This window comes from Ceratotherium simum, chromosome 2, assembly GCF_057802395.1.
Source record: "Ceratotherium simum simum isolate JZ-2026a chromosome 2, ASM5780239v1, whole genome shotgun sequence".
Classification (NCBI taxonomy): Eukaryota; Metazoa; Chordata; class Mammalia; order Perissodactyla; family Rhinocerotidae; genus Ceratotherium; species Ceratotherium simum.
In genome coordinates, this window is record NC_141901.1 from 40,369,454 (window position 1) to 40,481,891 (window position 112,438).

The following is a 112,438-nucleotide window of genomic DNA, read 5'->3' on the forward strand; positions in this document are numbered from 1 at the left end:
CTCCTGCCACGTACCCCTCAAACCTTCCCTTCCTGTCTCTCCCTCCCTGAGTACCATAACCACCTGGCCTCCTCCAGGAGGGCCTCCTAGATTGAACCTGGACAATGCACAACTTCTCTCCAGACCCCTCCTCGACCTCCTCCCACCCCACTATTACTTATAAGGAAACTTTTCTCTCTACTCCCCAGCATCTTTCACTCCTCCTCCTTGGCAGCCTCCTCCCTTCTTCCTCCCAGCCTTTCCTTTCTGCCTGGCATGGGCTTTCCCACCAGATCTCCTGGCTCAGAAACCAGCTGGGACAAAGCCCCTGTCTCTGCCAGTCTGGCCTTCATCCAGCCTAGGCTGAGGAGTGGGTTAAAGACAGGGGGTGAGAATAGATGGGAGGGGCCATCTCCCTCCTACCCTTGGCTGTCAGAAGCTCTGAGAACCCAGAATATTCCCCTGAAGATCTCAAAACACACTACACACTCTCATAATGGAGGGTTGGGGGTGTGACATTGCGAAGGGGGGGCCCAGAGAGGGATAGGGCTGACCCTGGGTCCCCAGCAAAGCCAAGTCAGGCACCAGGCCAAAGTCCCCAGGAATGAAAGCTGTAGAGCTGTGTCCAACGTCAGCTTTAAGGGTCAGGCTAGACTTAGAAGAGCATGGAGAACCAAGTCTGACATGCAATAAGCCAATAGTGCAGCAGGAGGGATGAAGGTTAGACTGCAGGCAAGACTTCCTAGAGATCAGGCTTATTCCCACCGGCTACTCACTCCCACTTCAGGCCCATTGTTCAACCTCATCTTCTCTGCCCTCGTGTCCCCCCTTTCCTGAGCCTGAGTGATGGGAAATTTCCCTCTTCTCCTAGGATTTCGTCCTAGGATGCCTCCCCACCATTGTAACCTCCGTTTCCCCCACTGGCTGGGCATCATTTCCTCAGGGTCAGAGTTGGAGGAGGAGCGGCAGGAGCCAGATGCCCAGGGCCTCTCTCTGACCTTTAAGAGGGAGGAGGTTCTCAATGGGGCCAGATCTGAGGGTACCGAGACCAGCTCTGGGCAAGGGGCACTTGGGAGGACTGTTTTCTGGGGTTGGAGCAGCCAGTGTGCGGTGCTGGGGAGACTGTTTGCCATGCAACTGAGCTGTGCCAGGTCCTGGGCCAGGCCCCTTCCTGGCACCATCCCTCCCCGCTCTCTGGACTGGAGCTGGAGCTGCTCACAGACCTGGCTCCCAGCTCTCCAACAGGCGGCCCAGAAACCCATATAGTTGGAGCCATTCTGGGACCAACACCCTGGACCCCCCTTTCACCTCTGTTTTGAAGGTGGGAATGAGAGGAGGTTTGAGGCTGATGAGACCTGACTGCCTTGGCACATGGAGGGTCCCACCCCCACCTCCAGGAATGGTAATCACTGACCAGAGAGGCCAAGACATGGCCGTGGTCATATGGTTCTCACAATCAGAGAGCTCTGTCCTCCCCCCGCCACTGCCAATCACACCCAGCCTGGGCCTTAGCCCCTTCCTGGCATAGCTAGGGGTCCTGAGAAAACTTAGGCATCCTCTCATCCAGCACCTGACTCAGAACCCAGGGGTCCAGGCCTTGGCCTTCTCCATCCCACACACCCACCCGCCTCCACTCCATCTTCTATCCTCCAGAGCGGGACATGCCACTCCATCTCTGACCTCGAGAGCTCAGCAGTCATCCTGTCCCTTCCCTTGATGCCACACCCTCCCTCTTTCCAGCTGTCCCTTTCCTGCTCCAGCTTCTGGATTTCTGCGTTTGTCTTGAGTTTCCTGAGCTGTTCAGGAAACTTCCCTCTTGTTACATTCTCTTTCCTGTCTGACCATGGACATCCATCTCCCTCACAGCCTTCAGAGACCCAATCCACAGAGAATCAAGACCAGGCTATGTGTGTGTGTGCGCGCGTGCGTGCGTGTGAGGGAGTGAGTGCACATGCGTACATACACCCAACACCCACCATCTCCATGCCGAATGCCCACCAGCTGGCAGGCCAAGGTCTGCCCCATACGGAACCGAGCTCCAGCACTCAGCAGGGTCAGCAGGGATGCACAGGAGGCCAGAATTTCGGTCACAGCAGGAGGGAAGCTCTCAGCTATCCTCTTAGTGGCTGTGGGAGGGGCAACATGAACCTATACCATATCAGCAAGGCCTCAGCAGGGCCTGCAGAAGTAATTGCAGTAACCATATAAATAGTCCTATTTGTCAGAGCACAACTAATAATACTATTAGCAACATCACCAGCTGGGCTATTGTAGCTCCTCCTAGAATAAAATCTGAACTGTAGACGATGCTGTCATCAATGGTAAAGTTAGCCTTGACACACAGGCCCTGGTAACACTGTGGGTGGGTCTATCCATAACAGGGCCCCTTGATCTTGCTGGTGTTATCTGGAATGGAAGTAATGCAGATAATAATGGTGCAAACAAAATTGATGGCAAGTCTCTTGATCCTGTTAGAATCACGTGGGCAGAGCTGTTCTGAGAGGAGGGGAATATGGAAGTACTTGGGGGGAGGGAGTTCCCAGCCCCCCAGCAGTGCTAGGAAGGAAAGCAGGAGCGGTACCTGGAATTCCAGCTAACAGGTACTGACCATCCATCTGAGCCAGCCCTCTCGCTAAACGCTTCCCACGCATAACCTCAACTTGGAGAATACTGTTTACGTGTTCTCATTACACCGATGAGGAAGAATTCGAGGTCCAGGGAGGTCAACTAACTTGCCCAAGGTCACACAGCAAGTAAGTGGCAGAGTTGGGATTCCAGCTCCCGTCGGTGGCGGGACCACCCGCCACAGCGGCTCCTATCCGCTGTCCTGCGGGCCGCGGGGAGGTGGCCCCAGAAGAAGGCTTGCTCGCCGCGGCGCCTCCCGCGGTGCCGCCTGCACGGCGGCAGCGGAGTTGGGGGCTGGCTCGGACCGCCGCCGCCCCGCCCGGGACAAGGTCGGAACCTCGGCGGCGGCGCTGGGACTGGCGCGCGCAGCGAGGAGGACGCGAGGACCCAGAGGGGCGTTCCCACTTGCCCGCGGACTCGAGGGGGCTGCTGGTCAGACTGCAAGCAGCAGTGGGGGTGGCAGCGGCAGAGCCGGGCAGCAGAGCTGGAGATGGCAAGGGCGCCGTAGGCTCTCCCTGCAGGCCCACAGCGGACCTCGCCGAGGTGTCAGGGGTCGGAGGGTGGGTGCGCCGGAGCCTCGGGAGGCAAGGGCTTCGCGGGGGTGGGGAGTGGCGCGGACCCCAGGGCGGCCAGTGGGCGCTCCCTTCTCTCTCTCCCTCCCAGGTCCGGGCGGCCGGGCTGCGGTCGCACTCACCTACCGGCAGGCGACCGAGGACCGGGATGGGGGTGCGGCGCCGCGAAGTTTGCTGCCTCCTCCGGGGGTCTCCTCCGGGTCCACGGCTCGGTCCTGCAGCTGCGGCCGAGACTGCGGCGGAGACTGCGCGGGCGCAAGGAGAGGCTGAGCCCACAGGACGCTCGGAAGAGGGCGCCGGGCCGCCGGGCGCCGCACAAAACCCCCTTTCTTCCCCCCGCCCTCTCCCCGCCCTTACCCGGGGCCGCCCCCGCCCCCTGGCCGGGAACGCGGGGGTCTCAGGAAGGTCACGGGACCCGCTGCCTTCTCCGCGTCGGTTCCCGGCGGCAGCAGCGAGAGCAAGGACGAGCGAAGTAGGACATCGTTCTGGGGATGAGAAGCCGAGGACTTGGAGTAGGGAGGGAGGGCGGGAGGGGCGGGCCGGGAGCGTTTGCCGAGCTAGATGATGATGTTGCAGCTGGAGGGATGGAAGTTAGACAGCAGGAGGGACTTCCCATTGGTCAAGGGGAGAGGAGGAGGGACTCACACTTAGTAGGGAAAAGGATGAAGGGAGAACTGGGAGGCTTTGCTCCTGGAGAGAGATTCCACACATACATAAAAATGGGGGAGGGGAGCTCTTTTTTGGAGGCAGGATGAGGTGCAGATGTCCTCTAGGCACCTCCCTGGAGGAAGCTCTGATTGGATTTGTCTCCTGTGGTGCTCCCACTCCCTGCACAGAGGAGGAGCTGACTTTGCAGCTGGAGTGATGGAGGTTAGACAACAGATTCATGAGTTAAGCAAAGCGAGTCAGGAACTCTCTAGACATGGGGGGTGGGGTGGCACTGTGAATGGACATTACTGGTCATGCAAACCAATGTGCAAAACGCAGGCGTTGCTGGGAGCCCAGAGGGCCCAGTGGCCAGGGTACAGATGAATGTGCAGCCTGGTGCCAGGGGGTGGGCCTTGAGTGCTGTCCAGCCTTTGGGGACTCCTCAGTGCCCAGAATACCAATGACACCCCCTCCCCAGCTCCAGGGCCTCCACTTCCCTCTGCTTTCCCAGGCTCTTTCCCCCCTCTCTCCTCCTCCTTCCCTCCTCCCTCCTGGGACTCCAGGCAAAGCCCCTGGCACAGACTGTGGGCAGGACAGCCAGACGCCTGGATTCTTTCCCCTGGACACCAGAGGTGGCATCAAGGATAGCTTGTCGGGGCCTTTGATCTCCATAGTCCCCAGGACCACCCCCAAACATCCCAAGTAAAGTGGGGTGCCTGAAATACAAATGCAGCCTCAGGACAGGTTCCTGTCCTTCCATGGAGACTGCACCCAAGTCCCTCCTGTATAGGAATTCTAGAACACCCTCTACTGGGTGCCCCAGCTGCCCCACTCTCTACTGCCCGGGCTTCCACTCCCAGTGCTGTGGACTTGCTTCCAAAGGGCTTTGGGAAGCTCACAAAAAGACTCTTTCTCACATCCTTGGGGATCTAAAGGTAGAATTCTGGCCCTTCCCCAGAGACCCATCTACTGTAGAGACAGGACAGGAAGACCTGGGGGTGGTGGGTGGTGCGGTCCCTCAGTATGAGAAATGCCCCAGGAAGGGATGTGAGACTGAAGGGGACAGAGCAAGGTGCTTGGGAGAGTCTGGGGAGGAAGAGACCTCAGTTGATTCATTTTACTAAATATCAACTGAATGTCTGCTATGGACCAGGCACTAGTTTAGGCTTTGGGAATGCTGTTCCAAGTCCTCTAGTGGAGAGGGGGTATCTGAGAAGGCCTTTGGGGACAGATTTGAGCAGTGTCTGGGTAGCCCCAGGACTTCCCTTTGCTCCCCCTCAGACCTTGTATCGCTGAGATCTCTGAGCTGAAAGAGAACCCCCTTCCCCCAGGACAGTCTCAGCAGGGGTGCCTACATCCAGCCTGCCGCCACACAAGGGCTCCTCTCCACATGGGTTCCATGGGGCTGGAGCCCAGCCAGGCGGGGCCAGGCAACCAAGAGGCTGAAATTCAATCCCAGTGGTGGCTCACATGTAACCACAGTTCTTGCCTTGGGGAAACCTGGCTGTGACCAGAGAAGATAGAGAAAGTGACCTTCCTCGCCACCTCCCCTCATGACTAGAAGTGTGGGCACACATTTTGGTGCCCTGGGGAAGGCTAACCTTGGTGGGTCTGGACACGGGCTGGTACCAGACAGTCTGTTCCAAGAGGCAGACCCCTGGTGGGACACCAGACATGGTGACAGAGCAGACAGCTGCTGCAGTGAAGATCTTGGGGAGAGCCAGAACTCTGGGGTCATGGGCACTGAGGTCAAAATCCTGTTTTGCCATTTGCAGTGGCCAAACCTTGGGAAGGTCTTAGTTTCTCTGAAACTGTTTCCTCTTCTGTACAACGAGCTGAATAGCAACCACTGCACTGGGTAATATCTACTGCACCCGGGCTGGGTCAGGGAAGCACCTGGCCCATGGCTTGGGCTCAGCAAAATTGGGCTCAGGAAAATTCTTTTCCTTTGCTAGTCACACACACACACACACCCTAATCTGCACCAGATCTCCTGGCCAGGAAGTCAGTGGGTCTCTCCCCTGTGAATGGTAGGGAGGGCTCATTATTTGAGGGAGGAGTCTCTTCCTGAGGATTTTCCAGGGGAGGAAATGAACACCTCCCCAAGACTTTTCCAACATTTCCAGCTGTGAAAGTCCATGCTGAAATCTAACCTGCATTTTTTTTTAAAGATTTTATTTATTCATTTTTTTCCCCCCAAAGCCCCAGTAGATAGTTGTATGTCATAGGTTCACATCCTTCTTGTTGCTGTACGTGGGACTCGGCCTCGCGTTGGACGGAGAAGTGGTGCCTTGGGGCATGCCCGGGATCCGAACCCGGGCCACCAGCATCAGAGCGCACGCACTTAACCGCTAAGCCACGGAGCCGGCCCCTAACCTGCATTTTGAACTGTCAGTTGCTGATCAAAGACTTCCTTTACTGTCTTTACTTGCATCTTGACCTATGGCCATGTGACACCCCCCCACCCCCCACCATTTCTAGTCCTTTTCTGAGAAGAGGCAAGAACCAAGCCCTTCCCCTCTATCTCAGAAAGGGATCGTCAGGAACTGGCTGAAAGCAAACAGGATCAATGGAAGCAGGAAGAATGCAAGTCAGATTTCAAGTAGGACCTCCTGCCCCAGTAACAGGAGGAGGATGTCTCAGGTAACCTTAGGGATCTTCTGCACAAGGAAACTGAGACCCAAAGAGGCGAAGAGACTGTCTAGTGTCACACAGCATGTAATTAACTGACCGTGACCAGAAAGCCAGTCTCCTGACTCCCAGGCCAGGGTTCTCGCCAGGGCCCCCGGCTGTCTCGCTCAGGGGAGAGAGAGTGGGGAAGGAGAAGAGAAGAAAGAGGAGGGAGAGTGGGGGCAGCTCTCCTCCATGTTCCATGTGCAGCCCAGCTGGCTCATCTCCCAGCCTCCTGGGCCCTGGGGAGTTTTCCAGTCTCTCTGGATGAGAACAATCAATCTCCTGGCCCCCAGCCCCACCCCCGCCCCCATCCACGCTAAAGCTGAGGCCATGACCCAAGTTGAGGAAACAATCTCCCCCCTAAGTTCTAGCATCCCAAGCTCCCCCTACCTCCAGTGTGCACCCTGGGCCTTCCTCACTGGATTCCCACCCACAGTGGTCACGGGGACAGCCTGTCCCCTTGAACACCTGCCCCCACTTTCCCAGACTTGGGGATGGGGGCCCAGGCCCATTCCTCTCTGAGGCCCAGCACGTCGCACAGGCACCTGGGTCCTATGCCATGGGGACGTGAGAGTGGGGCTGAAGAGGGGGGTGGACAGGGCACTGTGCGCTGGCACAGCTGTGTTCAGAGAATGAGGGCTTTCATAGCTTCTGAAAGGGGCCAGGAAGCACGGGACCCCGGCCCAGGCGAGGGAATGGCTGGGTGTAGCGCTGGGGGCTCCTGCAGCTGAACACGGGTGCAGGGGGGGAGGGGAAGTGGGGTGGTGGGGAGGCAGCGGTGGGACCTGCAGGCTGACTGACATTTTGGGGGAACCCCTGCTGCAGGAGCAGGAGCCAGCCGTCCCCCGAGCCAACAGACTCTCGCTTTGAGGGGTCCAAACTCTTGTGTTCAGAAGAGACCACCAGCCTTTCCCAAAAGAACCGCTGAAGGACCTGGAAGGCTCAACCCTGACTCCCTCCAAACCTACTTCTTGAGAAAAAGTCTGTCCATCTGCGGGCTCCCTGCAGCCCCTCTCCCTGTCTCCAGATGGGGAAAGGTCCTCTTCTATGATGCTGGGCAGCTTCTAACCTCTCTGAGCCTCAGTTTCTTCACCTGTAAGATGGTAATAACACCTTGCTTTATGGTTTTGATGTTGGAACTATGTAAATGTTTTATATAATTAAAACATAAAATTAAATTTGAAAGAATTAAATTAATTTGAGATTCAATGCAAAAGAAGGAAAGTGTTGTGATCCCTAAAAATCTAAAACAAACGGAAGCAAATGCACCTAATTGTGTCCGAAGTTGGAGGCAAAGCCACAGAGAATTTTCTTTCAAGTGATTACAAAACTCAGCATTTTGACTATACATCCCTGAGAACAAAAAGAACCATGGAGAAATCTTAACGCTAGCATTATAATTTTGAAAAGCACTATTTATTGCCATAAAGCAAAGAAGTAATTATAGTAATGGTGTTAGGAACTAAGATTTTCAGTGTCAGAAAAGGAATGTTAAGCAAAAACTATTAATCTTGGATCCCAGTTGGAGATAAGAGCATGAACTCATGATTTGTGTATATATCTCCTGTCGACTGAAAAGGCTTAGAGGCAGTGACAACTTGTTAACAATGAATGCCCCTTGTGTCTAGACCGTGGTCTCTAAATAATACTCCACTAAAAGGAACCAGGACCTTGGAGAAATTCCAGGTCTGGGGCAGGATAGCTTGTCATATTTGAGAATAGGGGACTTATGAGACTCAGGTCAAGTTCGTGTCAAAAGAACCCAGTAGCCAACTTGAGAAAAGTTGGCCAAAGAGGAAACACCTTTAGCAATAAGATGAATAAGGACTGTAAGAAATTGAAGCACATCAAATATATAAAAAGTCCATGAGTTCGTAATGACGCTAAAAAATAAAATCGCCTGTCACCCTTTGGATGCTTATAGGGCACCAACTCACGATTTTGAAAATGTACAGGGTATAGCAGATCCTGTTGGTGCCCCACCCATCTCCCTCAGCAGTCACCTTGACAAGCCAAAGGCTGCTGACCGCCCAAGGTTTTGGAGGTTTTGTTTCTGACGGGGAGGTACGCTCGGCCTAAGGGCGTGGCGAGTCAGAAGTGCCCGAGAGGTGATGCACCTCTCAGATGGGAACACTGCGAGCCAAGTGCCACGGTCTCCCAGAGCTCCCAGCAGCTGTGAGCTCCAGCTGCCCACAGAGAGCACCTGCTCAACTATTTGGGTTATTTATTCACTTACTTACTGGATTCCTTCCCTTCCTTGTCTGACTTTCCTATTAAGATCTGGGAATGTTCACACCCACCAAGTTATGAGCACACGTGGGTGGGCACAGCAGAATCCAAAATGGTACATTTGTAATTGGGTGTGAGCACGTTCGGAGGGCACAAGTCGGCTACGCGGGCAGGAGGCCCAGACTCCCACGTTACCCGTTTCTCTTGCACCCATGCCTCTCTCTCAGCTCGCCCCATGGCCTTGTGGGGCTTCTCTGTGATCAGGCTTCAGGGGAGGAAGAAACCCGGACCTAGGTCATGGATGGGCCACCTGGATGCGTTGACGGGAGGTGAACATGGACTGCTGGCGCACTGCAGCCCCGCCCAGGAGTGGCCCTGAGTGACGGTGGCCAGCGAAGATCCTCCCAGGAAGAGGTTTCAAGCAGTACACCAGCCACTGACTTTGCAGCGAGAGAGGTGACTTGAGGGAAGTACATACGTGGACTCTTGAGCAGTGGCAAATGGCTTGGTTGGTTGTTCAGGCCAAGAAAGGGCAAGACTGGAAGGTTGGAGATAAGGAAGTCCAGGGAAGAGCCACACGGATGGACTTTCAGGAGTGGGCATTGTGTCTTGTGGCAGTCCCCTTAAAGAACATTCACTGCAGAGGAGGCACTGAACAGCCAAGGGGACAGAAGGGCTCCAGTGGGTAACAGCCAGCCTTTGTCCTCTGCCACCCCAGGACTTACACAATGGGCCCGTGAATGGAGTAGTTGTGGCAGTAGATATGGAGACTATGCAAGGGCCCACCACCCTCTCACCGAGGCTGATCTAGCTACTGCCACTGCTGGATGTTCGCCTGTCAGCAGCAGAGACAGACCCTGAACCCTCAACATGGTACCATCCCTCAAGGAGAGCAACCAGCCACCAGGAAGTATGTTGACTACAATGTACCTCTTTCAATCTGGAGGAGGGAGCAATATCTGCTTACTGGGATTAATGCATATTCTGGATACGGATTGGCCTTCCCTGCCCAAGTGCCTTCGCCAGCACCCATGTCCAAGGATACGAAGTAAATGATTTATCCTTGTCAGATCTCATATAGTATCACCTCTAACCAAGGCGACCCACTTCACAGTGAAGGAAATGTGACAATGGGGACACGACCACAGGATCCATTGGCCCTACAATATACCACATCACCTCAAAACTGCCAGCCTGATGGTACATTAGTATGGCCTCCTTATAGCACATCTAAACACCAGCTTGGGGAAAACATCTTCTGAGACGGGGATACTGGCCTTCAAAATGCAGTATATATTTTGAACCAATGGTCACTATATGGTGCTGTATCCCAGACAGCTAGAAATCACGGGTACAGGAAACAGGGTATGGAAGTAGCAATAACCCTCTCACCCTCAGTCCCAGTGACCCACTTGGGAAATTTGTGCTTCTCGTCCCTATAAATTTAGGATCTGCAGGATTAGATGCCCTAGTTCCTGGGGTGGGAGATGCATCTACCAGGGGTCACAGTAAGGGTACCACTAAACCCAAGGCTACAGCAGCCGCTGGGTCATTTTGGGCACCTCATGCCAATTGACTAGTCGACAAAGAAAAGACCTATACTGGCAAAGATGTTTGGTCTTGATTATCCCACGTCCACTGGTAACCATGAACAGGCAGTTGCAGCAATGTTGAACTATCAAGGACATGGTAATAAAAGGCTGAGGCCATCGGGGATGAAGGTCTGGGTTTTTCCATTGTGAAAGCCCCAGAGACCAACAGAATGAATTGTAGAGGAGGGAGATGTTGAACACTGATTACAGCCTCGGAACCAACTGCAGCAACAGTTACTGTAGTTTGTCCCACTAACCCTCCGGTTGTAAGACTTCCTTTTTAAAGAATTAGAAATTGCGATCGGCCAACACCTTGAAGAATCAGTGATGGGACAAAGTGAACTTAACACGGGGGCACAAATGGATCTGAGCAGTGCAAAGGGTGGTTTGTAGCTGTGACCCATGTCCTTCAGCATTCGTCTCTACCTACAAGGAGAAGGCTTCTTGGTGAACATCTGTGCCTCTGCCTGGGCTTTCTTTCTGGCTGTGGGAGCGTGCTTGTGCTCAGGGCTGGGCAGGAGTGCTAGAGGGTTTATGCTCCCAGGAGCAGCCCTCAAGCAACAGGCAGGAAGCTGGCCCATACCTCCCCAGTTTCTTTGCCCCTGGGGTGGGATTCTCTGAGACAGGTTCTACACTGTCTTCCAGAGTGCCCCAGCAGGACTGAGCCTAGTTGCTCCACCTGCTCTATGACACAGCTCTCATGGGCTTCCTTCCCTTTCCTGTCTCCACTTCTTCACTCCTCTAGCAGTGCCTCTTAGCATGACCTTCCAAATAAACTACTTGTACCAGAAGTCTTGACTCACATCTGCTCGTAGGGAACCCTGTTGTCTTAGTCAGTTTAGGTCACTATAACAAATTACCATGGACTGGGTGACTTAAACAACAAACGTTTATTTCTTTTTTTTTTTTTTTTTTTTTTTTAAAGATTTTATTTATTTATTTTTCCCCCAAAGCCCCAGTACATAGCTGTCTGTCATAGCTGCACATCCTTCTAGTTGCTGTATGTGGGACGCGGCCTCAGCATGGCTGGAGGAGTGGTGCCTCGGTGCGCACCCGGGATCCGAACCCGGGCCGCCGGCAGCGGAGCGCACGCACCCAACCGCTAAGCCACGGGGCCGGCCCCAAACGTTTATTTCTCACAGTGCTAGAGGCCGGCAGATCTGGTGTCTGGAGAGAACCCGCTTCCTGGTTTGCAGATGGCTGTCTTCTCATTGTATTCTCACATGGTGGAGAGCAGAGAGGAAGAAGCTCTCCGAGTCTCTTCTAAGGGCACTAATCCCATCATGAGGGCTCCACTCGCATGACCTAATTACCTCCCAAAGGCCCCATCTCCAAAAACCATCACATTAGGGATTAGGGTTTTAACATATGAATTTTGGGGGGACACAAACATTCATTCCATAGCACCCATCTAAGACAAATGGAAGAGAATCAAGCATTAATCCTATCTTTCCCGAAGGGGTTATATATCAGAATAACAACACAGTTGATGAGGGAAATTTTTCTTTATAGATGATTCACAGCTAATAAATGAAGGAGGAATGACAAAATTAGAAAATCTCCATTTTGCTAATGAGATAATGAAATAATGGCTCTAGACAATGATCATCAGTAGCCATTAGATAAAAAGTTGTTGGGTGTAGTGGGTTGAATGGTGGCCGCAAATAAATATATCCGTGTTCTAATCCCCAAAATCTGTGAATGTTAACTTGTTTGGAAAAAGTGTCTTTGCAGTAATTCATTACCTGAATTCATTCCCTAAATTCAGTTAATCGTTTTGAGATAAGATCATTCTGAATTAGCCAGGTGGGGTAAATCCAGTGACAGGTGTCCTTATGAGAGAAGAGGAGAAGACACAGATATGTGAAGAGGAGGAGGCAACGGAACCACAGAGGCAGAGATTGGAGTGATGCAGCCAAAGACGCCAAGGAATGCCACCAGCCACCAGAAGATGGAAGAGGCAAGAAAAAATTCTCCTTAGAGTCTCCAGAAGGAGTGTGACACTGCCGACGCCTTGAGTTTGGACTTCTGGCCTGCAGAACGGTAAAAGAATAAATTTCTGTTGTCTTAAGCCACCAAGTTTGTGGTAATTTGTTACAGAAGCCATAGGAAAATACAGTGAGGAACTTGATAATGAATGAGTCAGACTGACACTACCTGAATTTACTGATAAACCTCAGCATCACCATTTTAGTACAACAACCAGCCACCATGTGCCTCCTGATGTGATGAAAGAGGAAGTGTACAGTGTCATGTATAAAATATTCCTGGAAAAAAAGTAAATGCAAATTTAATCAAACTTCTAAATATAATTACAGGGGGCAGAGGAATATGTTAAATAACACTGCAAGGATCCACTCAGCCAAATCTAGAATGTGAGAAAATTGACAAGAAAATGACCCAGTTTCTTGAACAAACAAACAAAATGGCATAGGTAAAATGAAAGAGGAAGAAGTATTATAGCTTAAAAGATACTTTAAAAAATTAACCAAAAAATTAATCAAATGCAATCTATAGACCTTAGTTGGATCCTGGCTTGAGCAAATTGACTATAAAATTGTATTTTTCAGACATTCAGGGGAAATTGATCATGAACTAAATATTAGATAAAATTAATTTAATTTTGTTGGGGGAATGTGATGATGGAATTATGGTTATTTTTAAAAGTCACTATATATTAGAAATACATACTGAGAAATTACAGGTGAAATGATAGGCTGTCTGGGATTTACTTTAAAATACTGTAGCAAAAACAAACACAAGTGAAGGGATTCATAAAATAAGATGGATAGAATTCTGAAGTGTTCAAGCTGGAAGAAGTGGTTCATTATACCAGTCTCTCTATTTTTGTGTACGTTTGATGAAAAAAAAAATAGTAGGGGCTGACCCGGTGGCATAGTAGTTAAGTTCACGTGCTCTGCTTTGGCAGCCCAGGGTTCACGGGTTTGGATCCCAGGTGCGGGCCTACTCACCGCTTATCAAGCCATGCTGTGGCAGGTGTCCCACATATAAAGTACAGGAAGATGGGCATTGGATGTTAGCCCAGGGCCAATCTTCCTCAGTAAAAAGAGTAGGATTGGCAACAGATGTCAGCTCAGAGCTAATCTTCCTCACAAAAAAAAAACAACCCATAAAGCAGGAATAGCAATATGGGGAGTAGTTGTAAGAATTAGTGGTCATGTGTCTTTATGGGTGAAGAAATAGAGCTTTGTAGCAAATGGAAAGCTCCTCCCATGACCATTTCTCATATGGTCTCTTGACAAAGGCTGAGGCATCATACTGAAGAGAAGAGAAGCCATCTTCCTGCAGGCTGAGCTGCTGGGCCCAGGATCTTGGCTTTCTGAGTCTCTGGCTCCAGAGTAGGTCAGAACTTAGAAAACCCAGAAGAGCAGTGCGGGAGTGGGTGACTACCAGTATATCTCAGAATCTAGACTGCCCTCTAGAGTGATGCTTGTGTAGATGTTGGTGCTGATGCTGTTCATCAAACATTTCCAGTTCCACTTCTAGGCTTGAGCAGGATTGCTCTTTCCTGCCCCCTTGTGGTTGAGCGGAGCCATGTGATTAGTTCTGGAGAATGAATTGTGAACACAAGGGACAGGTGTCCCTTCTGGGCTGTAGCTATTGATTGCTTGTGTAAGACCCTCCAGAGCTCTTTTTATTTTTCCATTCTGGCATGGTGATTGATGGCATTGGACATGGTGGCTGCTCTATCAGCCTGCGTCCCTGAATAACTGGAATGAGAAGAGCCCACTTGTTGAGCACAATACATATGTAGCCTGAGTGAGAAATAAACCTTTGTCATTCTAAGCCACTGAGATTTGGAAGTCATTTGTTATCACAGTATAATTTAGCTCATCTTGACTAAAATAGTGCCATACAGCAATCAATCCTACGGGCTACCTGGTAAGAACCTGAATAATAATTATTATTGTTCTGTTATTATTGTTATAATAATAATCATTAATTACTATAGGTACCACTTACTGAGTGCCTTCTATGTGTACCAGGCATGTACCACCCAGTACCTGCATTGTATCAGTTACTCCCCACAAAAAACTCAGGAGGCAGATATTACTATCCCATGACCAAGATGAGAAAACCAAAGCTTAGGAAATGGCACAAAGATTTCATTTGCTATATAAGGGTTATTGAAGATGGTGCTCATTCAATCATTCTCTGTCCTTACATAAAGTCCCACGGGATGAATTCTCTTTAGCAATTACAGCAAGAACCCTCTTGGAAAGCAATTTTACAACACGTATCAAGGGCCATTGGAATGTTCATACCCTTCGCTCCAGTCATTACTACTCTCCAGCCCAGGTTTTTTGTGGTGTAGATTGCTTGAATAGAATATATATATTGTAAAGAAAAACGGATTAATGACACTACAGTTTGTCTCGAATTACTAGTATGTTTCCTCTAGCCCGATGTTAAGAATGTTACTGGTCCAGTTTCCCCTTTTGCCTTGGCGGCCATGGTGGTGGTGAACGTTAAACCGAATGCACAGTCAGCCTGAAGTATCAACTCTGCAGTGACCTTGTTGGTATTGGTGTTCGCCTCCTCCTCCTTCCGCAGGGTTAATTTCCTGTCAATTGTAGCAATGGTTTTACTTTTCTAGCAGTCCTGCAAACCCTTCTGGGAGACTGGCAGGATACAAACAGCTTTTGAAATATGTTTAGGTCCGTCTTACATTTGTTCTGTGGTGCCCAGAGGGTAGGCCTGGGGGTTTGGAGCGCTCCTGGCGGATTTGATCTAGAGTAATCTTAGGTGAGCGTGTGGCGCCCCCGCGTGGTGCCTGGCGAAACAACACCGCTGGGTTCTCCCTCGTCTGTCTGAGGCCAGGCCGCCCACGGTGTCGCCAACTCTCCTTCGGCCTTTTGGTGCCCTCTCCGCTTAATCTCCACTCTCCTGCTGGCTCACTCCTCAGCGGCAGTAGCCCCTCCTCTTACTCTGTCTTCCTAGCCGGGCAGTCAGCACTCTGGGTCCAAGATCATCCCCCTCACTCCCCATGCCTCTCTGCGCTTACAGCTTCACCCAACACAAAAAGTCCCCGAGTTATTTTATTGCAGTATACAGAGGTCAGTTAATGCCCCCTGGGCGCCCATTCTGCCCCCTAGCAGTGGCTGCTTGGTCTGCTGGCGGCACGAGAACCGCCGCGGGTCCTCGATGCGCGGGTCCGAGTGTAGTACCCGCACACCCCGCCACCGGGGGCGCCACCAACTCCCTCCCCTAAGCCCGGCCAGCCGGGATCCGCTGCCCGCAGCCCTCGGCCGGGAACGCGGGTCAGAAGGGGCTGCTCCTTGTCTGGCGGGAAGGGAGGCTCGTGGGAAAGGGGCGGCGAAAGACCTCGCCACGACTCCCAGGCTTTGTCCCGCGCGCTGGAGGGGGTGCGGTGGGCGGCTACTCGGAGTAGCAGTAGGTCCCGTAGGCCGCCTGCTGGGGTCTGGGGAAGCCGAAGCTGCGCACTCCGGGATCCGGGAGGCCCCCGCAGCGCGGCCGCGGCGTGGTGATGGGGAAGCGCACGCTGCCGTCCGCCAGCCAGCCGCCGTCGCACTGGTCCAGCCCCGAGAACTTCCAGGCGGCGTAGAGGTGCCCGACCTTGGCCACCACGGCCCCGCGCCGCCGGCACGCCGCGTGGGCTTCAGACAGCGTCAGCCGCCCGGGCACGAAGAACACGTGGCCTGGGGACCAGAGCGGGTCACCGACTGGCCAACAGCCGGGCAGGGCAGGGTGCGGCGGGGATTCAGATTCCCAGGGAGCCGAGTCGGGGGGTAGGCTGTGGAGGGGCGGGACCGAGATTGCGCAGGAGGAGTGGGAGTATGGAGGCAGGGAGTGTGAGCGGGGTTGCGGGAGGCGGGCTGGGGCCTGGGTGGGCGCAGTGATGGAGGGAGCGGTGCTTCGGTGAGCCTGGGAAGCGGCCCCTGACCTCAAGCCTCCTGCGTTCTACTTTCCCCGCCCCATTCTTCAGACCCCGCCCCAAGTTCCCGTCGTAGCCTCGCTCGCCCCGCCCCGCCTCGTTCGCACGCTGGGTCCCCCTCCTTCCCAGCCCTCAGGCTCCGCCCCGTCCGGGGTCGCTCGCCGCGCCCCTCACCTGCCAGTGCCGAGGTGAAGCAGAAGGCGTCGTAGCGGTCGCGCTTCCGGTCGCGGGGCCCGTAGCTGCGGATCCCGGGCCGACCTCGGCCGCCGCACGGAGCGCGCGCCGTGAGCACAGGGTAGCGCACGGAGCCCTCGAGCAGCCAGCCCGCGTTACACCAGTCCAGACCCTCGGTCCACGCTGGCGGGAGATGGCGGAGGGGGGAGTGTCGGGGGGATTAGAGGCGTCGCAGGCGGGAGCCAGACCCCGAGCTCACCTCCGCTGGGGCCCATGTGATAGCCCGGAGAGGGCCTGGGCGGTGCCCGGGTTCGGCTCACCCTGGTACAGCTGGGCGTAGGTGGCCAGGCGTCCGTCCTGCTCCTCGCACGCCTGCTTCGCCTCGTAGTAATTGAACTGGTACCGGCCCCGGCTGGGCTGGTACGGAAACACCACACCTGGGGAGTGGCGGACAGCCTGGGGAGGGCCGGCAGACGGGGAGGGGAGGGAACCGCGCAGCCAAGGAGAGAAGGCTGGGGGGACCCCGGGAGCGGGCGGGGCAGATGCTGCGGGAGAAGCCCTGGGAGACCCGAGATGAGGCGGCAGGAGAGGCGCGGGGCGGGAACCGAAGGGCCTCACCCTCCAGGCTCAGGGTCAGCGCCACGCTCTCGTCCTCGATGCCGTTGATGAGCTCACAGCGGTACCTGCCCTCGTCCTCCAGGCGCACGCCCGCGATGACCAGGGAGGCGTCTAGCCGATGCCCCCTCCGCATCCTGGCGCGCCCCCCGAGGGGCCCGTAACCCCGCGCGAGCGGCCCGTTGGTGATGAGGATCGGCGTTTCCTGGAGCTCCCCTGGCTCCACTTTGCTCCAGCGGACCTTGTAGCTGGGAGGCGGGGTGCCCAGAACGCAGGGCAGCGTGGTCGTGGCCCCACGACGAGAGTGAATGACCTCGTGGATGGGGGGCAGGAGGTAGTGGGGGCCAGGGTGGGGTGCTGAGCAGAGGGGGCCACAGTGGCAGGAACCCCCTGACCCTCACTGCCCATCCAGACCCTGATCCCCAGGCTCCCCCACCCTCTCCTCCATTGCCCACTCAGCAATGCCTCTCACTCCCTGTGTCCCTCTGACAGCTGCCTTTCCCACACCTGGAGCCCCTCCCCCACTGTTCCCCAGATTTCGGGCTGGGCTGAGGTCTTACCCGGGTCCCCCAGGGCTCCCTGGAAGATGGTGAAGGCCCAAGGGAGAAGGAAGTGGCAGAGTGTGGGGAGAGTGAGCCAGCCTGGCATGATGGGGAGTCAGCCCAGCACCGTCTGCAGGGCACAAAGGGTGGGGACTCCTTAGGACTAAGGGAATGGGGGGGCAGGGTTGGAGATGAACTCCCATCAGGAGTTCCTCAGAGGGGACTGTCCAGCTGGAAGCCATGGGGGCAGAGAAAGGGGCTGATGTTGGTGGCAAAAGGAAGATGCTAAGGGGAGGGGCAGTAACAAACCCTCCCCCCGCCCAGACCTCCTGGGCCCATCCCTCTTCCTCTCACACGTCCCTTCAGGCAGCTGGTCCTGATTTAGCACCTCCTCTCTCTGTCCCCTTCTCCTCACAAGAGCTACTTCCCAAGTCCTGCCATTGGATCTCCAGCTCCGATCTCTATCATCTCCCAGCACCCATTCTCCATCTGAAGCCAGAGTAAATCTGATCTTGTTACTCTCCTGCCTAAAACAGCAGCTCCCTGTTGCCCTGAGGATATAGTCCAGTCTCTCAACGACGGCTTCCAAGGCTCTCTGCAATCCAGCCTCCCCCTGCACCTCCAACATCGCCCCCACCCCCTGTGCCCCTGCACTGTGCTCCAGACATGTTGGACTTCTGGCTCCACAGTCCAAGTTCGCTCTTATCTCCTCCTCACGGGCATCACCTTGGGCCTCACCTCCTCTGGGAAACCTTTCCTCTCCCCCGACTCCGCCACATTGCAGTGCACTGTGATCTGCTCATCTGCTTCTCCTACTGCACTGGACTGGGGACTTTTTATTCTTAGAAGTACTTTTATTAGCAGCTAAATTAACAGCATGAATTTGAAAGTAGAAAATATGTATATGTAGATTATATCAATGAGGTTTCTAGTAATTATAAAGTTATGAAATATAAAATTATAGAGTTAAAAAAATGATTTCAAACACAATTGTCTATTTCAGTAGTTGATTTTTCCTGCTTCTTCATTGTATCTGTTCTTTATCACCTTGACCATTTAAAAAAATTGGACTGAGGTCCCCTTAACCCAGCTTTAGTCATTTTCTAAATCTGATTCCTCCACTTCTTAATTGCATGACTGAATGAGTTATTTAACCTCTCTCTGCCTCAGTGTCTTCATCAGTAAAATGTGGATAATAATACACACCTACCTCACTGGGCAGTTGTGAGGATTAGATGAAATAATCTTAAAATAGTGTCTGCTGTGTAGTAAGTGCTGGGTATGTGTTAGGTATTATTTGCAGCTCCTAGCATATTTTCTGGTACACAGTAGGTGTTAAATAAATGTGTGTGAGTTAACAAATGAGTTCACATTAAGGGCTTCTGGGAAGGAGAGCTGGGACATGGGGAAAGGGAGGAAACACTGAGGGGGAGTCAGAAAGCTAAGGAGCTGAGTTCTGTCTTCCCACAAGTGAAGGCCAAAGAGGAGCTTGCAGTGGGAGAAATGGGGGTTAGGCACAGAAAGGACTTCCCAATGGTTAAAAGGGAAAGTATCTGGGACAGGGACGTGAGCGAGAGAACCACTTCTGTTGGGGAGAACCTGGTAAGCAGGGTAATGGCGGGAACCGAGATTGACTGAGGGACCAGCAGCAATGACAGCCAGCACTCACAAATTTAGAGTTTAGTATGCCTGAAACTGCTCTGAGCACTTTACATGTATACTTTTATATTTACTCCTCTCAGCAATCCTGTGAAGTAGGAACGATTATGAATTCCATTCTCTACCTGCTCAGAGGTGTGCAGACTTTAGGAAACATGAGTGAGGTCACACTGCTAGTAAGAGGCAAGGTTTGCTGGGATTTGAATCCGGATTTGATAGTGAGGCTCAAGCTCTTAATCACTGATCTATATTTCTCTATTTCAAAGCATCAAATCAGGCGCACATGTATCTTCCTCATACCCCTTACAGAGAATGAGAGTGGCCAACAGCTCCAGTCTTACCTGTTAGAAGCCGGTCTCTTCACAGAGATGGAGGAAGCAATGATTGGCAGCTGGTCGTCCTGCTGGAGGAAGAGGTTCCAGATGAAGGAGTCACCTGGGTCCCTGGGAGGTCCAAGCACCTTAGAGCTCAGGGACTTGAGCATCTGATCAGTTGGTGGCTCCTTTTGCACCCTTGAGGAAAGGCTTCTGTCCTGAGCTCACAGAAGATGCCAAAGTGCCAAGAACTCTCCCACCCGTCACTCCACTAGGCTGGGCTAAGTGACCGGTGTCCAGCCCTGTGACCCGGCACTTTATCTGTGGCGCCCTCTGTCCTGCTCCCAGGGGAGGACACTGGGCTCGGGATGAGGAGTGGGGACCCATGAAGGGGGATGGAGTAAAGAAGGCAACCCAGGAATAATTACCTGGAAGAGGGCCTCGTTTCCTCTAGATGCTCTTGGACCAGAGAAGGGGTGGATTGATTGGCGGGTATGAGGATGTTGGACCGATGGGTGTGGGGATGAATTGCAAATAAGGCTTAAAGATCCAAAGCTGTCAATCTCCATCCACCTCCATTTTTCCATATGGGCCTCATCTAAGCAGCGCCCCTTCCCCTCCCCTGACAAAGTCCTCACCTCTGCCCTCCTGTGCCTGGGTGCGCATTGCCTATGGGAAGAGGCTCTCAAGGTGGGAACCAGACTTCCAGGACCTCCAGCTGCTTCGAGAAACCTGAGCCCTTCTACCCAGCCCCACTGTCTGTCCGTCTGTCTGTCCTTTCCTTCTCTGTCCCCACCCCGTCGGAAGCACAATTTCCCATTGTCTCCGTCTTTTCCCCTATTGTTGAATAACAGGGGCCCTTTCTTTATCCTGTGGGTACGAAATGTCAACAGCTGGGGATGTGGGATGCAGGACCGGCTGGCACATACCACCGGAAAAAGGGCCTGGATGGGGGCGGGCTCAGAACAGGAACTGACATCCTGAGGAGTAGGGAATGGGATGAGGGAGAGAGAAGGGTTGGTGAGAAGGTTGAAATGGGGTCCCCTCTCAATAGCCCAAGCTTCAATGCTCTAAAGAGATTTTGTGTGAGGCTAAGGGGATGGCTGGGCTCCACGGAGGGCAGAGTGAGCGGTTAGAATTGCAATAGAAGAGATGGAAATTAGACAGCAAGCAGGATTTTTCTGTCCATAGGAAGGGACGTGGTAATTTCCGGGGATGGAGGGACTTTGGAAAGCTCTCCAAGAAAGAGGTCATCTTATTTGTTCCCTAGTTCCCCACTTCCACCTTCAGAACAGATGGATAATCTTAAAGTTCTCAAGAGAAGGGAGATCCTTAACCAACTGGGGTGGAAATTCACTTCTCTGAAGTCCCCCTTTTTAAGAAGTTCTTTCTGAAGTCTGAAATCCTGCTGGAGTTTAAGCTCATTTTTAAAGCTTTCTAATGAGGTATAATTTACATACAACAAAGAGCAGAGATCTTAATATAGCTCAATACATTTTTACATGTGTGCACACCATGGAACTAACACCCCCGGATCAAGAAGTCGAACATTTCCAATACTCAGAATAAGCGCATTTCCTTTTGTTTGCTATCAGTGCCAAGGGAGGACTCCCTCCGTAAATAGTCATTTAGAAACATTCCCAGCGTCAGATTGCCTCTCAGCCTTCTTTTCTCTCCGGTCTCACGTGAGTAGCTTCGTATTATTAGAATCATCCGCTTTCAGAACTGGAGGGGACCTCAGGATGCTTAGCTTCCTCAGCTACCAGACGAAGAAGAGGACATGGAGGAGAAGGCGACTTGCCCACACAGACACAGTTGTTGAGTCAAGCTTAGAACTTGCTGCTGCTTCTGCTAACTCCTCTTCCGCTGCTCTCCTCGACTCTCCAGGTCAGATAGGCTGCCGGGTTTTCACTGGGGCTGTTTCTAATAACAGGGAGCCCACCTCACTGGTACTCTTTAAGGATTTGATTGACTGTCTTTTCCCTGTCCGCTCCATCCTTGTTCCTAAGCCCTTCCCTCTCCCTCCCAGAGAGAAAGACCGAGGAGAGAAGACAAACAGCTGCCTGTCTCTTCAGCCAGGACACCCTGATCCAGCGCATCTGATTGGCTTCTGCCCAACTCAAACAGCCTCCCGCAGAGAGCGGGACAGGGTAAAGCGGGGGCAGCCCGTCGCTGCCACCATTCCCAGGCTCACTCCTCACAGCTCCTTTCTCCCCAGATCACTTCTAAACTGTGGTTTGGAAGTCTCCGGTATGTACATCCATAAAAGACTGAGTTTGGCAGGGAGGAAGGCCTAGAGCTATTTGACAGATGCAGAAAGAGCCCGTTGAGGATGGAGTGAGAAAGGAGCAGACCAGAAATGAATAAGGAGTAAAGAACCAAACTGTGCTTGGTTTACTCACATTCATTCCCAGTTTTCCCCAGGACACTGTGAAACAGGAACGGGGTGACACCGCTCAGGCGTCAGTAGGCGTCTTTTCACTGAACCGGCGTGTTTTCACTGAACCAGCATCTTCTGTGGAGCGGCCTTTGCCTCTCCTGCTACCTACTGACCAGGGTGAGGTAGAATCCTCTAGGACAAGTGTGGAGTCCTGACACCTCTTTCCCTAACATCCCAGATTCAGCTCGACCCCCCAGGCACATCAGCTGACCAATTTTGTTGACCCCGAGTGATGGCAAACACAGTCCCAGCCCCACTGCTGGGATTGTTGCATGAAGGACTGGGAGAGTTGGCAAAATGGCACCTTAGTGGGAGAGCAGGGAGGGGCTTGGTGTGACTGGCAGGGCTTCCCTCTCCTTCCAGCAAAGTTCGTGTTCACACGCAGCTGCCAAGTTCTCTGCAGTGCCGCAGGGCAGCCTCACACTCCTCCTCTACTGGCTCTCACCTTTCTCCTCCTCCCTGGGAGCCTCTCTCCAGCCCAGGCTCAGGCCTCCTGTGGGGCTGGATCCTGGCTGCGCGGCAAGATGATGTGGTGGGGGAGCCTGGGGAGTCAGCCTTGAGGAAAGACCCGTTTTCCACTCAGGAGGCCTCATTGTACCCCGAACAGCCTTTGTATTGTGGATAGAGTCAAGAGTGGGAAGGAAGGGGGAGATGGAGTCCATGTCCCTGGGGCAGGGGCTGCCAATCTGGAGGGCTCTGGAAGGAACACTGGAATGAGAGGAATCCTGTTGCAGCCAGATGCTAACCTCATGTGAGACTCTATACCAACCTCCTGGAGCTTCGGTCTCTAATTATCAAACGGGCGCCACATCTGCCCAACGAGACTTGTTGGTGTGAGGCAGATGGAACAGCGTTCTACCAAGCGAGAAGCACATTATGAATAAGGTTCATTGTTAGAGGGTTGGTTCAAATTGGAAAAAGGCTAGAGATGGGGAGAACGAGATGGGACAGAGATGAGACCTATTCCACCCACTCATCCTTGCACTAGCCACACCCTCTAAGAACAGGTGGGGCCCCTGTTGGGGCGGGGGGCTCCTTCTATACAGTGAGGGTAACCAGTGGGGTGTCCCAGTTTGGGATCCCTGGAAGCCTGAGACAGCAGCAGAGAAGGAAAAAGGAAGGGAGGAAGGAAGGAGAGGCAAAAAGTCATAGAGGGCCAAGGAGACCTCTCCCTCTTACTCTCCGTAATTTCCACCTCTAAGGAGGGCATGAGGATGTCACCGCTGTGCCTCAGATGCCACATGGAGCCCTGACAGGAGACGGTGCCTCATCTCGGGCTGCCCTGCCTGGCCTGGAAGTACTGGGCAGAGCTCAGTCACCTGTTCATCACTCCCGCCCCTTTATTTGGGGCTCTTGAGAAGTGGGCCTCATGGTGCGTGCTTCAGTACCGATCAGAACCTAAAAACTAGCACTGAAGATGTCCAGAGGGAGGAGTTGGCTGGCTTCATGGGCAGCTTCTTCCTGACTCTGAAAAGTCTCAAAGTAATGGAACAGGGGTGTCATGTTGTCATCATCTCAATATGGCAGATGTTCAGGTTCATCAACCACATCTATTCCGAGGGCGTGGTGGGGGACAAGGGGCGAGGTCATGCTTCTCTCAAGTCCTTTTCCAAAGGGCCTCGGTGTGCAGAGAACTGTGTGAGGGACAGAAGTAGATGACCATGTGAAGCTCTCAGTCTCGTGGGATAACACCTGTTCTGTCTACCTCAGAGGTGAATGAGGGTAAAGCAAAATGACAGAAAGTGCAGAGAACAACAAAAGACAAATGTCTAGAAGCTATTTTCATGGTTACTAAGATTTAACGATTATATTTTATGTATTAGTAATCACGTCACCTATCATTCTGTCTGTAACAGTCGGTTCACTGCTATATCCAAGTGGACCATTTAAACTGTCTTTGTTCACCCACCCTGGCTAATACCTCAAGATCCTGCCTCCTCACTTCCTCAGCCCTTCTCCTTCTCCCAGGTCCCAAGACTCGCTCTCAAGTCTCTGCTTCTCTCCTCGAGCTAGCCGTCTGGGCTGTGTCTGACTCTTGTTGGTACCGACCCTCACTCCCAGTCTCATGCTGGTCAAGCGTAAACCCAGAAGACAATTTGCAAGTATTAACTAACAATTCTCAGGCAGAATTTGAATAATTTAAAAAAGTGAGCCCCATCTTATAGCTCTACATTCCTTCACATGGGAGAAATAAGTACTATCATAGCATTATCATTCCCATTTTATGGACAAGGAACCTGATGTCCAGAGAAGGCTAGTGGCTTGTTCAAGGTTGTTTGGCTACTAAGTTGTCCAGGTAGCTTATCCCCAAAGCCAGAGGAGTTCATCCCTTCTGTGAAAGGAGAATTCCTCCAAATTTGGACAAGGTAAAATGCGGATTGCTTGTTTTTTCGGTATCATTCTAGAGATTGTCTAAGAAGCCTGCTTGACGCTCATCTGACTTTCCCAGAGAAGGTAACTTGATTGTCACAGTGTATTTGATAAATAATCTACAACAGACAAAGATGTAGACACAGTCCTGTGGGGTTAGTGGTTAACTGGCAGAAGTTGATAAAACAATAAGGTTTTATTGCCCAATAGAGAGGCTAACCACAAAGGTATTTTGGTTTTATTGTCCTAGAATGTTGACCAGTCTCGTATCTAAATTAGCAATCTTATTTTGGCTTTCCTTTTCTTATTGACTGTATAAATCCCTGTTTCTCAAATGCTCTTCAAAGCAACTCTTTTGTCTTCTTCCTGGTTCCCTCATTAATGAGTTAAGTAAATCTTTGACATGAGTTAACAAATAACTTTAAGAATTGTGTTTTTCCACGTCTCCGCTTCCCTATATTGAAGACAACACACTAACGTTCTCTGCTTCCCTCAAATAGCAGACCCACTGGCGGAACTGGCCCGCGAGTTCCCCTGAGACTGAACCTCCTGGAGGGTAGGAGGCTTTGTAACTCCAGCCCCCAGTGGACCAGCAAGGGGCACTGAGAGCAAGTGGCTGTTCTCAGCAGGAGTCCTCCACGGTGCCTTCCGGCAGTTAAGGACACTCGCTGGCTGCTGCTCTGCTGGGGCCACCATCGTTACAGCCACTCAACCCCATGAGCAACATCGGAGACTTTATGACGCACCAATTGTGCTTCCTCCAGGAAGCCTTCCTTAACAAAAGCAAGAAACCATTTAACAGCTTTCCCACTTGGCATATACTAAGCATTCAGAAAATGTTTACTGCATAAATAAATAAAATTGAGGTTTTCTTCTAATTTCTGTAAGCTTAACAAAAAGGCAGTATGGTATAGTGGTTAAGTTCCACTGGCTCTGGAATTTGAGTGTCTGGGAATAAATCGCAGCCCTGCTACCTACTAACTGGATCACGTTAGGCAACTTACCTATCTTCTCTTTGCTTCATTGTTTTCATTTGAAAATGAGGATAACAACAGCAATGACAACATCAATAATTAGAAGAGTGCCTGACTCATAGCAAGCACTCAATACATTTTAGACTTTGTTATTGGTGGGGGGAAGAACTATCAAAGGGAACAGAATCAATTAAAATACAGATACTGATTGATTGTAAGGAATCACCTGATTTTGTGTGTGTGTGTGTGTGTGTGTGTGTGTGTGTGTGAGGAAGATTGGCCCTGAGCTAACGTCTGTTGCCAATCTTCCTCTTTCCACTTGAGGAAGATTAGCTCTGAGCTAACATCTGTGCCCATCTTCCTCTATTTTTGTATGTGGGATGCCGCCACAGCATGGCTTAGATGAGCAGTGTGTAGGTCAGAACCCAGGATCCGAACCTGTGAACCCCAGGCCACTGAAGCAGAGTGCATGAACGTAACCCCTACAACACCAGGCCGGCCCCAGAAATCACCTGATTTTTAAAAGGATATAAAAGCCACACACATAAAAGTCAATGTCCCAATTAATTATTTTTATTTATTACAAAACAAAACAAAAGTAATACATGCACATAATGAAAAAGAATTCAACCACTGTCAAAGGGATACAATGAAAAGTAACATTCTCCCTTCCTTCCTTCCTTCCTTCCTCCTTCCTACATTCTTTCCTTCCTTCCTTTCTTCTTTCTTCTCTCTTCCTCCTGAAACAATTAAACCATTGTTAAGATGCTTCTGTATTTGTCCAGAAAGTTTTTAAGAATCTACAAGATTACAGATAAAAAGAAACATACATCAGGCACATATTTTAAAAATCTCATTGAGATTATATTACACAAACTGTTCCCTACATTGCTTTTTTCACCTAATAATATGTTTTGAGCACCTGTCCCATCAGCACATAACATAAAACTCCCTCATTTTTCATGTCTGCATGGTATTCCAGTGGGTGGCTGTAGAATAATTTATTTAAGGAGATGCCTATTGATGGACTTTTGGGTTGTTAGAGGTTAAGACAACTAGTCAGCCATCCGGAAAAAAAATAAAATCTAAAACTCATTCCTTAAACTAAATAAATTCCAGGAAGCTCAAAGATTTAAATGTAAAAATGAATCCAGAATGAATCATAGAATAATAATTTTTTAAACCAGAAGGCAACTTTTATTGCTTTTTTAAAAACTGATTACACAATGATACTTAATTGAGGACAATGTAATAAACAAAAACATGAAAATCTCCTTAATCCTACCACACAGGAAATAACTTTTTAACAACTTCTTATCTGTCCTTCCAAACTTTCAAGACATACATATTTACATACGTGTATGAATTTTTTCAGGCATGATTTAAATGGCAACGTGCATTACATCAGATAGCCAGAAGGTGGCGCAAGAAGACTGCGTTACCGGCGCTGACGGGCCCTGCAGAGTGCAGGGCTCGGCACCCAGCTCGTGTCCTGTGCACTGTTGGGGGATCACCGCATGTCTGAGGCGGAGGATGTTCAGAGATGCAAATACTACAGCAGAGACCTCAAAGCTCGTGTGCTTAGCCAAGCTCTAGTTCAGAGGGAGGGAGTCTCAATTTCTCAAAGCATTTTCTTCGTAGTTACGGCAGCAGTGCTCAGAGAAAGAATGAGGCTGGGATTCCTTGCTGTTTTTCTCTCCAGCGTGGTCCGCTTTTCCACCTCTGCTCCCACTCGTGTTGGTGTTTTATGCTGCCCCTTTCAGAAATTTTTTCATAATATTTTTACTGATGTATCTGGAAATATTTTATTTTTAAAAATATTTTTTAAAAAAACGATATGGATGTGTCGGCTGCCTTGAAAACTGCACTCCCCTAAAGGGACCCTAGAAGTGGCAGCACGCACTACAAAGGGGGGCCCCGTTATGCACCCCCCCAGCCCCCACCATCCATTTCCACACACACACACACACACAACCAGCATGTACACACACTGGGGTGTTCAAGCCCCTTCAAAGAGGATTCACCGGATTCACCAAGGAAAGGCAGAGACACGAACCAGAGGGACAGTGATGCAGGACTCAGAGACAGGTCTTGACCCCAACTGGAGAGAAGGTTGGTACCAAGGGGCAGGTGGCAATGGTGCTTCAAAGAGAAATAAATGTTTGTCAAGCAGACCCCATGCTAGATAGCATCTGAGAAGAGCAGTCTGTGGCTGAGACCACGGTCATCTCATTCTATTTCCTTTCTCTGTGCTGTGTGGCCCTCAGGTTACTTACCTACGGTAGGGACAGTTACATACAACATTAGATTATGGTGAGAATCAAGTATGATAATGTTTGTGAAAACAATATTTTAAACTGTAAACCACTGTTTTAAATAAAACCCACTAATTTTAAATAGCAGAGCACCGTACACCAGGGATTGTAATATTTTTATTATCATGAACTCAAACAGTTAATGCAGTAGGAAAATAGAAACTGCCTAGGCTGAGGATTAGGTAAATAATATCCGTCTAAGAAAAACTCTGTGAGACAGAGGCGCACGTTTTTTTTTCCCCCAACAGAAAGAAAAGTAAGTAACATTCTATTAGGTAAACATTATCAGCATTTGTGATATAGGCTTTTCAAAATCTCACATTGTAGTTGCTACCACAAGCTATTTTCTCTTCCCCCAGTTGCAGATTTCACTAACAGAGAAAAGTTACTGAGGAGGGGTAGAGGGAGAGAAGTGACACAAGAGTTTATGAGCCAGGGGAATTTGCTGGCGTACTGGGATTTTTATAACATTGGGCATGGATTTAAACCCAGTATAGAACAATAACCCAATATCTTAATTTTTAGGATTTAATTCTGCTCCAGGAACTTGGAATGAATTCAGAGTTGGTAATCCCAGGGCCACACTCACTTCCTCCTGAAGGTCTGCCCTGTGGCCATCATACGTCCCCTCATCTCTGCGCCAGTCCCTCAGCGCTGAGGAACTCTGAGTTGTATTCTTTTGCTCTTTTAAAATTATTGTTCATGGGGCCGGCCTGGTGGCGCAAGCGGTTAAGTGTGCGTGCTCCACTGCGGCGGCCCGGGGTTCGCCGGCTCGGATCCTGGGCGTGCACTGATGCACTGCTTGGCAAGCCATGCTGTGGCGGTGTCCCATATAAAGTGGAGGAAGATGGGCACGGATGTTAGCCCAGGGCCAGTCTTCCTTGGCAAAAAAAGAGGATTGGCAGATGTTAGCACAGGGCTGATCTCCTAACAAAAAAGAAATAAATAAAATAAAATTATTTTTTTGATAAAATATATTAATTGTAGAAAAAATGAAAATCAGAGAAAAGATATAAATATGGGGAAAACTTACGCATAATCACTTCACCAAGAATGACTGCTGATGACATGTTAGTGCTCTTCGCTGGTTATTATAGCGTGCCTGTGGATTTTTTTTTTTTTTGAGATGTAATTCACATACCATAAATTCACCCTTTTAAAGTGTACAATTCAGTAGGTTTTAGTATGTTCACATATTTACCCATCACCACTATCTAATTCCAGAGCATGTCATCAACCCAAAAAGAAACCCTGTTCCCATTAGTAGTCACTCTCCATTGATCTGTGTCAATGGATTTGCCTATTCTGGACATTGCATGTAAATGGAATCATACAATATGTGGCCTTTCATGTCTGGTTTCTTTCATTTAACATGTTTTCAAGGTTCATTCATGTTGTAGCATGTATCAGTACTCCATTCCTTCTGATGGCTGAATAATATTCCATTGTGTGGATCTACCATATTTTGTTTATCCATTCATCAGTTGATGGACATTTGGCTTGTTTCCACCTTTTAACCATTATAAATAATGCTTATATGAACATTTGTGTACAAGTTTTTGTATAGATATATGTTTTCAATTCTCTTGGGTATATACCTAGGAGTAGACTTGCTGGGTCATATAGTAATTCTATGTTCAACTTTTTGAGGAACTTACAAACTGTTTTCCAAGGTGGCTGTACCATTTTACATTCCACCAGCAATGTACAAGGGTTCCAATGTCTCCACATCCTCACCAATACTTGTTATTGTCCATTTTTAAAATTATAGTTATCCTAGTAGCTGTGAAATAGTATCTCATGGTTTTCATTTGCATTTCTCTAATGACTAATGATATTGGGCATCTTTTCATGTGCTTACTAGCCATATGTATATCTTCTTTGGAAAAATGTCTATCCAAATCTTCTGTCCATTTTTAAATTGTCCATGTTTAAATTGTGTTGTCTTTTCATTGTTGAGTTGTAAGAGTTCTTTATTTTATTTTATTTTTTTTTTAAGATTTATTTATTTATTTTCCCCCCAAAGCCCCAGTAGATAGTTGTATGTCATAGTTGCACAGCCTTCTGGTTGCTGTATGTGGGACACGGCCTCAGCGTGGCCGGAGAAACGGTGCGTCGGTGTGCACCCGGGATCCGAACCCGGGCCACCAGCATCAGAGAGCACGCACTTAACCGCTAAGCCACAGGGCCGGCCTGTAAGAGTTCTTTATATATTTTGGATATTAGAACCTGATCAGACATATGATTTGCAAATATTTTCTCCCATTCTGTGGATTGTCTTTTCTTTCTTGATGGTGTCCCTTGGAGTACAAAAGTTTTTAATTTTGATGAAGTCCAATTTATCTATTTTTTTCTTTGGTTATTTGTACACTTGGAGTCATATCTAAAAAACTGTTGCTTAGGGGCTGGCCTGGTGGTGTAGTGGTTAAGTTCGTGCTCTCTGCTTTGGCAGCCTGGGGTTCACAGGTTTGGATCCCAGGCTTGGACGTGCACACTGCTCATTAACCCATGCTGTGGTGGCATCCCACATAGAAAATAGAGAAAGATTGGCACAGATGTTAGCTCAGAGACAATCTTCCTCAAGCAAAAAGAGGAAGATTGGCAACAGATATTAGCTCAGGGCCAATCTTCCTCACCACTGCCCCCCCCCCAAAAAAAACAAACTATTGCTTAATCCAAGGTCATGAAAATTTACATCTATGTTTTCTTTAAGAGTTTTGTAGGTTTAGCTGTTACATTTAAGTCTTTGATCCATTTTGAGTTAATTTTTGCATATGATGTTTGGTAGGGGTCCAACTTCATTTCTTTGCAGGTGGCTATCCAGTTGTCCTAGCACCATTAGTTGAAAAGACTACTCTCTCTCCATTGAATTGTCTTGGCATTCTTGTTGAAAATCAATTGCCCATAAATGTATGGGTTTATTTCTGGATTCTCAATTCTATTCCATTGATCTACATAGCTATCCTATGCCAGAACTGTAGCTTTGTAATAAGTTTTGAAATTGGGAAGTGTTAGTCCTTCAATTTTGTTCTTTTTCATGATTGTTTTGGCTATTCTGGGCCCCTTGCATTTCCATATGAATTTTAGGATCAGCTTGTCAATTTATGCAAAAAAGTCAGGTGGAATTTTGATAGAGATTGTATTGAATCTGTAGACCAGTTTAGAGAGTATTGTGATCTTAACAAAATTAAGTCTTCCAATTCATGAACTCAGGTATCTTTCCATTTATTTAGATCTTCTTTAATTTCTTTCAATGACATTTTGTAGTTTTCAACATACAAGTGTTGCACTTCTTCTGTTATATTTTGTTAAATTCCTAGGTGTTTTATTCCTTTCGATGCTATTGCCTATAGGCTTTTAACATAGATGGGCTCTTACTATGGGTACCATTTTGTATTGGCTCTTTTCATTTCGATTATATCATAGACATTTCCCTCAAGTTATTAAGAATCCTTCTTCAACATTATTTTTAAGGCTACATATTAGTCCTTGTATGGTTACACTAATTTATTCAGCCATCCTCCTGTTGTGGGCTATTTAGGTTCTTTACAATTTTTCCATTTTATAAATATTACTGTAATAAATGTTTCTATGCATCCTGCTATGTCTGTATTTCAGATTATTACCTTCTAAGTATTCATGTATTCTTGTTCTCTCTTAATGGCCTTTATTTCTACTCTTGTGAGGAGGTATGAGACCCCATGAAACTTTGAACTTGAAGCCCATTTCTCTTCTTTTGCAAACCCACATAGTCCTCAGGGACAGGCCTGCAGCCTCAAGGGAGGCTCCTTCAGGAAGCTCTCAGGGGTCCTGGACCAGGTCAGGTGCTTCTCATCTCACCTCACAGCACTGTGTCCTGACCTTGCCATAGCTCTCATCACTCAGCGATATAAATGCCTGGTAACTTGTTACACCCCAAGATCATGAGGCCCAATAGGATAAGAGCTGGATATTTTTATACCTCTAGCCCTTGGTCTATAGGAGACCCTTAATTGAATGAGTGAGTCCGGTAAAACAAGAAGCTCAAGGTCCTAGGCCAGATTAGGAATCTTTTTTTTTTTTTTGCTGAAAGATTAGCCCTGGGGCTGGTCCCATGGCTTAGCAGTTAAGCGCTCCACCACTGGCAGGCCAGGTTCAGATCCCTGGCGCACACCGAAACACCGCTCGTCAGGCCATGCTGAGGCGGCGTCCCACATACAGCAACTAGAAGGATGTGCAACTATGACGTGCAGCTATCTGCTGGGGTTTTGGGGAGAAAAAGGGAAAAAAAGGAGGAGGATTGGCAATAGATGTTAGCTCAGGGCCAGTCTTCCTCAGCAAAAAGAGGAGGATTGGCATGGATGTTAGCTCAGGGCTGATCTTCCTCATAAATAAATAAATAAAGTAAAAATAATTTTATGGAAAAAAACTTATAAAGATGAGGAAGTATGACATACTGAGCAGTCATGACAAGGCTTTACTGTGAAATGGTGATTTTTCTCCTCAGAATTTCCTAGGGGCCACTAAGTTACTGGAAATACTGATACAGTGAGGCAGGATGAGGGAGACTTTTTTTAGGTTTTTAGTTCTTGGGTGGCTCAGTGAAGCCTAGAAAGAGTTTCTGGGGAGGGGGTCATGCACAACCCCTCTTGCTGACTTTTTTACAATATCTTCTTCCCTCCCCTGCTGAATGGATCCTCATACTTAAAAGGCAAGTCCAAACTCAGTGTGGCATGAATTCCAGGATCCTGCATCTCTCCATGCCCAGACCCCTTCTCCTCCAGTCCTACTCAAGGTCCCAAATTTCCCTGGCTAGACTGGGTGCTCCCCAAAGGCAGGGTTCGTGTCTTACGCATCTTTGTATCACCAGCACCAAAAGGGCAGGTCCTAGCACACAGTGGCGAGTTAAAAAGTGTTTAATGAACCTACTGAAACCTCTAATCTCTAGGCTGTTATAAATAACTGTCCCCCAGGCTCAGTATCCATCCCCGCAAAATCACTTCGGAGGTGCTACCTCCTTCTCCGCCTCAATGAATATCTCAGGCCACTCTCGATACTTTCCCCTAGAGTTCTCCTTTCTCATATTTGTGCCCGAGACTAGCTCAGTGTCGGACCCAAAGCGGTTCTCAGCATCCACAGACGGCACGTCAGCACTGAAGTCTCTTTGTCGCTCAGGGCCTGCAGAGAGGACGTAGAACACCTCCCGAACCTCCGGAAATGGGCACGCTGAGAGGGGCCAAGTTTCTATGGCAACCATACAGGCAAGGAGGCCTCCTCAACAGTTTCTCCCGGGCTGACCAGGACTTTGCTTCCGCTGGCGTCTCTATGGTTTCGACAGCCTAGAAGACCGAAACGACACTTCCGGGAAGATGGCGGCGCCCAAGTTAGATCTGGCACGTGTTTCCGCGGAGAAGACCCTGCAATGACGGTAAGGGGCTCCTGTCTCCTGAGTGGTGGCAATCTGAGCTGGGGCTCAGGAGCAGATGTGAGAGCAGGAGAGTAGATTTACCCAAGTGAAACTGCGGCGGGAGAGCTGGATTTTAGACCTCAAGAGGAAGGAGGCCAAGGGAAGGGGTAGCCGGAGGAGTGGTCCTGGGCCACTTCTCCAGACAGCTTTCAGAAAACGCAGGGTGACTGGAGAGGAGACAGTTCTTGAAAGTGTGCTCGCAGCCTTCACAAAGACTGCGGCGCACAGCCTGGGACCTAGTTGTTTCTGTTCACAGTTATCTATTGTAAGTCCGTTAAAGCAGTTCCCACCTGTGTCATTCAGTCCAACAAATAACGACTGAACGCATTCTCGATTCCTGGCGCTGTATTAAGTGCACTAGGGTTGAGGAATAAAGCCCGTCTCTGACTTCCCGGGCATATAGTTTCAAATTACCGCGACAAAAGATAGGCTGTGGTAAGACTTACAGCAGAAAGCATAAAGAGCTTGTGAGAGACTGAGGAGTGTAGTGATTATGAACACCAGTTCTGGAATGCCTGAGTTCCTGGATCCACCACTCGCCAGTTATTTGATTTGGGCAAATAACTCAGTGCCATTTCTTCATTTGTAAATTACAGTAATAACACCTCCTTAATAGAGTTTTTGGGAGGATTAAAGGAGATAATCTGTGTGAAGCAATTAGCAACAGACTGGCATTGAGTAAAGCATAAGTGTTAGATATTATTGTTGTTATTAAAATCTGGGGCTGATAGATCAGAGATAACTTCTGAGAAGAGGCAGAGTTTTGAGGTAGCCTTAAAGGCCTCAGTGTTTGAATTCTACTTCTCTTACAGTATCAAGAAGCAAGATAGGGCCATTTCTGCACTCAATGCTTTTCTGTTGGGACTTGCAAGGTATCAGTTATGTTTTCAGGTAATCGTCCTTCACAGTAGAAAGGTGAACAGAAATGTGAGGCATTCTGAATTTGCTACTCTGAACACCTAACCAGACTGGTCATCATTCTTAAGCCTAATATATAATGTTTAGGAGGGGTGACTTAATGATGTGCCTGATTTTTTTAAAGCATACTTACTTAAACACAAATGAAAGATGTACCCTTCAGAGCTGTCGCTTCGGGAGGCTACAGGATTACTCCAGTAGTGTCATTAATCAGCTTTAAAAATGGTTTGCAATGCCTGTAATAAATGATCTTAATACAAGTTAACTTTAGTGAGTTAAGTCAGCAGTGGTCGTCTTGGTTTGGAGTGTCTTGTGTGATAAGCCATCTTAACCATTTCAGAGGCAAATTTGGCATATAAATAAGTTAGATATTGCCATTCTGGAGTCCAAGAGAAGGAACACCTGAGTGAGCAACTATAAAGAACTGTACCTAGTTGGTGATGTGATAGAAACAGGGCCACTTCGGAGTTGGGCAACCTGGGATCATATTCCAGCTCCATCTCTTACTAGCTGTGTAATCCAGGCAAGAAACCCAGGCTGTTTTCCTCCTTTGTAAATAACGATAATACCTATCTCACAGGGCTGTCAGGGTTAAATGAGACAATGACAGTATTTGCAATCCACCTGTTATGCATTAAATACTCAAGAAAAGTGCCTTTCCTAAGCTGACAGTTTCAAAAGGGTGCTCCAAAAAGACTGAAAGACAGCAACAGTGGGGAAGAGGTGTGTAGCCCCCACTCCGAGAGGACAGTGTAAATGCTGGGCATGGGTGTGGGATATGGGTTCTGTTAAGTACCATTATCTTTTTTTGCTGTTGTTGTGAGGCAGATCAGCTCTGAGCTAACATCAGATGCCAATCCTCCTCTCTTTTTTTTTTTTTTGCTGAGGCAGATGGGCCCTGAGCTAACATCCATGCCCATCTTCCTCGACTTTATATGGGACACCACCACAGCATGGCTTGACAAACGGTGCGTCGGTGCGCGCCTGGGATCCAAACCTGCAAACCCTGGGCTGCCAAAGCGGAGCACGTGCACTTAACCGCTTGCACCACCCGGCCGGCCCCAGTACCATTATCTTATAACTCAGGTTAACAAGCACCTCGTTGCTTTGTTTTATCATGGTAATATATCGCAGGAGATACCATCATGTAGTGGTAAAGAGTGGGGACTCTGCAGACAGGCTGCCTGGGTTTGAGTTCTGCACACATCAGCTGTGTGACCTTGACTAAGTCACCTCATCTCTTTAGGCCTTAGTTTTCTCATTTGTAAAATAGAAATAATAGTACTTTTCTGAACATGAAGTTCAGGAAATCTTCCTGGACTGGAAAGATTACAAGAAATAATCCACGTAAAGCTTTAGCACAGCCTAGCATGTGGTGAGCTCTCCATAAATTTGGGTATCATTATTATTATTATTATTATTTTATTTTTTGGTGAGGAAGATCAGCCTTGAGCTAACATCCATTGCCAATCATCCTCTTTTTGCTGAGGAAGATCGGCCCTGAGCTAATATCCGTGCCCATCGTCCGTCCTCTATTTTGTATATGGGATGCCGCCACAGCATGGCTTGATGAGTGGTACACAGGTCCGCGCCCGGGATCCCAACCTGCAAACCCCGGGCCACTGAAGTAGAGTGTGTGAACTTAACCACTATGGCACTGGCCAGCCGCTAGGTATTATTATTAACATCAGTCCTCCTTGACTTTTCGACCTGTTGATATTGACCTTTCTGGGGTCAGACAGGGAGCTCCTCAGGGAATAGGCCTCCTTCCTCTGTCTCTGCCCCAGGTTCAGGAAAGAATTCTTACTAGAGCAGTCACGATGGAGTTGATGGATGACTTGGGCACTTTCTCCTTTCCTCCTAAAGGGATGATAGTGACCTCCTCTTCTCTAATGAGGGACTGAGGTCAGTGACTCTCTTCTCACCATGAGTGTCACCCCAGAGGTCAAGTGTCGTGGGATGAAGTTTGCTGAGGAGCAGCTGCTAAAGCATGGATGGACTCAAGGTGATCCCCATGGGGCCCCTTCCCCATCCCCCATCCCCCAATTCCCTGCTCTGCCCAAGGTAGAGGCATCATCCTGGATTACCCCCAGGTAGTCCATTCAATTAGAGGAGGAAAAGCTGGTTTAAAGGGAAATTTGCAGAAGAAAATTTCTGACTTTTCCAGAAAAGGGAAGAATGGAAGAAATTTGACAGTGAATAGTGAGAAAGAAGTGGTTGGGAGGACTGGAAGAGGCAGGAAGAGACATGACCTCTGTCCTGAAAGAATTATGAAGAAAAAGATAGTTTGGGCTCAGACGAAGGCAGGGGGACTGCATGGAGATGTGCTAGAAAGAATGGAACTAGGAGGGCTTCTAAGAGGGACGGAGTATGCCCAATGCTCGGTGTGCTGAATGGCAAGGAATGGCATGTGCTGGGGCTGCCTTTTGAGGGCTTGGGGGCAGGCAGCAGAATAAGCTGAGTCACTCATTGTCTTCTGCAGGCAAAGGCCTGGGCCGGAAGGAGAATGGCATCACCCAGGCCCTCAGGGTGACCCTGAAGCAGGACACTCATGGAGTAAGACTGGGCAGGCTGAGGGAGGTCAGTGTGGATGGGAGAAAGGAACCCTTGAAGATGAGGGGAAAGGGGACAGGTCCTCAGAGTTCATACTTCTTCCCCTGGCAGGTGGGACATGACCCTGCCAAGGAGTTCACAAACCACTGGTGGAATGAGCTCTTCAACAGGACTGCGGCCAGTTTGGTAGTGGAAACTAAGGAGGTATGAGCTCTAAGAGATGGGCACATGAAACATGAGGGCTTGGGACATGTGGGGGTGAGGGAGACACGGCATGTCACCCACTCACTGATACTTCCCACAGGATGGAGTACAGATAAGGCGCCTTTCTAAGGAGACCACCCGTCATAATCATCCCAAGCCCAACTTGCTGTATCAGAAGTTTGTGAAGGTATTAGAGGCTGCGGGTGAGAGGGTCCATTCTTTTCTCCTTCCCTGGTCTCCCCTGGGGCCTGAACAATTACCTTGTATGCCCTACCTATTCTCAGGACTCTCCTAACATAGTGGAATCTTGTGATCAACCTTGCTGTTGCTTCCTTAGACTGCCCAGGCCCTTGGCAAAAATGGAGATCTTCATGTTGCGTGGATCCCTACCATCTGCTGAGGGGGCAGCAGTAGGGAGTGGGAGGTGGGACACAGCCAGGAGCTGCCAGGGCAGGGCAGGGAGGGGGTGTCTATTTCAGAGGACTTAGAAGCCAGAGGAGACCTGAGAGATTATCTGGCCCATCCTCCTTATTTTGCAGATGTGGCCAAAAGAGGGGAAGGTGTCTTGCTGAAGAGCCCACAGCTGGCTAGTAATGGCAGACAAGACTAGAATCCAGGTTTTCAGACTCCTGCTTTCTAGCATACCAATGAAAGGGAGCTAACACTTAATGATCATCTATTATGTGCTAAGCACTCTACATGTTATCTAGCAAATATTGCTCATTTCTCTGCATCTCTCTGGCCATCTCCTATTCCAGGTCAGACCATCATCATCTCCTGCTTAATTTCTTTCACAGCCTCATAACCAGACTCCTCACCTCTAGTCTCACTCCCCACCCCAATAAGTACGTCCTCCACAAAGCATGTTCTCTCTAAACACACATTTCATTGTGTCACTGGCTCCTCTTTGACCTAGGATGACACCATCTAGATTTATCAGACTGGCTCCTCTGGCCCTTCATGCCTTGTCTCTTGCCACTTCTCTCAGGACCTCCACACTTTAGCCAGATGGAATCTGATTCTTTTCTTTGAAGGTACCATTTTCTTTCACCTTCAGGTTTTGCACATGCTATTTCCCCTGCCCGGGACATTCTGCTCCTTTTCCCCCTTTACCTGCTGCCAGAGCTCAGCTACTTCTAGAGACTATTCCCCAAACCCGGACGTCCAACTTGGGTACCCCTCCTCTAACACAGGCAACACTTTCATCACAATTGCCTCTGTTCTGCCATCCTCCTTCCCCCCTCCTCATGTCGATTCCATCTGGGCTGGACCACTCTCATTCCTGTTCCACTCTGCACCTCTAACCCCTTGGCCCATAGTAGGTTCTCAGTTAATCTGGTTAAATAAAGTACTGTGCATAGGTATGGGGAGGTGAGAAATGCCATCTTTATTGTCAGTTACTGGTACCACAGGATGGCCACCAGGGGGCACTTGTCCCACTGTGAAGACCTGATGACCCAGAGCATTTCTTCTTCCCTCTTGTTCTGCCCACTAGCTGGCTGTGAGCCAAGGAGGCCCCACCCCCTAAGCAACTGCAGCTGCCTCCTGCCCAAGTTGAAGTATGCAGTTTGGCACACCTCCCTGTGGGTCTGCAAGGAGTGATGTTGGGGGCTGACAAATTTGTGTCTCCGGCTGTGAATTCCTGGGGGGCTTCCAGGAGGGAAGGGGGATGGCAGTGGTGTTGAGTGGACCTTGTCCATCCCCATAATCCCTCCTTCTAGACCGCCACACTGACTTCAGGTGGGGAGAAGCCAGAGAAGGAATTGGAGAGCTGCAGTGATGATGACAACCAGGGGCCCGAGCCTTCAAAGATGTGAGACTTCATTTCAGCGCTGGGGGCATGTGGGAGGAGACACTGTCAAATCTCAGGAGAAAGGACCAAGTGTAATGCTTGACTGTGGGCTCCTTCAGGGTGGAACCGTGTTGTACTAATCTTTGTATCCCCCACACCTAGAAAAGTGGCGGGTCCTGAACAGGAACTCAGTGTAAAAGGAATGTTTTAGAGGGGAGGAAAGGTCCAGCCTTTCCACCAGATCTGTTTGTAATTCCTGATCTCCCCGCTTTCCCAACAGTCTGACTGATGAGATGCTGCTCCAGGCCTGTGAGGGGCGAACAGCACACAAGTAAGTAGCCGTTAGCTCCTTGGGTTCCCTTTTCTTCCCATCCCAAGCCCACCCTTGAGGATGGCCTATGCCCAGGGAAATGATTCCTACTGTCTGCCCATCGCTGAAGCTGCCTGAAGATAGGCAGCTCCTCCCCTGCCAACTTTCCCTACAGTCTCAAGGATTAGGCCCGTTTTCCCTAATACCTCGCTCTGACCTGGGCCCCATCTATTTCAGGGCTGCCCGTCTTGGGATCACAATGAAGGCTAAGCTTGCTCGGTTAGAGGCCCAGGAACAGGCCTTCCTGGCTCATCTCAAAGGCCAGCACCCTGAGACCCCTCAACTGCAGTGTGAGAGCAAGCCCCCGAAAAAAAAGAAAAAGAAAAGGAAGCAGAAAGAGGAGGAAGAGGCTACAGCCACTGAAGGGAATGCAGAAGAGGAGTACCCAGAATACACGGACCAGAGCATCAGGAAAAGCAAGAAGAAAAGACGACATCAAGAAGAAAAGGTCACAGACGAGAGAGAGGGAACAGCCATAGGGAATGAGGAAGAACAGGCCGCAGGAACAAGTAGGCTTGGGGAATCGAAGAACAGAGAACAAACCTGTCAGTCCCTCAGGAAAAGGAAGAAGAGGAGGCAGCGCCATGAAGAGGAGGAGGAGAAGGAGGGGGTCTTAGATAAAGGAGAAGAAGGCAAGGAGGCTGCAGAGGAGGAGACCAGAGCATACACTGACCCACGCGGGAAAGGCAAGAAGAGGCAGCAGCGTGAGGAGGAGGAAGTTGAGCAGGCTGTTGTCGATGGTGGGACCAGGGAAGCAGAAAGCAGAGCACGCGGCAGTCGGAAGAGCAGGAGAAGCAGGAAGAAAAGACAGCGGCATCAAGAGGAGGAGGACATCTTGGATGTAAGGGATGAAGGAGATGAGGAGGGTGGCAGGACTAGGGAAGCAGGGAGCACTGGCTCAAGCAGCAGAAGTAAGAAGAGGAGGCAGGAGCAACCAGAGGAAAGAGCTAGACTCAACACTGACCAGAGAGCAAAAAAGAAACAGAAGAGAGAGTGACAGGCAGGTCAAAATGGGGCTAAATTGATTTCTTTTCAGGAGTTGAAGCCTCAGAGACCTGAGTCCGTGCAGCGCTTCTGCACCCTCTGAGGGAGGAGTCCCTCCCAGGGAGGAAACTGAGCTCAGGAATAGCAGTCTGCCGAGAGGACAGCGGTAGCACCATGCCTTAGTTGGAGCGGGCACGGTCCCCTCTGCAGCTTCTAACCCAGAGACTATGAACTCACGTGCCTACAGGAGCCCGGCAGCCGAGGGACAAGGAGTGCTCGGGACTGTGGGAACAGGAGTGCAGATACCCTTTGAAGGAGCATCCTTGCCAAAAGAAGCTGGAAATGTAGACTTATGTGAAATGTAATGAAATCTAAATATTGTGAAGCCTAAGAAAAACATACAGATTTAGGTCTATAGGCTGAATTCAGCCCATAGGTTGCCAGTGGGCTGGCACTATACCGAATGATTGAATAAACATCAGCGTGGGCTCCTAGTCTACAATAAAGTCCTGACTGGCATCTCCATTCCCAGCCTGGGAATGTCCTGAATACAAATTAGAGTTTTCTTGGACTCCTTTGAAGAAATTCCTTCTGTGAACCTCCTGTAGTCTTGCTACACTGTTAAGTGGAAGGAGAAAGCTTAGAGAACCTCATCCAGCTCCCCGTTTCCCTAATGGATAAGAATCATGTGTGTGTGAAGGACAACCACCTCACTTGGGAGCCTTTTTCAGCATTTGAAAGTCAGTTTTCATTGCCCCTAATTGCCAGAGCAACGTCTCTTGCCTGTTCTGCCCCCAGAGAGATGGCACCATACCTCCAGGGTTGCTCTCTGGCTCCGGCCACCCATTAACCTTTATTGCCAGCAGAGCTCCCAGGACTCCACAGTTCTGGGAGAGAGAGGCACTAAGTCTTTATTGGGAAGAATGCCCACCCACCTTCCCTCACTGCAGACGAAGGACACACTCAGTGTCAGGGTACGGTGGCAGATTCAGCTGGTACTTCTTTTCCAGAGCAGGTGGCACGAAACGACCCCCCAGGTAGTGGTAGCGACCGGTAAAGTGGGTTGCAGACTTTTTAGGTGCCGTCAGGGAGATGAGCATGTCTGGCTGGATCCCTCCAGAGTTTCCCTTCTCCACATCCCATCCTGAAAAGGGGGTGGTATTCAGGAAGAGCGGAAGAGGCCAGATGACAAGTCCCCTTCCACACCTTGCTCTACCCTAGTCCTAAGAAGTGGGAAGCCCCCCTGTGTTCCCACCTGAGGAACTCACATCCTTGCAGCTCCACGTACCCCTGGGCTTTGGTCTCTTGGAGCTAACATGCAAAGGGCACTCCTGAACTCTTTGCTCCCCAGCCCTGTTGTGGGGTCCATAAGGCTTGTTCTGCCCCTCTAGACTCAGCTTATTTTTTTTTTAAAGATTTTATTTATTTATTTTTCCCCCAAAGCCCCAGTACATAGTTGTCTGTCATAACTGCACATCCTTCTAGTTGCTGTATGTGGGACGCAGCCTCAGCATGGCTGGAGGAGTGGTGCCTCGCTGCGCACCCGGGACCTGGGATCCGAACCCGGGCCGCCGGCAGCAGAGCGCACGCACTTAACCGCTAAGCCACGGGGCCGGCCCTAGACTCAGCTTATTTTAGACTTAGTCTGAGCCTTGGGTCAAGAATCAGGACTCCTAGATACCTACCTCAAGACAGGGCAGGGCCCCAATCCCCCCAACCTCCTTGGACCCAGCACCTGAGGGAATGTCGATGCTGGCAATGGGCACAGTGAGTCCATTCAGGACACTCAGGATGCTGCGGAATGGCTCCCGAACGTCACCCTTGAAGCTGAAGCCAAAAATGGCATCTACCACCAGCTCATATAGTTCATCAATCAGCATGGGCTGTGGTGGAACATAAAAAGGAAAGGATGCAGAGCCAGCAGCTGCACAAAGAGTCCTTAACAGGAGAGGGCTGTTCTCTGCACCCACAGACCATTCACAGAGGCACACCTGTAATTTTATCTCATTCAGATGGCATTCTGAGGCCTAGAGTTAAGTGCAAGTTGGTCATTGATCCAGGCCAAGCTGAGACCAGACATGTTTTCTGTTCTGAGTGCCTGCCAGCCATTGGGGATGCTACAGTGTGAGACAGCCTGAGACTGGGAGTCAGGAGGGCCATGATCTCGTTCTGTGACTTTGGACAAAGCACTTCTCTGCACTTCAGTCTCTTCATCTGTAAAATGTGTTAAGAAATTTAAAGAGAAAAAAACCAAGTTTTCAATTTCCCACCTCTAAATCCATGCATCTGCAGAAAGGGTTGAGGATGAGGTGGTCACTTCAGCCCCTGAAAGGGGCAGATAATGTGTTTACTGCATGCTGGGGGAAGAGGAACTGACTACAGAGGGAAAAGAGTGACCAGGGGAGATGAAGGTGGAAGGAAGCTTTAGAGCAGGTGGTGTGGGGACTCAGGGAGCACACCTTACAGAGGAGGAGAAGGCTCTTACACGGCTTCTATTCAAATAACATACTCTAGGCACCTGTGACAGGCACTCTCCCTACCCTCTAAGTGTTTATCATCTGGAGAGGAAGATAAGCAAATGAGCTCAGCCTGGAAACATGAGGGAAGAGCAGAACACAGGCAGTGTTGTGGAGGAGGGTATTAAACTCAAGACACCTACCTCTGGGGGCATTTCACCAAGGAAAGGGATGTCCATTTTCTGACACTGGGTCACCAGTGCAGTGAAGAGTGGCTTGTTAGGCCTTTTGGGGTAATAGATGGTTGGCTGGTAGCCCTAGAAGGAAAGGAAAGGGGTGATTCAAGCCCAGATCCCAGAAACCTCCCACCCTCCTCCACAGCCCTTCCCCAGATACTTACAAAGAGTTTGAGGTGTCGAGCACAGACCAGGCCATCTCCTCCATTATTTCCAGGGCCACAGATAACCAGGACAGTAGGGGGGCTCCTGGACATGGACGTGGGGGGATATGCCTAAAGGCAGAGTCAAAGGGGATTCAGAGGGACTTTGGGCAATATAACAGTCCAGGCTTGGCCCAGCTGCCCTCCCACTCCGTTGTGCCTAGGCCAGGGGGCATGCACAGTGACTCGTCCCAAAGGTCGAGATCTGCGCCACTTACTTTGGCAATGGCTGTGGCACAGCTCAGCCCAGCCAGCTCCATAAGTTGGTCCACGCTGAACTGGTACTCGTTAAACAGCTCCTCGTCCACGGCCTGGGCCTCCTCCTGGCTGAGGAAACCCACAGCCTGAGCCCCCGCCCCTCGGTGCTCCGTCGCGCAGGCGGCGCGGCCGCCCCAGGCCCCGCCCCCGGGACGGAGAGCAGTCCAAGCTAGACCCGCGTCCCGTGCGCCCGCCCGCAGCCTCGCCTACCTCAGGTACTTCACCGCTGTGCTCGCCATGATCCCTGCGTCCCGGGGGCCACCCGAGTTCAGCCGCTGCGGCCCCCACCAGGTGGGTCCCGCGCGACAGGCGCCGGCCTGGACTCTGACGCGCGGCAGGCGCGAGCCCACAACCAGCAGCCCGAGCCCCAGCAGCGCGCGCAGCCCGGACATGCAGCTTGCGGAGCGCGCGCCCCCGGCCCGCCCGCGCGCCCCGGCGCATGCGCGACTTCTCGCCCCGCCCCCGAGAGGCTGGGCCCGCACGCGCCTCTGCCGGAAGCGGTCCTGGGACGGCTTTCCACCCTGGCCGGACGTCGTCCGAGCACCTTCCCTTGCAGTCTGGATCCCAGCCAGCCCTTCCCGAGAGCGTTTGCGTATTGCCTCACTTTTCCAGGTGGACCGAAGTGCCTTGCTCCCAACCGCCCTTTGATGATAATAATTCATGTTTAGCATAGCAGTTAACCCTGGTTCCTGCCCTACCACTTACTAGCTGGGTGAGTTTGGGCACTCCTGGTTTCAGCTTCCTGTGAACCGGGGATACTAGTACATACTTCATAGGGTAGTAATGCATGCAAAGCCGTCGAAAGGGCCTAGTACATAGGGCACAATAAGTTAAGCTAATGTTCTTATTTACACTACTGAGCATTCTGTATAACTTCGGACCCCTCTCCCCACTACATTAGCTTCCCCTGTTTACCAGGATAGCACGCTGTATTTCCCTAATCATACATAATATTTGTTCCTCATTATCAAGATAATAGTTAAGGAAATAGAAAATTGTAAACCTTAAATAGGTTGACCTTAAATAAGTTGAGTATGCCATGGTTAAAAATGTAGTTGAAGCCATAGACTCCAGGTCACGATAATATTTCAAGATAAACCTGGAGAGGAAGCCTTAAATTTTTTATCCAGGGGCTTTTAAGAATGGAAACACTCTTGCAGGGTTAAGGGAGAAGTTTGCAGAATAACAAACCACTTACCATCAAGGCACTAAAATGAAGATAATTATCCAGGTGGAATGAAGGTCCTGTTTTTATGCTATATTTATTCTTTTTCTGTCTCATGGAGTGCATTCCTGGCTAGTTCACTGAGAAAGGCAAGAACAACTCCTGCTTTTAACTATTCCTCTGATAGTCTTTTTAATTATAAGAGGTTTATCATTTCTTATGGGATATACCCTGGGCCTCCAGCTATCTTGTTTTACATGTTTCTTGTGAGAAATTGAATTTATCAGACTGTGATTGTGGTGGAAAATTGTTTTTGTTAGACTGTGTTTGTGGTTGGAAATTTAGTTTAGTCATCTAAATTGTAATGTACAGTGTACAATTGGATAATCTTATCCAAGACCTCCTTTATTTTATAACCTCACCACTACATAAGCAGCTTCACTTTTATATATTAGTCAAGTCAAGACGCCCTACAGGCCTATTTGAGAAAATAAGTTTGGTGATTATGAAGATTCATTTGTAAAAGGCAATGTGAAGCATGTTTTTTTGACATAAATAACATTTTGAATACTTATATGTACCAAGTGCTAACATGAATCATCTCACTTTATCCTCACAGCAACCCTGTTGTTATTCCCATTTTACAGATGAGAAAACTGAGGCTCAAAGATGTTGAATGACATGCCCAATGATACAGTGATAGCTGTAGGTGGAGCTAGGATCCAAGCAGCTTGACGTAGAGGCTGCACTCTGAAGCATTATTTTATACTGAACTGCCCTCCCCAAATGCAGAAACGTGTAATTAAAGGGTTGTTGCTGCTCACATTCTGATGAGATGTAGCTATAAAATAGTGAAACAAAACATATCCCACCACACACACCCGGAATTTATAAAACAACCAAATGAGGGCTGTCCCCAGGAAGGTGGTGCCCAAGATCTAGTCCACCTTGTTGCTGCCTTTCAGACTTGTGGCGTTTTCTTTAGGAAATGACTTGAAACCAATTTAGGAAGGGCACATGGTTGGAGCACCTGCTGAGTTCCAGATGCTTTACATATATTATCTAATTTAATCCTGTCAGTCCTGTGATGTATTTTTATCCTCATGTTATAGATGAGGAAATTAAATAGCAGAGAGAAGTCAATTAATTTTCCTAAGATAATACAGCTATTAAATGGTAGAGCCAGTAATGGTTGATATTGGGTTGGCCTGACCCAGTAGCAATACTCATGTGTGGCAGACGCTGCTACTTGTCCCTCAAAATCCATTCTCCTTTCTTTCTTTGGTGACAGAACCCCTGAGTTTTATCTGGCCACACTGCTGCCCAGCTAAACACTACATTTCCAGTCTCCCTTGCAGCAGCTAGGCATGCACCCACGACTAAACTCTGACCGGTTAGATGTGAGCAGAAGTGATGTATCCAACTGTCAGGTCATACCTTAAAAAAATGAATGTTTTCCTCCACTTCCTCTTTTCTTCTTACTGGCTGGAATGAAGATATGCGGGAGCTGCGGGCCGGCCCCGTGGCTTAGCGGTTAAGTGCGCGCGCTCCGCTGCTGGCGGCCTGGGTTCGGATCCCGGGCGCGCACCCACGCACCGCTTCTCCGGCCATGCTGAGGCCGCGTCCCACATACAGCAACTAGAAGGATGTGCAGCTGTGACATACAACTATCTACTGGGACTTTGGGGGGAAAACATAAATAAATAAAATCTTTAAAAAAAAAAGATATGCTGGAGCTGGACAGCCGTTTTAAACAATGAGATGGCAATCCTGTATTGAGGCTGGCAGAGCATCCTGCCTGACTCCCCAAGCTTCATGGAGCCACTGTGTCAGCCCTGGGCTGCTTATATGAGAAAAGAATAAAGTTCTCTCTGTTTAAAGGCACTGTTATATTGGTCTTTCTTACAGCTAGTGAACTTGCATCCAAATCAAGACATCTTGAATGCCTGACAAAATAAGCTCCATTTAGATAAGGAAGATTAACAGCTGTGTCCCAGCACCTAGTTCCATGCTTGGCACATAGTAGGTCCTCTATAAATATTTTAACGAGTCTTCAAAATCTCGTGAAGTAGTTCACAGTACAGTAGGAGCCCTCTTATCTGACATGATCAGTAGTGGATTATGGTATTTTAACTTAAAACAAAAAGTACATTTATTTGCCATCTATCCAAGTGTGGCCAGGGTCTTGTCTTTCAGGATGGGGCCAATGATTGTACTTCTCCATCTTTCTTGCGTGAACCTCACCGGTTACGTATCAGCTGCAATTTCCAATTTACTTCCTTAAGGTGGAACAATGGCATGTTTGAAGCAATCTGAGTGTAAAATTCACCTAGATTTTTATTATTTTCCCTTAAATCTTAAATAATCTTCTTGCTCACATGTAATTCAACAGCACTTTTTTTTGTGTGTGTGAGGAAGATCAGCCCTGAGCTAACATCCATGCTAATCCTCCTCTTTTTGCTGAGGAAGACTGGCACTGAGCTAACATCTATTGCCAATCCTCCTCCTTTTTTTTTTCCCCCAAAGCCCCAGTAGATGGTTGTATGTCATAGTTGCACATCCTTCTAGTTGCTGTATGTGGGACGCAGCCTCAGCATGGCCAGAGAAGTGGTGCGTCAGTGCGCGCCCGGGATGCGAACCCGGGCCACCAGCAGCGGAGCGCACGCACTTAACCGCTAAGCCACAGGGCCGGCCTCTCAACAGCACTTTTTAAAGTGACTCACCTTAATCAAGTCTTCTAAGGATTCAACTTAGTTTTCATAGAAACAGTGCTTGTTTTCACATACTTAGTTCACCAATTTATATAATATGTAATTAAATTACAAATTATAATTAACACATACAACCAGCATAAACACATTTGGTATCAAACATAACCAACTCGTGGTAAGCAATAGCTTAACTGGGGGAGTGGAACTGCACATTCTGGAAAGGGCTCGTTGCCTGGTTTGAATCCTGGCTTCTCCACTTACTAGCGGTGTCACCTGGGAGGACAGACTGCTTAACCTTCATGCCTTCTCCTAGTCTATGAAAGAGGGTAATAATAGGGCCTCATGGGCTTGTTGTGAGGATTAAAGGAGAAACATCTGTGAAGCACTTAGAACAGCCTGTGGCAGGTACTAAGTGATCAATAAATGTTACAAAGTATCGTTGTGGCTGCTGGCAGCAGTTGTCCTCCAGGCTACGGGCCTGAGGGGCCTGCATCCAGCATCCCCTGTGTCTCATGGAAGAAGCGGAGTGCCTCGGTTCGTTAGGATGGGTCTTCTGTAGTATTATAGCCCCATTTCCCATATGAGAAAATGGAGGTCTGGAGAGAGTTAGTGACTCCAAAGCCTCTTGACCAAGAAGTCATAGTTTTTCGAACTGGCAAGGGCCCTAGCAGTCATGATGTCTGGATCCAGAAAGAAAAGGGGGAAATTCAGCATCCATTTCTCTTTTATCTTGTGCATATTGAGTCCAAAAATCCCAGTGAGGAGCAAACTGAACACCTCAGTGCTGAGACTGCAGAGCCCACTACAGAGCTGACCGTGTTGTGTTCTATGTCTATGCAGCGCTGAACAACTGGGAAGAGGATCGGTCCCAGAAACTGCGAATGTGTGTGTGTTGGGGAGGCAGCGCAGAGGCCAGGGCCATGGCCAGCAGGGTAGGGTCACATGATCGTGCAGAAGCCAGACTCGGTGGGTCTCCTCTGAGGGTTCCTGTTGGAGGTTTTCCTGGGCCCTTCGGATGACCTGAAGGAGGCAGAGGGGGCTCGCCATGGGAGTGACTGGGGAAAGAGCAGCAGGCAGCCTGCCCTGGCCCTAGCTTCTGTTGCCCTCTCTGGCCCTTACCTCTGCTGGTGGGCTCCAGGGCAAGAGGGAGTGGGCTTAAGCTGCATGTCCCCCCATTCAGCAGGACTCCCCTTTTCTCTGAGGCCCACAGTCAGGTCATGTAGGAGGCAGGGGACACCCTGGGCCTCCAGAGCTGGGTGAAGGTTGTTCAGATTGCTAACGGGCAAAGACAAAGAGGCTCAGAGCACTACATCTGCAAGGACCAGACCATATCTTCCCCCAACTTGAACAGTAATCATGTTCCATTAAAATTGTCCAAAGCCACATCCTCTCCTACTTCTTTTATTAATTCTCCAGGCCTCCTCCCCTCCACCAGGGACCCACCTATTGGCTTGGGGACCATTGGGTACCAGAATGCCAGAGTACTCCATCCTGAGGGGGCCTTGGCCTCCAAATGGGACATGGGCCCTGGGTCCTGGACCTGGATGGAGAGGGGCAGACACGTTTATCACAGGCCTCTCTGCACCAAGAACCATCATAGTGGAAAAGAGGAAGCTTTGGGAGAACAAAGAGGATGGATGTCAGGGGATGCGTTGGTCACTGTACACGGAGGGTACACCAAGGACTGTGCCCTATACAGGGCAGGTGCCTGGCAAACCTGGGCTGACTATTGGCGAGACTGGGAATGAATCACTGGTGCCTGGAAGAAAACACACTGAAAAGAAGACATCAGTGAATTCAAGTCAACAAGTAACAAGGAACTATGCCCCCAGAGTCCAAAGCCTTTGGAGGAAGAGACTAGTAAACAGTGAGCTAGGAGAGGCAAAGCGCCCAGTACCAGGCACGTAGTAGGCTTTCAACAAACCTTGATGCTCTATGATGCAAAGTTCTAGAAGTTAGGAAAGTCATGGAAGCAGAGAAGAAGATGCAATTCCAGAAAGGGTTCAGGGAAAATGGGCCAGGGCCTTGAGAGGAGCAGAAATGGGGAAGAGCTGGTCTGGGGGTTGGGAACCTGGAGAGCTGAGGGGGCAGGCCTCAGCATCAGACCTGAGGAGGTGGGGGTGGTAAGGGAAACGGGGCTGGGGAGAGTGCTCCCATTTTCAGGGAGGAGGAGCACAGCTGGGGACAGCCTACTTCGACTCACGCTCCGGTCTCCACGCCCAAGAGGACTGTACAGGAACATTTACCGACCCCTTTTCCTCTTTCTCCTCATGGCCCTCTTCTAACTCTTCGTCTTCACACCCACCCAAAGATCTGTAGGGGCAGAGAAGAGGGGGCAGAGTGGACCTCAGCCAGGTCCCTTCCTCCCTGGGGTACCTACAGGTCCTCCCCCTCCACCTGGCTTTGACACCTCCCAACACCCTCCGGAGGCCACATCCATCCCGAAGCTCTGTCCCCATCCCACTTACCTGTGCTGCGCTTCTGCTGTGTCCCTTGCCACCCTGGCTGGGGTGCCCGCTGACAGGCAGGCCCCACCTGGAGCCTGGGGCCTCCGTGGAGCTGAGGTCTGAGGATGAAGGGGAGTAACGGGAATCCGTTTGAGAAAAACAGCCATCCCAGCTGTGCATGTGTGTTAGCATGTATGTTCCCTCCAGACATGGTGGCCCCAGAGAGACAGAGAAGTGCCAGAGACAAACTGGGGCCTGCCGTTTGTCTGAGAGTGAAATTCCAGGGTGAGGCCCTTTGTTCTGTTAAGGTCCCCACTAGTAACTCTCAAGTTAGAACTCAGGCTCAAGGACTAGCAGACCTGGCCAGAGCCTGACCACCACCCCTTCCTGCCTGGACCTCCAGGGGCAAAGTCACAGAAAGTTAGTGGCTGACTTCTGATGGAACCCAGGCCTTCTGACTCCCATACAGTCCTCTGCTTGTACCAGGCTAATTGAATTTCACTTGCATATTATAATTGTAGTATTCTAGTCTATAAAATAGGAGAAGACATAAAACCTGTGAAATAAATATAATAAAGTATAATTTCAATTCTTGGGGTGGGAGGCTGCCTGAGGTTATCTCAAAGTGTGAGGGAGGAGGCAGCTGGAGAGACATGACCCGTTGAGAGAGTCTGGGTGGTAGAGAGAGGGTGAGATGGAGCCGAGAGGGAGGGTCATAGTGGAGACACACAGAGAACTGCCCCCCAGAAAACAGGAGAGGCATTTCCTTGGAGCACTGTCCCCATCCTGTGGCCCTTTTGAGAACTGCAGCCAAGGACTTAAAACTTTCCACCTCCTCCCAAGTACGGCTCAGGATCCTGGATTGCACCCTGTGGCCTCCACCCACTGGGCTAGTCACCACTCAGCCACTCAGCCAAAGTCCTGGCACAGCCCTGGTGTTGGAGACATGCCACAATCCCCGGCCCACCTCCCCACCCCCAGGTGGCCTTGGGAAAGTGATACATGTCCCATAAGCAGGCCCCGCAGCAGGTAAACACAGATGAGCAGGCAAGCACAGCATCCCTGAGGACGTCGGCTCCGCTTACCACCACCCCCTTCTCTGGGGACCTCTCCCACCCCTGCTCCTTGTCTCAGGTGTCCTCTCACCAGGGTGTGAGTGGGGATCAGCCCACCCCGGGCCAAGTAGGTCCTCAGGGCGTCTGCCAGATTGGCCACCAGCCGCTCTCGCACAGAATCTGGCTCCTTCTGGGGAGAGGGTGGATAATGGGTAAAGGGGAAGGCCTGTGCTTTGCGGTCCTCTGGGGATTGGGAAAGAAAGAAACAGGAAAGGGAGGAGGGAAGAGAGCTTTTTCTCCCCTTCTTCTGCCCCATCCCCGTGCCTCTGCCAGGGTCCTGCCACGGCCTGCCCAGAATTGTAGACGGAGATGGACTCTTCCTCACAATAGTGTCCTGGGACCTAGCACACAGTGTGCCCAATGCATGTCTGATGAGTGAATGAATGGTGCGGAGAAGACAAGGAGTGAAGGCAGGAATGTCAGCTGGAAGGATAGCAGGGAAGAGTTAGATTTCGGGACAGAGGGTCTCACCTGACACCGGGCCAGCGCTTCCTTATAGTACTTCAAGGCCTGATCATGCTGCCCCAGTCTGGCTGCAGCAGCCCCCAGACCCTCACAGGCCTGCCATTGCCCCTTCATGTCTCCTGGGGAAGAGAGCCTGAGAGGTCCTCTCATGGCTGCCTACCCCACTGACCCTCCCCTCCAAAGGTATTCCCCACCCCCAAGTTCCCCATCTGCCTCCCCACCAGCCCCAAGCACCTTTGGCCTTTGCCCTGCACCCCCCCACACACACAAGGCACTTGCTACCCCCTCACCCTCACCAGTGTCCCGGGCAGCCTGCAGAGCGTGCAGATAGTTGTCTCTGGCGGCCTTGTGGTCCCCCAGCTGGCTCAGTGCAAAGGCCAGGCTGCCAAAGCTCCGGCCCTGCTCCCACCGCTGCCCCACAGAGCCTGATAACAGAGCCCGACCCATCCTAAGAGTGGACCCTGGCCGCTGGGGCATCAGGACCCTACCGCCTAACCACTACAGGAGGTCCCAGGAGTCCTGGAGCTGAGCACCAGCACACCTCCAGATGCTCCACAGAGCCCTGAACTCTCCTCAGTCCAGAGTTTTGGCCTGAATGCCTCCCCCTGGCTCATTTAGCCATGCAGCAACACTGTGAGGCAGGCAAGGCAGGTATTAACAGCTCCATTTTTACGTGTGTGGAAACTAAAGCTCAGAAAGCGAAAATGACTGGTTGAGTATCACACATTCAGTCAGAGGAGGTGCTGGGCTCCATTTCAGGCCCCTTATCGCAGCCAATGCTCTTCCCTGGGCCCATTGCTGCCTTCCCAACCCCAGGCCTCAGCCTCTGGGCCCACAACCGTCTGTCCTGTCTGGCTATCCCATCTCCTGCATGCCCAGCTCTCACCCCCCTGGTACTGGGTTTCCTGGCCTCATAACTAGTCCTAAAGGTCCATCCACAATTCAGCCTTGGGAAACCTCCCTCCTAGACCCCTGGACCCCATCCCATTCCCCAGCCCCTGGTACCCACCATGCAGGTCGGCAGCCCTCTGGTGAAGCTCCTGAGCTTCCTGATAGTTGCCGAGGGCGTTGTGGGCCATCCCGAGGTTTCTTAGCACCGTGGCCTCCTCTCCTGGCCCCCGGCACAGGGGCAGGGCCTGCAGGAAGGCCTCTGCTGCTAGCGGGAACAGCTGGAGCTGGGAGTAGCCCAGGCCTAGGTCATTATAGAGTTGCCCTAGAGGGCATGACCAGGGTCACAGGTAGCCAGGTCAGATGCCGGTGAGGCTGTACTGGTGCAGCCCTGTCCCACTCTCCCAGGGCCCCCCAGCCCTCAGAAATACCTCTGCTTCCACCCCCTCTGAGACTATCACCAGGTCTGAATCTCCCCACATCCCACACCTTCTCTGCCCAAAGGCCTTACCCAGTGGGCCCTGCTCGGTACTCCTCTCAGCAAGCCTCCGGCTCTCCTCCAGTACCTGCACCACTTCCCCCACCCCATGCTGCCCGCTCTTCAGCATACACCCCGCCGCAGCCCCCAGTGCCAGGGCTGCAGCCCGGGGCTGCCCTGCTTGGGCATAAACCCGGCTTGCTTCCTGCAGGCAGTGGGCTGCTAGCTCAGGCTGTCCCAGAGCCTGGTAGCAGGCTCCCATTTTTGCCTGGGCTTGCCCCTGGTCACCGAGTGGCCGGTAGTGGCCCAGGGCCCTGTGGTACCAGGCCAAAGCTTGAGGCAGGTCGCCCAGGGCATGGTAGGCCAAAGCCACATTGAAACACTGGTCGCTGTGACACCCGCCCTGTGCCTTCTCTTCAGGCTGGGCTTGCAGGAGCAGCTCAAGGCCTCTGGCTGGGTCCCCAGTCTCCACATAGGCAGCCCCCAGGTTGAAGGCACAGGCCCGGAGAACAGGAGTGTTCCTTTCTCGGGGGGCCTCGGAGGCCAAGAGGAAGGCCCTCTGGAAGCTGATCAAGGCCTCATGGTTCCGGCCAGCCAGTAGGGCCCTGTGGCCAGCTTTAGTGAGGGTTTGGATGCTGGCCTCTTGCTGTGGCCACTTTCTTTTCTTCTTTGTTTTCTTGGAGCTTGAGGGCTCAGGCTCTTGGGGGGTGTCCTCAGGGTTGGGGGAAGACATAATGCTGACAATGGGAAGCAGAGGGGTCAGTATGTCACCTTTGGCTTCCTCCAAAGCAGGATCCCTCAAGGGCAATTCAGCTCTACCCGTGCCTGGTGTGACCCTCAGGGTTTCAAGGATTTCATTCTGCCATTTCACTTTGCTTCATCCACTCCGTTGTGCACCATATCAGCTCTCTCTCTAATGTCCCAACGAATTCTTAGTTCTCCTTCAAGACTCAGTTTGGCTAACAGCTCCTTCAGAAAGCCCCTCCCCTCAACCAACTGGGTCCTTCTTCCCTACTCCCATAGCACCTTATGCCTGTGTCTTTTTTTTTTTTTGGTGAGGAAGATCAGCTCTGAGCTAACATCCATGCCAATCCTCCTCTTTTTGCTGAGGAAGACTGGCCCTGGGCTAACATCTGTGCCCATCTTCCTCTACTTTATATGGGATGCCGCCACAGCATGGCTTGACAAGCGGTGCATCGGTGTGCGCCTGGGAATCCGAACCCGGGCCGCCAGCAGCGGAGCGCACGCACTTAACTGCTATGCCACGGGACTGGCCCCAGCCTGTGTCTTTTATGGTATTTATCACACTGGGTTAGAATTGCTGATTTTTGTGTCTATCTCCCCTACTAGATCTGTGGCACCTTGAAGAGTCTGGCATATAGATTCTCAATAAATGTTTATCGATTAGGATGAAAAATTTCTGGAGATGGATGGTAGTGATGGTTCTAAACAATGTGAGTAAACTTAGTGCCACTAAACTGTAGACTTAACAATGATTTAAAATGGTTACTTTTATGTTATATATATTTTACCACAATAAAAAATGTTTGTTGAATGAATAAATGAATGGATGAATGAACAGGGCCTTTCCTCCATCATCGTCACACTGTGCCTCCACATACATCTCTCCATTCATAATGTAGGTACTCCTGCTGTTTAATGTCAAGATATATTTCAAGTCAGTTTAACAAATACTCAGTGAGCTCCTGCTATGTGCCAGGAGCCATACAAGGCATTGGGGGCACAAAGCTGAATAGGCTATTGAATTGGCAAGGAGCCAACTTCCAGGAGCAAGGATTCTGTCTCTCCATTTACTGCTCACTCCCTATTTCAAGGGGAAACTCTTTCTTCCCTATCTCCTTGGCTTTCTGTCTGCTGCTAGTTTTGGTCTCCAACATCTGACTCTGGTCTCCAGAACCCTCTTAAACTCAAATACATTTGTCTCATCAGCATGTGTTTCTCGTTACTATCTTTCCCCTTGAAAGGCAAAGCCCTTTCATGAACTCTCCTCCCAGGAAACAGGAAAAGGAGTGGAAAAGACCCAGGCACTGGGCTCTCAGCCCCTCCCATTTTCTTCGTCCGTTTTTTTTCCTTTTTTAGGAGAGGCAGGCAGAAGTGATTCTCTTTTTAAAGAAATTCCCCCTGCTCCTAAGAACACTCAGGAATCCTGCCTCTTCAAAGTCCTCATCCCTGGGGCAGTTCTGGCTACCTCCACCAGGTCTTGGGGCCCCAGCCGCAGGACACCTTACCTCCTTGGATCTTCTCTGCAGCTGCCTTTCTGGAATGGGCCCTCTGGCTCGGGTTACCTCCCCTAGATCTTAGCTCAGAGCCCCTGGGGTTACCAGGCAACCAGGTACCGCCCTCCATTCCTAGGGAATTCTTTGATTGACAGCTCAGGTGCCCTATCTCAGTGCTGAACCCTGTTGGTGCTTGGGCACAGATACCTGGATTCCATTGCTTTTCCTGCCCCACTGCTCCCCACCCCTGCAGACACACCCCTCAAGTCCCTCACTTAAAGAAATGAATCAAAGCATCATGGGCTTGTTACTAGCTACAACCTCAAAGATCATCTATCCCATACCCTCATTTCACAGAGGAAGGAACCAAGCTCAGAGAGCAGGTGTGAGTAGCCCGAGGTCACAGAGCAGTCCTGTAGCTGGGATTAGACCCCAGGTTTTCTGATTCTGGGCTAACAAGCCTGGGGTCCCTTCCACTACACTATGATTGCAAGCTTTAATGAGGCTTGGGCTGTCCCAGAAGTGAACCCTTTCACATTTACACACATGAACACACACACACTCTTACACACTGTGCTTCTGTGTGGTAGTTTCACATTTGGGAACAGGGTGAAACGTTGATGGTCATGAAAGGCTTGGAGATCAGAAGAGCCTCCCTGCCCCTGGATTCCTTTTCCCAGTTCCACTGATCTGCAACCTCCAAGTTCTGCTTAATGGGAGGACAGCAGGCCCCAGAACAATGGGCACCTACTGCCCTAGCTCACCAAGGGTGGCCTGCATCAGAAAGCAAATGTCCTCATTTACCTGGGCAAAAGGCCTCTTTTAAGTAGAGAGGCCTTTGCCAGAAACAAAATTATAAGGAAATAGTTGGGCCCCACTACATTTGCTGGGCAGCCTTTGCTGAGTGCCTGCTGTGTGCCAGCACGGTGCTGTGTGCCACAGATGGTGCCCACACCCGAGGCAGGCTCTCCCAGCCGCCTGCAGCTTATGCCCATGGGCTGGGCCTTCAGGACGCTACCACAGCCCAGCCAGGACCAAACAGGCAGCTCAATCTATTGTTCACTCAACAGGCTTCCCTTAAGAGGAGGAGAGGATGATTTGTGGAGGGGACAGGGACTGAAACTGCTCTCATCAAGGTTCCAATGACCTCTCAATGATCTACTGATGATTTCTGAATCATTTTCTTGTTTGATTCCTACTGTATCTGACGCATCCTTGCAACTCTCTCCTCACTTGGCTTTCATGACCCATTGTGTCCTGACTCTTTCTTCTGCTCTGACAACTCCTGTCTGTCTCCTTTGCTGGGCCTTCTGTCCACTTCTTAAATGCTAGTCTTCTCCAACACTCTGCCCTTTGCTCCTTTCTCTTCTTACTTTACATACTTTTCCAACATTTCACCCACCTCTCTGATTTTTTTTCCCTTTTATGTGGATCCACTCTTCTGATTTTAACACCACGAATAAGCCAATAATTTCTAAATGTATACCTCTAGACTTAGGCTGTCCAAGAAAAATTCCTGTTTCCTCACATCTATCTATCCTATGTTCCCAGTGTTAGTTGGTAAACCACCAACCCAGTCTCTAAGCTAGAAACCTGGGAGACATCCATGACTCCCCCCTCTCCTCTGGCTCTCCGTCCTGTTGGTTCTACCTCTGAAACCTCTCTCCAGTGTACCCTTTCTTCTGCAGTCTCATGGCCGTGGTCTTGGAGGTGGTATAGTATCTAGTGGTTAAGAACTCAAGCTTGGAGTTGGACTATCTGAGTTTGAATCTTGGCTCTACCATTTTTTACCTGTGTGACATTTCTAAGCTTCAGTTTCCTGATCTGTATTGTGAAGATTAAATAAGATAGTCCTTATAAGATGATACTGAATATAGTACCAGCATATAGTAAGCACTCAATGCATATTGACGTTGTGTTGGTCCATAACTCCGGTATTTGAGAAATACATCTCTACTAAGTTCCTGTTTCAAGCCCCTATTCCACTGGGAAGATGGAAACAATGTGAGTCAGCTTGGTTTGTCTCCTCTTTTCTGCCAGGTGGAGTCCAAGTTGGGGGAGGTGTTGGATGCTAAGACTTGAGCGAGAAGCCCATCTGGTCCTTGGCCACCCATTTACTATCCACTGACACTACCTTTCTTCTCATCCACCTGGCCCTTTCAGCCCCAGGGACCCTCTCCCAAGAAGAAGAGCGGGTATCTCATCCAGATACTTCCTTTCTGGCTGAATTGGGCAATTTCTGCGCAACTGTCTAAGGGCATACTGCCTAGCTCATTATGCAACTGATCCTTCTCAGGGTCCTGTGCTCCCAGGGTCCTTCCCAGGAAGCAGGAAGTGGGACCTCTATCACCTGGGGCCACCAACATCTAGCTTCTCTCTACTTCCCCCCTGGTGGGGGTCAAAGGGGAGTCCCTTCCGATCTCAGGGAACACCCACTCTCTTCAAACTCAGGTCTCCCAAACAGTTTTGTTCCAGCCCTGAGTCTCCTCTGTTCCTCTGAAGGTTTGGATATTTTCTGTTTTCTGCCTCTTCACATCTCTCCCCTGAGGCTATGAGCCTAGGCTGCCTAGCTGCTTGAATAGGGTTCTGGGGGGAAGGGCAAAAGGAGAAATACCAGATGGGGAAAGCCTATTAGGTAATATACCAAAAAATATTTTTTCAGCATAGTTGTTACAATTATTTTTTATTAGTTCAGACCCTTACTATCTCTCACCTGTGCTACTGCAATAAACTCCCAATTGGTTTCTGTCCCTAGCCTCACCCCACTCCGAGCCTCTGCTGCAAAAGGAATCTTCCTAAAATATAAATCTGGCTCTGACCTATGTCTAAAGTGTTCTTTGGCTCATGATTGCTCCCCAGACCACATCCCAGCACTGTAGCATGGTGCCCAAGGGCCTGCAGGATCTGGCCCTGTGCCGCTCCAGGCTTACTTCCTGCCTCTCCCTGGTTGAGCTTTGTTCTCCTATAAACTGAACTGACTTTAATTTCCTGAACTCGTCTCCTTGCTCTTGCACATGCTGTTTCCACAGACTGAAATTCTCTCCTCCAATCTGATGAATTCTGGTTAACTTTTCAACCCAGATCAGCTGTCCCCTCCCTTAGGAAGTCTTCCTGTCCGTCACTGCTCTTAATCACAGCAATTACCTCCTCCCTCTGTGAATCATTGACCTCTGATTTATTTGACTATGTTTATCACTTATTCCAGAACAGAGGCTGCTTTAGGGCATTAACTGTGCTTATTTATCCCTGCATCCGCACCACCTAGTTTAGCGCATAGCACCAAGTAGGCCCTCAAGATAGCAGGACCCAAGAATATTATAGGAAGCAGAACGGGGATATTGAAATGATAGAGGCAAGAGCAGGGGCAGGGGCTACTTGAAATAAGACCGTTTAGCAGCAAAGGAGCCCTGGAGGAACAGCAATCCAAGGTACCGCCTGATGGGGAGCGCCTCTTTTCCCCTCGGTGTTACCTTTCTCCTTCCCACCTGGCGACGAGCCTCTGCAGCCTGGAACTACAAATCCCAGTGGCCCTTGCGGCACAGACCGGCAGTGTCCTGTCCTACTGCGGCTACGGTGAGGGGCGGTGGCCCAGCGGCGGGAGATTCAAACCTCGAAGAAGGAGGAACATGGAGGGAAGAGCAGCGGGCCCGGGCAGGGCGGTCTGTGAGTGCCAGAACGGGCCGAGGAGGGTCCAGCGGTGGTGCCCTGCTCGGGGGCTCGGCGGTCCAGGGAGAGGTTGGGGCGGGGGCTGGGCGCGGGGCCTGCCAGGCAAGGGCGGCGGGACTGTGCTCAGTGGGGAGGGAGCAGCCCGGACTCCTGCGGGCCGGAGTAAAGCTGTGAGCAGCGAAACGCCGCCCCCGCCCCCGACTTCTGTGCTGCGCTTCAAAGCTTACAAAGAGTTTCCTCCCTTATTCCCAAATTCTAAGGCTCCGGAGCTGGGAGAATGTAGATGGTCTGGATGGCCTCTTAAAATTCAGCAGTTACGATGGCTACCATACTTGTCAAGCGCTACAAGGGGACAGGACGCCTAAAGAGATGTGGGGGGCTCCTTCACTTTTTGATACCTCTTTGAGACAGTGCCTCTCAAACTTTAAATTGTCGTAATTACCTAGGAAGCTTGTTTAAAGTGCAGGTTCCTGAGCCATGTCCCGGAGCTTCAGCTCCAGTAGGTCTGGATGGGGGCCCATAATCTGCATTTATAACAAGCGCTGCTTGCTTCCTCCTCACCCCAGGTAACTGTGATACAGGTAGTCCATGAACCACACTTTCAAAAACACTGTTTTGGAGAGACTGGGGTCAGAAGGATGGGAAGGCAGAAAGGTTTCCATGTGACCTTCTGAATGAAAGGCAAAACCTGCTCTTCCTTCCACCCCATTCCCTTCCTCTCCACTAGGATTCAAAAAGCAGAGTCCACGTTTACTGATCAGTTGAAGGAAAACTAGTTCCAGACCTGAGAAGGGCAGGAAGACTGATTTTTTTTTTTTAAGACTCTGTGTGTGTATGAACAAAGTCCCGCCCATCTCTCACAGTCCTCAATTCATAACTCTGAGATGATGTCATTGACTTACTGGTTTATTTTCTGTGCTTAGCAACCAACACTTGTTCCTTGTATACTCCTTCGGAAGAACTGATGGATTTCCTGCTATTGGCCAGAGATTTCAAATCTAAACGTGGAGGGGTGTGTGTGTGTGTGTGTGTGTGTGTGTGTGTGTACTTGTGTGCGTGCTTTAACTTGCTTAACTGCCAATTCAAATAAGCCCTGCCCCTCCCTCAAATCATATTGCAGGGTATGCAATATAAGGAAATAAGATAAAGAGTGGGAATGACATTAAGTGCTGAATCAAAGATTGACTAAGCTATGTCTCCTTTCAAGCCCTCTGAGTTTATTTTCTTAGTGTAGCTTTCTCTCATCCTCTGATTTTGTGTTGTCTTCCCTAAGGAGACAAGAGAGATGGGGAGAGGAGGAAGGATAAAGGGAGGCTATGGCTAAGGCAGAATATCTCATTTAAGGGATTCCCTATTCTTGAGTTTGGGAGTCACAGTACTGTCTATATTTTATTTAGCTTGGAGATTATTTTCCTCCTCAGGTGACCTATACCAAAAAAGGAAAGTAAAGATACCTTTGTGATCTTTTAAACTTCTCTGTCCTTCCTCTTAATCCCAAGTGAGTGGCCTTTGTCCCGTGGTTCCCTCTGTTGAACTGCCTTGTCCCCCTTTCTGCCTATTCATTCCTTAAGATTCTACTTATAGATAGAGCCCTTTGCTTCCTCTGCCACTTCCATAGACTATTCATGGGCTATAATCACATTTATCACATTAGGTTGGAGTTTTTTAGTTACATGTTTTTCTTTTCTAATAATAATCTCTATTTCTTGAGAGTAGGGGTCCACTAGCCCAGTGCCTGACATAGAGGAGGTATTGAATGAATGAATGGCTGGTTCTGTTAAGCTGAGCCTCTGAGACAGTACCTGAGGAGGATGACACAAGTCCAGTTCTTGGAGAACTCAGAGTCTAACTAGGGATAAAATAAGGAGCTAAGTTCCCAGGCAAGGAGGGATCTGGACATCCCTGCCGGGAGGCACTGAGTGAAGGATCATGAAGTATATTTGGGGAGGAGGATGTCAGGAAGATGGCTGGAGAGGAAAGGGAAGGGACGCCTCTGGTACAGGAAGGATCCCCCTGTTAAAGGGTGGAGAGGCCATCCTTTAACAAGGTGCTGACTAGGATAGCTTTACTGGATGGGAGCAGAAGATTGGAGCCAGGAGTGTCCTGGGAAGAGCAGGATGGACATATGGGAGATGCTTCCGGTTTCTGAGCGGAGTTGCCTAATTCTGTTAAGAAGAAGCTTCATTGCTGCGGCCTGGCCCTCTATCTAACGCTCCCTTCATTGACCTTCTCCTTTACTCCTCAGATGAACGCCTCACAGCTGAGGAAATGGATGAGCAGAGGCGGCAGAACGTAGCCTATCAGTACCTGTGCCGGCTGGAGGAAGCTAAGCGGTAAGCAGAGGGACCGCCTCTTTCTGATCCCCCTTTGCCCCCTGCACACCCGAGGCACCTGCCCCCAAAGCAAATGCAAAAGGACAAGAGTCCATTCTGTGGGAAAAGGGAGATGAAATAGCATCTTTTTTTTTAAGACTTTATTTTTTTATTTATTTTTGTGTGTGTGAGGAAGATCAGCCCTGAGCTAACGTCTGCCAATCCTCCTCTTTTTTGCTGAGGAAAATTGGCCCTGGGCTAACATCCATGCCCATCTTCCTCCACTTTACATGGGATGCCACCGCAGCATGGCTTGACTAGCGGTGCGTCGGTGCGCGCCCGGGATCCCAACTGGCGAGCCCTGGGCCGCGGCAGCGGAGCGCGCGCACCCAACCGCTTGCGCCACCAGGCCGGCCCCAAGACTTTATTTTTTTAGAGCAGTTTTAAGTTCACAGCAAAATTAGTAGGAAGATGCAGAATGAGAGAAGGGAGCAGATTCAGTGTGGTTCAACAGTCAAATAAATGCATAACCAGACTGAGTGAGGTTATATCACATAACAGATAACAGGCTTTTTAAGCCTCACTGAAGATGGACAGGTTCCGGATCTGTCAGGGAAGATTTCCTGGGGTGGGTCGGGGCTGAGGATTGGCCAATCCAGGTGTTTGGGGCCACTTAGGAGAAGGTGGAAATAGCCAGACGAAGGGCAGAGAGGGGAGTTGTGCATAGGGCAGGAACAGGAGGCAGGAGAGAGGCAGAGGCTGCTTAGGGGGAGAGAGGGAGGGAAGGTACTGTGGTTAGAATGAGCTGCTGTGCTGCCAGTGTGGGTGAGAAGGTGCTCTCATGCTCTCATGCTTTCAGCTGGATGGAGGCCTGCCTGAAGGAGGAGCTTCCTTCCCCCGTGGAGCTGGAGGAGAGCCTCCGAAACGGGGTGCTGCTGGCCAAGCTGGGCCACTGTTTTGCACCCTCCGTGGTTCCCTTGAAGAAGATCTATGACGTGGAGCAGCTGCGGTACCAGGTGGGGAATAGTGGTCTCTACTTTCCACTTTCTTCCTCTCAAACTACCGCTTGTCCTCAAAGCTGTGAGGTAGGGGGACCATGTAATTTATTGTCCAAACCTGGATACTTTTGAGGATGAAAGGGGTGCTATTAATCATTGCTCGGAGACAACAGGTATCAATTGGTGTCTCCCGCCAGGCGGTGTGTACCATCCTTACCAGCAAGGGACACTTGCTAGGTGGGCCTTGAGATGCCGCTGATGTGAGAACCTCCAAGCAGACTTTTCTACCCACAGTCTACACTCAGAGGCTTGTGGGCTGTGCCACCCGGAAGCACTTCCTGGGCACACTGCCCCTTCCCTGTGCTCTAGCCAGCTCCACCCTCCTTTCCTTCCCCTCCCAGCTCTGGACTCCCCTTTTCTAGGAAGGCTGACTAAATTATTAATCCCACCCTGTGCCATGCTTCCCAGATGTCCCACTAGGTCATCCTTTCCTGATGCTTTCTGTCTGTCTGTGTGTGTGTCCTGGAGGGATGGGAAATTTGTAGGTCCTCTAGCTCCCCCCACCCCTGGAATCTCCAAGCTGTGGTCTGGGCTCTGCCCATGGGGAACCTGGAGAACTGTGGAAACGAGTTGTCTTCTCTTTCCTTCCCTTTCAGGCAACTGGCTTGCATTTCCGTCACACAGACAACATCAACTTTTGGCTGTCTGCAATAGCCCACATCGGTCTGCCTTCGGTAACACTGGGCCTCAAGATCGGGGTTCATCTTTACTCTTCACCAGCGCCCCCCCCACACACACACACTATCTCTCTGGGACCCTTTAGCCCCCATCTCCATGTGTCTTCTAAACTAACTGAATCTAAGAGTTTAAGTTCCTTGGGACTGTGTGTCTTTGAGCCAGTTACTTGGTCTCTGTTTCCACTTTCCTGTGGGTAAAAGGAGGTGAAGACTCCCTGGCCTAGCCTGCGGTGTTCCCATTAGGCAGTGAGGCCCCTGTGTTATATAGGAGATGGGGCTTACATTAGCCAGCCATCTTTCCACCAGAATTTCATAGCTTGAAATTCATGCCTGAGTGGTAGACTTGGAAGCGTAGGCCCAAGACCCCAATTGGACACATGTTGCATGTGCTCTCACTCTTTGAATCTCAATTGGTTTCTCAATTGTGACATGGGGACAGTAATCCCTGCCCTGCCTACCTTATGAGGTTGTCAGGAGGATCACATGATCTGTGTGAATTCCCTTTGTGAATGGTAAAGAACTATACAAATTAAGGCATGATAGGATTCTACAATGTATGATTTCTTTCTGTTTTGTTTTTCTTCTCTATAGAAGAGAATTACAAGACAAGGGAATAGCAGTAAAGACAGACCCTGTGGTGGGAGGCAGGAGCACTAGAGGCCATGAGTCCTCAGTGGGGCTGGAATACTTTTAAGTCTTCAGATTTGGTCCTTTCTTATGAATCTAAAGTCACCAAGAGGGATTGAGGTTAGACCTCATTATAGTTGCCAAGTGGCATGGGAAGCCATACCTGGAGTGACTCAGTTCTTAGAAGTGCCCCCACTGATGAGAGGCCTCTGGCTTGGAGACAAGATAACATGCTCTGACCCCTTTGTGGACCTTGGCAATGTATGCCTCATTGGGCCCTCTGTGGGAGTATGGCCAGCTCCCCAGCATGCCACCTTTCTGTCAAGAGTCCAAGGTGAGGGGCACAGGCTTGCTGTGTCTAGGAAGAATAGGGGCCTGTTTCTCCTGGAGAATATGCCTGCATAGTCTTTTTTTTTTTTTTAATTTTTATTTATTTATTAATTTTTCCCCAAAGCCCCAGTAGATAGTTGTATGTCATAGTTGCACATCCTTCTAGTTGCTGTACGTGGGACGTGGCCTCAGCATGGCCGGAGAAGCGGTGCGTCGGTGTGCGCCCGAGATCCGAACCCGGGCCGCCAGCAGCGGAGCGCGCACACTTAACTGCTAAGCCACGGGGCCGGCCCTGCCTGCATAGTCGTGATAGACTTGTCTTAGTGTTTGGTTAATCTGGGGCTATGTATCTATGGCTGGGTCTTGGCTTAGTATGTGTCCCTAGTGCTTTTCTTTTTTTTAAATTTTTTTGTGAGGAAGATCAGCCCTGAGCTAACATCTGATGCCAACCCTCCTCTTTTTTGATGAGGAAGATGGGCCCTGGGCTAACATCCGTGCCCATCTTCCTCTACTTTATATGGGACGCTGCCACAGATGGCTTGACAAGCAGTGCATCAGCGTGTGCCCGGGATCTGAACCTGCAAACCACGGGCCGCCAAAGCAGAGCACATGCACTTAACCGCTGCACAACCAGGCCGGCCCCCCCAGTGCTTTTCTTTTATAGCAGGCTGGCTATAAGTGGCTGGGGAGACTGACCTAGAAGCCCCAGACAACAAAGGAGCTGGGGCTCCTTCCTCTCCAGGTTGGAGAGGAAGATCCATTCCTCAGCCCCTCTCTCCATATCTCATGCTGCTTAAAGATCTGCAAAGGCAGTAACTGGATGTTTCCCCTCCAGACCTTCTTCCCAGAGACCACAGACATCTATGACAAGAAGAACATGCCCCGAGTGGTCTACTGCATCCATGCACTCAGGTGAGAGCCCCAAACTTTCGTCATCTAGGTTCCTCTAGGTGGATGCAACCAATGATTGACAGCACAAGCATTGCAGCAGGAAGGATGGAGGTAGACCATAGGGAGAACTTCTCAGGAGAGTGAGGTTTTAGATTTCTGTAGTTGTGTTTGGATTTATGTGTATGTTTGTGGGCACATTTATGTGTGACCTGTGTGGGTGAAGGAAAAAGGCAGGCAGGAAAGAGTCTTCAGCTTGTGACTGGGGTACAAAAGAATCAGAATGAGACCCATCAAGTGTCACATGGCAGTCACTTCGTGTGAATGGTGAAGGCTGTTTGCTCTTACTCACAGCCAGCTACCTGCAACCAGTTGGCCAAGTCAGAAAGTGATTGACCAGTTCCTGTGTCCACCATGTCATTTCTTCCTGGCTTCATTTCCGATGTCCTTTCAAGCCTCTGTGCCTTGGCTCAGCGGGTCTCTGCTTGCTATGCCCTTCCCACCCTCCGTCTCCATCCAATGACCTGCTACTGCCATGTGCCTTTCTCTGTGAAGCCCCCCAATCTCCCTAGGCCTCCCACAGCATCTTCTTTACCTTCTATAGCACTTGCCTTGGGCTGACTTACAATAACATCTCTGCCTGTGGATCAGGGCAGGTGCTGAGTGGTCTTCATCTCCAGGTCCCCATAGTATCTCTTGCAAACCCATTATGGGCAGCATGTCAAAGTGAATAGGCCCCAATGCCTTCTGTTCTTTCCCAGTCTCTTCCTCTTCCAGCTGGGATTGGCCCCTCAGATTCATGATCTATACGGGAAAGTGAAATTCACAGGTAAGCCCAACTCCTTCCTCAACCACCACAGTCAGGGCAGGTCTTGGGGGTCCTGGGCCTGATGAAGGGCACCTGTGGTATCATTGCAGCCGAGGAACTCAGCAATATGGCCTCTGAACTGGCCAAATATGGCCTCCAGCTGCCTGCCTTCAGCAAAATCGGGGGCATCCTGGCCAATGAGCTCTCGGTGGATGAGGCTGCAGGTAGGGCCTGGGCTCTGCCCTGCTAGGGGTAGGCTCACCGAGAAAGGGAGGACTCTGAGCCTCACAGCCCTGGGATGGATTCTGGCTACCTCTCATCCACAGGCAGGGCCATCAGGCTACCTGGTTTGCCTGGCCCTTGTGGATGGAAAAAGGGGATGATGTCAGAGTGGCCTGCAGCTGGTTGTGCTGCAGCTGGTCTGGGTTTGTTCTGGCCTCCTGACCTTGTTTCCATGCCCCCTCCCAGTCCATGCAGCTGTGCTTGCCATCAATGAGGCCGTGGAGCGAGGGGTAGTCGAGGATACCCTGGCTGCCTTGCAGAATCCCAGTGCTCTGCTGGAGAATCTTCGAGAGCCTCTGGCAGCCATCTACCAGGAGCTGCTGGCCCAGGCCAAGATGGAGAAGACTGCCAATGCCAGGAACCACGTAAGGAGGAGCCTTGGAGTGCAGGGGCTGAAGAGCTGACTGGCCTGGAAAGTCTCGAGTGAAACCAGGACTCCTGCCTGTCCTGTCTCTAGATTCCAAAGTTGCTTAGAGAAATTATAACTTGTCAGTTATTTTAGAGAAATAGGAGGGGAACTCAGGAGAATAATGAGATTTCAGAAGACAAGACAGGAGAAGAGGTTCTGGGGGGATGGTTCTTCAGAGTGGCTGAGAGAGACTCTGGAATGTAGAACTGGATGAGATTGGACTGGAGATTCCAAAGGTTGGTGTTTGACTTAACTGTTTCAGTGCCAGGGGTTGGACTCCACGATTTCTCCAGATTCCTTCCCATCAGACTGACCTTTGGCCTTGGGAAGGCCTCCAGAAGGAGAAATAGGAATAGGCAGGGAGGGAGGAATAGGAGAAGATTGGGTTGGTTTCCTAGGTTCCCCTCTCAATGCAGTTTTTGCAGGATGATGGAGAAAGCCAGGACGTTTATGACTGCTACCTTACTCAGGCTGAGATCCAAGGCAACGTCAACCACGTCAATGGTGAGAGAGAGGCCAGGAGGGGTTTGGGGGTGCTCTCAGGGTAAGCTCCTGCACGGGGAGGTTTGGGGAAGGCTCTTAGCCCAGAAGGCCCTATGGTCTCACTTGGGCCAACCCTTGTCTCAGAGTCAAGGCAGTGTGTGCTCTGCTTTACGGCTATCAGTGTCTGGAGAAGTGGTCCCTGTCAAGGAGGCTTCTGTTTGAATGGAGATCCATGGGGAGGACAGAGGCAAATGGGCAGGCCTGTCAGCTCTTGCTACTGGGGGCAGTTGAACTGGGGTCCTTCGAGAAGGGAATGTGGAGAATGGATGGGGAAGGGAGAGATCAGGGCAGGAGGGGCTGCTTGAAGGCTCAGGATGGATGGGCCTCTGCCTCTTTGGGTCAGGATATCCTCAGGGTCTGGTGTGGTGAGATGGGAAAGCTGTGAGGATCAAGCTGGAGAATTTGGGCTGGGCCAATTGGGCCCTCGGAATCCAGGCGGCAGGGGTATGAGTAACTCTGGGCAGGCAGGAAGAGGGCAGATTCCTAGGGCTGGGCTGGGCATGGTGAGGGGTGGGCTTTCTCACACTGTCCATTATGGAGGCTTGGTCTTTTTCAGTCCATGGGGCTCTCGAAGTTGTTGATGACGCCCTGGAGAGACAGAGCCCTGAGACCTTGCTCGAGGCTCTTCAAGACCCGGCCCTGGCCCTGCGAGGAGTGAGGAGAGACTTTGCAGATTGGTACCTGGACCAGCTGAGCTCGGACAGAGAGCAGAAAGCACAGGTCGGGCTCTGTCTATCACCTGCTACCTCCCCTCTGACTGTGGGATGGGGGAGGGCCTCTTAGGCATCAGCACTGTCAATTCTTTGTATTCAGTAAGTGCTGACTACGTTTAAATGGTTAAATCACCCCAAAGCCTAATGGACTAGACTGATCAGCTTCTACCTCTGAGAGTCTCTCAGACTGACTGGGGAGACCCAGGGGTAGTCCAATAGGGAGTGATATGCTCCCCCATTGCTGAACTGGGTCCTCAACTTAGCAATCTTATTTTCAATACTGTTGACTGTCTCCCTGACACTATTTATATTTGTGCTGCTTCTGTTGTTATTTCAGACACTTGCTGGTAGTAAAGAGCCAGAGGTTAGAGATGGGTTAATAGGGATGGGTGGGCCAGGCTAGTCTGCCTAAAGGGGAGAGGCAGGATTGAGAGTGGGTGACCAGGTAGACCTGAGAGTGCAGGCTGGCAGCTCCTAAAGCATATTCACGGCCCCAGGAGGACTCTCTTCTCCTGCATCCCTTCCTTCTTCCAGGATCTGGGCCTGGTGGAGCGTCTGGAAAAGGACGAGGTCCAAGCTGGTGTGGCTGCAGCCAACACGAAGGGTGATCAGGAACAAGCCAGTAAGTCATCTCCAGGCTGAGGCCTGGCCTAGGTGTATTGCTGGCTCTTGGAAGAGCATCTAACCCCTGTGCTGGCTTCTGTGTAGGGCAATGCAAACTGCTGCCCAATTTTCAAGCCTGGCAAGGGACTTCTCCCCTCATCTAGTGTGCCCTATTCCTGCTGCCTGCAGGGACACTGCGGATAAGTTCATTCAGGCTTTAGAGATAATGGCAGTCAGGACTTCACTGAGCTGGACTCCTGGAACAGGCAGTTTCCTTCTAGGTTCTTCCCTGTATTTTGACAGTTTCAACCTTGAGTTCCTTTGGCTTCTGAAATGTAGTGATTTCCCAGATAAGAGAGAAACTCATGATACAATGCAGTTTCCCTTAAAAACATCATATAGGGCTGGCCCGGCGGCTTGGCTGTTGGGTGTGCGCGCTCCGCTACTGACGGCCAGGGTTCAGATCCCGGGCGCGCACCGATGCGCCGCTTCTCCGGCCATGCTGAGGCCGCGTCCCACATACAGCAACTAGAAGGATATGCAACTATGACGTACAACTATCTAGTGGGGCTTTGGGGAAGAAAAAAAGGAGGAGGATTAGCAATAGATGTTAGCTCAAAGCCAGTCTTTCTCAGCAAAAAGAGGAGGATTAGCATGGATGTTAGCTCAGGGCTGATCTCTCTCACAAAAAAAAAAAAATTATATAAAAATACAAGTCTTTATTAAAAGAATGCGAGTTAGTAATTGTCTCCCTCCAAGAGGATCAATCTGGATCACAGGAATGAAGAGAATTAGAGTGCTGTGGGACCATGCGGCAGCCTGTGGACACTAGACCTGTTACAAGTGCTTGACTCTGTCTTGACTTGCTGTTGGGTTTTGAGGTTGTGCCCCAACCATTCACCTTTGTCCAACAGAGCTCTCAGATGCTAGCTCGCACAGCCCCCGGCCACTGCTGGCTAACTGCTTGCTTATCACTCAGTTCATTCCTGTTGCCAGAGTAATCCCTCGAGCACAGATCTGATCTTATTTTCCTCGTTGAGTATCTTCAGACCTTCCTGGGTTCTTCCACTGTATATCCTAGACTTTAGTCCCATCTCCTCAGTGTGGCAGGTAAGACCTTTCGAGTTATCCCCATCCGTTCTCTTCACATTCCACCCAGCCCAGCTGAGCCAGACAACCTGTTCTTCCTTGATTGCCCCAGCCTCTCCCACTGGCAGGCCTCTGGATTACATTTCTCCCACATTTTCACCTGTTGAAAGCAGATGAAAACATCCTCCAGAGCAGCCTCAGGTGCGTCCTCCTCTGGGAAGTCTTCCTACTCTCTCCCACCAGAATCCCCCCTCCCTTCATGCCATAGCATTCTGGGGGAGGGGAAGTCCCCCGACATGGCATTGACAGCAATGCACTGTATCTTCGTATCATTATTTCTCCCCAGTAGATGGTGCACTCCTTGATGCCAATGTCCATATCCGCTTGGCATTGTATAAGCCCCAGCGTTTGAAAGCTAAAACTACATCAATGTACCATGGCCCTTTTTTAGTTTACTCCTGTCCTCTGCAGCCCAAATGGCTCCACCTTGGAGCTGGTTCCTTGTTCCTCTGTGCTGTCGTCAAGATTTGGTCCCTGGAGCCCCTTACTAACCTCATCTTAGTTATGCTCCATAGCCTCCTGTCAATCTTGTGCTCACCACCTTAGGAACTCACTTCTGCCATGACAGCCACTCCATGTTACCTGCTGAGCTGCTCAACTTCTAGGCCTGACAAATTGCTTCTTCCAGAGCCTCTTCTTAAAGCGACCCAACCCCTTTTCCTCCTGAACATTTAGAAACACATTTTGAACCTAGCAGAATAGTTTTCAAGAGCAGCTACAAACCCATTTCCACTCAGAGATGCCCAGTGGAGCCTAGTTAGCCCGGACGGTAGAAATGGCACTGAATGCCCAGCCCGTGCAGCCTCTCTCCTTCCTCCCCTGCAGTGCTCCAAGCTGTGCGAAGGATCAACAAAGCCATCCAGAGGGGAGTGCCAGCTGGCACTGTGAAGGAGCTGATGTGCCCTGAAGCCCAGCTGCCTCCAGTGTACCCCTTTGCCTCGGCTGTGTACCAGCAGGAGCTGGCAGTGCTCCAGCAGCAGCAGCAGGGGGTAAGCCCCAGAAATAAGGGTCCAGCTCCCGGGTTCCCAAGCAGCTGGAGGGATCAGGGCAGTCAGTCCAGAGGACCGTCCGAGGGCGCTCTTAGATGCTGGCAAAAGATAAGGGGAAGGAGGAGGGCTACCATCCTTGCTACCCTGAGCATATTATAATAGCCAATACCCTTGAGCAAACCCTGCTTTACACACTCATTTAATCCTGAAAAGAACCCTATAAGGTAAGTAGTATCATTTCCACTTTAGAGATGAGTAAACTGAGATGCAGAGGTTAAGTAACTCGTCCAACTCAGCTGTAACTGGCAGTGCGGAGTGAATGCACTTGAAGCCCGTGCTTTTAACCACTCTGATGTCCCACCTCACCCCAGTCCTTCAGCTTCTCTGACAGTGAGATGATAGGGTTCCACTTAGGGACTACCCAGTCTGTTGGAGGAGTTAGAATATACTTGAGGGTCCAGACAGAGACAGGGAGGGAAGAATAGATGATGTAAGTGGAAGATGACTTCAGACCAGGGAAATGGAGGGAGCAGAGCTAGGGGTAAGGCTGGGAAGGCTTCTTGGAAGAGAGGAGACTCAACAGAGAATCATACCCACAGCAGGCATTTATAGAGCATCGACTCCAGGCACGACCCTCAGGTAGGGCTCAGTCTCAACACAGGAGACTATAGTACAGGGAGCATAAAATCAATGCTAAGAGTAAAGCACAGTGACTGAGGTTGTGGACTTGAGAGCCAGACGGCCTGAGTTAAATTCCGGCTCTGCTCCTTCTCAGGAATGTGACCGTGGGCAAGTTATTTATCTTCTCTGCCCCTCAATTCAGGTATAAAATGCGAACAATAGTATGTTTACCTCATGGGATTGTTGTGAGGATTAAACAAGTTAACATATGTGCTTAGAAACCAGCCTGGCATGTAAGTTTTAGCTGCTACTATTGTTATTATTATTATTATTATTATTATTCACAACTTTCTGTTTGTAGAGGACAGGAAGGGTGCTCCAGACAGAGGGAATAGCATAAGCAGGTGTTTGAAAAGGAGAAGCCTGAGCAGGGAAACACGTCCAGGGCCTCTGGGGTGTATGGTGCAGCACGAAGGTGCTCTGCACGCTTTATCTTCCTCTCTGTGTGCCAGCGGCCTAGTGCAGTTCTTGATGAGTGGTAGGGACCAGAGAGGAGCTGAGAGAGCTCGCTGGTTGAGTGTAGGCTCTGGAATCAGGCAGCTTGGTTTCACTCACATTACTTGACTATGGGCTCATCTGTGAAATGGGGATATTAATACCTACCTTATTGGCTTGTTATGAAAATTAAATGATAATGTGTGTGAAGTACTTATACACTGAGCACAGTAAGTATTCTCAAGTATTAAGTATGATTAATTGTTAGTGAATGAGTCAGGCCATTGGGGTTTTGGGATAGAGACTCTGGGATGTAGGAAAGTCTTGGGGGCAGGATGGCAGGTAGGCCCCCAGACCCTTCACCAGCCCACTTGGGAATCAGCCTTCCCCTCTGTTGTAGGAACTTGGCCAGGAGGAGCTCTTCGTGGCTGTGGAGATGCTCTCAGCTGTGGTCCTGATTAACCAGGCCCTGGAGGCCAGGGATGCCAGCAGCTTCTGGAACAATCTGGTGAACCCTACCACAGGCCTGGCCGAGGTAGAAGGAGAGAATGCTCAGCGGTGAGAAAGGTTTAGCCACATGTTGAGAGTGAGGGGATAGAGGGAATGTAGCCAAGACTCTGAGTTCTTCTGCTTGGAGATTAGCCTTCTGCGTGATGCCCTGTTCTGGGGCCCAGGCCCACCCTCTGAGTCTGTTCGCGGTGCCTTGGCCTGTGTTTCCTCCTGGGAGTGGGTGAGTTCACAGTCTTGCCCCTTTCCTCCATTTGTTCATTCTTTCATCGCAAAGGTTTGAGTACCCACTCATGTCAGACACTATTCTGGGTGCTGGGAAACAACGGTGAACAAAAAAAGTTCCTGCTCTCATCACACTCACATGCTAGTGGAGGGAGACAGACAAAGAACAAACGTGTCAGATGATTAGAAGAGGAGAAGAGCTCTGGTGAAAAATAAAACAAGGCAGAGGGGAGAGAGGGTGGGGACGTGGTGGGGCGGTTTGTCTATTTTACAGAGCATGGTTGTGGAAGGCCTCTTTGTAAGGGGGTCATTTTGAGAGAGACCTAAAGGGCAGAAGTGATTGCCACGAGGCTGTCTACGGCATAGATCCTGAGAAGGAAGCGTGCTTGGTGTGTTCAAAGAACACCAGGAAGCCAGTGTGGCAGAGCAGAGTGAGGAAGGGGGAACAGCAGGAGATGAAGTAGCAGAGGCCAGACCGTGTAGGCCTCTGGCTTTCACTCCGAGTGAGGAAGGAAGCCACGGGAGGGTTCTGAGTGAGGAGGGAGATGAGCTGACCTACTTTTAACAGGATCACTCCGGTTGCTGTGCTGAGAATCTGCAGGGTTAGAAGGGGAGAAGCAGGGAGACCTGTTAGACGTCTGTGGAGGAATCCAGGCAAGAGGGGACAGAGGCTTGGCCTAGGGCGGTACCAGTGGAGGTGGTGCAGAGGAGTCAGATTTCAGATATGTTCTGAAAGCTGAACAGGCAGGATTCGGTGATATAGTGGATATGGCGTGTGAGAGAGAGTGCAGTTGGCTATAACTCCAAGATTTTTGGCCTGAGAGGTTGGAATGAATATTTACCAAGAGAGGAAAGACAGTGTGAGATGCAGGTTGAGTGGGGGAATCAGGAGTTCAGATGTGAGCTGTTGGGTTTGAGCTGCTTATCAGGCATTCCCGTGGAGATGCTGAGGAGGCAGCTGGGACTGATAAAGGGGCTAGAGGGGTGCTTTGGGGAGTTCTTGTAATATTGTGTTTGAAGCCGTGAGATTAGGTGAGATCACCTAGGATATGAATATGGAAGGAGAAGAGGTCTGAAAACTGGGCCTTGGGATGCTCCGATGTTTAGAGGTCAGAGAGGAACCAGCAAAGGAGGCTTAGAAAGAGCAACCTGTGTGGTGAGAAGAGAAGCAGGAGAATGTGATGTCCTGGAGGCCAAGCGAGGAAAGTAGTTCAAAAGTTTCCCCTGACTTCTAGCTGATGATACACTCCTCACTTCCCTCTCTCACCCTCCTGCCAGTTACTTCGATGCTCTGGTGAAGCTGCGACAGGTGGGCGGAGTTGATGGGACCTTCTTGAGCTGGAATGACCTGCAGGCCACTGTGAGCCAGGTCAATGCCCAGGTCCAGGAAGAGACTGATCGTGAGTGGAGTCCGGGACTGGGGGAAGACGGCCCAATGCAGGCAGCCCCATCCCTTAGCCATAAGTCTGGGCCTCTGCCTACCTAGATCTCTTTTTCCCAGAGGTCCTTGCGCTCAGCCTCATCAATGAGGCCCTGGACCAGGGCAGCCCTGAGAAGACCCTGTCTGCCCTGCTGCTTCCTGCGGCTGGCCTGGACGATGTCAGCCTTCCTGTTGCCCCTCGGTACCATCTCCTCCTTGTGGCGGCCAAAAGACAGAAGGCCCAGGTGAGGTTTGGGTGGGCCGGGTTGGTCACTGGAACAGGAAGAACATCCCCTGTGGGTAGAGCTGTGCCCAGTATGCACCCCGGGAGAGCCCCAGGCTGAGGGACACAGTCCCTTCTGGGGGTAGGGGACAGGAGGGGTTCCAATCTAATGAGGAGAGATGGCCCGCATTGCCAGCACTGGACAGAGCTCTAGTTGGCAGCACAGAGAGAATGGTGGAGGCCTTGTACACAGGAAGAGCACAGGCATGGAAGCCAGAGAACCTGGGCTGAATTTTCTGCTCTGACACTTAGTGATCATGTGACCTTGAGCAAATCCCTAATGTCTCTGAGCTCTACTTATTCATCCATAGAATACTACCTGCCCTGGTCCTACCTACCTCCTGGGGTGGGGGTAAAAATCAGATGAGTTGAAGAATGTGGCAGGGTTTTGAACCTGTAACACCCTGAGTATGTGGCCGTGTAGAGAGTGGTTCAGGGCTAAGACTCCTGGCCCAGAGTTTGCATCCTGGCAGGCTGACCCTGCACGTGTTACTTACCCTCTCTGCCTTAGTTTCCTTGCCTACAATATGATAATGGTGAACTTATCTCAGAGTTATGGGGTTTAACTGAGATAATATGAGAGTAGAACTAGCTGACATTGATAGTGTCCTCACTCTGTGCCAAGCATTGTTTTACGTGCCTTATAAACGTTCCTAACAAAGTGCTTTAGAATACTGCCTGGCACATTGTGCTTATTAAAATGCTAGTTTAGAAAGTCCACTCTATTAATGAGCAGAGTTGGGAGGGAGAAGTGTCTGGGGTTGGGGTTGGGTGAGGCCAGGGAGCTAACAAGCCTGACAACGTGGCAGGCACAGGCTCACTTGACCTGTGGTCGCATGTAATCTACCCACCACCTTGTGTGGTAGAGGAGTGTGGAGCAGGAATGGGAAGGATAAGGTGGAGATCAGGGTCAGGATCAGCCTGAGAAGGTGTGAATTGAGGCAGAGGGGAAGGGGGAGTAGGGGCAGGGAGGTGGAGCCTCCAGTGTGTGCTCTCCCTGACGTGGCTGAGGCACAAGGGCAGGGAAGTGAGCTGTTGAGAGGGTGGTGGATACCAAGGGCTACAGTTTGGTTCCACTAGGCAGCTAGGCCTGGGAACCTGGGGAGACCAGCCTGGGTTCTCATCTTTTCCCATCTGCCTCAATTTACCAGGTGACAGGGGATCCTGGAGCTGTGCTGTGGCTGGAAGAAATCCGCCAGGAAGTGGTTAGAGCCAACCAGGACACAAACACAGCTCAGAGAAGTAAATGGGCCGGGGTAGTGGCGTAGCAGCGGGAGTGGAGGGGAGGGAAGGAGATGCGGGCTCAGCAGGAGCCCAGATAATCAGGTAGCCTCCCCGGTCACCTCCCTCTCCCTTTCCCCTCACTGGGGAGGTGGGCCAGAGGTGGACCGCAGGATGGATTTCCTAGCAGTCAGCTGGGCAGGAAACCCTCAGGAGTTAAGAGCCCGTAGCCCATCTGCTGCCTCCTTCTATGCCTTCCTATGGGCACTTCTCCCTGCAATGTGAACATGTGAAATCAGGTGGTGGCCAAAAATCCATCCCATTTTCTGCTGGTAGCTTGAGTTTGGGTTCCAGCAATCAGCCCTGGCTAGAGAATGTTTAGTCTTGAGGGTGCAGAAGAGGGGTTGGCTTTGAGGAAAAGTAGGCAGGATCAGTGCAAAGAGACACTGGTGTTCTGGTGTGGGGTGCTGATGGTGTTAGTTCCCAGTGCCTGGAGTCCCTCTGTCCATCTGCCTGTCTGTGAGTGCCTGGAAGGCAGGTACTGCATCAACCACCCCCTCCTTCTTGGACTTTATCCTCCTCCTAAGAAGCTGTCCTGAGGTTCTCTGCCCATATCTTGCCTTTGAGCTTCTGTCCGAGCTGACTTTGCTTTTACCAAGCCCCAGCCCTGCCCCACGCTGCCTCCTTCCAGGAAGCCTTCCATGACTGCTACCTTTTCCTCCAAGCATAGCTATGTGCAGCTTCTTTTCATCTGTGTCTGCCTCCATCCTGGGATGTTCCCTGTCACTTCCATCAGACGGGGTGTTTTTGTCCTCCTCCTCTGAATCTCTCCCCAGTGGACAGGACAGGGCCCATGGGAGGGACTCAGGGAAGGACTGACCACTCCCTCCTGATGCCCCTGTCAGTGGCTCTTGGTGTGGCCGCCATCAATCAGGCCATCAAGGAGGGCAAGGCAGCCCAGACAGAGCGGGTGTTAAGGAACCCCAGCGTGGCCCTCCGAGGGGTGGTTCCTGACTGTGCTGCGGGCTACCAGCGAGTCCTGGAAAGTGCCATGGCAAAGAAGCAGCGCCCAGGTAATGGCCCCAGCCTGACTCTCCACTTCTCTGCCTGCCCCAGCCACCTCTTGCCTCCTCTGAGCCTTCTCTGCTTACTTGGCTTCTGCTTAGGGGACACAGCTTACTGGGTTCAACATGACATGAAGGATGGCACCGCCTACTACTTCCATCTGCAGACCTTCCAGGGGACCTGGGAGCGACCCCCGGGTTGCCGTCTCAATACCTCCCACCTGACTCGGGAGGAGATCCAGGTTGGCAGGGCCCCTGTAAGGGAGGGGGATCATGGATGGAGGTTCCCTGTGGGAGAGGCTGCTACCCACCAGGACACCACAGTCTCTCTCTCCTGCCTCCACAGTCAGCCGTCACCAAGGTCACTGCTGCTCATGACCGCCAACAGCTCTGGAAGGCCAACATCAGCTTTGTCATCCAGCTCCAGGCCCACCTCCGCGGCTTCCTGGTTCGGCAGAAGTTTGCTGAACATTCCCACTTTCTGAAGACCTGGCTCCCAGCAATCATCAAGATCCAGGTGGCAGGCTCTGGCTTCCTAAGTCTTCAGGGCCTGGCCTCCTCTGAGCTTCAGGATTTCCTTCCTACTTCCTTTTTGCTCAGTAGAGTTAGGATGATCTTTTGGCCTATGAACAGTAGTGGCTAAGAGCATGAATTCTGGAGCCCAGACTCCCTGGGTTTGAATCCCAGCTCTACCACTTATTAGCTGTGTGACCTTGACAAGTTACTTACTCTTTCCCAGTTTCCTCATGTGACCAATAGGAACCTGAAAATTGTAGCACGCACCTTATAGGGTTGTTACCAGGATTCAGTGTGATAATATCTAAAGTGCTTCTAAACAATGCCTGGCAGATAGGCAAGAACATGGTGTAAGTGCTAGTTACTATCATCATCACTATCCAGAGGGTTCAGGGTACAAAAGTGGCTTTTAGGTCCCTGAGGGGAGACTGGAATAAGATTTAGTAAGACATCAGGTTTAGACACCAGGAGGACTTCCTGACTGGAATAGGAGTGGTGAAGAGGTGGTAGTGGTTAAACAGAAAAGGGCTGCGATCCCTTAGGGACAGAGCTTCTACCTCTTCTCTCCAGCCAGCCCTTTCTGTTTTTATAATTCCAACCTGTGGATGGTCCAGTGTGGCCTCTGAGACCGACCCACGAGTAACTGGGACACGAGGCCAACTGGGAAGACAGGCCTCAAGCCTGGGTACTTTAGAAGCCAGGAAAGATGGGAGTTGAGCAGAGACCTCCCCGGGTAGATGTGACCTGGTGGGCCTCATGGAGAAGTTGGCAGCGTAAAAATGCTTTGTTTAATAAACATCTCTGAATGCCTGGTATCTGCAAAGGCTGCCCCTTGGCACTGGGCAAGGGAGGGAGATGGGTGTGAGACACCAGATAAGGGATCACATGTCTCCCCTCGCAGGAACTGGAGTACAGTCATGTTAGACGTTGTGATAGTAGGGACACAAAGACAACCAGAGAACGCTGAGGGAGACAGATGCATGGGCTGAGACTGGCAGATGGCCCTCGATTATGGTCCAGGACGTGTGGGGTTTGGAAACTGAAAGCTCAAGCTTTGGAGTCAGAGACTGGAGTTTGCCTCTGGGTCCTAGCACTTCCGGGTCCTATGACCCTGGGCACCTTACTTAAGCCCTCGCCAACACTCAGTTTCCTCATTCACGATGACAGTACCTGCCTCATATGTTGACTGTAAGGATTAAGTAGGAAAATTACATATAGCACTTAGTGCAGTAAGCGCTCCGTTGGTGATAGCCATTATGAGATGTTAAATTTCAGGGCATTGGTCCCAGAACTCAATACAGAACCTTAGTAATCAGCATTTAGTGGTCTGAATCATGGGGAGTCCTCCCTCCTGAGTGAGACTGGAATTTCACACCAACTCCAAGGAGCTGAAAAGCCACGCGAACAGTGGGAGAGGGGATAGAGTCAGAGGGTGCATTTGCTGTCAGTCCTGGAGCTGTGCAGGCTCTGGCCTGGGTCCCTGGAGACAGAGAAAGGGAGAGGTGGCGCAGAGCCTCAGGCCGCTTGCCCTCTAGCTCTGGGGAAGTGAGAGTCAGAAATGAAGCCACTCAGATGTGCTGAGACTTTAACTCTCTCCGGAAAGCTCTGACTCTGGCCGGGACCCCAGTCGGCGTCCTAAACTGTAACCAATCCAGATTGGGAGGGCTCTTCTTTAAGGAGGAGCCACGTGGGGGTGGGTAGGGGGTAAGAGCAGAGAGGAGGCCCCTCTACCTTTCACTACAGCAGCTGTCCAGAGGGTATCTCAGGCAGTACCTGGAGTGGGAGAGGAAGAAGTGCTGAGGAAAGGCATGGAAGTGGGGCGGCCTGGCCTCTAGGCTCCAAGATGGACAGCGGTGTCACGGGGCCAAGCTGCCTCTTTTACACCCTGTCCCAGCAGGGGGACAGTGTAAGCCTGAGGGGAAATCCTGGCCAGGAGAGCTGGCTTTAGGAAGGGCTGGGGGGACAGTTGGCTGAAGGGGGATGCTCTTAACACACCAAACTGTGACAACGTCAGTGATAGAGTATCCTCCAGGGCCTGAGTGCCTGGGAGAGGTTCGACAGGCCCTGAAAAACAGGAAGGATTTTGGTGGGTAGAGATGGGGGAAAGGGTTGTTGCAGGTGGTGCCTGAACAAAGGTTCAGGGGCAGGAAATCATAAGTCTTGTTTAGAAGAAAGTGAAATGTCTGATGTGGCTAGAATCCTTGAGAAAGAAGGACCAGTGGAAAGTCAGATGGGGGGAGGGGGTCAGGTGGTTGAGAACTCTTGGAAACTGAGGCTGGGAGAGACATAGTCCAAGTGGTGCTTTAGGAAAATTCATCTTACACAAGCTTGGGGCGAAAGGGAAGAAGCCCCTAGGAAAGAGACCAAAATGGAAGGGAGCCATGAGATTTGTGTTTGAGTGACCAAAGGGGATGTGATTTAGGGTGGAGATGGTCATTTGGACCTTTTGCAGCAGACCAGTCAGTCTGATGAGACTGACAGCTGAATTGCTTACTGAATTACATAGGGGTCGGGAGCTGGATGGTGTGGTTGTAAAGAGAAGCACGAGTTATGAGGGCTTTAGTGACCTGCTGCCTCTTGGCAGAGATGGTGGGCACACCACTCTGTGCCTGTACACACTTTCCATCCATGCCACCATGTGCCTCTCCAGACTGTGCATGTGAGGGAGATGGAGTGTCTGATAGTGTGGAGGTGATCTCTATATGGGTGTTTGAGTGTATTTTGGGGGGATATGGTGCATGCTTTGGTGAAGTTGGTGAGTAGGTGTATGCTTTATTAATATCTTTGAAGCTTGTATCTTACAGTTGAGTTTCTGTGAGGAGGTGTTGGTTAGCATGGTGTGTGTTTGTGTGATGCATGCATGCGTGTGCAGGCTGGGACCAGGGAGTGTGGCAGAGGGCATGGTTAGCTACGTGCAGACATCTGGTCTCCCCCGTGAAGCTGGAAGTTCTTTGAGAACAGGGCCAGTTTCCCCTTCCCCCTCTACTTGTCTGCTCCTGCCCTTCCCTGGAGGGCCCAGGGTGAAGCTTTTCCCACAAGCCTCTTAGGTCAACAGAGACCAGCTGGGGTTACCTCTTTTTCTCTCCTAATGCGCAGGCTCACTGGCGGCGTTACAGGCAGCGGAAGATTTACTTGGAACGGCTGCAGTATTTAAAAGCAAATGTAGACACCATAATCAAGGTAGCTATCATGATTGGGCGGGTTCCTGTCTCTCTTGAAGGACCCTCTGAGAACAATTTTTCAGTCCTCTCACCTCCTTGTGACCTCTGGAGATGGTTGAATTGGCCTGGGTCTGAGGACAGGCCCCCAAGCCTGGAGCTCTGAGGCAGTGTGTCTCTCCTTCCAGATCCAGGCGTGGGCCCGGATGTGGGCAGCTCGGAGGCGATACCGGAGGCGTCTGGGCTACTTCCAGAAGAATGTGAGTGTCATCCTGCTCCCCGTCCCCATACCCAACCTTTACCCATGAGACCAGGACAAGCATAGCCAGCGGCCCTCTTCCCGTCTGTGTTCATGGCAGGTTAACTCTGTTGTGAAGATCCAGGCATTCTTCCGAGCCAGGAAAGCCCAGGATGACTACAGGATGTTAGGTAAACTGCCTGGTTTCCCTCTGTCTGTGCGAGTGTCTGTCTGCACAAGTCTCATGGCAAGGCAGAAAGTCATACCATCCCACAGCTTACAAATTGTGGAGAAGTTGGAGAAGTTGTCCTTCTTGAGTGCTTTTCTCTCATCGACAGCTGATGTCCCCAACCTCGAGCATTTCTTAGGACCTGGGGTGGGTGGAGGAGTAAGGAGACGTGCTCCTGCCTTTGGGGATCCCCCAGTTTGATGGGAGAGATAGGAATCCCCCCAGAGTCAGAGTGGTCTAGATGTCCCTCCTGGAGCTGCACAGCAGAAAAGGGGAAGGTACAAGTTGTCTGTGTGGGAATGTCGAACAGCAGTTGTAACAAAACTCCCCTGCCTACCCCAATAGCAGCCTCTCTTACCAGGTTCTGTCTGTACCAGGCTTAGATTATCTTCCTGTTGCTACCACCAAAGCAAAAAAAACAAAGGATCTTTCCCCGCTCACCAGAGTTCCAGCCGTCTCCCACTTTCCCCTCTTCCCTGGCCCCTGACTCTCCCACCTCCCACCCTCCGTGGCCCAGCACACACGAAGCCAGGTGGGGCGTGTGGAGTTCTTTCTGCAGTGCTGGGGAACTTGAGGAGAAGCCCTTGAGGGAGCTCCATCTTCTTCCTGTAGTTCCCCGTAGTTGGGAGTGCGTTTAAAGCCTTAAAGAGGTCCCTCTAGGCTGCTCTTGGCTCCTGTCCTTAAAGTGCAGAAGCCCAGCCTTGGAGGTCCCGCTCCTTTTTCTGAAGAGGACTGGAGGTCATCTCCAGCCCTTCAGTTCCTAGAGAGGTGGGCCCCTTTCCTTTCTGGGCCTGAGGCCACACTCCTGGGCTTCAGGTTGGATACACTGTTCAGGACTCATCTCCTTCACCTCCTCAGTCCCTCTTCCCACTGTCCTGCCTGCAGGGGCGCCGCCTGCCCCTCTCTGGCCTCGGACACTTGGCCCATCTGCTTCCGAGCAGCTAGCTGCTTCCCCTCGTTACCTCTCCCCAGCCTCGCCCCTTCTATTTTTTCTCTTGCTATTGTGCTAATACCACTGTCCAGGCCATCCTTTGTCTTCTTTTTCTTCTCTTTAGTTTATAGTTTTTCTGGAAGGACTTGTTTTTCCTAGGTCTGTCTCCCAATTTCATTAGCCCGAGCTCCTCTCAGGACACTGCCACTTATTAGCCGTGTGGGTCTAGCCAAGTTACTTAAATTCTTCATCACCTCAGTTTTCATCGAATCCAAGATGCCATCAGTTGTCTTAGATTCCACCATTCTTCACTCCTCGAAGACCCATCCTCCACACAGTAGCCAGATTCATCTGTTAATCCTGTCCCTGGGCACTTGTCACTCTCCTGGTTAAACCTTGTCAGTGGGAAAAAAAAGGCGGGGGGCAACCCTGGCGGCCTAGTGGTTAACTTTGGCTCGCTCTGCTTCAGTGGCCCATGGCGGACCTACACTGCTCTGTTAGCCGCCATGCTGTGCTGGCGGCCCACATACTAAAAAATAGAGGCAGATTGGCATGGATGTTAGTGCAGGGCAAATCTTCCTCAGCAAAAAAAAAAAAAAAAAAAAAAAAATCCCTGTCAGTGACTCCCCATTGTCCCGGGGATAAGTCCAGTCTCCTAACCCCGGCTTCCAAGGATCCCTGTGATCCAGCCTCTCCCTGCAGCTCTGGCCTTACTGACCCCCGGCCCTGTCCCTCCCATCCTGCGCCTTCTGCGCTGTGCTCCAGACACCACTGACTTCCAACACTTCTGCAAACAGCTGTGTTCACTCACTCTCACCTCCTTTACACAGACAATAGGTTAGGCCACACCTCCTCCGGGAAGCCTTTCTTCACTCCCCAGGTGGGCTTGGGTGGTCCACTTTTGTTCTCCCAAAGGTCCCCATGCTCGCCCCTCTCAAAGCACTAAAACCACACTATAGTGAACTGTGGTTGATTTGTCTAGTTCCCTTATGGACTACCTTTAAGGGCAGGGCCTAGTTTTATTCATCCTCAAATCCGACTCCTTCATTTATTACTAGCTGTGTAACCTAGGGCAAGTTGCTTACCCTCTCTGTGCCTCACTGATCTCATCAGTAAGTTCCAGTGTCATGACCTCACAGGGTTGTTTTAAGTGTGTAAAGCACTTAAGAACAGGGGCCGGCCTGGTGGCGCAGGCGGTTAAGTGCACGCGCTCTGCTGCGGTGGCCCGGGGTTCGCTGGTTCAGATCCCGGGCGCACACCGATGCACCACTTGTCAAGCCATGCTATGGTGGCGTCCCATATAAAAAAGTGGAGGAAGATGGGCATGGATGTTAGCCCAGAGCCAGTCTTCCTCAGCAAAAAGAGGAGGATTGGCAGATGTTAGCTCAGGGCCAATCTTCCTCACACACACACACACACAAAAAAGCACTTAGAACAGTTTCTGTCCCATAGTAAACTTTATATGTCTTAGTTGTTGTTTTGTTGTTATTCCCTGTAGCTTTGCTCAGGGACTTCTCTTTGCTCAAATACCCATTCCAAAAGAGATTCAAGGAGAATCACCACCTAGCTCTGACCTCCCTGTATTATAAAATCCACTGAACATTCCTTCTACCTGTGGTCCCCGCTGTGCAGACCCTCCCGACAGAGGAGGGTTGTGTGAGGGGCAGGCAGGGCTGAGTGGAGGCTGATAGATGGAAGTGAACTCAGGATGAAGGATGAGAGTAAGTTGGCCCAGCAAGACTGAGGAGTAAATTGGAATGGGGGGCCCAGGTCATCAGAAGGAGCTAGGGCTCCGACTTTGTTGTGGGAGGTCCCTGGGATCGCCCCAGGTTGGGGGTGAATCCAGAGGCGGGAAGGACAGCTGTTACATCATACCTGGGTATAAGATAAGGAGCCTGGGGCCAGGACTGGCTGGGAGGCTGCCACTGCCCTTCAACTGCAAGCAGAACCAGTTAGAAAAGGACTAGGGGTTGGAGACCTGCTGGCCCAAGCACAGTGGGGACTGACAGTGGGGTAGCTGGGGCACGGGGCTGGCAAGGAAGCCTCTGGTGAGGGCGTGTCTAATCCCGACGCCTCTTCCCTTCCTGCCAGTCCATGCGCCCCATCCCCCTCTCAGCGTGGTACGCAGATTTGCCCACCTCTTGAATCAAAGCCAGCAGGACTTCTTGGCTGAGGCAGAGCTGCTGAAGCTCCAGGAAGAGGTGGTCAGGAAGATCCGGTCCAATCAGCAGCTGGAGCAGGACCTCAACCTCATGGACATCAAGATCGGCCTGCTGGTAAAGAACCGGATTACCCTGCAGGTGAGGGGCCCCCTGGCCCATCCTCTCCCCCAAATCCAGCTGCTTCTGGAGTGGTGACGCTGGTCATTCTCTGGTTGCTAATCAAATATTTTCTAAATGTCTGGTTTTTATCACCTGGCTCAGGTCCTTGTTCCCCTGGTCCTCTGCCCTCCTAGTAATTTGTTGGGGGCACGCAATCTAGTAGAAAGAGCCCTAGACATGGAATTGGGATGCCTGGCTCTGCTGAGTCCTGGTGATGGGACTGTGGGCTGCTCATTTAACCTCTAAGTCTGTTTCCTCATTAGTCAAGTAGGAATAATGAGATTGTCCACCTTAGCAGGCCAAATGTAGAGATAGATATGAAAGCTCCTTAAACTGTAAATGACCATACAAAAATGCAGTGACGGGGTAGAAGTGATACGGTGATATCTCCACCTCCAATTTGTACCACAGCCTAATAAGAAATAATAGCAAAACCAAGACACAATGCCTCAGCCTGGAAACCCAGTGCTCTATGGGGACTCACCCTGCGAGAGAAGAGGTGCCAGATGGAGTCTCGGGGCAGTAGGAGGGGCCCTTTCTCACCTTAGACCGTTTATCTCTCTTGGTTCTGCCTTGAATACCTTGAACAGCAGAAAGCCCTGGCTTTTCAAGGTGCTGATTCTAGACCATATGTTCTGTGCTGTGTGCTGGCCTGGGCTGGTTGTATCACCGCTCCCCCGCCCCTGCAGGAGGTGGTCTCCCACTGCAAGAAGCTGACCAAGAAGAATAAGGAACAGTTGTCAGATATGATGGTTCTGGACAAGCAGAAGGGATTAAAGTCGCTGAGCAAAGAGAAACGGCAGAAACTAGAAGCTTACCAGCACCTCTTCTACCTGCTCCAGGTGAGCAGAGGACTTTGGAAGGAGATGACTCCACCATCCCCTGAGGGTCTGAGACCTTGAGGCCTTCATGTCTGTGCCTTTGCCTCCGTGTGAGGTGTCCTTTCCCATAATCCTAATGCCTTGACCCCAGAGAAAGAGACTGCCTCCTCCTGTTTGTCTGGAATGTTTCTAGTACCCCCAGGAAAGTGTGGCAGTGCTTTCTCCATTCCAAGTTCCCATCAGGAAAGCCTTTCTTTACCTAGTCACTAGTCCTCAAGGTGCATTATCAGCCATTCCTGTCTCCCTATTGCTTGCAGACTCAACCCATCTACCTGGCCAAGCTCATCTTTCAGATGCCACAGAACAAAACCACCAAGTTCATGGAATCAGTGATTTTCAGTCTGTACAACTATGCCTCCAACCACCGCGAGGCCTATCTCCTGCTCCAACTGTTCAAGACAGCGCTCCAGGAGGAAATCAAGTAGGTTTTTCAGATGCAAAGGAATGGGAAGAGAATGGGTTAAGAGATGCCACTGTTGGCTCCTTCACAAGGTGACAATTTGTTGAGGTCTGTGGGTAGAAATGGAATCAGAAAACCTCTTTCCTGGGGCCAGCCTGGTGGCATAGTGGTTAAGTTTGCGCACTCCACTTCAGTGGGCCAGGCTTCACAGGTTCGAATCCTGGGTGCAGACGTACACACTGCTCATCAAGCCATGCTGTGGCAGTGTCCCACATACAAAAAAAATAGAGGAAGATGGGCACAGATGTTAGCTCAGAGCCAACCTTCCTCAGCAAAAAGTGGAAGATTGGCAACAGGTGTTAGCTCAGGGGCAATCTTCCTCACACACAAAAAAACCTCTTTTCTCTGCCTCATGGGGTGACTATAAGACATTTCCTAGGACAGCACAGTTGAGGACATGGGCTGACATGTTGGTACAAAGGGTGAGACAGACATATCAGGACACTCCTTAAGAGGAGGGACCAGAGCAGGCTTTGAAGAGTCAAAATCACAAAAAGGAAAAGCAGCTATTTGTCCTACACAGAGACCAGCTTCAATGACCTCTTCAACCACAGGTCAAAGGTGGAGCAGCCCCAGGACATGGTGACAGGCAACCCAACAGTGGTGAGGCTGGTGGTGAGATTCTACCGTAATGGGCGGGGACAGAGTGCCCTGCAGGAGATCCTGGGCAGGGTTATCCAGGATGTGCTGGAGGACAAGATGCTCAGTGTCCACACAGACCCTGTCCACATCTACAAGAGCTGGATCAACCAGACTGAGGCCCAGACAGGGCAGCGCAGGTGAGCAGACAGGTAGAGGGAGAGCTGTCTTTGATCTGCTTTGTCTTGGGCCTCACTGGGGAAGCTTTGGTGTGCTTTGAAGGTGGCATATAAATGAGCATGCTGATTTATGCAAATATGACACCAGCCCTTTAGGATGAAATAAGGTAGCCTTTTAGACCTCCTCTGGTAATTAACACGGAACTGATGTAAATGACACTGGACCTGGTGTGCTTAACATAGAATGAGCACAGATGAATATGCAAATATGTTTAATTGCTGTGTCAGTGCTTGCAAATGATACGTCAGCTTTGCTGGGAGTTGGGATATGGACTCATGGACTTGTTATTGATAGGGGTATAGATGAATATTCAGATTTACAGATGAATAGGCAAATGAGATAGTGAGAGAAATAGGTTGGCCTTATAGATTGGAGGCGTTACTCAGGTGCATAGGTACTAGGGAAATGGAGCTGCTGAGGAGAGCAGGCAGTGCTTGTGGCTTCTCTAGGTGGCACACAGGCTTGTAGGTGGGAAGACCACAAGGCCCTGGCCCAGTCTTTCCCGTTGCCCCAACTGCCAAAGACTAGATGCAGGGCAGCCCTGGTCTCCTCCAGTTCCCCTTAGTCTTTCTACAGACTCCAGGTTTCCCTCCTATACTCTTCCCCCTCTCTCTGGGTACTCCCACTCTGCTTCACCTTCCACCACATCGCTCCAGTCCTCTTTGAGTCCTTTTTCCTCTTCTGGCCTGATCCCCTTAAGCGTGCTGGGCTACCCTTAGCATGTGTGTATGAGATCTTGTTGTTAGATGAAGAGTTTAAGGGGTAGGGTCCGGGGATGGGAGGCGATGGGAGGGGACTCTGGCTGATACCTTGTCTCTCTCTGCCCACAGCCACCTCCCCTATGACGTCACCCCAGAGCAAGCCTTGAGCCACCCTGAGGTCCAGAGACGACTGGACATCTCCCTCCGCAACCTCCTTGCCATGACTGATAAGTTCCTGGTGGCCATCATCTCATCTGTGGACCAGATTCCGTATGTGCAAGCCCACTCCAGCCTGGGTGCGGAGTCTCAGGAGGGCCAGGCCACAGTGGGAGAGCAGAGCAGTCCTGACGGGAGGAAGGCAGGAAGAGAAACGGGGCTCGGGGTGCTCAAGGGCTTCCAGGAGGTGGGTGGAGAGTGCTTGAAGCCCCTGCTAGAAACTTGAGCTGGAATACAGCATTCAGGTCTGTGTGCGGCCTGTCAGGACACCACTGGAGCCAGAGAAGGGAACTTCACGTGAGTGTGGGGACATATTATCTGAGAGCAAATGGGGAAAAAATGGGACTCTTCAGTCCAAAGTCAAAAATAAGAAATACTTCAAACCAGTAAAGCACTTTATAGTTCTCTCCTTTCTTAAAATTTGGTCAATAAGTGTTTTTTAAAAAGCAAATGACTGAATGGGGCTGGCCCCATGGCATAGCAGTTAAGTGCACGCGCTCTGCTGCTGGCGCCCGGGTTCGGATCCCGGGTGTGCACCGATGCACCGTTTGTCAGGCCATGCTGTGGCGGCGTCCCATATAAAGTAGAGGAAGATGGGCATGGATGTTAGCCCAGGGCCAGTCTTCCTCAGCAAAAAGAGGAGGATTGGCATGGATGTTAGCTCAGGGCTGATCTTCCTCACACACACAAAAATAAATAAATAAAATTAAAATAATAAAATAAAATAATAAAAAAGCTAATGACTGAAAACGTTGACAAAGTGGGTCTCATCTAGATCATCACTCAGCCAGCCAGCCTTCCTGGTCTCAGTGCTGGCAAGGGGGGGTGCTGGAGAGGGGAGCCCACAGAGTTCATGCCCCTGCTCCCCAAACCTGGAGAACAGGATTAAGGGTGTACAATTAGGACTCAGAAAAGATTGTCCGAGGGGCAGGCCCAGTGGCGCAAGAGGTTAAGTGCATGCGCTCCACTGCGGCAGCCCGGGGTTCGCAGGTTCGGATCCTGGGCATGCACCGACACACTGCTTGGCAAGCCATGCTGTGGCAGCATCCCATATAAAGTAGAGGAAGATGGGCATGGATCTTCCTCAGCAAAAAAAGAGGAGGATTGGCAGATGTTAGCTCAGGGCCGATCTTCCTCACAAAAAAAAAAAAAGAAAAAAGAAAAGATTGTCCTAGGGCTAATAAAGGAAAGTACACAATGAGCTGTAAAATTCTGTCTTTGGTACCCTAGGAGGTGGAAATAGCTTTTAAATGAATTTAATTAAATTTGTAGGTGGCACATCCATAATAGGAATAATAATAATAATAATGAAGTCTAGCACATTTGAATAGCACTCTACTGTTATGAATTACTTTCACAGACATATTTTCACTTGATCCTCAGAAAAACCCTATGAGATAGAGAGGGCAAGAATGATCATTCCCATTTTCCAGACCAGGGAACAAACTTACAAGGGGAAGGAAACAGCCTCAGCTGATGTCTCTTGTTAGTGGTGGAGTCAGGACTAGGGCTTCTTCTCCAGCTCACTGTTCTCCTCGGGCCCTGCCTCTAGCCCCAACCAGGCACCGCACACGTGCTCCGTGATGACAGACAAGGTTGGCTGCCTCAGATCCTCCCAGGCTGTCCTGGGACAGGGTTCTGGCTATGAGTGTCAGACACCCAAGGTACAGGCTAAAGGTGCCTCTGTGGGGGAAGGCAGGATGGATACTAGGATCTGGGATGTCCCCCAGGGGACACTGAAGGGGGCCAGGTTGGAGACTGTGTGAGGGCTTAGTGGATGACAGGGCCCTGGTCCTGGGTACTGACATGAGGGCAGGAGGGAGGGACAAGGTCCAGCGATGTTTGGAGAAAGGCAGCAGGGAGCTGCTGGATAGTGCAGGGCTAGTGCTTGAGCTCAGCTCTGGTCGGCTGAGCCCGGGGAAGGAGGGATGGGCAGGCACTCGGGCCCTGAACTCTGGTCGAGATGGGCAGAATCAGAGGGCACCTGTTGCTTTGTCCCCAGCTACGGGATGCGATATGTGGCCAAGGTCCTGAAGACAACTCTGGCAGAGAAGTTCCCCGATGCTATGGAGAATGAGGTCTATAAGGCAAGTTTTGTCTCCCCTTCTCAGCCTCCCAAGCTCACCCTGCTGGTGCCTGTGAACCCCCAGACTGGGACCAAAGGACAGAAAACCCTATGCTATGAAAATCCAAGAAGGATATTATTCCCCGCCCTGTAAATTGACCCTGGCTCACCAGCAGGGTGGCAGATGGGAAGGCACCTGGGACCTGAGCTAACAGAGTGGACAACCCTGGACTTGTCGGGAGTTCTGGGTTCTGGTCCTAGCTCTTGCTCAAGTTTGCTGTGTGACCTTGAGCAAGTTGCCTGCCAGCTCTGGGTCTGTTTTCTGTAAAATGACGGGGGTGGCCCAGATGGTCGTTCCAGCCAAGTGAGCTGGGAGAGGGGCTGGGGCTGTCAAGGCGGACCCCAGGCCGCTTCTGAGACAGTCTCCTCTGCCCTCAGGTGGTAGGGAACCTCCTGTACTACCGCTTCCTGAACCCAGCTGTAGTGGCCCCAGACGCCTTCGACATTGTGCCCATGGCAGCAGGCGGCGCCCTGGCCACTCCCCAACGCCACGCCCTGGGGGCTGTGGCTCAGCTCCTGCAGCATGCTGCAGCTGGCAAGGCCTTCTCTGGGGAGAGCCAGCACCTGCGGGTCTTGAATGACTATCTGGAGGAGACGCACCTCAAGTTCAGGTCTTGGGTCCTGGCATCCTATTCCTCCCCTTTTCTCCCCTCTTCATTCTCTTTCATGTCCCACTTCCCCTCTCTGGAATCCATGAGGAAGAGAGGCATAGAGGTGAAGAGTATAGTTAGCAAGCTAGAGGATAGATTGTTAGAGGGATCTCCAGTGGAGAGAAAAGAGGACTATTGATGGAAGTTGGCTTGAGGGGACACTGGGAGAGAGGTAGGCCTGGACAGAGGGGCAGGAGCCTAGACCGGAGAGTCAGAGTTGGCTTGGGCTGATGGGAACAGAATATGTGTGGGGGTGCTGGCCGGCCCCACCCCTCACATGCCCTCCCTCTGGAGATAGGAGGTTCATCTGCCGAGCATGCCAGGTGCCAGAGCCAGAAGAGCGTTTCTCAGTGGACGAATACTCGGACATGGTGGCTGTGGCCAAACCCATGGTGTACATCACCGTGGGGGAGCTTGTCAATACACACAGGGTAAGGGGCCGCAACCTAGAGGGCGCTGGGTAGGAGGGCAGGGCTGTGGAAGTCTCTGATGGGGTGGTGGGCTGGCCTTTGAAGGAAGGCCCGGCCTGGACCCTGCATCTCATTTTCTCCCTCCATCCTGCAGCTGTTGCTGGAGCACCAGGACTGGATCGCCCCCGACCACCACGACCCCCTGCATGAGCTCCTGGAGGACCTTGGAGAGCTGCCTGCCATCCCTGACCTCATCGGTGCGTGCCATCCTTAGCAGCTGGGGCGGGCTGGGGGCTCTGTAGGGCAGGATGGACAGGCAGGTGAGAAGGACATGTGAGCATGCCCTCTCTTGAGGTTTTGTTTAGTCTGGGATGTGTGCCAGGCAGCTAGTTACACACCCTCCCTCCCTCCCTCTGGTCCTGAGACGGACACAGACTGATATGGAGAGAGTGGACAAACAGTAGAGGGACCCAGTACCATCATATAAATGGCCAGCTAAATCATGTGAGATAGATGTGGAGGGCTTAGGGCCTGTTTGGGGTCTCACAAGGTTTCTCTGATGAGGGATTTCAGGAGCTATGCAATGGGAGGAAACTGGCTTACAGGGCTAGAAGGGCAGGATGAAGGTGGTGACAGATAATTGAGAGCCAGGAGTTCCAGGCTCAGGGAGGCACAGACCCTGCCCTCAGAGCACCTGGGCCAAGGGTGTCGGGGAGGCACATCCCCCGTAATGCAAGGGTAAGCCCTGTGGGTAACAGCCCTTCAGTGCTCAGGGTTGAGGGCACAGGGTAGTGCCACGGGACAGTGTGGGAAAGCTTCCAGAAGAGGGGCGTGTGGAGCAGCGTATTTACCATGACCCCATCTGAGCGTGTGTATATGCTTGTCTCTCATTCCTCACCTCACCGCAGGGGAAAACATAGCTGCAGATGGGAACACAGATCTGAGCAAGTTGGAAATGTCCCTGACACTCACCAACAAGTTTGAAGGGCTAGAGACAGATGCTGATGACGCAGATGCCCGGAGCCTGCTTCTGAGGTGGGTGAGAGCGGCTCGGCCCCCTGCCGACTTGAGCCCCGCCCAGGCTGGGAAAATGGCCCTACTCTGAAGTGGCCATTCCACCTACTTTCTGGGTCTCTTATCCTTCAGAAAGTTCCCCCTGAAGCCTAACTGACATTACCCTTGCTGCAGTCCCAGCTGTTTTCCTTCTGGCAACCTCAGCTTTTTGCTGTGTTGTAGCTGAAGGCAAAGGAACAGATAGGATATTGGCAACAAAGGATATTTGCATATTGCATATTATATGTTATCATTTAATCTTAGAAACAAACTACGAGGTAGCTGATGGTTTCCCCGCTTTACCGTTGAGGAGAGAAACTCAGGTTGAATGACTTACCCAGAGTCCCACAGCTGGTCGGTGGTGAGCTCATGTTCTAAGTCCCCGTTCTTGTAGAGTGATAGTCAGGAGACGGGCATGAGCTTTGCTTCCCCAGTTCTGCAAAAGTGAGGAAGGACCCCCAGAGTGCTTCGCTGGTCATATGGGCAGAAGAGGAGCTGAGTCACCACCTCGGTCTCTCTCCCAACAAGGCAGCCCCCTCCGCTCATCCATTTACCCCACAAACAAGTGAGCTGGGTGTTCAGCTTGGTCCTGCAATCAAAGGCCTTATAGCAGGGTGGGGCTAGGGGTGAACACACAGCCAGAGAGCCACCAAGAGAGAGGTGGGTGTCAGGTGCATTGAGAGCTAAGGAGGGGCCGGCCCCATGGCCTAGTGCTTAAGTTTACCGCACTCCAACTCAGAGGCCCGGCTCAGTTCCCGAGTGCAGACCTACATGACTTGTTGGTAGCCATGCTGTGGCAGCGACCCACATACAAAATAGAGGAAGATTGGCACAGATGTTTACTCAGGGCAAATCTTCCTCAGCAAAAAAATGAAGATTGGCAACAGATGTTAGCTCAGGAGAGCTCAGGAGAAGGGACACCTGGGTAGGGAAAGGTCTCACAGAGGATGAAGTGCATAGTTCAGCCCAAGGACTCAAAACAATTTCTGGGAGGGCAGAGGACACAGAGATGTGAGAGAGCACAGTGTGTTCAGAACTATGATAGGTCTGTATCATCAGGCCCATCAGCCCACCTTCTGGGTCTCCCTCTTGGGTTGCATTCTCCTCACAACACTTCCTCCATCCTCGCTCTCTCTCCTCACTTCCCAAGCATCCCTGGCAGCCATGATTCGGGGCAGGGTCCACTTCTCCTCAGCTGTCTGGCCAGCCCCATGTCCAGACCCTTCCCCTGTCCCTCACCTGTCCCCCATCACTCCCCTTCTCCTGCAGCACCAAGCAGATGCTGGCTGACATCATGCAGTTCCACCCTGGGGACTCCCTCAAGGACATCCTGTCCCTCTCGGCACCCAGAGAGCAGGTGAGTGGCCAGGCTAGCCCACAGGTACTGTCTCATTCACCCCCTCCCTCACCCCACCGGCATTGCTGATTCCTTCCCCTGGACCCCACCCACAGTCTGCCACCTGTGCTCACCAGTAATGAGAGCTCTAGGGGGCCAAGGCCTCTGCCCTTGAGCCCCAGAGACCTACAGGCTGAGGAGAGCAGCCCTAGCCTTGGAGAGCCTCAGGCTGCAGAGTCCTGGGACTACACCTCTCTCCCTACTCCCCACTGAAACAGAGTGAGCTCTGCAGGGACGCCACCACCTGATGTCAGTGCCAGGTGTCCGGGGCGCTGAGGGGGGTGCCGAGAGGCAGTCTGGGCAGCTACCCTGAGGAGCACCGAAGGGGGCACTCAGCAGAGGGAGTGGGCCACTTGAAGGCCTGGAGGCAGGAGAAGGTGGTAAGTGGGTGGGGGCCAGAGGCAACTTGGGCCACCTGGAGTGAAGACTAAGCCAGGGGCTTCCCAGAGAAGAGGTGGGGATGGCCAGTAGAGACATGTCCCCAAACAGAGGACACATGGAGGGAAATGCCCCCAAATACCCTGGAGCCATCACAAAGCTCCACTGTTGGGAAGTTACAGCCAATGTCTGTCTGGAATTCTTCATGCTGTAGCTTCTGCTGGGTCTCCCTTGGGCCACCCCTCCCCTGTGATGATCTATCAGGCCCTGCCATGTCTATGATGTTCTACTTTGATGTTCCTCACGGGCCACCCCACCCCCCGTCCCTGCCCCCCAGAAACTGGGCTCTGGGGGCACTCTCCTGATGATACCTGAAGTGCCCACATTTCCCTTTGTTGCTGGTGCCCCTGCGGCCTACCCTGGCTTGGGGCAGAATGGTAGAGCCTGGTAGATCCCTCCAGCATCTCTGTCCCCCAGGAAGCGGCCCACAAGCGGCTGATGTGCCGACGCCAGGCCTGTGAGGCCCAGACCCCAGCGCCCCTGCGACGACACCGCTCGCTGACGGCCCACTCCCTCCTGCCGCTGGCCGAGAAGCAACGGCGGGTCTTGCGGAACCTGCGCCGACTCGAGAGCCTGGGGTTGGTCAGTGCCAGTGACAGCTACCAGGGGCTGGTGGACGAACTGGCCAAGGTAATGCCCTGGGCCTGGGATCTGGGGTGGGGTGTGTAAGTGTGTGTGTAAGTGAACTCACGTGCATACTGTTGGTACCTCAAGAGCAGGCCTCTCCCTGTGTAAGTGCCCACCCAAAATTGTCACCAGCCAAGGGAAGGCCAAGAGACCTCCAGAGGGTCCTTTTTGAAGGAAAGTTCTTCAAATTAGTCAGGGAAGGGGGTGTTCTTGCAACTCTTTTTCTTAAAAAACAAGGAGCCTTGAAACAGTTCCTCCTCAGTGGGGGAGAGGCTCCGAAAACATCCTTTGAGGGTTTGGGATGGAACCCTTGAGATTGTCCTCCTCCCAGGAAAAATAGCCTTGACGTCTTCCTCTTCCTGCTTTTGCTGAAGATCCTCACAGTGGGTGGTTCTTGGGCCTGAGTCGGGCCCTGAGGTTCTCCTGCCAGGAAGGGCCAACTCACCCCTCCCTTGGTCCCCCCAACCCCAGGACATCCGCAACCAGCGCAGGCACCGGCAGCGGCGGAAGGCAGAGCTGCTGAAGCTTCAGGCCACATTCCAGGGCCTGAGCACTAAGACCACCTTCTATGAGGAGCAGGGCGACTACTACAGCCAGTACATCCGGGCCTGCCTGGGCCACTTGGCCCCCAGCTCCAAGTAGGTGCTGCCTTCCCGCACTCTGAAGGTGACCTGTGACCTCTCACCCCTGTCCATGTCAACCTTTGCCCCACTCCCTGCCAGCTTTGAAAGGGGCATCTCACCCCAGCACGGCACGGTCCCTTCCTGACTCGGTCTTTGGGGCTCGCTCACAAAGTCTTGGGCTCAAGTGCAGCCCCCCTCCTGTGTCTTCTACCAGCAAGAAGTCTTCCTTGGGGTCAAATTTCCTTCCTACCAGCCACAGAGAGAACTAGTGTCTTTGGTGTTACAGAGTTTGTTGCATGAATTCTCTGGGGCCTTGTTTTAATCAGGAGTTCTGGCAAAGGGAGGAAGCAGCCATCTCTGCATTACACTGCTGCCCAGCTCCTGGAGAAGGGTGTCCTGGTGGAAATTGAAGATCTTCCCATCTCTCAGTATGTGTCTCTGGAGGGCAGAATGTCAGACCCTTCCTGTGCGTTAACCTGGGGGTGGAGCTCTGGGCTGTGCAGCCGGTGGGAGGGAAGGAGAAGCATGGTCCCTGCCTGAAGGAGCTGTCAGAATGATGGCAAGACAGGACATCTGCAGTCAGAAAGTTAAGGGCAGTGGGCATGCTCCCACAGTTCACACCCCGAGGCAGAGGAGGCCGGGAAAGCTTCCTGGAGAAGAGAACAGCTGATTAGGGCCGGGCAGATAAAAGAGATGTGGGAGGTGAGCAGAAGTAAAACTGGGAGAAGACAGAGGGCTGTGCCCCCAGGAGTGACAGAGGGAAAGTCTGGGCTCTGGGTGACACACACCACTGCCCAGGATGAGAGCAGTGGGTGGCAGAGTGGGGCTGAGGCCCTGACAGAGGCAGTGGGTCCCCATTTTGAATCCTGTTCCTGATAGCTTCAGAAATGTGATCTTTGACATCACCCCTGGAGATGAGGCGGGAAAGTTCGAAGTAAATGCCAAGTTCCTGGGAGTGGACATGGAGCGATTTCAGCTTCATTATCAGGTGAGGGGACACTCCCGCAAGCCCTCAAGACACCTGCTGGGCTTTAGGTGCTAGCGGGAAGAAGGGAGGCTGGGCTAGCTTCCCAAGGCCTCCAATGACATCAGCTCTGTTCCTTACCCAGTCAGTGTCAGCTGTTCCTGAAGAGAACGGTGAGGGTCTGTGCAGCCCAAGCCCCTCTGTCCCTGTGCCCTGACGCAAGCCCCACTGCCAAGCACCAGGAGAGTGGAGTGGGCTGGTGAGGTTGGGAGCAGGATTAATATTTGAAGCCCCATCGCATGTCAGGGACTTTACACGTTGCCTCATTTAATCCTCTCCACTGCTCTGAGGCATTATCCCTATTTTACAGGCTTTGAGGCTAACAGGTTAAGAAGCCAGCCTAAGTCATACGCCAGTATTCAGTGAAGCAGTGATTTTAAATCCAAATCTTTTTGCTCTGCTGTTTTGCCTTTCGAATGAGAAAACTGATTTCAAGCCCTGGTTCTGCCTGAATTGACATTTGGTCCAGTCACTGTACCTCTCTCTTGGCCTTGGTTTCCTCATCTGTGAAGTGGGGTTTCAGTGCCCCACTTCAGTGGCCAGTGCCATGGATGACCGTGAAAGCCTCCAAGATGTTAGCGTTTTATAGGCTGGCTGGGCTGCAGTGAGGAACCCTCAGACTCCCCTCCCTGTCCCTTCCCTCCTTTCTAGGACCTCCTGCAGCTCCAGTACGAGGGTGTGGCTGTCATGAAACTCTTCAACAAGGCCAAGGTCAATGTCAACCTTCTCATCTTCCTCCTCAACAAGAAATTCTTACGGAAGTGACAGGCAATGGGTGCTACCTAGGCCCTTCTTACCTCGCTGGATGCTCTTCTTAAGACTAACTCACTTCTCCGCTTCCCTGCAGACACCCAGAGCTCAGGACTGGGCAAGGCTCAAGGAGTCTCACCTCTTCCCCAGCTAGAAGGAGTCTGTCTCTCTGGCCACAGGCAGGGTCTCTAATTGGCTAAAGTGAGCCTTGCCTCGGAGTATGGCCATGTGGCCTTTAAGGCCCAAAACCCCATGGTTTTCCAGCCAGCTGGTAGGGTATGAACCCAGGGCCTGCCCTTTGGCCTGGGAAGGCTATTGCTCTTGTGTCTGCTGCTGCTTTCCCGTGGTCACCCCAGTATTACAAGCACTGCCCTGGCGGCCTGATTTCTCTCCACCTTCTTTCTCTCTGCAGACACCAAAGCCAGGGCCAGGCTCCCTATCCCACTCCCACGTCCTCAGCAGTGCATGTTCTGCCCTGTTGGAGCCCAGACCGCTCTGCCACGGTGATGCCTCACACCCAGGCAGTGTGGTTAATGCCCACGTGGCATTGTGGCACCGTTGTCCTCTGTGGCGACATAGGCAGGAAGCCCCTCCATTAACCTCAAATCTCACTCCCTTGTCTATGGTGTGTTTTATATGTGGGTCACTACGGTATTTATTCTCTCTCCCTCCCACCCCTACACTCGGGATCACTGTGCATCCTCAGTCATGGTTTTAATTCTTTTCATCTTTTTGAGCTCCGAGAAAGAGTTCTCATTTCCCCTATTTAAACTGATATTCATGCCGATCTTTTATACCTTGTATATAAAGTCACCTTGGGTCAGGGGCAATAAGATTCCACTCATGTTTAAGATCTCATTATTTCAGCTTCATACGGTACAAAAAGCAGTCTTTCCCTTTTCTCCTTCACCCTCAGGACTCTCGCACCTTAGAGCTGACTCTTCCAGGCAATTCTTATAGATCTGCACTCTTGTCTCTGCCACGGTCTCTCTCTTGTCCCCACATCTACCCAACTTCCCGTCCCTGTTGTCCTTCTGATTTCATTTTAATAAAAGTGGCTGTTACCCCCACATCTGTTGTTAACCCCTTATTTCATTTCCTGCAGAGCAGGCCTCCAAGTTCTGGGACAGATCTTCCCTGAGAGATCTGGGGAGTGCTTCCTGCAACCTCTCCAGCCCCCTGCCTGCCTCCGATGTGGGCCCACTCTGCCAGCCTTGTAAAAGCTTAATGAGATGTGGCGTTTATTCCTCTCTTCCCGCCCCCAGGGGACAGAGAGGAGGAAGGAATACTTAGGTTTCGATTCTGCTTTTATCGGCCACTCTGAAGACTAAAGCCAAGAGGAGGAGAAACCAGTCCGAGTTCTACTCCACCCATTTTGCACACATTTCCAGCAGGGTTCTGTTCCGGGTCTTGGGTGACAACTCCAAAGGTGCTGGAGCCACAGTTCAGTAGGTATTGCAGGTTCTGCGCTCTGATCAAAATCCCCCTTCCAGGAGGCAAGCCCCCCTCCCTTCCTCCCTGCTTTCAGGAAGCAGGGAGGGAGGTCTGTGGAGGAGGGGACAGTACAGACACCTGCCCTGACATCTGAACTCCCAAGCAGCCCCTGTTGGGCACCCACAAGTTCGCCTGGTGCAGCCTGCCTCCCCACACTCTGTTCCATTCTGTCACTCAGGATCTATCTTGCTGTCACATTCAATCTCAGTCACATCCTCTTCCCCTCTTAACATGTCACAGCAAAGACTTCAAGTACTGCCTTGCTCTGGGTGACAGTGACACATACCAGTGGATCCAAGTTTCTACACATGATCAGTCATCATTAAAAATCTCACACTCACCAGTGGCTCCAAAACTGTCCCACTGTGAGGCTCCCCCACAATCACATGATCTCAGCTGCATATACCACATATAGATATATTACAATAGCTACTGTTATTGAGGGCCTGTCATGGGCTAGGATATTTAGATACATTTACTCCTCACAACAACTCTACAAAGGTAAGGGGTCACCGTCTTTGTTTAACTAATGATGGAACTGAGGTAAGTAGGGTCGGATAATTGCCCAAGGCTACACAGCTAGTAAGGGGTAGAACAGGGCTTTAAACTCAGGCCCACCCACTCAGAATTTACATTCCCCTGCATTCTCTGAGAGAAACATTTCCACCTCCTTCAACCCACCCTCATGCCACTCTCTCAAGTCTACCCCTCTCCTCCACCCTAGTGATGGTCTCTGATGAGCTTCAGTTCATCGATGTCTTTTCCTAACCTTCGATGCTCAAACTGAGATACAGGCACTTAACTCCTATGGGTGGGAGTATACACCAGTGCAACCTCTCTAGAGGACAATTTGGCAACATCAAAAGTGTAAGTTCAGGGTGCCAGGACAATTCAGTGGGGAAAGAGTAGTCTTTACACCAAATGGTGCTGGCACAACTGGATATCCACATACAAAAGAATGTTGGACCCCTACCTCATACCATATACAAAAATTAAAATGGATCATAGACCTAAATGTAAGAGCTAAAACTATAAAACTCTTAGAAGAAAACAGATACAAATTTGCATGACTTTGGATTAGGCAATGGTTACTTTTTTTTTTTTTTTTTTTGTGAGGAAGATCAGCCCTGAGCTAACATCCATGCTAATCCTCCTCTTTTTGCTGAGGAAGACCAGCTCTGAGCTAACATTTATTGCCAATCCTCCTCCTTTTTTTTCACCAAAGCCCCAGTAGATAGTTGTATGTCATAGTTGCACATCCTTCTAGTTGCTGTATGTGGGACGCGGCCTCAGCATGGCCGGAGAAGCAGTGCGTCGGTGCACGCCCGGGATCCGAACCCGGGCCGCCAGCAGCAGAGCGCGCCCACTTAACCACTAAGCCACGGGGCCGGCCCTAGGCAATGGTTTCTTAGGACACCAAAAGCACAAGTGACAAAAGAAAAAATAGATCAATTGGACTTCATCAAAGTTAAAAACTTATACTTCAAAGGACACCTTCAAGAAAATAAAAGGACAATACACAGAATGGGAGAAGATATTTGCAAATAATATATCTGATAAAGGACTTATATCTAGAATGTATAAAGAACACTGGCAACTCAAAAATAAAAAGAACCCAATTAAATGGGCAAAGAATTTGAATAGCCACTTCTCCAAAGAAGATATATGAATGGCTACAATAAGCACATGAAAAGATGCTCAATATCATTAGCCATTAGCAAATGCAAATCAAAATAATAAGATACCACTTCACCCCCACTAGGATGGCTAAAGTAAAACAGGTAATAACAAGTGTTGGTGAGGATGTGGAGAAATTACAAGTCTCATATATTGCTAGGAAGGTTGTAAAATGGTGGAGCTGCTTTGGAAAACCATTTGGCAGTTCCTCAAAATGTTGAACATGAAATTACCATATGATTCAGTAATTCCACTCCTAGGCATAAACCCAAGAAAATTGAAAGCATATGTCCCACACAAATCTGTACACAAGTGTTCATAGCATCATTATTAATAATAGCCAAAAAGTAGAAATAATCCAAATGTCCATCAACTGATGAATGGATAAACAAAAGGTGGAACATCCATACAATGGAATACTATTCAGCCATCAAAAGGAGTGAAGCACTGATACGTGCTACAACATGGAAGAACCCTGAAAATATGCTAAGCGAAAGCCAGACACAAAAGGTCATATAAGCTATGACTCCATTTATATGAAATGTCCAGAATAGGCAAATCCATAGGAACAGAACATAGATTAGTGGTTACCAGGGCCTAATTGCTAATGGGTATGGGGTTTCCTTTAGGGGCGATGAAGATGTTATGTAATTAAATAGTGGTGATGGCTGCACAACTCCATAAATATAGTAAAAACCACTCAATTGTATGCTTTAAAACCATGAATTTTATGGTATGTGAATCATATTTCAATAAAGCTGATATTTTTTAAAAATGTAAGTGCACATACCCTGCAAGGAATTTTTCCTATGGATGTAGCTGGATAGGGGGTAAAGAGCTCTGGAGTATTTGTTGCAGTATTGAATGTAATGGCAGTGATCTTAGTAGGGCACCCACACAATGGAACATTATGCAGCCAAGAGAAATGATGAGCTAGACCTGAGTGTATTGATGTGAAGGGCTGTCAATAGTATGTGTTGTTTGAAATGATACACAAGAAACTTGGCAGTGATCACCTTTGGGGAATAGGAATGAGGGGAAGTATCTTTCTCTGCTGTTATTACAATGAGCTTATATTACTCTTATGAAAAGGAAAGCCAACATGCACTTTAGCTCTAGAACTGAGGTGTGCGCAACATGGAGGGGTGGCGTGTCCTGTGTTCTAGAGCAGTGCAGCTCGGAGTAGGCTCCACAGCTGTTCCTGGTCCACTACCAGATACAAGTAGAAATGGAGAGCCAGCATTGAGAAACTTACAGCCAGGCCCAGTCATTTTACTCCTGACCCTAATAATAAAAAATTGAGTTTGTATTTTATAGGTCTTTTTTATTTCATTTTTCTAGTAACTAGTTTTTATTTCACAAAAACATCAGTCCATAACAGATTGGAAATTTTAAAAAGTCATTCTTCACTACAGGAGTATGAGGGCATACTTTTAGGAATGTGACATAAGAAAGCGTTAGCACTGTTGACTACAGACACTAAGTAGCTGAGATCATACTGTGTGATACTTTTAGATTCTGCTTTATTCATTTAGCCATGGAAAACATTTTTCCATTTCTTTAAAATTTCTTCAAAAACGTTATTAATTTTTATAATATAGCCCCTATGTCTAATGTGTTTAACATTCCTACAATATTGAGTAGGTGTTCTCCATTTTCACTATTGTCTATAATTCTGTAATGGATATCTTTGTGTATGAGATCTTTATTTACATTTCTAATGATCTCTTTAGAACAGAATGCTAGAACAGAAATTACTAGATCAAAGAGCATGAACTTTAAAATTTTTTTCCTGATTATAATACATATTCATTGTAGAAAACTTAGAAAATATTTAAAAGTTTTAAAAAGTAAAAATAATTCATGATACTATCATAAAGTGATAACCACTTGTAACATTTTGATGTATTTTCTTCCAATCATATTCGTAATTAGAAACACACTATGCATCTTATTTTGTAACCTACTTTTTCGGCCTATATTGTAAACATTTCCCCATGTCAAATGGGATAGGCTATAATTTACTTAATCCATCCACTATAAAATAACCATCAAGATGGTTTAAGTTTTGCTATATGAAAGAATGCCGTGTTGCAAGTCCTTTGTGGTGGTCATCTGTTGGGGTTGTTCTCTCTGGGTTCGTTCCTTTAGGGAGCCAATCCTCCCTCCCTCCATGTGTCTGGTGGGGTTAACAGTTAGCAGAATCTGCCTCCCACTGACTAGGACCTGGGGCTCAGGATTCTGGAGCAGACACTCAGACTCCCTTCCCCTCTGCTGTGGGAATCTGAATCCCGAGGGAGCCACCCAGGAAGGGAAGCCAGTTGGAGCTGAGTCACCAGCTGGTAGCACCCTGGAGAGACAGCCACCAGTTTCTGGCACTGAGATCCCCAGAGGGGTCAGCATGGCATCTTTCCCAGGTCAAGTCATCTCACTCCTTACAACCCTGAGTGCTCCTCAGCATCTCCCAACAAATTCCCCAATTGCTGAAGTGCTTCAGCAACATGTTTTGTTTACAAAGATTCCTTCCTGATTCATCCTTGTACCTAAACCTTTGTGCCTGTGTTTATTTCCCTGGATTATATTTCTAGAAGGGAAGTTGCTGTGTCAAAGGGTATGCACTTTGTAAAGGACCTTTTTACATGTGTCCTAATGTTCTCCAGAAAATCCGTATCTATTAACAGAGGGCACAGAAGGTGAAAGAAAACTGGTACACCCTACAAGGGCCAGTGGTCCAGGGTCCAGAAAGAAGCCCAGCCTGACTCTTGCAAATCAACACAAACCTGCCCTTGCTGAGGCCTGCCAGACCTCTCAGTTGCCTTCCCACCAGTGTAGCGTAAGAAGGCCCCTTTATCCGCAAGGAACACGCACATTTAAAAAACACGATCGCCAAATGCAATGTGGTACCCTGGACTGGATCCTGGGACAGAAAAAAAGGACACTAATGGGAAAACTGGTGAAATCAAAGTCTGGAGTTTAGTTAACAGTAATATGTTAATATTGGTTTCTTAGTTTTGACAAATGTACCGTGGTAATGTAAGATGTTAACCTTATGGAAACTGGGTGAGGGGTATACAGGAACTCTGTACTGTTTTTGTAACTTTTCTGTAAATTTAAAACTATTCCAAAATTAAAAGTTTATTTAAAACTGTACTGCACCAATTTATAGTCCCACTAAGAGGGCACAGAAGTGTTAGTCTTACCACAACCTTGCCAGCAGCAAGTATTTTTAAAAATTCAGTCCTTCAACAAATATTTATTAAGCGCCCTTTGTGTGCCAGGCACTATCCTAGGTACTCGGGAGCCATCATTAAACAAAGCAGACATAGATCAACGCCCTCATGGAGCTGACACTGCGGCAGGGAGAGACAGATACTTTAGTATGTTAGAAGTAATAAATGCTGTGGAAAAAGGTAAGAACAGAATAAGAGACAACATGGGTGAAGGAAAAGAATGAGGGGTGGGCTGCAATTTTAAATAGGGTGATCAGGAGAACCTTCATTGAGGAGGAGACATCTCAGTGATGACCTAAAGGAAGTGAAGAGGTGAGCCATGTGGTTAACCAGAGAAAAGGTTTGAGAGGTAAGGTGGAAGACAGATCATGTATGGCCCTATAGGTGCCATACAAGGTGTGGCAGAGACCAGCAATCACTCACCAAAATCCCCGTTTACTCTGCTACATTTCCCAGCCCCTTGCAGTTAGGCAGGACTGCACGACAAGTTTGGGCCAATGAAATACGAGTGGAAGTGTAGCGCGTCATTTCTGGGTTCAGGCAGTCAAAATCCCATATGTGATTCTCTGGCCTTTCTTTCCCTGATGTGGTATCTGTGTTCCAGATGGTACAGCTTACAAGATGGTAGAGCCTCCATCAGCCTGGGTCCCTGAGTGACTATGTGGAGCAGAACCTCCCCTGCTAACCTGTATGTGATACGTGTCTGCTGAGTCGCCAACTGGTAGCACCTGGAGAGATGGCCACTGCCTGGCACTGAGACTCTTATTATGTTAAGGTACTGAGATTTGGGGGTGGTTATCACGCAGCACAGCTTAGCCCATCTAGCCTGATACAGAAGGACTTGGCTTCTACTGTGTTAACTGAGTTGACTGTTGTTCCTTAGAAAAATGCAAGCATCATTGCTTAGTTTTAATTTCTTTGATAATTAGTAGATGTAGCAGATTGTATTTTCTAAAATGGTCATAACAAAATCCCCCCTGCCCCATGCTCTTCTTATCGTGGCATTGGTACTCCTCCCATTGAGAGGTGGCATCTATGTTCCCTCCCCTTGAATCTGGGTGGGCCTGTAACTACAGTGAAAGTGAGGTTATGTGACTTCTGAAGCTAGGTCATAAAAAATGACATGGCTTCCATCTGGTCCTGTTGGGACATTTGCTCTTGGAAGCCTATTGCCATGCTATGAGGATGCTGAGGTCACATGGAGAAGTCAGGTGTAGGTGTTCCAGGTGACCTTCCCAGCTGAGGTCCTAGCTGACAACCAGACACGTGAGGCAAGCCTTTGAGATGACTCTGGCCACTGTCTACCCACAAGCACGCAAGAGACCCTAGGAGAGAACCGCCTAGCCAAGCTCAGTCAGCACAGAACCATAATAATAATAATAATGTTGTTTTAAGCCACTAGGTGTGAAGGGGGTTTGTTACATAGCAATAGACAACTGGAAGAGTGAAGCTGAACATTTTCACTATTTTTATCTAATATATTGATGAGTTTTTACACCAAGATGCCACCTCCTTGATTGACAAGCCTGCTTTTTCTCTTTCCAGAAAAAGTGCTAAACAGGATGAGGCAGTGGGTGAAACTACCAGAGAGGCCCCTCAAAGCTGACTCAGCTCATTAAGAAGATGTTCTGAGCATAGCTGTTCAAATAACACACTGTAGGTATTCAATAACTATCTGTTAGGGGCCAGCCCGGTGGCGCAAGCGGTTAGGTGCGTGCGCTCCGCATTGGCGGCCTGGGGTTTGCCAGTTCGGATCCCAGGCACGCACTGACACACCGCTTGTCAAGCAATGCTGTGGCGGCATCCCATATAAAGTAGAGGAAGATGGGCATGGATGTTAGCCCAGGGCCAGTCTTCCTCAGCAAAAAGAGGAGGATTGGCAGATGATAGCTGAGGGCCAATCTTCCTCACACACACACAAAAAATAACTATCTGTTAAATGAATGAATAATGCTGTCCATGGCGGGGCAGGGGTGGGGATGAGGGGTATGGGAAGAAGTTAGTCAAAGGATACAAACTTCCAGTTATAACAGGAATAAGTTCTGGGCATCTATTGCCTCATGGTGACTATAGTTAAGAATACTGTATTGTAAGGGCCGGCCGCGTGGCGTAGTGGTTAAGTGCACACGCTCTGCTGCTGGCAGCCCAGGTTCCGATCCCGGGTGCACACCGACGCACTGCTTGTCAGGCCCTGCTGTGGCGGCGTCCCATATAAAGTGGAGGAAGATAGGCATGGATGTTACCTCAGGGCCAGTCTTCCTCAGCAAAAAGAGGAGGACTGGCATAGATGTTAGCTCAGGGCTGATCTTCCTCACCAAAAAAAAAGAATACTGTATTATATACTTGAAAGTTGCTAAGACAGTAGATCTTAAATGTTCCCACCACATACACACACACACACACAAAGGCAATTCTGTGAGGCGATGGAGGTTAAACTAACCCTATTGTAATAATAATTTCACAGCAGATACATGTATCAAATCATCACATTATACACCTTAAACTTATACAATGTTATATGTCAATTATATCTCAATAAAGCTGGAATAATAATAATAATGCTGTCCACAATTCTGCATCTTATTTAAAATATAATCAACCTAATTAAATGCTTTCATGAAATTCAGATACATTATGCAACATTCCCCAGAAATACTAATCTAGTAAACCCTTTTATCATAAAAGGCTTACAGCAATGTTTTACTTGTTTTCTCTTCCTTTTTCTTCTCTTTTGTTTCCTTTTCATTAAACAAATAGAATAAGTATATACCACCTCAACGTAAAAGATTCAAGTAATACACAGGAAGGTAAGGTAAAACATATCTGCACCCCATTTTCCCCAGAGGCAAGCCTTGTGGGTATAGATCCAGGCCTTCTTTCTGTACATTTGCATTCATGTATATGAACATAATGTGGCAGAATGTATTTTCCAAAAATGGCCACGACATTTCCCATCCCACTTGCTCTTCCAAAACCTTTCCATGCCCCGTGAGATGGAGGCTCTGTCCTCTACCCCACAACCCGGGCAGCCTCTGTGACTGCCTCGCTAAGGTATGACAGAGTGATGTTAGGTGACTCCCAAGGCGAGGGCATAAGAAGCAATATGGATTCCCCCTGGATCTCTATCTTAGGACACATACTACTGGGCCCTAAGCCACCTTGTAAGAAGTCTGGCTACCCTGAAGCCCCATGCTGGAGAGACCACAAAGAGCCTAGAGAGAGAAAGGATTATAGCTTTTCCGGACCCCACCTGCTTGAGTGTTCCCAGCCCAGGTGCCAGACATATGAGGCAGACTTCGCCCCAAACCCTGTCAGAATGCAACAGCGTGAGACTCTCAGTGAAAACCACCCAGCTGAACCCAGTCCCTCCCCAAAACCATCAGCAATAATAATATAATGATTTGTTGTTTTAAGCCACTAAGCTTAGATCGTTGATTAATACACATATACCCATACATGCTTATTTGCATAAATGGCCTGCTATTGTATAGATTGCTCTGAGACTTCCTTTCTGCACTGAACAATTTGGCTCTGAGACCGCTGTGTGTCAGTGGGCCCAGATCCACTCCCTGCTTTGTAAGGCTGTGGGGCATCCCCACGTAGACATTCCATAACAGAGCACAGAGGACTTTCAAACATCTTTTAGCTGTGGCTCAGCTCTTCAGAGGAAAGCTTACTTGGACGCCCACTATGTAAGACAAGTGAAAGAAGCCGCCGGGCCCCGCACAGTGCCTCTCCTCACTAAGCTCCCTTAGGAGGAGCTTAGTGGAGGAGGAACTCCTTCTCCACCCCAGTGCCCATCCCTTGTCACTTCCCCAGCACCTGTCATAGGTGATCAATAAATACTTGTTGAACAAAGGCGCTCCTTCTGGATAGGAGCTGAGCCAATGAGGGAAGAGTGGTGACGGCCCTGTGTCAACACTGAGTGACAGCCTGTGCTGCTTCCTTAAGTTACAAGTCCTCAGACCTGTTAGAGATGCGGTTGGGTGGGTGACAGGGCTCAAAGGAGAAAGAACAGAGTCTTTCCTATTGATGGTTACCTCGGTCAAACTCCAGTCAACCTAAAAATAAATTTAAAATAACAGAATAGAAATAAGAAAAGACAGTGGGAACTTCAGCTTTAAGAACACTGAGACTTCCAGGATGGGTAAGGGACCCCTGCTGACAGGCTGCCTTCTCTCTGTGTGGCCTCTGTCTGACTGGGAGGCGGGCGCAAGTTCCAACCAGCTTCTCCTCCCATTCCATCCCCCCGGCCAAGCTTCCTCCCTTGGGCCTTTGCATTTCCACAGAGGCTCCTACCTTTTAGCAGACAGGGAAAGTTCCTCGACCCCTCCCATCAGACAGGGAAAGTCCTCGACCCCTCCCATCACCCAGTGAAAGATGCTTAACCTGGTCTTTCATCCCCTAGCCCCTGCCCCACTGCCACATGCCCTCAGAGATAGTCTGAGTGTGGCACAGGTGCCCACCCACACACAATCACAGCATCCTGGAGAAGGATCACATACTTACACACTCATTAACACGCTGACTGGGTGAGGAGTACATCCCTCCTCTGTAACAGTCATGAGGAGGATGGGAGAGGGAGCCTTGAGCTTTGTCCACCCCGCTCCTTCACTGTCTCCCTGCACCCCCTTGGTGTAATCAGTGCCAGAGACCCCTCCTATGCCCTCCAGGTACACAGCCTCTGGTTGCTGAGCAACGGCGTGCCTCTTCCCCCCAGCTCAGCAACCTCCCCTGTAGCTCTAGTAGCAGCTGCAGCAGGGAGAGCCAGGCTGGACCTCACAGGAACTACTGCTGCTATGCTGCTACTGCTGACAGAGAATGTGTGGGAACAAGCCCCAAAATAGGCCTGAGTGTGAAACCCAAGGTTCTTTTTTAACGCCCAGGTCCCACACTGAGTCTTGGAAAGTCCTGCCATGCTCCCCTGTCCCCAGCTTCTGCCAGGTGCCTTGTTCCCCCACCCATACTGGGTGTCTTAGCCCACTTGGGTGCTCTCATGTGTCTGCCCTTCTCTCTGCGCTGGGTCTCTGGATCTGCCCCTATAGTCTCTCCCTCTCTTGCGCATCAAGGCCTCTTGTCCTTTTGTCCATCCCTTAACTCCATATCCATGTGTGTCTGTCTCTGAAGTCTCTGTGGCTGCCCCACCCTCTCTTGCAGCCCCTCATGCTCAGACTGTGTAACTTCCAATCTCCCGTTCATTAACAGGAATCCCCTCACTCCCCAACTCCAAGGGCCAGCACTGTGATAATCCAAGGTTGCCATAGCAACCATGACCACACCCCCTGTTACCACATTTCTAGGAAAGGCCTGTGGTGGGAGGGGTCACAGAAGAGGCCCCCAGGAGAATCCTCCTTTCCTCACAGCCTGCCCTGGGTTTCAGCTTCAATGGAAACTGACACTGGACTTCTGGCCAACCAGAAGAAGCCTAGGCCCAGAAAAGAAAGAAAGTCCTTCCTGCAGCCTTCCTACCATCCCCTCAGCTACAATGTCAGAGTTCCCAAGAGAAGCCTCGGAAGAGGCTCAGCACCTGCCATGCTCAGGAACCTGCCCCACCCAGAACAGAGCTCCCCAGCCCCCAGCTGATAGAGTGCCCTCCAAGGGCATGGTGTCCATCTCCGGGTCTGTGTCCACCTGACTTGACCTCTTTACACTCCCTGCCACCCCACCTCCCTCAGTCCTGGATGCTTGGCTGTGACAATACTATCTGTGGATTAAGAACCAGGACTAGGGAGCAGTCAGCAAAGAGAAAACGAGGGGAAATACTGCCAGAGTAAAGGGAGGTGGGGTGGAGCATAGCTCCCAGGCAGGATAGGGTTGGAGGGATGCTGAAATGCAGGCACGAGGGAGATTTAGGGAGGGAGGTCTGGATTCTGCCTTCTAACAGAGGAAGCAGGCAAACAGCAGATGGAAGTTTCAGGCAGGAGGCCGGGCCAAGTGACCTCACCCAAACCCTGTGGTCTGCTGCTATTGTAACCTGGCGAGTCTCCCGGCTCTCCTGGGTCCCCAAGTAGGAGAGCTTTTTATAGTTCACTCCCCAACTTGGGTTTGAATAATTAAAGAAGATGGACAGAAATAGCAGCTGGACAGCAAAGGCGGGTTATTTTGGGGTTTTCTGGAACACAGAGTGCTCCTGGGCGTCACCCTATCCCTGCAGGGGGCGGAGTCACCATCAAGGCCGATGGGAGATTCCTGTGGGGGAACCCACCCGCACCCCCCAGGGTTCCTTGGGTTGACAGGGTTGCTTTCAGCCAGAGGAGGGTCTCACCGCTTCTTTCTGGTCTTCAAGGAAGGCGGAGGGCTCTTGCTGACTTCTGCTCATAGCTCCTCCTCTGGCAGGAAGTCCCTCTGTTGTCTGTCAGCGCTTCTACTTCAGAGATGGTGACAGATATTGAAAATCAGATCGATAAGCAGCTGCAAGACAGGCTGAACCAGGAGGAGGTGGCTACTGCTCCTCTGGCCAAGGAGCCGGAATCAGGTGGTAGGAGGTCTTGTCCCCCCTCACCCCTCGACTATAACTATCAGGAAGCTGTGGAGGGAAGGAAGGTTGGGGGGGAGGATGGCAGGCAGAGCTGGGGAGAGGAATTGGTAGAGGAACAGATCAGGCTCCAGAGAAGAAAAGGCCAAAGATAGATTAGTGTCTGGGCCAAGAAGCTCTGAAGAGGCAAGAAGCTCCCCTCTTCCAGCTTCCTTTTAGTGTCCTCTATCCCTGGCAGAAGTCCAGCCTCGGTGTCCTGGGACAGGGTTTTAGAGCTGAGCTGGGGATGTGGAGAAGTTGGGAGGACCTCCTCGGGTCTCCATCGCAGACCAATCATTTGTGGTTTGTTTGCATAATACTTTTGGTTTAACCACAGAGATTAGGGCCTCACCCCAATTCTACCTTGAGGCTCTACCACAGAACTTAAAACCTGGGGTACAGAGGGGGCATTTGTAATGTGTTCTCCCTTTGGGTAACAACTTCAGCGGTGGGTTTGGAGGTCAGATTCCAGGAAATGCTGAAATCATTCATTAATTCAACAAACATTTTAAAGCATCAACCATAAGCCTCACACTGTGTTGGTGCTGGGAATAAATTAGAATGGCAAGGTCCTTGCTCTCAAGAAGCTCATAGTTTAGTGAGGGAGATGGCCATCTTAAAACCTACTCTCTACGATTATTGAGCACACACTATGCAATAGATACCATACAAGAGCTTCACAGAAATTGCTCTATTTAATCTTCATAGCAAGTCTATGGTCTAAATAGCATTAGCCCCATCTGACAGTTATTAGAACTAAGATGAAGAGACTTGTCCAAAGTTACTTAGCTAGTAAACAGTATAAATGGAATTGGAACCACGTTTACACGATTCCAAGGTCTGCGCTCTTAACCGCTGCCCAGTGGTCGCTAATGCATGGAAGGAAGATGCAGGTTCGTTAAATCATTAAATGCTGTGGGTGTTGAAAAGAGACTGAGATTGTCTCTAGTTGCAGGTATGTGCTATGCATGCTGGGTGGGGGTTGGCGGTGGGGCAATCAAGGAATGCCTCCTAGAGGAGGTGGCTTTGCACTGGACTCCATTCATTCTACAAAGACTTTAATTGAGTATCTACTAAGTGCTTTGTTCTTGGTGCTGCAGATACCAAAGTGAACAAAATCCTTGCACTATGGACATGCTGGACAGGGATAGAGGAAAGGCTGAAATTATAATTGGGCGAGTCTTAAATGCCAAGTCTCCTTTACTCTCAGAGTTGTTCTGCTCCTCCTGGGTTTCTCTCCCAGGCACAAATACCCAAACTTCTGGCGAATCTAGAGTAAAGGCCTGGCCCTCCTACTCTGGGAAGTTCTTCCTAACGTCTATCCTGCATTTCTTCCAGTTCTAATAAATTTCCCCACCTCCCATTTCATTTCTCTTTTTCAAGGCCAAACCTCACAGCAGTAACCGGGCAGGCCAAAAGAGTCTGGCCCTTTAAGGCCACCTTCTTCCCCCCACGTGCCGTCTGGTTGGGCTGGCGACGCTGACGCACGCGTGACGTCAATGGCAGCTGGCGGAGTCTGGGCACGAGGAGCAAAGTTGGGATGGGGGTGGGGGGCGAGAGCGTGAGGGCGGTTCATTTGCATTTAAAGGGGCCACTCCCGGGTTAGTGATCAGGGCTTTCAAGAAATGTGTTTCTGGCAAACTTTCCGTCTTGGGCTATGGGGCAAGAAAAAGGCGTGGTACAGCTGAAGTCGGTGGTGACTCGAGTTTGCGATGTCAATTATGTCCTTCCGCGGAAAGGGGAAAATAGTCCGTCGGTGCCTGGGTTGGAAGCACGTGACCTGGAGGGGGCGGATGGGGGAGGAGAGGGAAGGAGGGAGGAGCTGGGGAGACGACTGTCAGGCTTCGTTTCAGCTGCCCCCACCCCCACATCCTGCCCACCCTCCTGCAGCTGCCACCACATCCTGCCCAGTCGGGGGCAGGGAACTTGTAGGGGGGGCACTGACCGAGGGCCCGGCTTTGGTACCCCTTCCCTGCCCCCTTTAGTTCCAGGGTGGGGCCTCTGCCCTTTGCCCGGGGCCTGGCCCCAGGCACCCGGGCACTAAGCTTGGGGCACAGCTCTGCCAGCACAGCCTTGGACACCTCTCTGCCTGACTACGCCGCCACCCTCCACCCACTCCCCCTCCCCGGGGGGGGGACTTGTCCGAGCCCCAGATCAGAGCCCCATCCCTGGGCTAGCACAGTTATCGGTGGATGAATAGAGGTATTCAGTAAAGTTTTTACAATTTTAACTCGGATACACAGCTACACACATACACATATACAGATTCATGTAACGGATATCTGCTGAGCACATCCCATGCAGGGCCCTGCAAGGCTCTGAAGACCCAAAGTTGAGTTAAACTGCTGCCCTCAAGGAGCTCAAGATATGGTGAAGAATAATATTGGAAACCAACAATGTCAGTACCATATGGTGTGTACTGATGAGGTAAATACACAATACAGAGCACTATACATAAGTAGAGGCACAGGATGACACACAAGTCCACACGGAGAATGTATACACAGAAGGACCAGCAGTACACCGGCTGATGGCCCTTCCCCTCACAAGCAAGGTGGAAGATGTGGGGAGAGATTGGTGGTCTTGACTGGGATTATTGGAAAACTGGGAGGAAGAATGATCAGCCAATGGAAGGGATGAGATGGATGGTGCTGGGGGGTGGAGATAGCAGCCATAGAGCCATACAGAGGCTGAAAGAGCAGGAATGGCTTCCCAGAGACATGGAATAACAGGCAGGAAGAGAAGCAGCCCTTGAGGATGAAGAAGATCTCTCCAGATTAAGTTGGATTCGGGAGGCTTGGGGAGGCATGAATAAGGGGAGCTGTTGGTGTTCTTGTGCCATGTAAACTTGGGAACTTGATGCTTGTACAGAGGAGTTTACACACACTTTTTAGGACTTTGGTGGGCATCTGTCTGACTCCTAGGGGATTTTATAGCAACTTTGGGCTGTTAGATGATTTTTCTCTAGGAAAGATGGGTTGGTAGCCAGAAGTGGAGAAGGAAAAATGAGACCCAGGTGTCTAGCATGCTCAGGCATTTTCCGCCTAAGAGGATTCTAGGACCGGTGGTCCAGGGGCTAGAAGAAAAAGATGCAGAGTTAGTTTCAGGAAATGTTCATTATAAACTAACTTCCAGCAGCATTATTCCCTAGATCCTTCCCTGTCCTTCATGGAAATCAAGACCTCATGTTTGTAACTTATCCTTTCTCATGAAGTTCTCTCTATAAATAAATAAATAAATAAATAAATAAATAAATAAAAATTCTGTCCCCCTTGTAATGTCAGCCTTGCCTACTCTCTCCTGCTCTGTTCTCTAGTGAATTATCATTTCAGCATCTCAGGGTTCAGGACACTCCATCTCCCCTACTGAGCTCTTCCCTCCCCTCCTTTTTCCCTCCTGCTCCTGGCCCTTTAACACCCTCCCAGGTGACTCACCTTCCTTCCTCATTCTTTTGTTAAGGACCCAACATTCCACGGCAGGGAGGACTAGCTGGCCAATCACAGCCCTGGCAAGCCTGCCTTGGGCTTGAGATTGGCTGGAACTGTGGTTGGCGGGAGACTTACCATGCAGAGCTATAGGAGGTTGGGGAGGGGGTTTCTGGGAATTAGTCCTGGGAAAGAATTTGTTCTGGGGCTGCTTATGTTTTTGGAGAGAATCCTTCAAGTGGAGCTGGGGCCAGAGGGGTCTCTGGCTTGGAGAGCCTCAAAACTAGAGGCAGGCGGAGAACTCAGTTCTCTTGGTCTCCTGCTGGCTTGGGTGCCCCTTGCCCACTTTGGTTTTGGTGTATGATCTGGGACCCAATGGTCTGAAGGCTGAATTCCCAGGCCTGTTCCTAAGAAGTTCTTTTCCAGCAGCCTTGGATCTCTCCAGTCTCAACATTCTGCTTTCCCGACGTCGGAAACAGCCGGAAAATAAACACCCTGATGACTAAACGGTTTCTCCAGCTAGAGCCTGGGGAAGCACTAAAAATAGAGGCCACAAGTGAGGGGAGGTTCCCCACTTGAGGGAGGGGGGGCACTTTCCCATCCTGCTACAGCCCCAGGCCTGGCACAAGGCTCTGTTCTTCTCCGAGTCCTTGGGGACAGGGCAGATGGCTCCCCCTGCCTCCCCTGAAGTCCTTCAGGCAAGCTAGCTCTGCCTGGCAAGGAAGGCTGACATCTTCTGGTGCTGGGGCCCCATCTCCCAGATCCAGTGGGCAACTGAGAAGCTACATTTGGGGACAAAGTAGGACACTTTAAATCAGGTTTCCTGAAGGAGAGGCCAGGTGGAAGGGTTGGAAACTGAGGCCAAGGAAATAGGAGTTTGCTGGCTTCTGGTCTGGGGACATACAGGACAAGCCTCCAACCTGTTTGCAGAGCAATTCCGCTGAACTTGCCTCCTTTGAGGCTTGTAATGGGATAATGGGCCTAAAGGTGTCTTTGCAAGTCCAGCCCTTGAGTTATTATAATGCAGAATGAGGCACCGTTCTAAGCAATTTACTTGTATGAACTAATTTAATCTTCA

The 112,438-nt window shown here is 50.4% G+C and overlaps 5 protein-coding genes across 17 annotated transcripts; 2 read left to right on the forward strand and 3 right to left on the reverse strand.

Moving 5' to 3' along the window:
* Nucleotides 1-15,532: 15,532 nt before the first annotated feature.
* On the reverse strand, nucleotides 15,533-17,690 carry HAPLN2 (hyaluronan and proteoglycan link protein 2). The gene is made up of 5 exons (XM_014792002.2): nucleotides 17,585-17,690; nucleotides 17,028-17,381; nucleotides 16,730-16,846; nucleotides 16,410-16,592; nucleotides 15,533-15,999 (listed from the first exon to the last, which is right to left on the reverse strand). The coding sequence occupies exons 1-5, from the start codon at nucleotides 17,670-17,672 to the stop codon at nucleotides 15,719-15,721; spliced, it is 1,023 nt and encodes a 340-aa protein (XP_014647488.1). The 5' UTR covers nucleotides 17,673-17,690; the 3' UTR covers nucleotides 15,533-15,718.
* A 15,262-nt stretch (nucleotides 17,691-32,952) lies between these two features.
* On the forward strand, nucleotides 32,953-40,040 carry GPATCH4 (G-patch domain containing 4). Of its 2 annotated transcripts, none has more exons than XM_087441674.1 (8): nucleotides 32,953-33,045; nucleotides 35,869-36,007; nucleotides 36,485-36,582; nucleotides 36,667-36,759; nucleotides 36,860-36,946; nucleotides 38,481-38,572; nucleotides 38,832-38,882; nucleotides 39,099-40,040. In XM_087441674.1, exons 2-8 carry the CDS (start codon nucleotides 35,929-35,931, stop codon nucleotides 39,916-39,918), a joined length of 1,320 nt encoding a protein of 439 aa, XP_087297800.1. In that variant the 5' UTR covers nucleotides 32,953-33,045; nucleotides 35,869-35,928; the 3' UTR covers nucleotides 39,919-40,040. The 2 variants fall into 2 exon arrangements, with proteins under 2 accessions (XP_087297800.1, XP_014647486.1); XM_014792000.2 differs by having other exon boundaries at nucleotides 32,954-33,045; nucleotides 36,485-36,558.
* A 760-nt stretch (nucleotides 40,041-40,800) lies between these two features.
* Nucleotides 40,801-43,465, reverse strand: NAXE (NAD(P)HX epimerase). Of its 2 annotated transcripts, XM_004436222.3 has the most exons (6): nucleotides 43,269-43,465; nucleotides 43,019-43,127; nucleotides 42,762-42,872; nucleotides 42,565-42,678; nucleotides 41,641-41,788; nucleotides 40,801-41,049 (listed from the first exon to the last, which is right to left on the reverse strand). In XM_004436222.3, the coding sequence occupies exons 1-6, from the start codon at nucleotides 43,448-43,450 to the stop codon at nucleotides 40,847-40,849; spliced, it is 867 nt and encodes a 288-aa protein (XP_004436279.1). In that variant the 5' UTR covers nucleotides 43,451-43,465; the 3' UTR covers nucleotides 40,801-40,846. The 2 variants fall into 2 exon arrangements, with proteins under 2 accessions (XP_004436279.1, XP_087297826.1); XM_087441700.1 differs by lacking the exons at nucleotides 40,801-41,049; nucleotides 41,641-41,788 and adding an exon at nucleotides 41,802-42,119.
* A 3,544-nt stretch (nucleotides 43,466-47,009) lies between these two features.
* On the reverse strand, nucleotides 47,010-54,580 carry TTC24 (tetratricopeptide repeat domain 24). Of its 7 annotated transcripts, XM_087441636.1 has the most exons (10): nucleotides 52,361-54,580; nucleotides 51,971-52,174; nucleotides 51,258-51,386; nucleotides 50,968-51,080; nucleotides 50,528-50,626; nucleotides 49,403-49,500; nucleotides 49,138-49,247; nucleotides 48,378-48,474; nucleotides 48,054-48,209; nucleotides 47,010-47,954 (listed from the first exon to the last, which is right to left on the reverse strand). In XM_087441636.1, exons 1-10 carry the CDS (start codon nucleotides 53,058-53,060, stop codon nucleotides 47,873-47,875), a joined length of 1,788 nt encoding a protein of 595 aa, XP_087297762.1. In that variant the 5' UTR covers nucleotides 53,061-54,580; the 3' UTR covers nucleotides 47,010-47,872. The 7 variants fall into 7 exon arrangements, with proteins under 7 accessions (XP_087297762.1, XP_087297775.1, XP_087297770.1 ...); XM_087441649.1 differs by lacking the exon at nucleotides 51,258-51,386; XM_087441644.1 differs by lacking the exon at nucleotides 50,528-50,626.
* Nucleotides 54,581-58,123: 3,543 nt separating this feature from the next.
* IQGAP3 (IQ motif containing GTPase activating protein 3) lies at nucleotides 58,124-96,090 on the forward strand. 5 transcript variants are annotated; one of them, XM_014791999.2, is made up of 38 exons: nucleotides 58,124-58,227; nucleotides 60,476-60,563; nucleotides 61,402-61,558; nucleotides 62,197-62,274; nucleotides 64,070-64,146; nucleotides 64,884-64,951; nucleotides 65,041-65,154; nucleotides 65,399-65,577; nucleotides 66,038-66,125; nucleotides 66,721-66,884; nucleotides 67,412-67,499; nucleotides 69,455-69,618; nucleotides 71,135-71,292; nucleotides 72,745-72,866; nucleotides 72,968-73,131; nucleotides 74,321-74,411; nucleotides 75,296-75,463; nucleotides 75,557-75,696; nucleotides 75,801-75,971; nucleotides 79,067-79,150; nucleotides 79,317-79,388; nucleotides 79,488-79,557; nucleotides 82,618-82,826; nucleotides 83,537-83,689; nucleotides 83,986-84,149; nucleotides 84,743-84,967; nucleotides 85,838-85,978; nucleotides 87,927-88,011; nucleotides 88,428-88,660; nucleotides 88,998-89,130; nucleotides 89,264-89,366; nucleotides 90,018-90,144; nucleotides 91,432-91,519; nucleotides 92,414-92,626; nucleotides 93,095-93,261; nucleotides 93,573-93,674; nucleotides 94,126-94,234; nucleotides 94,922-96,090. In XM_014791999.2, exons 1-38 carry the CDS (start codon nucleotides 58,191-58,193, stop codon nucleotides 95,033-95,035), a joined length of 4,908 nt encoding a protein of 1,635 aa, XP_014647485.2. In that variant the 5' UTR covers nucleotides 58,124-58,190; the 3' UTR covers nucleotides 95,036-96,090. The 5 variants fall into 5 exon arrangements, with proteins under 5 accessions (XP_014647485.2, XP_004436277.2, XP_087297835.1 ...); XM_004436220.2 differs by having other exon boundaries at nucleotides 66,047-66,125; XM_087441709.1 differs by having other exon boundaries at nucleotides 58,176-58,299.
* The last annotated feature ends 16,348 nt before the right edge of the window (nucleotides 96,091-112,438 follow it).

Bases quoted from the DNA above. Each gene is read 5' to 3' on its own strand.
- IQGAP3 (XM_087441709.1), top strand. From the start codon at position 58,191: ATGGAGGGAAGAGCAGCGGGCCCGGGCAGGGCGGTCTGTGAGTGCCAG. The intron at 62,275-64,069 runs GTAACACTGGGC...TTTCCCCTCCAG, and splicing joins CCCACATCGGTCTGCCTTCG to ACCTTCTTCCCAGAGACCAC. The intron at 64,952-65,040 runs GTAAGCCCAACT...GTATCATTGCAG, and splicing joins CGGGAAAGTGAAATTCACAG to CCGAGGAACTCAGCAATATG.
- NAXE (XM_004436222.3), bottom strand. From the start codon at position 43,450: ATGTCCGGGCTGCGCGCGCTGCTGGGGCTCGGGCTGCTGGTTGTGGGC. The intron at 42,679-42,761 runs GTAAGTATCTGG...CTTTCCTTCTAG, and splicing joins CTCGACACCTCAAACTCTTT to GGCTACCAGCCAACCATCTA. The intron at 41,789-42,564 runs GTAGGTGTCTTG...GTTCCACCACAG, and splicing joins TTGGTGAAATGCCCCCAGAG to CCCATGCTGATTGATGAACT.
- TTC24 (XM_087441636.1), bottom strand. From the start codon at position 53,060: ATGTCTTCCCCCAACCCTGAGGACACCCCCCAAGAGCCTGAGCCCTCA. The intron at 52,175-52,360 runs GTAAGGCCTTTG...CATGCCCTCTAG, and splicing joins TACCGAGCAGGGCCCACTGG to GGCAACTCTATAATGACCTA. The intron at 51,081-51,257 runs GTGAGGGTGAGG...TCTCTTCCCCAG, and splicing joins GCAGGCTGCCCGGGACACTG to GAGACATGAAGGGGCAATGG.
- HAPLN2 (XM_014792002.2), bottom strand. From the start codon at position 17,672: ATGCCAGGCTGGCTCACTCTCCCCACACTCTGCCACTTCCTTCTCCCT. The intron at 17,382-17,584 runs GTAAGACCTCAG...CCCTCTGCTCAG, and splicing joins GGGAGCCCTGGGGGACCCGG to CACCCCACCCTGGCCCCCAC. The intron at 16,593-16,729 runs GTGAGCCGAACC...ATCTCCCGCCAG, and splicing joins CTACGCCCAGCTGTACCAGG to CGTGGACCGAGGGTCTGGAC.
- GPATCH4 (XM_087441674.1), top strand. From the start codon at position 35,929: ATGAGTGTCACCCCAGAGGTCAAGTGTCGTGGGATGAAGTTTGCTGAG. The intron at 36,760-36,859 runs GTATGAGCTCTA...TACTTCCCACAG, and splicing joins TGGTAGTGGAAACTAAGGAG to GATGGAGTACAGATAAGGCG. The intron at 36,947-38,480 runs GTATTAGAGGCT...CCCTCCTTCTAG, and splicing joins TGTATCAGAAGTTTGTGAAG to ACCGCCACACTGACTTCAGG.